Genomic DNA, 122875 nt, shown 5'->3' with positions numbered 1-122875 from the left:
AATCATTTAACAAAACCATTTCTCATTTTCTCGCTCCATGACTGATTCCTGGTTGACATTTGTTCCTTTAGGAGCACGACTTTCTTCCTGTGGTGTGGTAGCGTATGATGAATATGTTGTGTAATATCTTCTGTGGAAGCAAAACATCAAGACACATCAACACCATATTCAGTTTGCAGTATTTTTAGTTTTTTTGTTCCTTTATTGAAAGACACTCATGTGCACATATAGGTACACATGTCAGTGTGGCCAACACACAATTACAAACTGTGTTGCAATTTATTGTATGTAATTTGTATCTTTTCATCATTGTGGAAAAAAAAATTACAAAACAAAACATGGCAGAAATTTTCAGATACTAGCTAAAATTATTTGCTTAAATTTTAAAAAGCAGTCTCTGTCTTCACCAAATGGGTTTTTTCTGTTTATTCAAGCACAAAGCTCCATGTCAGATATAATACATTCACTTACAATATGCTTTTCTCTTCTTTAAATCACTGCGGAGGAGAAGAGTGAAGTGATTTAAAAAATAATACCATAATGCTATTAAAGTGTGATTTTAATAATTTCCCTTAAGGGTGCTAAGTAGTGTTGATCTGTATTAAGTCTGTGCATAATAGCACCATTCTAGCATAAAGGGACAGCTGGCTTTTCTTTTATGAGGTATTCTTTTATGAATAGCTTTTTAGTCACTCAAGTTCCTTATCAGCTCATTGTGGATGTATTTGATGTATTTAAATGTGTTTATAAATACTGTAGTTTTGTGTGAATTTATGGATGTGGGCACTGACCCCTGATAAAAATGTTGAACTTACTTGTGGAAGCCAGGGTTGAATTCACACACGCCACACTGAAGAAGACAAAAGCTTTGACAGTCACATTATACTCAGTTCCTGGTTTTAGACCATAGACGTTCCTTTCAGTCTGGTGTCCGAATATGGGCGCCGTAATGGGTGCAGACTGTGGAGAGTTTTTCTCTCGAAGGTCCAAAATATAACTGGTCGCTCCTGCATGCTTTTCCCATTTTACTAGAATTGATGATGCGTTTGAGGCACTTGCTGACAAGATTTTGCACCCTGGAAGAAATGGAAGCACATGCAGTAAGCTGGGCTTGAGACAGTAAACTTTGTTATTAAAGGTTTACAGGAGCAAATAATGCAGCTACACACACACAAAAAAGTTTGTTATTATTTGAAATGATCTGTATTGCTTTTCTATTCACAATCATGCCTTTGTATTTAAAAAAAATGGAAAGATTATTTAAATGACTTTTTTTTTTCTTACCTTCTGCACCTTCATGTGTCTGCAAATAAAAACAACAGAAAATTATTTTTCTTTTGTTATTGATAAATATTGATCATTTGATTGATTTCAACAAGTTCAAAAGTTTTATTTACCCGAGTTAGAGTTACCAAAGCTAAAGAAAAGCATATGGCTCCCAACAACCCCATCTTTAACAATGAGAGCGGGATTAAAATTAGTTTACTATACGAGGGAGTCAAACACAAAACGTTTGCTGGATTCTTTTAAGCTTTGGTCCACTCTACCTGAGAACCAATCAGTATTCCCTAAATGGGGGCAGGCTGCCCCTCCAGCAGCCCCAGGCAACCAGAGATGCCCTGAATCAACAAAAAGAGGGATGGAGGGAAGTTTTCTCTGTCTTCAATGTAAAACGTGGCAGCAGTTTTTCAGCAGGAATAATGTCTGGTGTTTGGGAACTATTTTTGTAATTTGAGACTTTAAAACTTTTTTCAATGCATTATATAAAGCCAGTGTATCTTTCCCGGTATTATTAAACTTGACCTAATAAAAAACCTCAAGGTTTGGCATTTGAACCAGGTGGCAACTGGCAGAGCTGAAAAATGAAGCCAATGTGGGAGTGACACAAACTGTAGTTCGTCTAGTTGCCATTTGAGGCTGGTTGCAAAAAAGGAAAGACCACAAACTCCTACATCACAAGGACATTTTGATGAATGTCTTTTATACTCTGAAGTTAAAAAAAATCCCTATATTTACAGGTACTGTATGTTATGTATGATTGTCCATTTATGTTTGACACTTTGGAGATGGGGGAGTGTGTAAACCAAAAGATGGTTACAGGCCAAATTTCTGATTTTAGAGACCTCTGTTTACGGGAGAGCTGGAGGCAGTAGAGCTCTGGGATCTCTCCTTAAATTGCTTTCTCTGCAACTTGGTTATCCGATTTACTGGTTTACTTACAGTGTCAGAAATTTATAAATGTATTAATAAATATATCTATAACTTGTAACATTTTAGTCCAATCTAACATATTACCTGCAAGTAAGTCCAGACTTCAAACATGTCGCCCAAGTTGATCAGATTTGATTAAATTTCAGATGTAACACAAAGATGAAGATGATGCTGTTTGCCTTACCAAATATAACATTCTCATCAGAGAGCCAAGTGTTCACTGATGTGTAATCAGTTTGAAGAAAATACAGTTGATCTTGAAGAAGGGAACATTTCAGACACAGCAAAACAGCTTCTAACAGAATTAACCCTTTAAAGCCAAATGTATCGTTGATACATGAGGTTATGAGAGTGTTTAGACTTCTACATCATCAGTGTAATGTATTGAAATTCACTTAAATAACCTTTCTTGTCTATTCTCATGCTTGGTTTGAATGTCAGCAGGACAGGCTGAATATAGTAACTGTGGCCATGTGACTGTTAAACAGATTTAAGTAACAAAGCATTATCAACATCCTGATTTACAGATCACATATCTACATCCAAAACAAAACACTATATGATGATGATGCTGGGAGTTCTTTATTACCAGGAATTTCCATCACTTTGAGACAATGACACGTACTGAAAGCAGTTCATTACATCCTAACAATATGAAACAAAGAACTGACTAGTTGTTTTAAAAGGAAAAAAAATCATGTATTTAAAGATGAATATATCAGTTTGTGTTCCTTGATTGTCAGGAGGACTCCTAATTGGGGCATGAGCTACACATTTATTGTACTTCAGTCATCTCTATGACACATTTCTTGAACTGAAGAAGAAAAATGCATCATATGTAGTTTGAATTAGCTATTCAAGCATGGTAAATGTTTTACTATCAACTATCAATTGCATTTTTTACCAGTTTAAAAAAAAAAAATCTTTTTCCTATTAAATCCAGTAATTTGTGGTTAAAATTAATTTAGAATTTCCCCAACTGAACATAACTTTAGTTACTTTAATTTTAATCTGTGATTTTCACAGATCACAGATTTGAATCTTAAATGTTGGGGCAGACTGTGGGTTTGCTTTCCTATGCCACATAAAAATCATGTAACAACATTATACCAACATGTTGCATGGATAAACATTTGTGGTTGTTTCTCTATATATTTATGAGGCTGGGATCATTCCGGTGAGGATGGGGGTGATGGATGAGGAAGAGGAGGATGAACATGTTTTCTGTAGAAGAAAAAGATCAAAACCCATGAAAACTGAATACTGGCCTGCAATATTTGTACTTTTATTTTAGCTCACTGGTTTAATGTGCTCAGATCTGATGATAACAATGTCAGGTTTGTTATCTGTGATTTTTGTAGCCAGAAGACATAATATACACAAGCAGGGTTCATAGAAAAGACGGTAGAGACAAAAGATGGTAAATTATTTTTACTGTCATTAAAAATGTTATCATAAATTCAAGATATAGACCTTTCCACCGTTTAGGGCCATAAAAAACAGAAAGTGAACTCTGATACTTGTATGTGACATTTATGATACATTGTTTTAAAAAAAGGAGTGGCGCTGACTAGAACTAAACATTAGCAAAGTTTCAGATGGAAGACTTTTGAATCTTATCTTAATAATTTCCAACTTTTTATATTTCATGCCTTTCGTGTAGTTTATTTTCTGCATGATACATGTGTAAAATTACAGAAAAGGTTCTGGTAACTCATAAAACATAAAATTTTCGTTAATTCACAGAAAATGTCCTTTTTTATTTTATTTTTTTAACCATATGTCGATCTATAACAGGTAGACTTTAGTGTAGTATAAATGTCTGTGGGTATCAGGGATCTTTATCACCAGGAAAAGCTAAAAATTCCTCCTTCACATTTTCCAAAGCTGTCCAGTGCACCAGATTGAAGTCTTTACTGATTCAAGCCCTCAGGCTTTTCTTTTGACTGTTATAGCTTATATGCTCTCTCTTTAGCCAGCTGCTTACCATTTGTTGCTAAACATGCTAGTCCACGCTTCTCTTCCCTCTGTAAATAACTGATGGAGAAGAGATTGAAGCATATTTAGAAAAAAATTTATGCATTTATTTTTTTTTACAATCTAATGCAATCCAAAATAACATTTTTTTAATCCAAATAAAAAAAATGTAGAAAGATGGCAAACTTACCTGTGCCAATGTTGTCTCCTAAACAGGTAACTAAAAGAGCAGAAACAGAAAAGTCTAAATCTGAGGTACTTTTTTTTCTAATCAGTTACTGATTCATGTTTATATAAAACTTTACCCTGATGAAACATGGAAATAATGACAAAAATGTGTGAAAGGGATCACTATGATAATATAATCAATGGAAAATAAAATAAACACAAAGTCTAATTTTATACAATTTGACATTGAATTACCCGAGTACAGTCTCGCCGGGCAGAATTGGACTTTGCTGCCCTCTTGTGTGAGTGGAGCGACCACTATACGATAGATGTCCCCGCACTGGACGCTGCCGAAGTCACAGCTGTTGTCTCCGGGAGCTGCGGTGCAGTTGTAGTTGCTGTTCCTCCCCACCATCTCTGCGATGGAGCTGTGGTTGCTCCCAGTGCTGCGCCAGTAAACCCGCAGAGAGTTACTGGTCGTGCTGTATAATTTGACACCAGACGGACAGCACGGACCTGCGACAAAGACATGCTAATGAAGTGATGCATGTCTTGTGACTAGAATACTACTTTGTAATTAAAGGCTGAAGAAAAACAGATTACTATGACTGTAACAGCTTTGGTTTTGTTGTTTCATCAGTAGGCATATCTTCTGTTTGTATACACTTATCTTGATATTTCTAAAAAAAAATCCACAATTGCTAGTCAGTTTTTACTTCAATACATAAAATAAAGGCCTTTAAGACATAAATTAGTTTTTTAAGTAACTTACTACGCTCCTTTCCACCTCCATATTTTTAGTCTTATACTCTGTTTTAGTAGTTTTACATGATTCACATGATTGGCAGAGCTCCTCAGTTCATCCTCTCTCTAAAAGAGTTGTTTTAACTTTTCTCCTTTAAACGCAACCCTCTTTTTAAGCCATCCTTCTTTGGATTGGCTGTCCTTGGCAAACAGAAGGTTTGATCAGCAGGTGGCTGGGGGTTACGACCAAAACCATTAGAGGGGTCTGATGCCTTACCTTTTGGGTCATTGCATGATATGCACGTAAATTGCCATGATTATTTGAAACTATGTACATATTTCAAACGAGTAACCAAAGTAAAGCCATAATAGTGTTGTGCATGTTTTAATTAACTTGTCAGAGCTCTCTGACAGATCATTTTAGCCTTTAAATTCGTCCACACCTCTTCTGTTTTATGTTTTCTTTTATTTTTCATTGACCACTCTTTGTTACTTATTGTCACAGTTTATTAGAAGACATCACTCACTGGATGAGAAACCCTGATAGGTGCAGTTGGACCTGCGTCCGCTGTGGCTGATTGCCTCCATGGTGACAGTGTAGTTGGTGCTGCAGGTGATACATCCCATGAGGCAGTGGGAGTCTTGGGTATGGCAGCGGGCATGGCCGCGTGATGACGTCAGAGTGGCGATGAACAAGCGTGCCCCTTTGGCGTGAGACCACGACACGTTGGTCATTGCCTGGGTCACCTGATCCACCGTCAGATTCACTGGGCAACACGGTTCTGCGATAGAAGATGAGGTGTGGGAAACAATTATAACATATCAATTAATGTACAGTTCAGTATATTTTTATATTGCCGCTAGGCAAAAGTGTCTAAATATAAGTCTTGTAAACTAGAAAAATTGAGGTAAAGATGGGCAAAGTGTTTAATTGAACATAAACTCTTAGGTCCTGTACAATTACCTGGAATAAAGTCACATATGAAGTTATGGAAAGTTGTAAAGTTAAGCAAGAAAGATGAGGAAGCAGCACTGACCGTTTGTGAGTGGCAGCGTTTGACTGCTCACCTGTTTCTAGAAACTCGGAGTAGCTGGGTAAACTCTGACCGGCTGTGCTATTTGCTTCGACGCTTACTTCATAGGTGGAGCCACAGGAAAGGTCGGTGATGTCACAGCTGCTTTCATTGGTGCTACAGATGTGTTTGTCATCATCTCCATTTGCGCTTACAGTGTAATTAGCGGCCCTGTTATTTGCCATCCAGCTGACAGTGACGCAGGAGGAGTTCTTTGGATTGAGCATCAGATTGTTTGGCATGCAGGGAGCTAATGAGAATGGAGAGACGGCTGAGTTAATGGTGTCCACGTTGTTTAAGGACCCCTCAAAATTATGAGGAGACATCTTTTTTTTAGATATTGTGGACTTTTTCTCCTTGGATATGTCTTTTTACCCTTATTTATATACACAAGTTTTCTACCTGTGTCTTTGGTGTGAGCTTTACAAGCACGGTTGCAACCGCTCATATCATTGCAGGGAATCACCACCACACTGTAGGCAGTGTCACAGCTGAGGTCGGAGAGGACGCACAGCGGTGCGGTGTCATTACAGAGGATGACCTCTGAACTGTGTGCAGCCCGGGTCTCATACAGCACTGCCCCCCGTGAGGGCTTCCAGCTGATCTCCAGAGTGTCAGTGCTCACCGCTGACACTAACACATCCTCTGGGCAACACACCACTAAAAGAAGTTTATGAATGATCAGAAGGTGAAGAAAATGCATCTCATTGTGACTAAAAAGTGTAATTTCTGCTGCTACTTACAAGTGGTGTAGTTGAGAACTTGTCCTTGAGGACTGCTGCCAGCGTGGTTGAAGGCCAGCACAGACAGGAGGTATGTTTGCCCACACGGGCAATGAAAGGTGCAGTTGTTGCTGGTGGTGTTGCAGGTTTCCACACTGCTGCCAGCTGTCTCGATAAGGGCCATGTAGCTGTCAGCATGAGCCACGGTTTTCCACGTTAGAGTGCAGTTGCCTTCTGAAGACTCCACTAGTGCCAAAGACTGAGGTGGGCAGGGGACTGCAGCACAAGACGGCAGGGAATTTAGTCACAGTCACACACTCATAGTGTCAGGTAGGGGTTCGGTGTAGAACACAAAAAACTTGTGTGTCATGTTTTATAGCATGTTTTGCATTGTAGTTATTAAAAGTTTGAAGATTTTTAATGAATAAATTGTTTTCTTTAAGATATATAAGCAGTGTGATATAAAAAAAATGTTGAAATTTTCACATCAGTTTTTATCTGCTTATGGGTTTTAAAATGTTGTGGTTATGAAGGGTCAGAGTTCAAGGTCTCAAAGTATTGCTACCATTGGTCCATAGTTACCCTTAGTGGTTATCAATTTCACAGGATACATTCAACTTTTGTAATGTGGAATTAAATTTGGGTGTTTTTCATGTCATATGGAATATATCTCAATTTAAATCAATGCATTAGAAACAAAACAAGTTTCTGCATTCGGCTTCATACCCGGAAGGTAATTCCAGTATTTTTATAAACATTATGTGGATGACACATTCATATCTCTGCTACTCACAGGTGATGAAGACTGCAGGGCTGGATGGATAGCTGGGTCCAGCCTCATTTGAGGCAGTGACTTGGATGGTGTGTACCTCTCCACACCCCACTGCTGAGAGGGTGCAGGAGCTGGATGTGGTCTTACAAATTAAGCTCAGGTCACTCATCACATTGTACTCAATGGGTCCATAGACCTCCTGGTCTAGCTCCCAAGACACCAAGAGTCCAGCCACACTGCCATTCATCACCACAGACACACTGACAGACGCTGGGGTCTGAGGTCCTGTTAGACGGCAAAAGATAAAAACAAAACCAGCGAAGGACTAAACTGGAGTAGACACAGCAACTAGTTTGATATAACTGCACTTGGTTACTTTTGAATGCATGCTTTTATTTGTTGTAATTAAGCAGAAAATTTTGCTTTTTTACTTTATTGTATTTTTCAAATGTCTACTAAAACAGGATGTTTTCAAAGTAAGTTCAAAGTTTAGACAAGTATTTCCTCCTTGTTGTGTTCCTATATTTGTCAAGCGGCATGTTCATTAAACCTTATGGATAATTTCCCACAATAAGACGCCTCAGAATTAAAATACTGTGTGAGTTTTTGGTGGCTTTACTGCTTTGTAGCATTGACCCTAGATCATGGTTAAGCATTCTTCATGCTGTCCAGGGCTCTTACTGAATAACACTCTGTATGCTAGAATAGACACAAAGTGTACAGTCACAAACAGACAAGTGTCTCAGTGCCCACTTACGTGTAGCCTGTTTAATGTTCGAGCTGTCTCCCTTTCGACCTTCGAGATCCCAAGCAAAACAAGTTATGACGTAGAGTGAGCCAGCATCCAAGCCCGAAAAGGTCAAACTGGTGTTGGAGGTGTTGTACACGCCCATGCTTGTGTTTGAATCAAGCTTGCATATGGACAGGGTGTATTGGACGGCATGAGCAACTGGGTGCCAGGATACAACGATGCTGCTGTTACTCGGAGAGGAGGACGAAAGCTGAGGAGGAGCCAAATCTGTGAAAGACAAGATTAGACTGTTTTATGTGTAGTAACTGGTGTGGGGGATGAATGCTGCAGCACATTATTAAAAGTCCAAAAGTTCAATCCAAGACTATGTGTAGGAAGTCAGTGTGTAACGTCAACTTAATAGTGGGTGCAACATTTAGAGCTCTTGCCAGTTGTTACATATTCAGCCTGTGTGCTTATGTTATTTTCTTTGATCATTTTAGTTTTTAAGTGAGGCAGAGCTTCACAGTTTGATTGTGTTCACGTTCAAGAATCAGTTTGAAAGTTGCTTAGTATTAAAGCGTGAAAGGTTCAAGTAATTGTATGTTATCGATGAAAACTTATTAATGTATTAAGTAAGTAACCAGTATTATTAATAGATATATTTTGTATAACTTTGGTAATAGTCACATAACTTTGTCTTCATTTCTGTTTCAAGTTAATCAAGTTTGCATAAATGAAAAAGTTTAGAGGACATTTCTCTGAATTATTAAAAAATGATTGCATCCTATCTGAAATTTGACAGACAGACAGGATATGGGAGAATTAGCCCTACACAGAGTGACTGGATTAGTTGAACAGATGCAATCTTAAGAGATTTTTAAACAAGACCTGTTGACTGGTGCAAGATCAGTAAACTCATTGCACCACTGAGAGGCTACAGCTGCGAGTTCATGTTTCATGTTCGTGAGAATCGAATGTTGCCCCCCGTGGTAAAGAGATTAGAGCTGGTAACCCTTTACTCGGGATGAGTTCAGCTCTTTATGTTTGCCATAGAGGGGTCAGGTATGGTTACCACCGATGCCAGCGAGGCCCGTAGGGTTGAAGATGTATTTCTTGGATGAGTGTGTATACTGTACCTTTCACTTGAACAACTGAATATAGTGGTTGTGCTATTTAGACAATAAAACAGATCAAGTGACTTCTGCAGGGCATGGGGTGTGAGACCCATTTCACATGAGTAATTTGAAAATCCCACCTGTCTTTCCAGTTACAGGAATTGAGGGCTGGCTGCGGCCTGCGGTGTTCACAGCCATGATGCTGAGCGAGTACTCAGTGTACGGCGCGAGGGACTGAATCTCAGCTGGAGAGGAGGACGCTGTAACCTCTCTGAAGAAGCCGTTGCTGTTCTCGACACGTATGATGTAATAAGACGACCCGTTTCTCAAGTTAAACTCCACAGTCAAGGTTGTGCTATCCAGTGACTTCACTGTCAGAATGGGCTCCATCATATCAGGGGCTGAAACAGTCACAAACCATTCACAACAGGGATGGTATCAAGTCCACTCTTAAGTTCATTTTTATTGTATGTGTCTGTGTGCTGAACTTTAGATTTAAGTGGTTTAATTAAGTAGTTTTTTTAATTAAAAAAAACAACCAAAACTACCCCATACTTTATCGACTGTGAATCTCCCCTGGTACATTTACTGAACATAACTATAGAATAAATCATATGTTTATTACTAGTGATGCCTCAAGTGATACTAGTGATGCTAGCCTGAAAAATGGCAGTAATACTAGCAGTAAAACTCCCAACAGATCTAGATAGCTAGATTTGCATTGTAAAATTACTTATTTTCATGGTTCCAGCATAGCTTTTTGCTGTACATAATTTTATTTAGATCAGTGATCAGTGTGCCTAAACATGGCAGCTTTACAAACATTCTAACCCATCAAGCCTTACAGGCTTTTCTTTGAAATTTACAACTCAAATAAAATTAATTGTGAAACTGTAAGTTCAAAATTAACAACCTTGAACTCTATGGAGAACAGACACTTAAAGACACTGTGTAATAAAAGTCTAATAATAGGTATTACCAGTCCAACGTGAAGTTTGAAAAACTTAAGAAACATTGGAAAGTTTACTTCCTAAATGACATCCTTTTCATAATGAATTAGTTCTATCTTTTCCATTCAAATTATAAGCTACAATCTTAACACTCTTATGTGATGCAACAGAAATGAAACTTGCTACAAATACTTTAGGATTTCATTGTGGTATACAGTGGGTTGCTGTAGCAGGTTCTCCAAACTTTAAAAAGGTACTGGTTGCATTTCTATGCAACAGCTACACAACCTGGATCCTCTAGGAATGAACAACTTATTAGGACAAAGTCATGTTCAATAAAATGAATTTAAAAACTGTTTGTTTTAGAAATAAATAGTGAAGGACAACACAAGACTGTATACTTTATATCTTAAACAGCATGAGCATGGACTGAAGTGCATGAAGTCTCACCTGTTGATGATTCAACTGATGCAGTGCTGAGTACTTGGGAACCACTCACTGCTTCAAGTTCGAAGTTATACATGACGTTTGGAGGCAGCGAGGTAACAGAGCCCATCACTGTGTTTGGGCCAAATGATGCAAAAGCAACAAGTTTGCTCTGTGATGTTACAGTGATCTGGTATGAAGTGGCTCCAGAGTACCTGGTCCATCTGAGAGTCACAGTCTTTGATGTTGCAGAGAACACAGACACTTTAAAATCTAATGAGGGTAGAGCAAAAATCATTATAAGACACATCTGGCACCCTGAGAAAAAGATTCTTTAAGACAAGTCAAGTTTTTTTTTCTTGTTCTGTGATAAAGCGCCAACAGTTGAGTATAGTAAAAGACAACATACAGTACCTGATTGGGCTGCAGCCTGCAAATTAAGATAAAATAATTGTATTAAGTGTTCTGATCAATTTCCTATAACAATTATCTCATCACTATTTATTACAATACCTGTGAGCACATGCCCAGTAATACAAAAATCTCCAGCCACTTCATAGCACCAGTTTTTCTGGTTTGTGTCTTCTCTTCCTCTTGATAGCTTCTCTTTGATTCTTAAAAACACTTCTCTCTAGTGGTTTGATCTTTTCTTAAACATCTACCAGCTGAAATACCTGCAGCAAGCCCCTCCTACTGAGGGGGTTAAATGTCTTTTTATACTGAAGCAGTGAGATGGGGCAGGTGTAGGTTGAATGCCATGAAAACAACCTACCTTTGAAAGCATCATGTTCTGCACTCAAGGATATATCCACTAAATGTGGACATAATTACATGTCTGGAGGCCTCAGAGCCCCCCCTTTGATAGATAGATAGATAGATAGATAGATAGATAGATAGATAGATAGATAGATAGATAGATAGATAGATAGATAGATAGATAGATAGATGTGCTCTACATCATTAAAAAAACTACAACTCACTGTCGCACACTTGGTGACGCGAATGACGTCAGAGTTTGTGTTCGTGAATTTCTCGACGGGAAGAGGCGCAGTGGGGGAAAAAAAACAAGATGGCAGCGGTGTCAGATCACGGGCTGAAAAGAATAGTTTGGAAAAGTAAGTTTACTCCAACAGGAGAGTATTTCTTGCTCTTGTAAAATAGCACAACGGCGTTTGTTTAGCATGTGACAGGCCGTGAACTGTAAGCTGTTTTAGCTAACCTCTTCCTGCGCGACTTTAGCTTTTGGAATAACAGCGAACATTTTCATTCAGCTGTTCCCTTTGAGTGGAAAATTACAAATTTACAAGACGCAGTAGAACCGATAGAGGAAACAGCCGCAGACGCAACTTGACCCAACACTTGGCCCGGTCAGAACATAACGATTTTTTTAGGCTACTTGTTTGTAGGAGTAGCCATGGGTGAGGTCACTGCACGTCTGCAACCGCACCTCGTTTATGCAGCGGGATTGCTACAAGCCTGACGTATGATTTGTATCCTTATCCTGATGTCTTTCCTTCCTCTTGTTGACTGTGGTTAGGTTTTGTCACCAAGAAGGCTGGTTTGGGTTGCTGTTAAAATGAGGGTCAAACAAGCAGCTAAAACTAATGCAGCCCAGTAGAACAGGTGTAATGAAGTTTTGTTGCTGCTGACATGTGTTTTTAGAACTTAGTCAAACTGGTGACCTGTACCCCACCTTTTGCCCTGTGACAGCTGGGATAGATGTATGGATGATTCAAGTTTACGCACTACAGGCTACAAAATGACCATAAAGTTGCTGAACAGTTGTCCCTAAATTAATGAGAGTGCTATCACTTAGGTTTACCCAATAACAGGCTAATAATCAAGTAACAGAGTTAGACAGAAACAGCCTTTGTTCTTAATACTCCACTCATGAAATTTGAAATAATTTCATTGCACTAGATAAATACTTTAGTTGGTTCAAAGTTAATTCCTTCTTAATTAATCAAAAACATTTTTAAAAACTGTCGAAAAAAACCCCTAAGTTTAAGTTTACTACTTAAGATAAAATAAGTAAAACTCCAGGACCTCACTGTTTCCTCTCAAAAAACCAAAAAGTGACGGGATCTGAGTTTTTCTGGCACTTTTTTTTGAGGAGCTGTTTTAAAATTCCATTATCTAGAAAACTACTAGTGCCACACCCTTTCACGATCACGTGGTATGAGCCAAACAGATATGAAAAATCAATTGTACAATTGTACCAAGACTCTGAAATATTACGAAACACTACCGCATAACTTGTATATAAACACTGTAATATGTTTTAATTTGATGCATAAGTAGCGAGATAATGGATATTTGCAGTTCTGATTGCATCACTTTCTGTTTTGCACACTTGAATTAAGAGGTAGCTTTAACAGTGACATCATGAACGATAATTTGTTTTCAGATTATAGTTGTGTTTTTCATGTTGTCATGTTATGTGCTCCACACAGGAATACAGGACACAATTATTACAGACTGCAGAAACTCTGAAGTATGGAAGGTAAGAAACCCACCATGTGCTCATTACAGAGTCCCAGGATTGTACTCGGATAAATGGACAAGCTCCGAGTTACAGATTCAGCTTTGATATGATTGATTCTCACTCATATGCTTTGTCTCAATATAGAGAAATTTTTATGTGGTGCTGCATAGCATGGGAGCATATTACTGTTTAATGCATAATTAAACGAGCATTTTCATGTTGTTTTCTTCACAGGTATTGATTCTGGATGCCTTTACCACCAAGCTCCTCTCATCATGCTGCAAAATGTCCGATCTGATGTCAGAGAAGATAACAAGTAGGTGGAATGATGTCCTTATATTTATTTTTACATCATGAAGCTATTTGATCAAAGATAATTTGTGCGTATATGTCTTTAGCTACTATTGACTACTAGTATTCTGTCTCTAGTTGTGGAGGACCTGTTCAAAAGCAGAGAGCCTGTTCTCGAAATGAAGGCCATTTACTTTATGACACCTACTGCTAAGGTTTGCTGTTAAAACTTTTTCATTTTCATTTTTTTCACATATCACTGCCAAACTCTGTGAGTTCTTAAATCTAATTTATTTTCATAGTGTGTGGATGCCTTTATAGCGGATTTCAAGCCCAAACCCAAATACAAAGCTGCGTACGTCTATTTCACTGACTGTAAGTCACTCCTGTGTTGGTGCTTAAATCTGCTTCAGATACACCTTTGAGGATCAAAGTAGGCACTGAAAGCTTTTTTGATCCGCAGACTGCCCTGATGACCTGTTCAACAAAATGAGGCAAGCCTGTGGAAAACACATAAGGGTCTGCAAGGAAATAAACATCTCTTTCATGCCTCAGGAAGCACAAGTAAGTGTTTACAATTTAGCCAAGTGTGCTTTTTTAGTTTATTTTGTAATAGTCCATTTCCTCTTTTTGTCAAAATTTCCCTCAGTTGACAGGCACGCACGCAGGCTGTGTACTTGCCTGTTATTGAAGGAGGGAAATGTGCCTCGTGTGTAGTGTTTCTTTAAGTCCTAAAGAGAGTAAATCCTGTAGCGTTCATAATTCAATGGGTGTTTTCAATGGGTTTTGACTGCAGGTGGGATAGTTGCAGAAACAGAAAACTACAGTTGTATATGCGTTACTGGCATTGTCTTGCTGCAGTGAGCGAAAGAAAACACTGGTGAATTCAACTTTTGCAGATATGAGTTGTTACTGTCATGAAATTAAAACAAAAGGGTGCTTTCATCACGTGTTGTAGGTTCACAACGGCTTAAGGAAACACAATGATGTCATAATTTCTGATATAGATGAGAACCTTTAGGGGACTAAGATATACCTGTGTACCAGGTTTGATTGCTCATCTGCTGATTATCTAGGAGATGTGATCAGACAAAGAAACACACAAGCAGGTGCTTAATGTATTATAGCCTTGAGTTCGGGAAACGATGAGAAATTAAAAATGATCCTTGTGCTGTTTTACTGTATTCGGGATCTTTAATTGAGATGACAACTGTTGTTTACACTGTGGTGTTAAATACTTTGAAGGTTTTCACCTGCGATAATCCCGGGGCTTTCCGAAGCATCTACAGCCCCAAGAGTCAGGACAAAATGAAGACATTGGAGACACTGGCAAACCAGCTGGTTACACTCTGTGCCACATTAGACGAGTACCCAGGGATCCGATACAAGAAGTAAGTCAGACAACATGTAGTGTCTTAGGTTGCAATACACCCAAGCCCCCAAGCAGAATGAAACTTTCTACGAGAAAAAGTCAGAATAGGTTCCATATTAATGGCAGGAATAAGGCTGGGCTCTGAAAACAAAGCGCTGGTATCACTTGTTTCTTTGAACAGACTGGCGTTAGAATGTGTTTGTTCCGAGTGAATATAGTAGAGATATATCTTATAACATTCACTGTTCAAAGAAATAGCTTTGTGTAGAAAGAATCAGTGGGCAGCTGAGCAAGTGAGTTTACTCACTCACAGCAGCGCTGATCCTGTTCGGCCTGATGAAAGTAAGAGTGTAAAGATATGTAAACACCAGAGTGTAGCTGTTATTTACAGAAAATACAGTTTTGTGTTTTATAACTACTGGATTAACCTTGACCTCAACGTTAACTTGACTCACGGGAACAAAATTTATATCATAACTAGAGACGGCAACATGGAGAATGCCAAAGTCCTTGCAGAGATGGTGGACCGGAAGCTGGCCGCACACTACCAGCTGGATGACAGTGGCAAGAAAAAGGTGAGAGGCCTGCTGAACAAAGGATGGTGTCAGGATAAACAAGGTCGTAGCCCTGGGAGTAAATGGGAATTTGAAAATACTGTATTGTTTATCCCAACTAAGTATCACATGAAAGAATAAAATAATCCCTCCTTTGCCTCAAGCACATTAAACAGTTCCCTTTACTATAAATTTGAAAAGGCAAAGGTTTGGACCGCTTGCTTCGTGGCAGTGAATTATCACAGTTTTTATATATAATTTAATATAATAATATATAACTTTTTTGTTTCCCCCTACATCACCAGGAGAAAACCCAGGCCCAGTTGCTGATAGTCGACAGAGGCTTTGATCCTGTGACCCCCATCCTGCACGAGCTGACCTACCAGGCCATGGCCTACGATCTCATTGATATAGAAAACGATACCTATAAGTAATATAGTCTACTTCCTGTATTTATATAGCTAGATGGATATAGAGTTATATGTGTACAATCTGCTTACTGCTTCATACTTTTGTGCTCATGAGAAACTAGATACTGATATTCTGGGTCATTTTGTGTCCAGGTACAAGGCTAGAGACGGCTTAGAGAAGCAGGCCCTGCTGAACGAGGATGACATGCTCTGGGTGAATCTGAGGCACCAGCACATCGCAGAGGTTTCAGCGTAAGTGTGCGAAACCAGTAGGATGGCGATGTCTTCTTCTTGTTGTCGGAACACTCATCTTAACGTTTTTGCTTTCCCTGCAACAGGCAAATTCCCAAGATGGTGAAGGAGATATCTGCTAGCAAGAAACAGCCAGATGGGAAGGTACAGTGCAGTGGTTTCTGCTTGTGTGATCGTTTCATTTTGAAAAGCATATCTTGAGCAAACATTTAATGTGTTCATACATATATATGTTTTTTGTTTGCCCAGATCACAGTTAGCAATTTGGCTCAAATGATGAAGAAGATGCCTGCGTTCCGTAAACAGATGACAGAGGTATGCAGTAAAAGTTATGTAGGGATAACTGAACTTACTTCGAAGTTATCTGTTCATCTGAAATGTGAGATTAAAGCAGAATTTTCTCCAGGGTCTTTTTGTTGGTTTTAAGACAGATACAACTCTTACGACAATTATTATTATTGTAAGGGCTACTCAATCATTATATTGTGATCGGGTGTGGCGCCTCTGCAGCCTGTTATTACATAGGGTTGACCTGATGATTTTAACAGTTTTCTGTCTGGATTCTAGAAAACGATTCATCTGCAGCTGGCTGAGGACTGCATGAAACATTTCGCAAACAATGTGGAGAAACTCTGCAAAGCTGAACAGGTCTGTTTATGCTCTGTTATCAAGATCTAGCTGTCACATTCTTCTTGACCTGCAGAGTACAGTTACTGTATGCAGCCGAGTGTGACCTTCTAATCTGAGCTTTAGGGAAGTGTGTCATGTGTACTATGTGTAATATGCTGTATGTTTCTGTGCAGGACCTTGCAGTAGGCGCCGATGTGGAAGGGTTAAAGGTGAAAGATCCCATGAGGACTCTGCTGCCTGTGCTGCTGAACCCATACAGTAAACATGACAAGATCAGAGCTGTGCTGCTCTACATCTTCAGCCTGAACGGTACATCAGCCTTCTCGTGAATAAAGTAGAGCTGTCAGCATTAATCTCATTAAAATGACGTTAACGCCATAACCGCATTAACACAGCAAATCTCCATAGCGAGTTAACGCGGTTCTCCCCATACAAGGCCTGCACGACGTTAGCGCGGTTAGCTTGTTAACGCATTAGCGCCGTGCAGCCCCTCACGCGGGGCGACCCGCGTTAACTCGCTAACGGAGATTTGCAGCGTTAATGCGGTTATGGCGTTAACGTCATTTTAACGAGATTAACGCTGACAGCACTAGAATAAACTTTTTTTATGACTAAAAGGTAGAGGTGCTAATTTGTCCATCTGTCTTTTTTGCTTTTTGGTTGTTTGGTGTTTGTAAACAGGGACAACCGAGGAAAACTTAAACAAACTTATTGAGCATGTAAAGATCGAGGGAGAACCAGAGTATATCCAGAACTGGAAAGAGCTGGGTGTGCCCATCCTCACAACGGTAGGTTGAGAAAAGGAAAACGTTGTTTCAGTGTTTTGATTTATCCATTTTTTAAAATTTTCATTGATGTACTTTTCTTTCCAGCCCAGTTTCTTCTCTCGTAAACCCACCCGACGAGAGCGTTCCCAAGAGGAGAGATACAACCTTTCCAGATGGATTCCTACGATAAAAGATGTGATGGAGGTCAGTGACATCATCATGTGTTATCCTGGCTTGTCTTTGCACCCATTGTCTCTACATTAGTAAGCATCCATAAACTGTACCTTTGCAATTCACAGATTCTGCTAGCTGCTAATGATTGCTAAGTGATGGATTTAATTAATCTATCTAAAACTAAATTCAATGAAACTAAAGTAGAAACTTGCGGGCTTAGTCCATATTATGCTTTAGACAGTGAAAGTAAAACTGCTCTACAAGGCACCAACACACAGACGGGGTTACAGTTCAGTTGGTGGAATGAACTTTTTCGACACCTGTCAATCAAAGCTTTGAGCCTCTGCAAGTACAAATGTGTGAGTTGTAAATAAAAAGTTACCCTGGCGCACAGTTGTTATAAAGGATGAATTTATCGATTGCCAAAAGCTGCTTTTATTTCAGGCTGTAAACATTTGTTCATTTCTTTGCTGATTTGGGGCATTTTAACATGTGTGAGCTGACTCTCTTGTGCACCCAGCCTTGAGCGGTCATTAGAGTAGTTGATGCTTGCATCTTGCCAAACTGAACATGTAACTTTATCTGTTTCATTGTGCTACCCCAGTCCTCGTCTGAGGGGCATTCATGAGCACAACTATGGAAGCAGAACAAAAGGAGGTTATCAGATTCGGGTCATCTGATAAGCTGTGTCACACAAGTTTGTGTTATTCTGTACCGTTTTCTACATCCTGGCAAGTGTAAAGCACAATAAGGTACTAGTAGTGTGTTGCCATGTTTTTTTCCAGAGGATGGTCCTTCTGTTTTTGTATCAGTCCCTCAGAACCAGTGTTTTTATTGTCTTATAAATATGTTGCTATGAAAGGGTGGGTGAAAATCTTTGTCCTAAAAATGAAATTCACTGTGCTGCCAGTTTTTGGTTTTCTTTTCTAAATGTACTTTTTCACTCTGCTTTGTTTTCACTTTGGTAAGTCATGTGACCTGTCAACCACAAATCATGAAAAGAAAATATATACTTGCTCTTAAAACTCTGAAGCCGTTTCTCTGAAATGGGTGTGGAACTGAGAGGTGGAAATACCCCCGTTTGCAGTTTTCCCCCAAACTCTTCTCTTCACTCAGTCTCAGTTCTGTAAATCCATGTTGTTAATCAGATGGAGTGTATGCAATGAAGAGGAGGCTCTTAATAGCAAACAAAACTGAGAGGAGCTTTTTAGTAATCATCTTACAGGTTACTGTGAAAATAACAGTTTATATTAGATTAGAATCTAACTCCAAGTACAAGGATCTGTAACATGAGCTCGTTTCTTCTCATCTTTACTTGCATTTCCTGTTATTACGTGAAAAAAAAGAAAAAGAAAGAAAGAAAGAAAAAGATCAGTGGTCTTCACCTGAGCACCTGGTTTCCTGTCAAATGCGGTTAAAATGTTTCCTTTTGCAGCAGAAGACAAATTGATTTGATGTGTGGGAGCTGAATATCTGCTGCAAATAACTTAAAGCTCGTCTGCTAGTCAAGTATTTATAAGCATAAAGGTGCATGATGCAAAAACCAGTGAGACTTTGAGTTTGAGGAAAACAGATTGTTTCTCAAGCAGTAGCCTGTGTTTGGACATCTACTAATGCATCATGTAGTTACGTTATTATCACACCTTCCCTTGGCACCAAAATTACTCATCATGTGTTCTTCTGTTAATTAGCTCTGTTAATGGCATGACTTCTGCTTTTAAGCTGTGACGTCACCCACAAAATAAATCGTTTTACAGAGTGACTGAAACTTGTGTTCCAAATATAAAGAAAACTGAAGTATGCGCATGATGGTCAAAGAGCTACACGTTGCGTAACATTTAGAAGATGACCACTGGACCATGTGCATATAAATTAAATGTAGGTAGGACCCCTCAGCGAGTGAAGGTTACTATACTTTAAAATTGTTACTGGCTTGCAAAACAGATTTGCTCTCCATGTCACATAATCTCTAAAACATGCATTACTTCCAGGATGTCGTGGAGAACAAACTGGACACCAAAGAGTGGCCGCACCAGTCCGAGTGTCCTGCTGCCTGGAATGGCTCCGGGGCTGTCAGGTGGGTTTTTGTTAGTGACCAGGCTGGAACTGGGCTGCTGTTTTGGTTTCTTTCTAACTGAAGAATATACAGTTTAACAACCCTACAGTTTTGTGTTGTTGTGTCACTTAGTTGTGCTAATACAGTCACTCGGTGTGATTTATCTCTCCACATCCACTTTCTGTTTCTTAGAGGGTTGATTGAGGTGAATGAGGTCGATTTTCCAGTTTCAACAGTAAGAAGCAGCGTCTGCTTTTTCTTCCTTAAGGCTCTGTCAGTTAATATTTCCGATGCCCCTCCCTCTTCTCCGCAGCGCACGGCAGAAGCACAAAGCCAGCACTCAGGATGACCGCCGGACTGGCTCGCGTCTCATCATCTTTGTTATAGGAGGGATCAGCTTCTCTGAGATGCGCTGCGCCTATGAGGTCACCAGGGCAATGAAAACCTGCGAGGTCATCATTGGTAAGCTTCAGTGCAAGGAAACAGCTGGACAATGCTTCATACCAAACAGGCGTGCAGAAAGTCAGAATGCTGGGAAATATTAGCTTGCAGCAGATGAACTAAGGATAGCTATGATTGTCACGATTATCGGGAAGGTCCCACTGAATTTTAAGATTACACTTATTATATGTTGTTATTTCCTGCTGTTTTACACCCCCTACTGGAGCAGGGCGGAATTATGACAGGACTTTTCTTTTGTTTGTTTGTTTTTTTTAATGCATTTTATTTATCTTTATCCTATACAGGGTCTTCCCACATTTTGACCCCCACTGTTCTCCTGGATGACATCAAGGCCCTGAGCAAAGGACCCATGGAAAGCTTCACACTAGAGGTCGAGACCAAAGCTTGAGAAGTTCAGCCTCCACCTAACGTCTCTCTAGACCCCCACCCCGCTTGTTTCTCTACATCCCTTATCACTCAGCACAGTACACTTAACTCAACTTCCTCAGTGGAATTGTGAAGGGAATTTCCTCACAGTCATTTAAATAGCTTTTCAATCCAAGCCCATGTTTATAGTGCAAGGTATGAGACGCAGATTTTCCACATGAAGAGCTAAGAACATGGTGCGATTATGACATTGTGATTTGAACATTTGGATAGTATTTAAGTATTAACTGATCTCGTCCTACTCTAACCCGTCTGTTTGTCTTAAAAAAAATTATGTGAATGTTACAAGTTGAAAGGCTTCTAAGAGAAACCTTGAGAAACAGAAAGATGGTGCAAAGTCACTGATGTATATATGTATGTAAGCACTGAGTCCCTGCTATGCCATTTTGACTTTTTCACCTCTGTTCATAAACACTTTAATGACTTTTGAAGACTATTTTTAACATTGAGTATTTACGTTTTCCTTGAACAGCTGACTAATAAATGGATGAAGTGGTTCAAGTCTTAAGAGTTCATTTTGCCTTATTTGTAGACTGCGCATGGAGCTAAAACATCAGAATAGCCAGTAAATGTCCACAAGACAAAAACAAAGGCAGATTTCCTAAATTCCCGGCTAAGCTGGGTAAACGGCATTAACAGGTCTTTGCATCAGGGTGACATGTAAACACTCACAGGAAAGTCCTGCTTCACTGATCCTACATACGCAACCGCTTACACGTATGGTGGTGGATCAAAATCTGACAGTGCTTTTCTGCATTTGTAACTCCATCTGTTTTGACAAGATCTCCAAATGCCACTGGCTAAAATGCAAACCCAAACCATCACAGAGCCGCCACCCTGTTTTACAGATGGCTGTAGACCCTCACTGTTATAACTCCTGACTCTCTCCGTACATACCGATTCAAACCAAAAATGTCATTTTTAGTGTCATTACTCCATCAGACCTGTTGCTACTGATTTTCATTTTCTTGTGTAATTTCACAAACCCCAAACTCTTCTCCTTGCTTCCCTTCCTTGAGAATGGTTTGGTGACAGTCACAGAGACTATTTCTGCTGAGGATGGATCAACATCTACAGGGCCGGAAATGAGGAGTGACGCAAGACAGTAGCACAGTACTGTATGTTACTGCCAAGGACTACTGCTAACACTTGTTTTCATTATTGAAAATGGCTTTAAATTATATGTGTGTTTGTGTGTGTCCCTCCCAAAAGTAAAAGCCTCCCAAAGGAAGCAGGAGACCACAGGTACGCAGACACTCACATTTATCTACAGTAAGGTGCTGCTCTAGTTCCTATTTTTCTGCTCTCTGTTACCTAATCTAAACACAGCTTTCAGGAACTTCTTTCTTTATGTGTAAACCTGTTCTCATGAAACCAGTGTTAAAGTTCTGCTTTCACTGCGGTCGCTCCATGAATCTGACCCCGGGCAGGCGCTGCAACAAGGTCTTCTACTGCTCCAGGACCTGGAAGCTCAAGTCCTGGGAAGAAAGACACAAGAAAGAGTGCGTCCAGGTGTCAGGTGGGAGTCAGAGCCTCTCCTCCCAACAGTTATAGCCAAACATCAGCAGCCGTAAAATATTTGATGACAGTTTGTCACAAGTGCTTTGAATATATGAATCACTTATCTGAATAATAAAATGTTTAGAGAACAATTGATGATACAGATAATTTGTGAAATGCTGATTTAGTTTTGGATGAATAGAGGATGTAAATACTGTATTTCTTTCTTTCCAGCATCTGTTGACAGTGCCCAGAAAAGTGATGTGTCAAAGAAGTCCCAGGGCTTTGTCTGCCATCTTGAAATCCAAAACAGCCCCCAGAGTGTCCAGTTCAAATCCCAAAGAGAACTAAAGCTGTTGAGCAAGGCAGAGAAAAAGTTCTAGAGCCAAAGTCAAGTCAATGTGATGGAATATTACAGCCACAACTGATGGATTAAAATTTCTGTTTCATTATGTCTAATATTGACTACCTAATTTAACAGAACACTCCTCTTAGATCACTGTATGTGGTTGAATGGTGTTGGCAGTATTAGTGCCATAATATTTCTCATATTTATATCTGTCAGATTATAGTATCGGATAACATAACAGTCTGTTATTATTTTTTCACATTCCTATGATATTCCTCAGCTGACTGTGTGAGAAATGTAAATTATGAAAAAATGTTATCTTGTCCTTTTCGGCGCTTTCACTGCATTATGTGGCCTTCATTAAAAAATTGAGACTTTATTATTATGCTTTTTCTGTCCATACTTAGAAAAAATGAGTCTATTCTGTTCATCTGGATGTAGCGTTCCAGATGAATATAGTGCCAAATCACAACAACAGCTGCCCCAAAGCGCTTTATATTGTAAGGTAAAGACCCTACAATAATATACTGTAATTCTTCATGTCTGTGTAAAGCTTTGTGAGTAACTTAAAGGAGAAACGTTCACAGAGCACCAGGGAGTATTCTTCTGTAATGTGTTCCAATAAATTAAAGTAAAGGAGAGAGGAGTTTAATAGTGTACTGTATTGTTGGGTTCTTAGAGACCTGGGCCCGTATCCCTAAAGAATCTTTGTGCAAAAAGTGGCTCCTAGCGGCCAAATTCTAAGAAAATTCTCAGAGTCATGACGTTTTCTTAAAATTTCCCCTAAAAGTGACACGATAATCCCAGTTAATATAAAAGCTATTCCTCAAGATTCCTAGCGCTTAAAAGGGCTCCTAAGGCGAGATCTGCTAAGAGCAGGGCCCGTATCCCTAAAGATTCTGAGAATCCTCTCAGAGAGCTCCTAACTTAACCTAAAAATTCCTTGCCAGGAGTTTTAGCTTAGAAGTGATTCCAGAACATTTTCAGTGAACTCTGAGCAAGGAATGGATGGAAAATCCTATCTTAGTGAGGAGGTGTGGTTGACCCCGTTGCTAGGTATGAGTCATCATTTCAAAAGCCGTGATTGGTTGATCCTACAAGTTTGATGGAAATGAGCTTTTGGTGAGAATGAGCAAAGGATGTACCCTCAAATCAATAAACATAATTATACACTCTAATCTTATGCTGACTGTAATTGTAAATAATATTTCACATTCAAGAAAATATCTGGAAAATGAATAGTAAGCTGTAGGGGTTATAGCCTAACATTAGAATCTAAAATATGTGAAAACTTAAACTCATTACACCCTGTTCAAATAATGATTCGTGTCTTATTTGCTCATATCAATATCCTAGTTGGCATATTTTGTACTTTCACTCCCATATGGACCCCATTGAAAACAAGATGGCCTATCTCAAGGGGCTGTCCCTAATGAAGAAGAAATCACAACGTTACAAGTCCAGTGTGGTCTTAACGAGGGTAACACGGCTCAGCTTTTATCAATGTCTGTCATTGCTGGCTGGTCTATTTATAAAGGCTTGTTAACAACAAATATCCTACAAACACGGAAAATGGAGAAAAAAAGACTCGCAAGCCGAACTGGACTGAGGAGCAAGGTTTGTTGCTGGCCCAGTTGGTGAACGAACATAAAGGTATCTCTCCTGCCTCTTCTGTTGGCCATTTTGTGCAGCTGCTTAGGGGAACTCCTAAGCCACTAAAAATCCTCTTCCTGCTCTTAGCAGATCTCGCCTTAGGAGCCCTTTTAAGCGCTAGGAATCTTGAGGAATAGCTTTTATATTAACTGGGATTATCGTGTCACTTTTAGGGGAAATTCTAAGAAAACGTCATGACTCTGAGAATTTTCTTAGAATTTGGCCGCTAGGAGCCACTTTTTGCACAAAGATTCTTTAGGGATACGGGCCCAGGGAAGAGGACTTTTAGTGGCTTAGGAGTTCCCCTAAGCAGCTGCACAAAATGGCCAACAGAAGAGGCAGGAGAGATACCTTTATGTTCGTTCACCAACTGGGCCAGCAACAAACCTTGCTCCTCAGTCCAGTTCGGCTTGCGAGTCCTTTTTTTTCTCCATTTTCCGTGTTTGTAGGATATTTGTTAACAAGCCTTTATAAATAGACCAGCCAGCAATCACAGACATTGATAAAAGCTGAGCCGTGTTACCCTCGTTAAGACCACACTGGACTTGTAACATTGTGATTTCTACTTCATTAGGGACAGCCCCTTGAGATAGGCCATGTTGTTTTCAATGGGGTCCATATGGGAGTGAAAGTACAAAATATGCCAGCTAGGATATTGATATGAGCAAATAAGACACGAATCATTATTTGAACAGGGTGTAATTAGTTTAAGTTTTCACATATTTTAGATTCTAATGTTAGGCTATAACCCCTACAGCTTACTATTCATTTTCCAGATATTTTCTTGAATGTGAAATATTTACAATTACAGTCAGCATAAGATTAGAGTGTATAATTATGTTTATTGATTTGAGGGTACATCCTTTGCTCATTCTCACCAAAAGCTCATTTCCATCAAACTTGTAGGATCAACCAATCACGGCTTTTGAAATGATGACTCATACCTAGCAACGGGGTCAACCACACCTCCTCACTAAGATAGGATTTTCCATCCATTCCTTGCTCAGAGTTCACTGAAAATGTTCTGGAATCACTTCTAAGCTAAAACTCCTGGCAAGGAATTTTTAGGTTAAGTTAGGAGCTCTCTGAGAGGATTCTCAGAATCTTTAGGGATACGGGCCCTGGATTGCAAATACAAGTGCACAATGGACAATTAAGGAGTATTAGTACTAAAAGAAAAACCCATGCTGATTGGCTTGTTTGACTGGTTTGCATTAGCAGCAGGTGTACAGTAGGCTGAGGTTGCTGCCTGTACTTTGTTTCTTACATCATACGCTGATGAGTCAGAGGGACGGACAAACAAGGACCAGGAAAAAGCTGGTGTAACCCAGAGTCACCTCAGCCTCAGCCTCAGCAAGAAAACATATTCAGAGAAGGAAGGCTTCTCACAAAACCAGACCGAGGAGGAAGTTGAGAGATGACTGAGGACTTGGAGGAGCAGGAAGACGAGCTGCTCGCTCTCCAGAGTATCTTTGATGCGGACGAGTTTGTTCGGGACGAGTCGAAGTCTGCCGGAGAAATCCGAGTATGTGTCGAGCTTCCTGCCGGCTTCAGCGTGGCTCTCAGAGAGGGTAAATCAGAGGAGCCGGGGTTGTCAAACATGCGACTGTTGGACTGAAAAGGTCCGATCTGGATGTTTCTGGAAAATGTTGGTTTGGAATATTAGGCACTACCTTTACTGGTACAACCCTAATCATCTACGTAAGATAAAATGGGTTTTATGTAGCCAATGATGTAAAATGAGTTAAACTCATTAGGCTAGCCAATATAAGGAGCGTGTTTTTGTCGGAATTAAATGGAATGTATGAATTAAATATATCTAGATTAGATATATCGTTGAACAGCTTAATGTCATCAAGCATCATTCATAGCTTTTGCTATTTGAGTTCATGTGACAGAATATATCATATATTTTCTACTGAATACACCAAATTTTTTAAAAAACAAATAAACAAACATTACAGAAAGAGAATAGTTTGGAGTGTGGGAGACTATTCTTCATCTGATGATCTCGTATTTTTCTTTCTAAGGTGAAAGTCTGCGTCAGTATGATATTTCTTTCCTTCCACCGCTGCTTTTGAACTTTGGACTTCCTGGGGACTACCCCTCCTCCTCCCCTCCCTCCTTCAGCCTCACCTGCAGCTGGCTGACTCGCACACAGGTAATTAGCAGTCAAATCATTGTTGGTCACGTGTTCATCCTGCCAGTGTGTGAGAGGTTCGCAGGACATGACAGGACAAGATGACAACAATATATTTTCCCTCTCCCTCCACAGTTGGCTGCACTGCGTGCTCATCTCGCTGATCTCTATGAGGCCACTGGGGGCGCTGTGGTGCTCTTTTCCTGGGTGCAGTTTCTCAGAGAAGACGCTCTGAGGTTCCTGAACATCCACAGTAAGCTGGATCTTCCTCCTGATGAACGCAGCACCCTGCATTATAACCAGGACCAACACGATGCTGAACCCTCAGGACCAAAGAACAATTCAGAGCCAGAGTTCTCTGTACCATCCTCGGAAGTTCAGGAGAATCCTTCTGACGGGAGCCGCACAGACTCTCAGGGAGCTTCGGCTTTAGACTCCTGCAAGCATGACCAGAAGGATTTGAACTCTCACCAGAACCAGAGTGATCTAACCTCAGATTATCAAAGAGCTCTTTCTCCAGAGCCTGCACTCCAAAACCAAACTGCACACACTCCAGATGTGACAATCCTCCAAGCCTCAGAGTTTAAGGTTGATCCCCAGGATGATCTTTCTTCATCTGCAGAGAAATCCAAGCATCATCAAAGTGTCCGGGGACATTTCTTAAATGAAGGAGATGCTTCTCTCTCATCGCTGCTTCCCTCTACCTCCTCAGGCACGTTAGATCCAAGTGAACTTGGAGCTGCTTCTCTGCCGGTCCACCCCACAGATTCTCCTCAGAGTGAAGAGCAAACCCTCTCTGGTCTCTTTTTAACTCCATCACAGACTCTGCTGTCACACATTTTGATCTATAATGCGGCCCAGAAACAGAAAGTGTTTGCCACCACCGTCTTTGACTGCGGGGTTTGTTTTATGGGCCGACTCGGGTCCGAGTGCGTGAAGCTGTCACCGTGTGGCCACGTCTTCTGCCGGGCCTGTCTCTGCGAGTTCTGTACAGTTCAGATCACAGAGGGGAACGTCCGGGGTGTCACCTGTCCTCAGGCAGACTGCGCTGGTGCTCCTACACCTGCACAGGTAGAAGCTACACGCAGTCTTCAACCTGCAGATTGGTTTCAACAACTGTAGTGTTTGGTCCTTTCATCTAATATCGCAACACATTTTAAAAGCTGTTAAAAAGAGCTAGAGGCAGAAGGATCAAGGACAGAGGAGACAAGGAGGACTGATGACTGGCCTTTCTTGTCAAATGAAACCTCTGTGTTTGAATTTTGTTCAGCTGACCTCGGCCTCATTTTGTGTGTCTGCTTTTTCGTCTCTGTTGTGTTTGTAGGTGCAGAGTCTGGTAGGGGAGAAGCTGTTTGACCGCTATGACCGTCTCTTGCTGCAGAACACTCTGGACAGCATGTCTGGTCTGTTTTCTTTCTGTTGCTGTTAAACTGAGTGTGTGATAAAGGCTTTCATACACTGATTGGAATCTATTTATTACATTTCTCTGTTAGACCAGGCAGAAAAAACATATTTAGCTCTTTTTCATAAATATCTCATTTCTTTTGGCATCTTTTTGTCTTGCAGATGTGACGTACTGTCCTCGAACATCCTGTGGCTCTGCTGTGATTTTGGAGAAGTCCAGCAAGGCAGCGCTTTGCTCTGAGTGTGGCTTTGCCTTCTGCGTCACCTGCAGAAAAACCTACCATGGAACGGGGAAGTGTGAGACCAAGAAAAAATACCCTGAAAGATATATAATAGACCTGCCACAGTCACAAGGTACACAGATATATGCTGTGTGACCACAAAGAATAATAAAAACGACAACATCCAGTCACAGTAAATGTAAAACTGTTTCACAAATGAGACTGATGTTTGAGAGTACAGGAGGTAACTGGATGATTGCTTTGAGTTGATGCAGATATGTGTTTAGTCTAAGTGTGTATGCTGTTGTCCTGTATGTGTCTCTTAGAGGGGATGAAGGCTCTCATGAAGGACTATGCCAGTGGCAGCAGGGAGAGGAAGCGCCTGCTGGAAAACAGATATGGCTGCAATTTACTGGTGTCCATTACAGAAAACAAACTAAGCGACAACTGGATTGCCAACAATACCAAGAGCTGTCCTGAATGCTTCACTAGAATAGAGGTTTGCACTCACCTGAGCACATTCGTACAAGCATGAGAGCTTGGAGCAGTTCAGAGAGAGTTTCTGATTGAATTTGCTCAAACGTGTGTTGTGCTTTATGTTACAGAAGGATGGAGGGTGTGACCAGATGTTGTGCACTCGCTGTAAGAGGATTTTCTGGTGGGACAGACTGACTCCAGAAAACACAACCGAACAGTTTTATGGGGGTCAATGTTCTTCCAACTAATTCTAGTAATCAGCACCACATACTGTCTCATAATCAGCAGGGGGCAACAAAAGCAACAATGACAGGAAGGAATAACCAAACCTTTGGTTCCTTAGAAAACACAAAGTGCTGTAAATTAACAAAGATTGCCCTGTTTGGCTGTTTTATTTGCCTTAGACCACAATAAATCACTTACACGAAAGGTGTATGTTCTAATCAATTACCAATTATTCCTTCAGTTAATGGACAAATTATGTGGTCAGAAAACAGACACATTTGCCAGAGTCCTATTTTTTTTAAACCAACAGTTCAAAAACACAAGTTTCTTTTTCTACTGATGAACCAAATTAACTGAGCAAGTATTTCCCAAACTGGTGAATTCCTCTGCTTTTAGATGTGTTTACTACTGTTTTGCTGCTGTTAAGTACTGTTATGGCACAAAAGTGCTCTGTGCAGTCATTCTCAGTGTAACGTTTGAACTCCGAGGGAAAAGACAGGTTCACACTGCCACAGATATATGCAGGTGCAACAACTACAGGTAAAGCTTCTGACCTTGACGTGCATGTTTCATTTCAATTCCAGCAGCAGCCTACAGGTAGATCCTGAACATCTGGCTTCTTTCCCCTTCCTCCACTGCCCTGTGATGACAGTGGAACAAAGACGCCAGCATGTTTGATTTTCTTGTCTGTCCAGGGAAAATCCTACTTCCTCATCACTTCCTCATAAATGTCTAAACAGCAGTTTGCCTTTATAACCCACTGAAGAAGACTGCACAATGCAAGAATAGTAATTGTAATAATTATATCAGTTACACCTTCATTTTTCCTGCTAGCACAAACAAAATACATGCTTTATTTATTTATTTATTTATTTTTTTAAAAAGGCACATTTACTTCCTCTCCAGACTGGAGCCACTGTAGCTCCACAAATGCAGACTCATCCTTTAGTTAGAACACCTTGAAACATGGCTCCATCACCTCCCCTTCAACCCCAACTGGTCACAGCAGATGACTTATTCTTCAGAACCTGGTTCTGCTGGAGGATTCTTCCTGTCAAAGGGGAGTTCTTCCTTCCCACTGTTGCCAGGTGCATGCTCATGGGCGTTCATCTGATTGTTGGGATTTTCTCTGTAGGATCATTAACTTATGATATAATACACCATGAGGTGAGTGTTGTAGTGGTTTGGCACCATATCAATAAAACTGAGTAAGTTGGAAATGACTTTGAAATTTCCAGTAAATTTATACTGACACATACAATTCTTAGACAGAATTCTTAGATAAAGAAGCATGAATTTACAGAAAATAAAAACTACTGATAATGGTAGTGATAACCGTCAACCTGACTTCTTGACTATACTCAGTATATTTTTTTATAAGTTTTCACTGCAAGATTTGACTGAAGAAAACACCTGCAATGCATTTTCTAAAGGTGTTGGCATTTCATACCAGAACAAACAGCTGTCTTTGGTTTAGGTGACTTGTTTTCATGGTTTTAGGATGTTTCCTGAATCTACATAGGTTTGAAGGTGGTAGTTTTATATGCCCTCATCTTTTCACTTGAACATATCCTAGCTTAGCAAATTAGGAACAAACTTACCGTGGCCATGTACTCCAAGACATGAACCATCCTGTGAAAACACACAAATGTAATGTATTAAAACCTCGTGTAGCTGATGTGGTCTTTTAAAACAAAACAAAGCAAAACCTGAAAATGAATTTGCCTTTCATTCTTCTTCACCATTTGTAACAATGTAAAAATGGGAGAAAAAAACAAGCCCACATACTGGTTCTCAGGTCAAAAACACAGATTTTTCAATTTCCTCTCAAGACTTGCACAGATTTGCTTTGCTTGGCACCTAAAATGTGAAATTCAAAATAACACAACAGTTTATTTCAATATTATTTAAGCACCTTTAAAAAGAAGATTACCATAGTGGACCAGGTGGTAAAGCCAAAAACTGCAGTTCCTCTAATGACCACTTGAGGCTGGTCCCAAAAGCGAGTCAGTCCTCACAGACGCCTATATTAAAAATGTCAAACTTAAGAAGAGGAAAACCCCCCAAAACAAAACAAACAAGAGAACAAACAAACAAACAAAAAACAAAAAAAACACATTTACCAAAAATATCAGTCTCTGTGTGAATCACTTATTTGAATAATAAAATGATGTTTAGAGAACAATTGATGATATAGAGAATTTGTGAAATGCTGATTTAGTTTTGGATGAATAGAGCATGTAAATATGTTCTTTCTTTCCAGCATCTGTTGACAGTGCCCAGAAAAGTGATGTGTCAAAAACCCAAAGAAGTCCCAGGACTTTGTCTGCCATCTTGAAATCCAGAACAGTCCCCAGGCCACTGAGTGTCCAGTTCAAATCCCAAACAGAACTAACGCTGTTGAGCAAGGCAGAGAAAACGCTGGAGAGCCAAATCCAACTCAATCTGAGGGAAAACTACAGCCAGAACTGATGGATTAAAATTTCTGTTTCATTATGTCTAATATTGACTACATAATTTAACAGAACACTCCTCTTAGATCACTGTATGTGGTTGAATGGTGTTGGCAGCATTAGTGCCATAATATTTCTCATATTTATAGCTGTCAGATTATAGTATCAGATAACATAACAGTCTGTTATTATTTTTTTCACATTCCTATGATATTCCTCAGCTGACTGTGAGAAATGTAAATTATGAAAAAATGTTATCTTGTCCTTTTCGGCGCTTTCACTGCATTATGTGGCCTTCATTAAAAATTGAGACTTTATTATTATGCTTTTTCTGTCCGTACTTAGAAAAAATGAGTCTATTCTGTTCATCTGGATGTAGCGTTCCAGATGAATATAGTGCCAAATCACAGCAACAGCTGCCCCAAAGCGCTTTATATTGTAAGGTAAAGACCCTACAATAATATACTGTAATTCTTCATGTCTGTGTAAAGCTTTGTGAGTAACTTAAAGGAGAAACGTTCACAGAGCACCAGGGAGTATTCTTCTGTAATGTGTTCCAGTAAATTAAAGGAGAGAGGTTTTAAATAGTGTACTGTATTGTTGGGTTCTTAGAGACCTGGATTGCAAATACAAGTGCACAATGGACTATTAAGGAGTATTAGTACTAAAAGAAAAACCCATGCTGATTGGCTTGTTTGACTGGTTTGCATTAGCAGCAGGTGTACAGTAGGCTGAGGTTGATGCCTGTACTTTGTTTCTTACATCATACGCTGATGAGTCAGAGGGACGGACAAACAAGGACCAGGAAAAAGCTGGTGTAACCCAGAGTCACCTCAGCCTCAGCAAGAAGCAGGAAAACATATTCAGAGAAGGAAGGCTTCTCACAAAACCAGACCGAGGAGGAAGTTGAGGGATGACTGAAGACTTGGAGGAGCAGGAAGACGAGCTGCTCGCTCTCCAGAGTATCTTTGATGCGGACGAGTTTGTTCGGGATGAGTCGAAGTCTGCCGGAGAAATCCGAGTATGTGTCGAGCTTCCTGCCGGCTTCAGCGTGGCTCTCAGAGAGGGTAAATCAGAGGAGCCGGGGTTGTCAAACATGCGACTGTTGGACTGAAAAGGTCCGATCTGGATGTTTCTGGAAAATGTTGGTTTGGAATATTAGGCACTACCTTTACTGGTACAACCCTAATCATCTACTAAAGATAAAATGGGTTTTATGTAGCCAATGATGTAAAATGAGTTAAACTCATTAGGCTAGCCAATATAAGGAGCGTGTTTTTGTCGGAATTAAATGGAATGTATGAATTAAATATATCTAGATTAGATATATCGTTGAACAGCATACTGACATCTGGCATCATTCATAGCTTTGGCTATTTGAGTTCATGTGACAGAATATATCATATTTTTCTATTGAATACACCCAATTTTTTTAAAAACAAATAAACAAACATTACAGAAAGAGAATAGTTTGGAGTGTGGGAGACTATTCTTCATCTGATGATCTCGTATTTTTCTTTCTAAGGTGAAAGTCTGCGTCAGTATGATATTTCTTTCCTTCCACCGCTGCTTTTGAACTTTGGGCTTCCTGGGGACTACCCCTCCTCCTCCCCTCCCTCCTTCAGCCTCACCTGCAGCTGGCTGACTCGCACACAGGTAATTAGCAGTCAAATCATTGCTGGTCACGTGTTCAGCCTGCCAGTGTGTGAGAGGTTCACAGGACATGACAGGACAAGACGACAACAATATATTTTCCCTCTCCCTCCACAGTTGGCTGCACTGTGTGCTCATCTCGGTGATCTCTATGAGGCCACTGGGGGCGCTGTGGTGCTCTTTTCCTGGGTGCAGTTTCTCAGAGAAGACGCTCTGAGGTTCCTGAACATCCACAGTAAGCTGGATCTTCCTCCTGATGAACGCAGCACCCTGCATTATAACCAGGACCAACACGATGCTGAACCCTCAGGACCAAAGAACAATTCAGAGCCAGAGTTCTCTGTACCATCCTCGGAAGTTCAGGAGAATCCTTCTGACGGGAGCTGCACAGACTCTCAGGGAGCTTCGGCTTTAGACTCCTGCAAGCATGACCAGAAGGATTTGAACTCTCACCAGAGCCAGAGTGATCTAACCTCAGATTATCAAAGAGCTCTTTCTCCAGAGCCTGCACTCCAAAACCAAACTGCACACACTCCAGATGTGACAATCCTCCAAGCCTCAGAGTTTAAGGTTGATCCCCAGGATGATCTTTCTTCATCTGCAGAGAAATCCAAGCATCATCAAAGTGTCCGGGGAGATTTCTTAAATGAAGGAGATGCTTCTCTCTCATCGCTGCTTCCCTCTACCTCCTCAGGCACGTTAGATCCAAGTGAACATGGAGCTGCTTCTCTGCCGGTCCACCCCACAGATTCTCCTCAGAGTGAAGAGCAAACCCTCTCTGGTCTCTTTTAACTCCATCACAGACTCTGCTGTCCCACATTTTGATCTATAATGCGGCCCAGAAACAGAAAGTGTTTGCCACCACCGTCTTTGACTGCGGGGTTTGTTTTATGGGCCGACTCGGGTCCGAGTGCGTGAAGCTGTCACCGTGTGGCCACGTCTTCTGCCGGGCCTGTCTCTGCAAGTTCTGTACGGTTCAGATCACAGAGGGGAACGTCCGGGTGTCACCTGTCCTCAGGCAGACTGCGCTGGTGCTCTACACACCTGCACAGGTAGAAGCTACACGCAGTCTTCAACCTGCAGAATGGTTTCAACAACTGTAGTGTTTGGTCCTTTCATCTAATATCGCAACACATTTTAAAAGCTGTTAAAAAGAGCTAGAGGCAGAAGGATCAAGGACAGAGGAGACAAGGAGGACTGATGACTGGCCTTTCTTGTCAACTGAAACCTCTGTGTTTGAATTTTGATCAGCTGACCTCGGCCTCATTTTGTGTGTCTGCTTTTTCGTCTCTGTTGTGTTTGTAGGTGCAGAGTCTGGTAGGGGAGAAGCTGTTTGACCGCTATGACCGTCTCCTGCTGCAGAACACTTTGGACAGCATGTCTGGTCTGTTTTCTTTCTGTTGCTGTTAAACTGAGTGTGTGATAAAGGCTTTCATAGACTGATTGGAATCTATTTATTACATTTCTGGGTTAGACCTGGTAAAAAGAACATCTTTTGCTCTTTTTCATAAATATCATTTCTTTTGGCATCTTTTTGTCTTGCAGATGTGACGTACTGTCCTCGAACATCCTGTGGCTCTGCTGTGATTTTGGAGAAGTCCAGCAAGGCAGCGCTTTGCTCTGCGTGTGGCTTTGCCTTCTGCGTCATATGCAGAAAAACCTACCATGGAACGGGGAAGTGTGAGACCAAGAAAAAATACCCTGAAAGATATATAATAGACCTGCCACAGTCACAAGGTACACAGATATATGCTGTGTGACCACAAAGAATAATAAAAATGACAACATCCAGTCACAGTAAATGTAAAACTGTTTCACAAATGAGACTGATGGTTTGAGAGTACAGGAGGTAACTGGGTGATTGCTTTGAGTCGATGCAGATGTGTGTTTAGTCTAAGTGTGTATGCTGTTGTCCTGTATGTGTCTCTTAGAGGGGATGAAGGCTCTCTGGGAGGACTATGTCAGTGGCAGCAGGGAGAGGAAACGCCTGCTGGAAAACAGATATGGCTGCAATTTACTGGTGTCCATTATGGAAAACAAACTAAGCAACAACTGGATTGCCAACAATAGCAAGAGCTGTCCTGAATGCTTCAGCAGAATAGAGGTTTGCACTCACCTGAGCACATTCGTACAAACTTGAGAGCTTGGAGCAGTTCAGAGAGAGTTTCTGATTGAATTTGCTCATACGTGTGTTGTGCTTTATGTTACAGAAGGATGGAGGGTGTGACCGGATGATGTGCACTCGCTGTAAGAGGATTTTCTGTTGGAACTGCCTCACCAGACTGACTCCAGAAAATACAACCGAACACTTTTATGGGGGTCAATGTTCTTCCTAATTCTAACCTCCCCAGCTATCAGCTACTTGAATGTGTTTTTTTGTTGTTGTTGTTTTTGCGTTTTTAAATATTTATTGTGTACATCTTTAAAGATAACCTGTATAAAGGCAGACAGGACAGCAATTATTTTAAAATGTTTTTCTTTATCAGAAAATGGAAAAATTGATATTTTACATCTTGTTACCACGGGTTTCTTCTGTTGCTTTAAAAGTCATTCCCAAATGACACCATGTGTCATACTGTCTCATAATCAGCAGGGGGCACTAAAAACAGGCACAAAACACAAACTTTTGGTTCCTTAGAAAACACAAAGTGCTGTAAATTAACAAAGATTGCCCTCTTTGGCTGTTTTATTTGCCTTAGACCACAATGAAGCATTTGCACCAAAGGTGTATGTTCTAACTCATTATAATTTGTGGCCTTCACTGTCAATATACTGATCAGTTATTCTTTCAGTTAATGGACAAATTATGTGGTCAGAAAACAGACACATTTGCCAGAGTCCTATTTTTTTCAAACCAACAGTTCAAAAACACAAGTTTCTTTTTCTACTGATGAACCAAATTAACTGAGCAAGTATTTCCCAAACTGGTGAATTCCTCTGCTTTTAGATGTGTTTACTACTGTTTTGCTGCTGTTAAGTACTGTTATGGCACAAAAATGCTCTGTGCAGTCATTCTCACTGTAACGTTTGAACTCCGAGGGAAAAGACAGGTTCACACTGCCACAGATATATGCAGGTGCAACAACTACAGGTAAAGCTTCTGACCTTGTCGTGCATGTTTCATTTCAATTCCAGCAGCAGCCTACAGGTAGATCCTGAACATCTGGCTTCTTTCCCCTTCCTCCACTGCCCTGTGATGACAGTGGAACAAAGACGCCAGCATGTTTGATTTTCTTGTCTGTCCAGGGAAAATCCTACTTCCTTATCACTTCCTCATAAATGTCTAAACAGCAGTTTGCTTTTACAACCCACTGAAGAAGACTGCACAATGCAAGAATAGTTTTGAATTGTATCAGTTACACCTTTATTTTTCCTGCTAGCACAAACAAAATACATGCTTTATTTATTTATTTATTTATTTTTTGTAAAAAGGCACATTTACTTCCTCTCCAGACTGGAGCCACTGTAGCTCCACAAATGCAGACTCATCCTTTAGTTAGAACACCTTGAAACATGGCTCCATCACCTCCCCTTCAACCCCAACTGGTCACAGCAGATGACTTATTCTTCAGAACCTGGTTCTGCTGGAGGATTCTTCCTGTCAAAGGGGAGTTCTTCCTTCCCACTGTTGCCAGGTGCATGCTCATGGGCGTTCATCTGATTGTTGGGATTTTCTCTGTAGGATCATTAACTTATGATATAATACACCATGAGGTGAGTGTTGTAGTGGTTTGGCACCATATCAATAAAACTGAGTAAGTTGGAAATGACTTTGAAATTTCCAGTAAATTTATACTGACACATACAATTCTTAGACAGAATTCTTAGATAAAGAAGCATGAATTTACAGAAAATAAAAACTACTGATAATGGTAGTGATAACCGTCAACCTGACTTCTTGACTATACTCAGTATATTTTTTTATAAGTTTTCACTGCAAGATTTGACTGAAGAAAACACCTGCAATGCATTTTCTAAAGGTGTTGGCATTTCATACCAGAACAAACAGCTGTCTTTGGTTTAGGTGACTTGTTTTCATGGTTTTAGGATGTTTCCTGAATCTACATAGGTTTGAAGGTGGTAGTTTTATATGCGCTCATCTTTTCACTTGAACATATCCTAGCTTAGCAAATTAGGAACAAACTTGCCGTGGCCATGTACTCCAAGACATGAACCATCCTGTGAAAACAGACAAATGTAATGTATTAAAGCCTCGTGTAGCTGATGTGGTCTTTTAAAACAAAACAAAGCAAAACCTGAAAATGAATTTGCCTTTCATTCTTCTTCACCATTTGTAACAATGTAAAATGGGAGAAAAAAAACAAGCCCACATACTGGTTCTCAGGTCAAAAACACAGATTTTTCAATTTCCTCTCAAGACTTGCACAGATTTGCTTTGCTTGGCACCTAAAATGTGAAATTCAAAATAACACAACAGTTTATTTCAATATTATTTAAGCACCTTTAAAAAGAAGATTACCATAGTGGACCAGGTGGTAAAGCCAAAAACTGCAGTTCCTCTAATGACCACTTGAGGCTGGTCCCAAAAGCGAGTCAGTCCTCACAGACGCCTATATTAAAAATGTCAAACTTAAGAAGAGGAAAACCCCCCAAAACAAAACAAACAAGAGATCAAACAAACAAACAAAAAACAAAAAAAACACATTTACCAAAAATATCAGTCTCTGTGTGAATCACTTATTTGAATAATAAAATGATGTTTAGAGAACAATTGATGATATAGAGAATTTGTGAAATGCTGATTTAGTTTTGGATGAATAGAGCATGTAAATATGTTCTTTCTTTCCAGCATCTGTTGACAGTGCCCAGAAAAGTGATGTGTCAAAAACCCAAAGAAGTCCCAGGACTTTGTCTGCCATCTTGAAATCCAGAACAGTCCCCAGGCCACTGAGTGTCCAGTTCAAATCCCAAACAGAACTAACGCTGTTGAGCAAGGCAGAGAAAACGCTGGAGAGCCAAATCCAACTCAATCTGAGGAAAACTACAGCCAGAACTGATGGATTAAAATTTCTGTTTCATTATGTCTAATATTGACTACATAATTTAACAGAACACTCCTCTTAGATCACTGTATGTGGTTGAATGGTGTTGGCAGCATTAGTGCCATAATATTTCTCATATTTATATCTGTCAGATTATAGTATCAGATAACATAACAGTCTGTTATTATTTTTTCACATTCCTATGATATTCCTCAGCTGACTGTGAGAAATGTAAATTATGAAAAAATGTTATATTGTCCTTTTCGGCGCTTTCACTGCATTATGTGGCCTTCATTAAAAATTGAGACTTTATTATTATGCTTTTCTGTCCATACTTAGAAAAATGAGTCTATTCTGTTCATCTGGATGTAGCGTTCCAGATGAATATAGTGCCAAATCACAGCAACAGCTGCCCCAAAGCGCTTTATATTGTAAGGTAAAGACCCTACAATAATATACTGTAATTCTTCATGTCTGTGTAAAGCTTTGTGAGTAACTTAAAGGAGAAACGTTCACAGAGCACCAGGGAGTATTCTTCTGTAATGTGTTCCAGTAAATTAAAGGAGAGAGGTTTTAAATAGTGTACTGTATTGTTGGGTTCTTAGAGACCTGGATTGCAAATACAAGTGCACAATGGACTATTAAGGAGTATTAGTACTAAAAGAAAAACCCATGCTGATTGGCTTGTTTGACTGGTTTGCATTAGCAGCAGGTGTACAGTAGGCTGAGGTTGATGCCTGTACTTTGTTGTTTCTTACATCATACGCTGATGAGTCAGAGGGACGGACAAACAAGGACCAGGAAAAAGCTGGTGTAACCCAGAGTCACCTCAGCCTCAGCAAGAAAACATATTCACAGAAGGAAGGCTTCTCACAAAACCAGACCGAGGAGGAAGTTGAGGGATGACTGAAGACTTGGAGGAGCAGGAAGACGAGCTGCTCGCTCTCCAGAGTATCTTTGATGCGGACGAGTTTGTTCGGGACGAGTCGAAGTCTGCCGGAGAAATCCGAGTATGTGTCGAGCTTCCTGACGGCTTCAGCGTGGCTCTCAGAGAGGGTAAATCAGAGGAGCCGGGGTTGTCAAACATGCGACTGTTGGACTGAAAAGGTCCGATCTGGATGTTTCTGGAAAATGTTGGTTTGGAATATTAGGCACTACCTTTACTGGTACAACCCTAATCATCTACGTAAGATAAAATGGGTTTTATGTAGCCAATGGTGTAAAATGAGTTAAACTCATTAGGCTAGCCAATATAAGGAGCGTGTTTTTGTCGGAATTAAATGGAATGTATGAATTAAATATATCTAGATTAGATATATCGTTGAACAGCATACTGACATCTGGCATCATTCATAGCTTTGGCTATTTGAGTTCATGTGACAGAATATATCATATATTTCTATTGAATACACCCAATTTTTTTAAAAACAAATAAACAAACATTACAGAAAGAGAATAGTTTGGAGTGTGGGAGACTATTCTTCATCTGATGATCTCGTATTTTTCTTTCTAAGGTGAAAGTCTGCGTCAGTATGATATTTCTTTCCTTCCACCGCTGCTTTTGAACTTTGGGCTTCCTGGGACTACCCTCCTCCTCCCTCCCTCCTTCAGCCTCACCTGCAGCTGGCTGACTCGCACACAGGTAATTAGCAGTCAAATCATTGTTGGTCACGTGTTCATCCTGCCAGTGTGTGAGAGGTTCACAGGACATGACAGGACAAGACGACAACAATATATTTTATCTCTCCCTCCACAGTTGGCTGCACTGTGTGCTCATCTCGGTGATCTCTATGAGGCCACTGGGGGCGCTGTGGTGCTCTTTTCCTGGGTGCAGTTTCTCAGAGAAGACGCTCTGAGGTTCCTGAACATCCACAGTAAGCTGGATCTTCCTCCTGATGAACGCAGCACCCTGCATTATAACCAGGACCAACACGATGCTGAACCCTCAGGACCAAAGAACAATTCAGAGCCAGAGTTCTCTGTACCATCCTCGGAAGTTCAGGAGAATCCTTCTGACGGGAGCCGCACAGACTCTCAGGGAGCTTCGGCTTTAGACTCCTGCAAGCATGACCAGAAGGATTTGAACTCTCACCAGAGCCAGAGTGATCTAACCTCAGATTATCAAAGAGCTCTTTCTCCAGAGCCTGCACTCCAAAACCAAACTGCACACACTCCAGATGTGACAATCCTCCAAGCCTCAGAGTTTAAGGTTGATCCCCAGGATGATCTTTCTTCATCTGCAGAGAAATCCAAGCATCATCAAAGTGTCCGGGGAGTTTTCTTAAATGAAGGAGATGCTTCTCTCTCATCGCTGCTTCCCTCTACCTCCTCAGGCACGTTAGATCCAAGTGAACTTGGAGCTGCTTCTCTGCCGGTCCACCCCACAGATTCTCCTCAGAGTGAAGAGCAAACCCTCTCTGGTCTCTTTTTAACTCCATCACAGACTCTGCTGTCCCACATTTTGATCTATAATGCGGCCCAGAAACAGAAAGTGTTTGCCACCACCGTCTTTGACTGCGGGGTTTGTTTTATGGGCCGACTCGGGTCCGAGTGCGTGAAGCTGTCACCGTGTGGCCACGTCTTCTGCCGGGCCTGTCTCTGCGAGTTCTGTACGGTTCAGATCACAGAGGGGAACGTCCGGGGTGTCACCTGTCCTCAGGCAGACTGCGCTGGTGCTCCTACACCTGCACAGGTAGAAGCTACACGCAGTCTTCAACCTGCAGAATGGTTTCAACAACTGTAGTGTTTGGTCCTTTCATCTAACATCGCAACACATTTTAAAAGCTGTTAAAAAGAGCTAGAGGCAGAAGGATCAAGGACAGAGGAGACAAGGAAGACTGATGACTGGCCTTTCTTGTCAAATGAAACCTCTGTGTTTGAATTTTGATCAGCTGACCTCGGCCTCATTTTGTGTGTCTGCTTTTTCGTCTCTGTTGTGTTTGTAGGTGCAGAGTCTGGTAGGGGAGAAGCTGTTTGACCGCTATGACCGTCTCCTGCTGCAGAACACTCTGGACAGCATGTCTGGTCTGTTTTCTTTCTGTTGCTGTTAAACTGAGTGTGTGATAAAGGCTTTCATACACTGATTGGAATCTATTTATTACATTTCTGGGTTAGACCTGGTAAAAAGAACATCTTTTGCTCTTTTTCATAAATATCTCATTTCTTTTGGCATCTTTTTGTCTTGCAGATGTGACGTACTGTCCTCGAACATCCTGTGGCTCTGCTGTGATTTTGGAGAAGTCCAGCAAGGCAGCGCTTTGCTCTGCGTGTGGCTTTGCCTTCTGCGTCATATGCAGAAAAACCTACCATGGAACGGGGAAGTGTGAGACCAAGAAAAAATATGCTGAAAGATATATAATAGACCTGCCACAGTCACAAGGTACACAGATATATGCTGTGTGACCACAAAGAATAATAAAAATGACAACATCCAGTCACAGTAAATGTAAAACTGTTTCACAAATGAGACTGATGTTTGAGAGTACAGGAGGTAACTGGGTGATTGCTTTGAGTCGATGCAGATGTGTGTTTAGTCTAAGTGTGTATGCTGTTGTCCTGTATGTGTCTCTTAGAGGGATGAAGGCTCTCTGGGAGGACTATGTCAGTGGCAGCAGGGAGAGGAAACGCCTGCTGGAAAACAGATATGGCTGCAATTTACTGGTGTCCATTATGGAAAACAAACTAAGCAACAACTGGATTGCCAACAATAGCAAGAGCTGTCCTGAATGCTTCAGCAGAATAGAGGTTTGCACTCACCCGAGCACATTCGTACAAACTTGAGAGCTTGGAGCAGTTCAGAGAGAGTTTCTGATTGAATTTGCTCATACGTGTGTTGTGCTTTATGTTACAGAAGGATGGAGGGTGTGACCGGATGATGTGCACTCGCTGTAAGAGGATTTTCTGTTGGAACTGCCTCACCAGACTGACTCCAGAAAATACAACCGAACACTTTTATGGGGGTCAATGTTCTTCCTAATTCTAACCTCCCCAGCTATCAGCTACTTGAATGTGTTTTTTTGTTGTTGTTGTTTTTGCATTTTTAAATATTTATTGTGTACATCTTTAAAGATAACCTGTATAAAGGCAGACAGGACAGCAATTATTTTAAAATGTTTTTCTTTATCAGAAAATGGAAAAATTGATATTTTACATCTTGTTACCACGGGTTTCTTCTGTTGCTTTAAAAGTCATTCCCAAATGACACCATGTGTCATACTGTCTCATAATCAGCAGGGGGGCACTAAAACAGGCACAAAACACAAACTTTTGGTTCCTTAGAAAACACAAAGTGCTGTAAATTAACAAAGATTGCCCTCTTTGGCTGTTTTATTTGCCTTAGGCCGCAATGAAGCATTTGCACCAAAGGTGTATGTTCTAACTCATTATAATTTGTGGCCTTCACTGTCAATATACCGATCAGTTATTCTTTCAGTTAATGGACAAATTATGTGGTCAGAAAACAGACACATTTGCCAGAGTCCTATTTTTTTCAAACCAACAGTTCAAAAACACAAGTTTCTTTTTTTTTTACTGGTGAAACAAATTAACTGAGCAAGTATTTCCCAAACTGGTGAATTCCTCTGCTTTTAGATGTGTTTACTACTGTTTTGCTGCTGTTAAGTACTGTTATGGCACAAAAATGCTCTGTGCAGTCATTCTCACTGTAACGTTTGAACTCCGAGGGAAAAGACAGGTTCACACTGCCACAGATATATGCAGGTGCAACAACTACACGTAAAGCTTCTGACCTTGACGTGCATGTTTCATTTCAATTCCAGCAGCAGCCTACAGGTAGATCCTGAACATCTGGCTTCTTTCCCCTTCCTCCACTGCCCTGTGATGACAGTGGAACAAAGACGCCAGCATGTTTGATTTTCTTGTCTGTCCAGGGAAAATCCTACTTCCTCATCACTTCCTCATAAATGTCTAAACAGCAGTTTGCCTTTATAACCCACTGAAGAAGACTGCACAATGCAAGAATAGTTTTGAATTGTATCAGTTACACCTTTATTTTTCCTGCTAGCACAAACAAAATACATGCTTCATTAAAAAAAAGGGCACATTTAGTTCCTCTCCAGACTGGAGCCACTGTAGCTCCACAAATGCAGGATCATCCTTTAGTTACAACAACACCTTGAAACATGGCTCCATCACCTCCCCTTCAACCCCAACTGGTTACAGCAGATGACGTATTCTTCAGAACCTGGTTCTGCTGGAGGATTCTTCCTGTCAAAGGGGAGTTCTTCCTTCCCACTGTTGCCAGGTGCATGCTCATGGGCGTTCATCTGATTGTTGGGATTTTCTCTGTAGGATCTTTAACTTATGGTATAATATACAGTACTTTGAAGTGACTGTTGCAGGGGTTTGGCACCTTAAATTGGAAATCAGTTTGAAATTTCTAGAAAATGTATACTGACACATACAGTGTGTATTGGAAGGAATTCTTAGATAAAGAAGCATGAATTTACAGAAAACTGAAACAACTGATAATGGTAGTGATAACTGTCAAATTGACATCTTGGTTATACTCAGTATATTTTTTATAGGTTTTCACTGCAAGATTTGACTGAAGAAAACACCTGCAATGCATTTTCTAAAGGTGTTGGCAGGTTTTGTTGGCAAAACCTTTCCTTTATACTGGTTCTCAAGTCAAAAACAGATTTTTTCACGCTCTCAAGGCTTGCACAGATTTGCTTTGCTTGGTATCTAAAATGTGAAATACACAATCAAATGATTGTGTATTTCACAATCACATTGACAGATGCACAAACACAGGGATGTGTAGCCAATTATTTGGTAGGCTTTGCTTATGGTCATTAGCCCAGTCTACTAAACCCATCACATGATGGCACAGACCATCCAAGAAGCATCATTTTCAGTTCTAATAGCTGTTATAACTCAGCACTAATTAGCGTGTGTGTGTGTGCCTTGCAAAGTTCACAGACAGTGGGCCTCAACCATGTGTCATCTTTAATGTACAGTTTATGTAGTATTTCCCCCTGATTTCATGTAGCTACTAAGCTAAGATACCATGTGGTCAGGCTATTTTCTAAGTACTTAATAATCTGTCTCCAGGACGCGTGCAGCTGTAATTTTGACTCATAACCACAAGACGGCAGGTTTGCGCTCTTATAAATCTGCTGTACACTTTTACACTATTAATTAATTTCCATGTTTTTAGCAGTCTTTAAAATCTGTGACACTATAATATGTTACTTGGTATCCTTACGTGAGTGGTTCATGCAGAGCAGATGAGCAGCCAGAGAGAGGATGCTGTCATCTGTCGTCAGGTAAGCTGATTCTTAATGCACTTGGTGAACTTATTGTGCCCCTGCAAACCTCCCAAAGAGAAATGAAACACTGACTGTAGGATACAGAGAGCACACATCTCAGCCTGTTTCACAGATGAGCAGTGGGGAAATCGGTGCGGCTCAGGATAAAGGTCGACAGGGGCAAAGTACCAGTTAAAAACACACACACACTCACAAAGGAATGACCGCACACAAAGGGGTCCCTCAACACTAAAATTTCCATCTCCCTTCAGTCAGTGCCAGTCACTTCTACTTTATGTGGCTTAATGTGTGTTAATGGTTGCAATGTCACAGTCACTAAGCCTAATGTGAGGAGTTATATCATCAGTTTTCTTTCTGCCTTTATCTCTCAGACAGTGACTGTTACATTTGCTCGATAGGTAGGAGGGCAAACAAATGAGCAAACATTTACTTTCCTTTTACTGACTGAGCTTTCTGAGCATTATTCTGTGTGTGTGTGTGTGTGTGTGTGTTTGTGCCCTCCTGTCCCCTGTGCATGTGTCCATGTGTGTGTCAATGTCTTTCTGAAGATTCCCACCCACAGTTTCAGGAGAACTTCACTCAGCCGTCCATCCCAGTGTGGAGAGGAGTGGAATTTTTCCTCTACGAGCTCAGCGGGATTGACAGCAGGCCTACACCTTCAGAAACTGTAAGCAGACATTTTTTATAGCAAATAATTTGAAGCGAGCAAATTGTGCACAGGAGTGCATTTCTCATCTACCAATGGTGCATTTTTAGATTGATCCGATGAAAGCTATCAGTGTTCGGAGGTCAATTTTAGGTCATTTCAGCCTCGCTGTGGTTACCTGAGGGTTACAGTGTTTGGTGGTGTGTGATATTTGTCTCTTCTGTGTCTCATAGCAGAACAGAGTCAAACATCCAGCAGGTTATGAAGATGAGGAGTGGAGTGGGGCTGTGTGTGCTGGGCCTGCTGGGCCTGCTGTGCTCAGTTTTTGGGCAGGTAAGGAGGGAACACCAGATTTCCAGCTCTTAAACCTAGAATATACGAATAAGGCTCCTCGGTGGTGATCAGATCATTTTGTCAAATAAAACAGGATATTTTTAAACACCACACGACATTAAAATCTTTAAGTACTTTTAATAAATATAAGCTAAGAGTATTAAAAACAGAACTGCTAAGTTTGTCGGATGCCTCATGTCAAAGCAAGAGCGACACTTCCTTTGGGAATTGGAGGATATGTGCTTCATATTTTTATAGTTTCTGGTAGATTCCCTTACTAGTTTGGTAATCTGGACACTCAGTTCATAAGTAGGATGTCTTAAAACCACAAAAAGCAAAAAATGATCAACCCTTACTCCCTTATTCCAATCCTGGAGTGCAAATCCACTACAGTACAAACTTGCAGGGTCACTGACTTTGCCTTGTTTGTACTGTACTTTATTTCAGTCCTTGTGACCCTTTGAAATGACGCAATTTAATTTTGCAGATAATCTGAGGATGAAGAAACATTCACATCTTTTACTTTAGCACAAGCTGCAGTGCAATGCCACAATTTAGAAGCCTTTCAAATGTGGTGCAGCACCTTTTTAAGCGCACTGCTGTTTTCTGATATCGGGGTATTGACCTGAAAAGTCCTGCATGCAGAGTATTAGTTAAAGGATAACTTGAGAATATACACAAATAAGGAAAGTAAGTCACCTCAAAGTTTTTGAAAGCTGAACACATGAAGTTTTACAGCCTTATTTACTTCTGAGTAAATTGCAGAAAAACGTAGAAGCAGAAAAAAAAGAAGCTAAAAATAAATCAGACAAATCACAACACTTTTGGTAAATGCTGAATTGTTGTCAGTTTTAAAAGATATGAGCCTATTGGTATTTACAAAAACATTTTGGATTTATTCTAAAAAAATCATTCTGTGCATCATCTTCCTTCTTTTCATCCAGGAGGCAGCGGAGGTCCAGTCTGGTGTCCTGATCTTTTGTGATGACCCATCTGTGCAGAAGGCTGTCCACAGCGCTGTGGACAAATTCAACGAGAGGCTGAGCACCGGCCATAAGCTGGCCCTCTTTCAGATACTGAAAGCCAGCAAGGTACAGTGAGTGCAGACACATGTGTTACCATGAAGAACAATACTGTGAGATTTTATGAGCTTTTTTGTTACATAAGTTACATAAGTGGGAATCAAGCTTGTTGGATTCAACTAAAACTGAGCTTGTGGCTGTTTTTCCTTACAAAACTAAAAAGCAAGAGGATTCACTGCTCTGGGACGATTACCAAGAAATCCAAAGAAAACATGCTGTAACACTTTGACTTCTGGTGCACACTGATTTCATATTTGTGTGTGTGTGTCTCCAGTCAGAGAATGGCTCAGACTCAGTGTACTCACTGAAGTTCACTACCTGGGAGAGCGAGTGCACAGCTGACAGCAGCATACCCTGGACAGAATGTGACTATTTGCAGTCTGGAAGCAAGGTAACAATAATCAGCTCCTCCCCCCATTTAACAACTTGTGGTGTGAAAATATTAAAGTTCTTGTTAAATGCTTTAGTAAAAACAAAGCCGTCGCACGGTCTGTCGTGTCCCTCCAGGGGCCGATTTCTTGCAACGCCACGGTCCTCATGTCAGAGACAGAGGCTGAGACAAAGCAGGTGGACTGCCAGATTGGTGAGTGAGGGTGGACAAACTCAGCATCAGATTAAAGTTTTTAACAGTCCTTTCAAAGCTTGTTTTTTCTTTGGGTTTTTTTTGTCTTGCTGCAGAACATGGTCTAAAATTGAATCCATTCTGACTGGGAACTCATTTTAACACAAAAGCAGTTGCTTTTAGAGACAAAATTCCCACATAAGGAACTTAAATCATTATTGAAACCAAAAATATAACAGCCACGTAACAGTGAGTCACTGAGGGAAATGGGCACTGGCGGGCTGCTGGGGAAACAGAAGGGGGCTGATTGGGTAACATACCAAGCACAATATTAACTTATAACACCATAAAAGGCAGTGACGCAGTCTAGACTTTAATCAGTCAAATATAGGCGTTTGGTATATCGATCCTGTGTTTTTCTGTCCCACTCACAGGATATTTTGCAGGTTTTTAAGGCTCAGCTTGCAAACTGTATTTGTACATTAAAGTAGTATTTGATTGTTTCATGTGCGATTTGGCTGTAAAGAAATAAAGGAAGTTAGGTTAAATAAATAGGTGGCATCAGCACTTTTACTTTTTAATGATAAATGAAAGGGCTTGAATTGAAGGCTGGTGGACTTCTTTTTGATTCAGTTCTTCTTCAGTTTAATCACCCAAGGACAGTCCCTGGTATTTAACCCCTGGTGGGAGTGTCTCCTTGGAGGTGGTCCTGATTATTGCTGACCCACCTGGCATTGATGCGAGTCAATGAAGGTCATATGAACCGAGGTGTGAATCAAGGCATGCGGTCATTTCTGTCACAAATCCTTTGTGAGGCACTGCCCCAACCCACCATTATGTTAAGTATAAGGTCACATGTGTCAAGGTGTGTATGGGGGATAAAGCACCTGGGAAGGGATCTCAGGACTGGGTTTTAGGAGATACCCACTGGTGTCTTAACCATTAGGCAGCTGGGTTGCTTTCTAGAGGCTTTGCTTTCCTCCCAATGCACCATGTTCGCCAGATTCCAAAAACAAACAAAAAGTATATTTTCTCTCACTGGCCTGTTTGTATTACAGACTATTTGGGACTGTTTTGTGTTCCATCATGCACACGGAGATCATGTCGTGTTGATCTAAACACATTCAGCGGGAGCCTGAATCCGGGGCTTTCTTTAAATAATTAACTAGATTAAAAACATCATAAATAAATAACATTAGACACTTTTTGAAAAGCTTTAACCAACTCTGTTTGCTGGAACCATGAGCAGTTATTGGAATATGAGCTTATGCTTTTCCATGACTCTGATTTTTCTCCACTGTAGAAGGGCACATCGTTCCCGAGAAAGCAACTTGCTTGGGCTGCCCAGAGCCCATCAATGAAGACTCAGAGGACCTTAAGGTTCCCCTTTCTGTCTCCATCTCCAAGTACAACTCCATGTCTGACTCTACTCACCTGTTCAGTCTGCACAATATTGGCCGCGCCACCAGACAGGTACAGCAGGTGGCATGGAAGTGAAGGGAAAATGGGGAGGACAAGCTGCAAAGATCTCTTTTTCTTTCCTTTTTTGACTTTATGCATCACGTGTATTTCTGTAGGTGGTTGCCGGCTTCAGATTTAAGCTGATTTTTGACATGAAGAAGACCGTCTGTTCCAAGGCTGAACACACAGACCTGAAGGAGATGTGCATCCCAGACGACAAGAATGAGGTAAACCAAAACTAACACACAAATCACCCCAGGCACGATGATGTGCTTCTCACTGTGTGTTCTGTGCATCTGCAGGAATTTGCCAACTGCAACTCTACAGTGGATGTGGCACCTTGGAGACTTGAGCCACCACAGGCCCACATAGAGTGTGCACCGGGTAAATTGCCAACCACTGTAAGTCCCTCTTTTCACAGGATGATCAAACATGAGCGAGTAGACAAGAATGCAGAAAATAAATTAAAACCATTCATATGGTAAGTGCATTGGCTAATATTCACTCTCCCACTCCACTGGATGTACCTGTGGACTTACCATCTGGGTTGCTTTGGGATATTTTGAACTGGAAGGGCTGGGAATCTAAACACCAACCTTCCAATTCGTGCACCTCAAATTACTCCATCTTAGTCTTTCATCTAAGTTATCAGAAATTAATTTTATAATTATGAAAATTGAGTGTTATCCATGTTAAACAAAAAAAGCACCAATTTGCATGAAAAAATGTGAGCACATTTTTCTAATGGAAAAGTTAAACCAGGTTCAGAATTCTCGTTTCATTTGGTTGTCGTATGAGACTCTCTTTTTAATCACTCCACAGAAAACACTGTCAACATCCAGAAAATAAATAAATAATTTAAAAAAAAGAAAAATGAAGTGGCTTAACAAATGAAAGAATATTCTTCTGAACTGATCAGGTAGAAGGACTGGACTGAATATGAGTGAAAAAGCAGCCAAACATTTGACCTTAAGAAAGCCTGGAGAAATATTTGCAGTTCAAGAGCATTTGAACAAATTAAAGAAAGTCAAGATACTTGGAATTAAATGATAAACAACTGAGGTATGGCTGGAGATTTTTGCACAGAGGTCACCGATCAGGAAGGTCCATTAGAGAGTCCATCTTCTTATAAATCGTTTGCTTCTTCTTCAGCAGTTCACCAGGCGTCGTCCTCCTGGCTGGTCTCCTCTCAGGCACTTCCTGTATGAAGTCAAACCCCCTGCCACAGCTACATCTTCACCCTCACAACCCCCCACCACAGCTAAAACCAAAGAGTCATCTGAGGAGGACACCACATCTGCCACACCGTCAGTTTTGCGTGACGCAAATGCAAAAGACCACCTCTTCCACTGCCCATCCAAGCCCTGGAAAGCTTTGAAGCCTCCCCACTCTGCAGCTTCTACCAAGGCTAGCGTAGAAGCGGCCTCTCCACAGCCCCGACCCTTCAAAGATACAGACCTGCAGTCATAATTTTTTTCCTCAAGGGAGCCAGATTCATAACAGAAAATTTCCACTTGTTACGCTCTTCCAGCAGATTGTTTTGTGTTTTTGTTGCAGACTAGTTCTGTAGTTGCTGCAGGGAGTTTTGGGATGATGATCGTCTTGTAAGACGCCAGGTTTCAAATGATACAACAGATGGGTTCAGTTAATAATTTTATTTTTTTTTTAGGGCTTGTAAGTCTTAAGAAAACTGAGGAAAGAGGAAAAGAAACTGAAATTAAGACAGAACTAATTTTAGGGCTCTCAAGAAAGGGATGTCTGTTTGGAATCAAAGAGTTGAGTTCATCAAAGGATAGAGCAGTTTGTGTGCTGGTTTATGTGTGAATATAAAATGCTTACACATTGAAGCTTAAAATAAAATTAAAATTTGGTGGAAAATTTTCATGTTTTGCAAGATTTGTAGTGCCAGAGCAAACACAGCTGGGTCAATCTTTAACAAATTTATTTGTACATCTTCACAGAACACTCAGATGATGAGTCAGTCAGTCGGTCAGTCAGTGAGTCAGTCAGTCAGTCGGGGTACAAACCTTTACTCTTCGACCAGTGAGCCAAAAACAAAACACAACATACATTTATAAATAAAAACGCAGGTTACTGTGAGGGAAAACTTGTCCTAGAAACTAGCAAACTTAAGGCATTCATTTATAAATGTCTGTATGGCTGCCTATTAGACTACAATATAAAAAAAGGGGAAAAAAATGCAGCAGGAAGAGTATTCAGCTTCACCCAATATCATGCAGGTAGGCTGTGAGTAACAATACATTGGCCTGGCATACATTCATTCATAGTATAGGCTAGAGTTCTGACAACATGGTATGTTATGGAAATATATTAGTACTGCATACCAAAAAACAAAGAAAAAGTCTTAACATGAAACCACAGAGCATGTAGCCAATATGTGTGACAGTCTGAGACACTTCTGAACCTCCAAATTGAATAGAAATGATCAATAATTAATTTGTCACATATTTTGTCCATATTTTTATTCCCTGCAAGTCTAGGGGTTCAAACCCCTCCACATATGTTCAATTCACTGAGAGAGAGAGACCGCCGTTGCTTCATTTCTAAATATTGGGATCCGTACATTTATAGAGATGGTGGACACAATAATATGAACACCAGGTAAACAAATAGGAACAGTAACAGAGACACCTCAGATTAGAAGCAGTACACTATAATCTTCACAGAGGCCGCAGACATTTACATTTGCTTGGTGTTATGGACACAGCGAACCATTTTCCCTCTGCTCTCGGTTCTTTGGGCACGTGGGGTCTAAAGACAACCAACAGTCATCTCTGACGTCAGCTGACTCGGCAAGATTGCAAAACAACAGCGATGTATCTTTGTGATACTCTGTCCCCTGCAGATTACCCAATCATACAGTTAAACTGCAACAAATGGAGAGAAATCTGATCCTGTGATGGCATGATTTGTAAATCTGAACAACAGTTACTGCAGAGGTACTGCACCACTTCAGCACCAAAGCTGAGGGATTAGAAGACGTTTTAAACGAGCATGCTCTAAAGAAGACGCCCACATTTTCCCGTACGTTTTCCCCTCTGACGTCAAAGCTGTCACCTGATCTCAGAAAATTTGAACTCAAGTGCAACTTTAGTTCTTCATTAGCTGAAAATGCATTTCTGCAGCATCACTAACATTTACTGAGGGTGTCAAACAGGCAACCTGTACACAATGCTTCAGCCATCGGTACAACACACACAGACCCCTACACCTCAAATCTAAACTGACAAAATACAGCTGTGGTTTCGATTCGTGGTGCTTCAAGTAAAACGACTGATTTATGAAAAAGAAAAAAAAACGCTCCTAAGTTTACCCTCATTTATGTTTCCTTGCAAACGATGCAAAAAACAGCATTTTTTGTGTGTCTGTTTGTTTTTCTTCTCTGGCACTAACCAGCCAGGAGAGAGAAAATGATTTATAAAACATTTAAAGACACCTTTGCTGCTAGTGTCATCACACACAGACACACGGAACATGTACATACATACATACAGAGTGTAGGGTTTTCATTGGAGCCCGCCAATGAAGCTCTGCAACCTGTACAGAACGGAGCACGCACACGCTCGCACACTTTGTTTGGAGAGTACATGGATATTAAAGAGAACACTACACATGAAGCCTACCATAGAAAAGAGGCTAGACTGTAACTGTACATCCATACTGCTTAATGCTGCTTCAAAATGTACATCTTACATACATACATACTTGTTATGCTGCTTGAGAAACATGCATACTAGGCTAACTTTCTTCGTATAGAGTCCTTCTGGACAAAAAGGCATTGAGAACTAGAGTTTTTCTTTAAGTGCATACCCCAACTTTTTTTCTTTATTTTTTTTGTTTTTTTAAATTGTAAAAGTCTGTAATATGCCTCAATGCATGACGCTGTTCAAGCATTAGCTTTTGCAGACATCAGCGATGCTGTCCGATTTGGCACGTAGAGAAAACAAAGGAATGCGTTCTGTGCTGATAACCTGCTGTGTAGGGATAGAAACACCTTACTGATGAAAAAAGATGAGTCATCAATGTTAGCGGCTGAATACATTCTAGCCATTAATGCTGCAATGATGTGATGCACGTGCGTGCGCCGCATCGCAACAGAACACAACTTTGGCTTTTCTATACAATCAGCAGTTGAAGCGGCAAAGTGCAGACCGTTTCCCCACGGACACGCCAGGTCTCATATTGTAGTGTCCAAGTGTCTTTCCTACATGCACCGTGAGAGGCTCCATTTCTTGTAAAATACTACTTTCTCTCCTTAGCAGAGCACACCATGAGTTCCACCAACTACGGCCTGCCCTAAAGACACTATGGAACAAAGAGTTTCCAAGCTGCTTCACGTAACACTGCTAACTCTTCTTCTTCTTATCTCATAGGCCCCCCACCCGAAAAAACTCCCAAAACGGTTTTATACCTTTTTTTTCTCGTCTTGGGTTGTACACACAAACTGAGCATTAATATGAATATTCATTGTGCCAATCACATGACCCCAAGCTGCCCCAAAGTGCAAACAATCTGTTTAAATTTTTCATCTTTCAATAGATTTTCTGCCACCTGGATAAACGACACAACTGATGGAGTCGATCCTATATCTGCTGACGCTGTTCAAGCATTTAAGAGAATTCCAGCTGAATTTCTGAGGACTTCATCTCGTAACTAACCTCCCCTTTGAGACACTCATGCTACTATTTCACTGTGATTTTCAAATGTAAAAAAACAAAAACAAAAATACAAAACCAACATAATTCAGTGTCTCCACTTGGCAAAAGACAGCAAGGCTTGAATCAAACGTTTCAAAAACACAATTTAAAATATACTTCAACATTTTAGCAACTTTCTAATGAGAGACCGGCCAGTCTAACAAGGTCAAAAGGACCGCTAAGGCGGTCAAATCATTCTCTAAGCCTGCCATGCTTTTTGACTTAGTGCTGTCACGGTTTGCTTAGGCAGAGTTTGTAGGGCTCAACAGTGTGCAGTGTTGTGCTGTGATGCCAAGGCATTTAATCAAGAGGAAGACTTGACATTCCCCTGGGCCTCTGCTTGCCAAAAAAAAAAACACACACACAAAAAAAAAGCCAGAGGCTTAATATAGGTCCCATTATTCAAATGTGAGATTGGCACTTTAACGCTTTCCATTTTGCATCATTTAACAAGTTATCCCAAGTAGGGCTGTAAACTAGCCACAACGAAATGGGTAAGGCCAAATTAGATGGTAAACATGAGGAAAAAAGCTTAAAAAAACCCCAAAACAACAACATCAGTCTTACTTTGTGAATATGACAAAATTGAAAATTCAGGGGTAAAGTAACAGGGGTAAGCGGTAGCACTGGTGGTAGTGTGAAGCTGCAAACATGTAACACAGATGCTTAAACCTCAATTATATTTACAGACACACACACAAACACACGCGCGCACACACACACACACAATGAAAAAAAAAATACCGTGTTTCTGAAGAGTCAAGTTCAGGTTTTGCCTTTTGCTGAAACTGAAAGAAACTAGATACATAAATAAATTTAAAAAGTCATAATAAATCTGTATATTATTCTCTAAGTGCTGTTTTTTGATGGAGAGGCATCATCACCCTGAAGTTTATGCAAGAGTCTAAAGCTGCACCACCATCTCTGGGGTGAAGTGCTGACTCAATGAGGCTGTTTGGGGTGGAGGGTGGAGGGTGGAGGGCCGCAGAGCCGTGCAAAACAACTCAAAGACTCTCCTGCAGATTTGCAACCTTGACGTTTCCACACAAGGAGTTCAAAGGAAGGAGAGACAAGTCCAAATCATCTGCGAAGGGGCGACTTCACCACAAAGATGGGGGAAGACATCATAAAGGCTCCCATGCACCAGTTATCCTGTACTGTACAACTAACCGCAGCTAATTTAGACTATGTCTTGTGCCAAATAGCTCCTCAGGGGTGACAAAATATAAAAAAAAAAAAAAGAAGAAGTTTCTCCACCACCTCCATTCTGGGTGGAGAGAGTGTGCAGCACTAATACAGCAGAGGGGGCAGCAGGTTGAACTGTGTGGCTACATTTATACCTTGGCAAAAATGTCATTTTTACACTCATTTTTCCGGGTTTTGTTTTCTGTCGTTGAGCAATGGAGTAAAAGGATAAGATTTTCCTTGGTTGCCCAGTTTGTTCCTGTTGTGGTTTAAAAAAAAAATACAGAGGAAGCATAATAGCCATGGTGGGTACACCTCCACAGCAACAGGAAAATGCTCCCATGCAGACCCTGAAACAGGCAGTGGATACTCGGACGGCATCATCAAGACCAAACAAAAAACAAAAACCCCAAAAACATAGAAACACAAGAACCTCGTTTAGAAAAAGAAAAATGCTGTAAAGAAGAAACAGATCAAGCTGCAAGCGTCCATCCTCAGGGAGCCATTTGTGGTGTCTGCTGTAAACGAGAAGAGCCTTGAAAGACTCTGCTGCGTCTGAGTGACGTACTCCATGCTGGGACTGCTGGATTGGGTTTGTCTGCAGCATCAGTTTAGTGCATGCTGTCTAATTGTGTGGAATATCCAGTCCATCTTGGTGGTCCACCCTCCATGGTGAGCATCATTCATCTGCTTCATGAAATAGTCCAGCGCCTCCTGCACCATGAAGAAAAACAATACAAGATAAAAGATTAGAAAACAAACCATCCAAAACACATATTCAGAAGTTTAAGAAAGCCAAATGTGGGGCTGACAAGATTTTAAAAGAACAAAACATGGTTAGAGAACGGCCACTTTTACCTGCTCGGTTTTCTCCAGTGCCAGCGTCTTTCTAATGTAGGCAATGTCGTCAAATGACTGCAGCTCAGGCATGCCAGAGCCGAGCATCATGGAGAACAGGTTGATGAAGAGGTTGGCGTGCTGCCTGATGGCTAGGTAGGCTTTATAACACATCTCCTGAAACCTAAAGTGATTGCAGACTTTGATTAACAAAAGTGAATCTTCTTATACATTTGTATGGTATTGCGGAAGTGACCAGACAACAAAAACACAAACACATTACTAGAGTACCTTTCAAACTCTTTGGTCTTTGCGCACTCCTGGGATCCTTTGCTGATGACGATGAGGAAGTCTTGTGTCAGAACAAAGGGCACTCGCTCTCTTTTGTAGCCAAACTTCTTTTTCTTATGATCCAGAAAATGGCCAAAATCTATATGAAATAACTAAAGAATAACAAATAAAGTCTGTAACTAACAAGCAAACTTCCTCTGAGGTTAAATCCAGCACCAAGTTAGTGATTTTTGCAATTTATCACAGACTGCATTAACTGTTAATGGTCTGATACCATCATATTGCTGGTTTATGACCAGCTTGATGCACCAAAGTCGCTTTGACTGACAGTGGCAAGTTCATTACAATAACTCTGATTGTTCCACTGTTTCCATCAATTGTTTGTCTCCAGTGTAACTCTGGCATTAAGGAAAGTGGCCATGCCAGCCCCTGTTCTGGAAAATGAGGAACTCTTTGTTGAGTTTGTTGAGTTACACACAGAGCCACAAAGCAGCTGCACAAAGCTGCAGCCACTGTTAAAATGGATGCCAAGTTACTGAAATCAGACTTAAAGTGTCCCGATACCAAATATTGCGTCCCAGAAAAGGAAAGAAAGACCTAGTTCAAATAACATTAAAACCACATCTCTCTTCCCCTCCAGACAAGGAAGGCTAGATGAGACCCGGTTAATATGGATGTTAAAACGTACCAGGATGCCTTTCCTGACATATTTGTCTCTCTCGACATATACGCTGTTAAAATATTTCGCCCAGCCCTACTACATATGTGTGCAAATTCAAGTCACCTGTCCATCATCTTTGACCATAATGTTGCTGTTGTGCCTGTCTCCTATCCCAAGGATAAATGTAGCTACACAGTAGCCAGCACAAGACCTTGTGAACAGATCTACAGCCATGTCATACCTGCAAAAACACACAAACACACAATTAACTTGGATTTGTAAAGAGAAATTACAAATTAGTACATGGCTAAAATCGAATCAAATAATGTCTATCCACAAAGTAAAAGTTCTCTATCGGACTCTGCTCACTAGTGCCAAATAGAGACATTGCACAAAGTATCAGGACAGAACTCACATCTCGCCCTTGTTCTTGTCCTTGAGCCATTGATGCAGAGTATTCGAGTTGAACTGCAGTGCCCCTTTCAAGCCTCCTTTACACTGAATCTGCATGATGGTGTGGGAGTTGCGAACCACCTCAATGAGACCCACGCAATCTCCTAATGACAAGCAGCCATAGGGCAACATCCTGAAGACAAAACACATTTTCTTCTTAGCCAAATGCATGGTCACAAGGATAACACACACACACACACACACACACACACACACACACACACACACACACACACACACACACACACACACAAAGCAATAACAGGAGAGAAAGAAAGTAGTACCGTAGGTCCAGTCCCTGATTCTGCCAAATGTTCTCCATGATCTTAATAATCTGCAATGTCAGCATGTCCTGGCGCAAGTCTACAACACACATGCGCACACACAAGCACACAATAGAAACAGTTAATTGCATCCTTGGATACCTACAAATGAAACAAGTACACAATATAAGGATGAATTATTCCAATTATAACAGACAAAGCTCGCCAGGAAACTGCATGCTCTTATCAGTAACATTAAGGACAGGGTCGTCCAAACATGCTGCAGCCTTCATATAACAAACCACAAAGTGTGAGTAGTTCTCACACAGCTATCACAAAAGGAGGAGGACCGAGAGACATCCAAAAATGTAGGCAGTCGTTAAAAGCTTTCCACTGATTTTCTCAAAATATATTAATGGAAATTTGGCAGTGTTGCTCAAAGTGTCGTCAGTGTAAATGACTTTTTCTGTGTGTTAGCGTTACCATCTCCATTTTTGAAGATGATTTCATTGTTCTGAAAGAGCATCTCAGACATGATGTCGGGATTTTCCCAGTTCAGCCACAAAGGCCTCTTTGCTGACGACATAATCCTGCATTCATCTAACCTGTAAACAAATTCAAAAAGATTCAAGTTACTGAACAGACACACACACGGACACACACACAAAATAATCTCTTGCTTCTGACCTCAAGTTTCCAAGTTGATGCGCAGGGTTTAGAGGAGACGTAAAGTTCTGCAGGGCATCCATGTAGTCTGGCCTCTTCATCTGTTCCACAAGAAACCGCATCTGAACCTGCATGAGAGACACATGCACAACCACAAAAAAGCCAAAATGTACACAGATGAGGAACCAGTTCCACAGCATGTTCCTTATACTGTAAGCAGTAGTTCTGACATGTGTTGTCCTAATCATTACCTTCTGCGTCTCATCCTTCTTCTCCTGTTTGAGGATGTCAGTGAGGTTTATGAGCTTCTCCATGGCCTCTACTTGCCTGCTGAGGTGTTTTAGGTACATGCCACAAGCACGGCAGTAAGCCTCTAACAGCAGCCCAAACCTCTGGCTCACTGTTTTATTGTGCATTTCTGACCTGCAACACAGCCACATAGAGAAAAATGAGAGAGAAGCAGAGAGGAAAGATAAGTTTTTAAGCCTTCTGGAGGGATACAGTGAAAGGAAGGTACATGTAACAAAAACAAACAGTAATCTGAATGCTGACTCACTTGAGATGCCAGAAGAAGAAATGTCCTATTCTCTGATTGGTCAGGGCCTTTTTGAGGAGAAAACGGGCCAGGGGATTGTCAAGATACTGCTCGTATTTTAAGACCTAGAAGAGAGGAAAGATTGGAAGAAAAGAATAAGAAGGAGTCCTTGATGCCTTCCCACCACGGGGTCTCTGTACACTGAACACCAAATACAACCTGAGGCATTACAGACCAGAAAGTCTTTAGCAAAGAAGAACAGGACGAACAAAAACACACAGGCTGAAAGGAGGAACTCCAGTAATGAGATTCCAAACATACTTGGTGTCTTCCTTTTGACCCCAGTTTTTCCATTTATCATTTCTTAAAATTCAACAGATCCAACACTTGACTGGACCTACCTGTACAAGCTGGATCAAGTACTGGGACAATTTGTCATCAGTCAGGTATTTGTCAAGGCAACGTACAGCAAAGTGCCTGACCATGGGGTCTGGATAGTTACAGTCCAGCAACTCCATGGCCTGCTCAGGACGGATAGACGGCCACTCCTTCAACAGACAGTACATCTGGAAACAGGCAAAACAAGAATTATGAAGCTGTGTTCATTAGTAACACACTTAAATGAAAAGCGTGTTTTGTTTTGTTTTTACAAGTTGGTGATTATGCAAAGAAATGCTTTGTACAAAGTAAGTGACAATTTTCAAAACTACTTTCAATCTGTGTACATAAACTAAACATCTTTGGATATTCTTTGTCTGAGATGGAATAGACAATTATGTGGCAGGAAATTACCTGTGCTACTTCATCTCTGGAGTTCCACTTGACCGCGAGAAGGATCTTGGGAAGGATCTCTGGGATGTTCATGCAGTAGTGCCTGTTTAAAAAAGGGATTGACATTGTGCATCGGACTGGAGTTTCATTCATAACCAGCTTTGTTTTACATTTAAGCCCCTTTTCCATTAGTACCTGCTCAGAACGACTCACCATGGCTTGCGACAACTCGCCTTGGATCAACTTGTTTTCCAATACAATTGAGTTCCACCTAATTTGTGCAGTTGTTGTTATAGCAACGTGGAAGAGAGTCCTGTGATGAACGCTACAACAAAGGTGGACATCAAGGCAAAAATATACCTTCTGCTCGGTCTGTGGCTTTTTGTCAGACTCCGGGACCACAGTGTTGTTTGTTGTAGCCATTTCCCTCGTTGCTGGGTTTAAAAAAATGACCGTTTTGATTTTCATGAATGAGACACTCTCATGACTCATCGAGTGACGCCACTGACCAGCTAATTGGTTGCACGCAGTATGACGACAACACATTTTAGTACCTGGTACCAACTGACCTAATGGAAAATCCGTAAAAATTGTGGCAAACCATGGTGAGTCGATCCCAGTTAGTACTAATGGAAAAGTGGCTACTCTACATTTAAATGTAGCTATGGAAGCATTGGCCCTAAATAAAGTACGCAGTAAACCACTGTAGTGCCATATTTGCTGGCTGAGAGGGTACCTGTGTCTCCAGAGAAAGTCTTTCTCCTGCTCAGTGATTTCTGACAGAGGGTCTCTGTTACTCAGCTGTCTCAACTGCTCGGTGTCACTCTCTGTGAGGGCGTGATCTCTGGCCACTCGATTGCTCTAAAACATACCAGAAATAAAACACATTCAAACACTACATTTTTACATTAGATTCAACACGGTAGCAGCAATTACCAAGCTATTAACGCGGTTATAAAATACCTTCACAACAACACCAGCAAACAAAACAAAAATGTATCATATTCACTGTGGCTCCATGTGTAAATGAACTATGATTGTGTTTTTATGCTTGTAAAACAAGAAAAAGTCTGAAAAGTAACAGAATATTTTAGAGGCACAGCTCCAAAATGACAGATTAGTTGTGAAATGTTTCTACTAAACACTGAGACAGAGTTGGAGTGCAGCTGGAACACGGCACAACCACAGACAGTGTATATTTATCTTGAGACTCAGACTTGTATACGACCCCAACGATGAACTCTAATCCTGAATTAAAGCTTTCTCTTCGTTCCTTCATCACATTCATAAGACAAGCATGAAATTTGTTGGAAACTGGCTTTACCCTTCGTCCAGTCATTAACAAACATCCTTAATAAATACCGCAGACAACTCATTCTTTTTCTGGATGAGAGATATTAACGTCATATCACATAGCACAAGACGGGCGCTATTACACTTGACACGCATATCATGAATAAAACATGAGCTCACACTGTTCACATCCTCTCACATGGCACAGTAACTCCAATAACCTGTCACTTTAACACATCAGTCACGGTTTTCTCTCACATAGAAATCAAATAAGACACGCCATCATGTTCACCGTCATAATAAATAAAGACATTAACTTACACTGCGCCTTGCAAAGTATTGGAAATAACTGAATTAATCAAGTTTAATCTAGTCAGCAGTGATTTTTTTTTTTTTTCCATAAATGTCCAAAATAAACTGAAGGGGGGGAGTGGACTGTGGGCTTTTTGTCGCATGTTTCTGTGTGTATTTGGAGTTCAGTGGGTTTACAGTTTTCTGACAGTGAAGAGTTAGTGGGGCTTCATTAGCACTTTGTGACTACAGCTGTTCACAGCACAGCTCGACATGACCAACCCCTCACACAGTGGAAAACCCTAACTGACATCAAAATAATTTGTCCTAATTGCGTCTGTGCTGCCAATAATGATAAATGCATGCAAATGTTTTGCTAAAGGCAGCACTATTTTGTGGAGATAAACTGAATTTTTGCACACCAACATAACACAGACATGAATAACGCCCAACTATATTTAGAGCTAAAGGCACGCCTTGCACAACGCACATATCTGTGCTTGCACTGTGGCATGTGAGCAGACGTGAATAGTGTGAGGTGATGTGCTAAGTTATTCATGATGTGTGTATCAAATGTGAGGAATGCTCAACTCATACTACATGGTGTGAGGATCATGTGATCACAACAAAGGCTCTGTTCATACCTGGAATTAACAGGGATCTTTGGAGAGCCAATCATAAACAGACACCTCCTAGAGCGTCAATTCACACCCAGCATTAGAAAAAATGTCCACATCCATGTTATTGGAGCTCATTTCAAAATTTTACTTGAACATTTAAAAGGCACATGCTAAAGTCAGGCCTGTATGCGGCAGCAATCGTCTTTCCATGCCTGGTCTGTTGAGCATGCTTTACTCCATTTTAACCTAAGACACATTTGGGTATACTGTGCTACAAGACAGCACTTATTTGTGGCCCAGCCAACCTCCAAATGTGGCCTGAGAAATTTGATCTCAGTACAATAAAGCACAGACCTTTGACCTTTTAAACAAATGACTCAATATCTCAATCTACATACAAGTATTATGTATAAGCCATATTAAAAGAAAGCAAATATTTGAACTCTGCCAACTGCAAAATAAATGTTTTGCCAGTGTGTATCTGAAAGTGAATATTTTATTGTATTTAATATTAATGTAACTAAAGTATATGTCCGTTTTGCAAATTCACAACTGCCTGTAACCAGTACAGTGGGGTTAATAGTTCTTATATTCCTGACCAGCTTTACAGAGCTCACACCTGCAAGACTCATGCTGGTCACAGAAATAAGTTTGGACATTTACTTATATAAAGGCTGTGGGGACCCTATGTGCAACCAGGTGTGTTGGTTTAAAGTTAGCTAAACACATTTTTTTACAGTTTTATATTACCTGCCCTGAGAGGTTGTAGTTAAAGCCTAGTTCCCTTGAGATGGTCCAGTTTGCGTGATCTTCCACTGCATTCATGTCTGGGTATTTGACAGGACTACTAAAGTGGTCAAACTCCAGCTCTAGACATGGTGTTTCCTGGAAAAATAAAGATTTTAAAAAATATTTTTTACAAAACTAAATACTTTCGTATTCTTCATTTTGTGGTTACAGTTTGGTTATTTGTTTTGTTAGTTACATTTATTGACAAGATGTTATATGCAAATACCTTATTTGGGTTCGACCCAGTGACTCCGATGGGGTTCAGGAGGTCTTCAAGACCATGGGGGACAGGCCAGAGATTCAGAGCCATCTTGTTGGCCACCAGCGTGTGGGTATAATCAAACAAGTTGACATTACCCCATGCTAGTGGACAATGCTCCTGGGAAACAAGACAAACACAAAGAGCATGTATATTATTTCAAATCACAGAGATATTTAACACGTGACAACTCTGACTAAAGTTTACGTCACATAAAACTAAATACAATTCTGATACAGTGAGAAAACTTGGCCCACAAAGGGGTTCAGACAAGAGACAGGATACTAAGACACTTGGTCCAGTGAGCCTTAAAACTGGTAATATATCATCCATGCTGTTGAAACTCTGTACGGGCTGGGCGGGCTCCTTGGCACCCAGACCAAAGGTTAGGTTTCATTCTTGGTTAGAGAGACAAAAGTGATGCTCTTTGGTGGATGCTTTTAAATTGCCTTCATAACTATAATGAAATAATGGCCACAGTTGCTAACTCTGAAAGGTTAAGTATATGTAAGTGAATGTGGTTGATACTTATTTTAATGGAACTGTGGTTAAATTATCTTTGTTATTCAGTAACAATGTATTTAACCATACCGTTCCCATCAAAGCTGCCTGACAAAGGCTAGTAAAATGTTTCTGATAACATCTTGATCTTCACAGTGAATTTTCACTACAGGGCAGCAGTTGAGCCAGATGACAGAGAGAGTGACAGATAGAGTTACAACATGCAAACAGCCAGTCAAAATGGACCTATTTATAGTAAGCTGTGGAACAATGGGCTGCTGTAAAAGGAGTGTTTATCTTTAATTCAGGTGGGGCATGAAAAAGCATCCGCTAACCTGACCTCAACTTAACTTGGCACAACAAGAGACGGGACTCACCCCAGGCGTGTGTTACATTATCCACCATTGGGACACACTTCACACACTCATACACACATCTATCTCTTCCTTCAACTTTTCCATCAGAAGGAGATGGAAAAATGAAAGAAAAATCAGCAAGTATGGTATATTGGCCACATGCACAAAAACAGACCCATGCCAGTTTTACACCACACCCTAAACACAGACACCATGTGGTGTAAACAAAATGTATAAACATTTTTAATGCCACTTTGCAAGCATCAAGAAAAGGTCATTCTGCAGCTTGGAAAAACACTGTTATTATGTTACTCTGATGTGAGTGATGTGAGAATAACTAGCACTTTTCACCACATGCCTACACCTATTATATGAATGGTAAATGGTAAATGGCCTGTATTTGTATAGCGCTTTACTAGTCCCTAAGGACCCCAAAGCGCTTTACACATCCAGTCATCCACCCATTCACACACGCATTCACACACTGATGATGGCAAGCTACATTGTAGCCACAGCCACCCTGGGGCGCACTGACAGAGGCGAGGCTGCCGGACACTGGCGCCACCGGGCCCTCTGACCACCACCAGTAGGCAATGGGTGAAGTGTCTTGCCCAAGGACACAACGACCTAGACTGTCCAAGCTGGGGCTCGAACCGGCAACCTTCCGATTACAAGGCGACCTCCCAACTCTTGAGCCACGATCGCCCCCATGGAATGGAAAAGTCCCTCCAGCCGATTGTCTTTCTGTTGATGTTTTTTGCCACCACAGTGCCCACGGCTGATTAGTAATTAAACAGAGCCAAAGATGATACCACAGCTTCCATTTACTGTGGACACATATACTCAGACAAACTGACACACAGGGCACAGCAGGTTCATTCATGATGCACAAGCACACACACACAAATACACAAGCACACACACACACACACACACACACACACACGTCGGGTATTCATATCTTGTGGGGACATCTAATTGACATAATGCTCTCCTTAGCCACTTACCCTAACCATATTGTAACCCTGACAGCAACAGCACATTTTGATTTTGGTCCCCACAAGTATAGTAAACTTCCAATTTTTGGTCCCCACAAAGATATGATTACACGCTCACACACAAGCCACCAATACATTTACATAGGTGCCTACTGACATTTACCACTTTAAAAAGAATACATATATCCTTTATTATGGCCTTGCAAGAGATTCACTGTCCATTTTAAATCATTTTTAATCATCAGAAATACCTCAAACTACCCAGGTTATTAAAGTTTCACTGAAAATGGAATTTTACAATTTTACCAATACCAACTAAAAGGCGTAACAATGACAACCAACTGACACTCTCTATTTTTGCAAGCCAATTTCCTTTCAATGATGAACTCAAGCAGAGCTTTGGAGTTCGTTCCTACCTCCTTGGCTCCCTTCCTGCCCTTGACAGAGCAGATGGAAAGGCAGAGTCTGGCAGCACGGGGGATGTCTGGGATGTACATATCATACGTAAGCCACTCATTCCACCTGTAGCAAGAATGAAAGCAATTAGAAAAGTCCATATATTCCATATATAAGAACAATAAAATCTCAGGTGCATCTTAAGCTATATTCCAAAAAGGGTCTTAAAAAAATCTCTAACACCTACCAAACTATTTCCAGGTTCTATCTCAGAGAAAAATGAATCCTCACACACATTACAATGGCACACCTCTCACTGAGGTCACAGTATATTTTAAGCAACAATGTTTAAATACACAAACAAATGTCAGATGTCTTTGTTTTAATACACAAAGGCTCCACCATATATTCATCTAAATAATTTTCTTTTACTTTGAGAGCGAGTGAGGACCAACACAGCATTCACAGTAACATAATCTGGCAGTTTAATGTTACTATCCTGCGCTAAACTGTTAACTTACCCTCCTGCCTCCAACTGCTTAATGTAAATGAGCAGTGTAGACTGTCTACAGGGAAACTTCAGTAAAACACAAAAGTGAATTAAAGCAGGATTCATTTTCTTTATCTGGCACAAAAATTGACTGTCACCATCGACTGCTGAGGTTTCCATTTAAGGTTCAACATAGTGAACTGAGAGGCTGGTCAATTACCTGGGATTAGAGCAGGGTACCCTCTGTGTATTTACATTGTCACACATCTGTTCACCTCCATGGTAAATGCCTGTCCTCACATATATCTATAAATAGAGAGGGAAAGCAAAATACATCAAAGAGGAGAGTTAAAAAAGAAAAATAATCTGGCAGTTTCAATAGATTCACAAATGGGACTCCACAAATCAACATGAGAGCTGCTTTCCCCCTTACAGAGAACCACTGTTCACACCAGATCTCAGCAATGACTGCTAACAGGATGTAAGTAATGGTAAGATGTTGCAAACTGTCATATGAAACTACTCAAAAGCAATTCTTAGTTTCAGTTCATGTACTTATGTAACAATGGCTAAGTCAACTGCAAAAATGTAACTTCTGTTCTTTGGTGGTTTGTCTGGTAACAAAAAGGTCAGCCCTCACACTTGAGCTGGCCCCACCTTGTCTATGTCCCGTATATTGACGTTAACATAGGTGGCACACAGGATTCGTATTCGTAGAGTCCCGTTGATGGTCCACAGAGACTTGGCAGCTGCCTCCCCATTCATATACGATGTTGCCGTGGAGATGCGTCGGGAATATGACGGCATGACGAAGTTATCTGTAGGCAATTGGGTGTACAGGCTGTCCTTAGCCATTAGCATCAGGTTAGGCATCCTGCCCAGCATGATGCAACTACGGATATACTAGAGGGAGAGACAGAGACGGGGAATGACGCAGAGAAGGACAGTTAGTAGAGTGTCTACACAGAGCTACTGAGCTGATAGAGTTTCACAGTGTCAAGGTGTAACCTATGATGTCAACTGGTCCTTTTCCAGGAACTGCAAAGGGAAAAAAGAAAATGGCACGTTTCTGGATTTTTCACTTTTTCTCTAAAGGAATGTTTCTGAAACATTTTTTATGGGAATGTTCTGGAATGCTTGCAAGTAATGGACACATTTTACATATCTACAATACGTTTCTAGACTGACATGCAAAAACAAACAAAAGAAAAAACATTTAATTTCTCTCTCTGACCATTTTTCTCTGAATTTTTTAATTAAAAAAAAAGTGTCTGTTCTATTGTGGCTTAGTAACAATGCAAGTAGATCAATACTAACTTGTAGCATGTTCGTAAATGATTAAACTTTTGATAAAAAACTCCTCAAGGTTTACAAGAAACTGTCGAACGATCACAGTCCACACAGTGTTATCACTGCAGGATAAAGTTGCTAGCATCCCTATAGGGGCAAATTTCACTGACTGAAAGCCCAGGTTGCACCTCTAGGTGTGTGTGGCTGCAATCAGCCAGGACTTTTCCCCCATAGAAGTTTGCTGGATGAGGATTTGGGTAGAAAAAAAAAGAAACTGTTCAATAAACTGTATTTTTTGGACATAGTTATGAGAGAGAGAGGGACACAGCAAACAGTGAGTTAAGATAAAGAATATTGGACATATCGGAAAGTCCAGCTTTTCATCATTACGTAATTGCATGGCTGTTTGTGTGCACAGCTGGGATCCTCAGTGTTGTGTCAAATTTACCTGTGCAGTATGCCTCTTTACCTTGTACTGGCTGATGGGGTACTTTTCCAGCAGGTACTCGTCACAGCCGCAGACTTTGAGGATGTATTTACCCTGATATTCCTGAACACACATCTTTAGCTGCTCTGGGGACAGCAGCATGCTTCGTGTCTTCTTACGAATAGCCTCTGCAATCACCTGCACAGCATCATACATGCAGATATTAAAGGTGGTGAGTATTATTTATTACTGGACTGTTGTATGGCTGGTATACACACTGCTCAGGTATCTTACCTGTTCAGGCACACAGTCGTGGTTGATCTTCAGTGTGTACTTTTGCTTGTCATTATTTGGAGAAACAATCACCCATATTACAACAATAATTTGACCTACCAAAAAAAGAGACAAAAATAGATCAATAAAACACCTTTCCATTGCACTGACAAAAAAACAAAACAAAATTAACTATCGTAAGGGTTAGGATATTCATCTGAGTACTATGACTAATATAATAGCATTACACCACTTACATAAACCTGATGACTGCTATAGATAAATCATTAGACCGGATAGTTTACATTAACCAATGAAAATTAAAATGCCCACTAGATTCCTGTTTTGTTTTTGTTTTTTTATTCCACATGTAAAAGCTTTCTTTATGTATAATGTTCTTTAAAAAAAAAAACAACCAACATATGAGCCCTGCATTTTCAAAATGTTTTTCCCTAGAGAAAATAAAAGAAAAAAATATGGATCACTGACAAAAGTTCTTGCCTACCTTTGTCCAGTTTGCTATAGATGTGTTTGGGAAGTTCCTGTGTTGATTCTACATTAGGTGGGTAAACGTACAGCGCTCTGCTGTGGGGCCCACTGGCATCTCTCAGCTCCACAGAGTCTTTACAAACATTCAGGATGTTTCTCCTGAAGTCCTGAACCTCAGAGTCCTTCACAAGGTCAAACTCACACACAGGCATACCAATCGCGAAACCTAACAGAACAGAAACAAGAAATGGCTTAAAAGTTTTAGCAAAAGTCATCAGACAATCTTTTTAGCTTGCCTCCTAACAAAATTCACAGACCATTGCATCTTCACACTCTTTTTGATTTATCAACAATCAGTAGTAAACAGGAAAAAAAATACTCACTTAAAATTGACTGTTTTGCTACACTTAGATTTCTTTTAACTTAACAGACACATATAAAGATATTCTATATGATATATTATATTGTATTCTGTGAGCATTGACTTATCATTGATTTATTTATTTTTAATAACAATGTTGAAGCACAGTCATTACTTAACGAATAAAAAGAAACTCTCACCAATCTCTCTGTTGAGGATCTTTTCCTCTCTGTTGCCAACTGGTTCAATGACCTTGAGGAAAGGCTGAAAGAGTCGGAGGTCGCACAGCCTCCGGGTTTCATCATAGAACTCCTCCCGCTCTGCTTCCTGTAGGAACGGAAAAAACAAGGGGCTGCGTTCAATATTCCATTTTCATTTATTATTTTTTTTCATGAAAGCTAACAATGAACTGTTGTGGTAGCCAGCAGTCTCTCTATAGGTGTAAAATGGATGTTTCAGAAAAGCACAAATGTGTTTAAAGGTCCTGAATAAAGATGAACGTTTATTTTTTTTGTAAAACCACCCGATTAAAACAAAGTGGGTTCCCCCTGTAATTTTCACAAAACTGGAACACAGATTTAGAGAGTTTAGATATTCAACTGAGTGAGAGTTCTCACCTGTGTAACGCTGACGAAGATGTAGGATGTCTCTTCCTGTAAGAGGTGATGGAGAGGATATTTTCGGGCCTCTTTAAACAGCTCATGTTTGATGGTGATGAGCGTGGCCTCACGGAGACACTCCAGGGTCAGAATCATCCCATTGGGCAGCAGGCAGTCCACCAGAATCCTGCAGAAGAGCCCATCATCATTACAAAATGTTCATGTTCAACATTACTATTTACTTTGCGCAACTTACGCTTTCTTTGGGAATTGGATATGGCATTTACAAAAGAAATACATACTAATATAATTATTTTTTTTATTTCCAATAAAGAAAATTAAAGAGCTAATAAAGTGCTTCTGTGCACAACAGTGATAGCAACTTCATTTCTTTTCAGAGAACAATCCAGCATGTCATACCTGGGGGGCATCAGGTGGATGCCCCATAGCTCCCCTGAGGATGGCCTGGGAGGCATCTTTCTCTCTGTCTCCCAGCTCAGTTACACAGATAAGCTGCAGAGCGCAACCTGAAAAAGAGCAACACTCATTAGTGCAAATAACAGGAAATTCTGTTCAGCTCAAGTTGCAATGGTGACACCAATCAAAACAACTAGAGTGCTTCAATACAGTTTATATGATGTATTTGTTCATGAAATATATCAAGTCAAAAACATGACCAACTGGCAAATCTTGTTCAAAGGCGTATGAGCAACATAGACAAGGTAACCCAAAGCATTGTTCATTGTGACTTTAAACACTCCATTAAGCACTTTAATGCATGAAATTTGTTGAGTTATGGCCCAACAGGAGCTACATCTGCTTGAATGGTTGCCAGCAGTGCTTGCTCAATCTGCTTTACTTCCAAGTCACTGTGGTTTAGGCTCAGCTGTGCTCAGTGAGTTACAGAGAACAAACATGTTCGATCAACCACATTAAAGCAGGGCTGAAACTAGTTCTGTGAGCGCAGCACACACAGCATGTGCAAAAACTGTAGCAGTTTGTCAGTTGAGAGTCTATTACCGGCATAACTGTTTTTTTGTTGTTTTTTTAAAAATAGAGATTTACCTTACAGACAACATTACTATAGACAAATGTTTACTAGTTGATCACAAAGACCCATAAAGCATATTTTCAAAAATTGATTTCTATATAGCCTTTACCCAAAGCAAGAATAATCTAAAATATTAAATTATTCAGCTTTAAACATCTATGTTGTTATACATGAAGCTAATTTGGAGTAACACTTCTGTCACTAGTGCTGGGCGATATGGAAAAAATATTTATCACGATATGAATGATTTTATATCACGATAACGATATATATCACGATATACCACCTGACCTGTGGTCATCTGGAAAGTATGCAGTCTTTAAACAGCGAGTGGAGAGGGTGCAGTCTTTGTTTTGAGTTACTGTAAAGCATGTCGCAAATCCGGGTGCATGTAAAGCAGCACCATGTTGCAAAACAACAAGACAGAGTTTCTTTGTGAAAAATGTCATTTTTTTATACTTTATTTTCTCTTGCATAAAGTTAAGAGTATGTAAAGTGAGAAGACAACATTAATATATTTGCACAGGCTATTTAACCCTTTAAGACCTACCATAGAACCAAGTCCACCAGAGCTTATCTTAAAATTGATTTATTTTGAGTGTCTTCATAGTTTTATTTTGAGATACACAAATTTTTATATACTACAGGAAAATGAAAATAAATAAATGCAAATTTGCAAAACACAGCATGTGCATCAAAATAAACGATTTACAGCAGTGTAATTTGACTTCTAAGCATCCCAGAAACGATACAGAAGAACATAAAGTCAAACATGACTTTTAAAAACACCAACATAGGCTTTGAAGCTTAAAAAACTACATTTTCCGCGAAAATGACATCACTTCCGGTTTCGGACATGTAATGGCGGACATGCGATAGTTCGCGCTGAGTTATATTCCAACGTAGGAAGTGTTATGAACAGCTGATCGGATCGGCAAAGCCTGTTTCTGGAATATTATGTTTTTGTTGCTGCAAGTCTGGAATATTATGTTTTTGTTGCTGGAAGTGCTTTTTATGCAATTTTTGCAAAGCTATATGTGGAAGGAAACCGTGACCTAGGGCAAGCTAATGGAATAAGATGTAAGTACAACTCCTACCGTTTCATATGCAAAAAAAACCATTATTGCGCTACCTTACGTGGTTACAGTTCTACAGGGATTTAAAAATAGTTAGGGAAAACGGAGTTTGCCTGCTCCGACCGGTTTTAAAGGGTTAATGATATATTTTATGTAATAATTTGTAAAATTCGGGTTAGAAACGATAGAAACGATAGAAGACAAATGGCACGATAGAAACTTTTCTATCGTCCACACGATATATATCGTCATATCGCCCAGCACTATCTGTCACATTGGTTTTCCACCCTGCCATCACAAGAAAATACATTTTTACTCAAATACTGTCTGTTTGGTTTAGCAATGTCATGGAGACAACCTTTGTTTGGATTCAGTCACATTTCCTGATCACTGTTCCAGTCTTACACTCTCCTATATTTAGAGCATCACCTTGTAAAATTTCCAGTCCATTTGTTAGCAAGTCAAACTTCTGCCTGGGTTACCATTTGCTATCCTGAAAGGGTTAGTAGAGATGTTTTGAAGTGGAGTTATATGAGATACCCCTATAATCAGTATATTAAGACTATAAAGGGTACGTAATAGACAGAACTACAAGCACAGACACCAAGCAATGTACTACTATGGAAGGGATCAGCAACAATAACCTTACCAGACCTTTGTGATACCTGTTACAATAGAACAGCTTCTTCAAGGCCATCAGACTTCATTGACAAAAATCCCGGAATCCAGGAAGGTTGAGCGTCTATTTGATTCTCTAAGGCAGAGATCAAATCCAGCCAAAGACTTTCACCACAACCCTAAAAATAACAATGCTATGCTGTATGTCTTCTATCCCACTTTCACAAATCATCAAATTGTAGCACCCTGTAACAAGATGCCTATACCCTGCATTTGAACACATCCACATCAATACTTACTATAAGACCGGAAATCTGATGACTGCATAGTAACTGCACCCAAGCCACTCAGACACATTCACCATGGTCAGCTTAAGGTTAGAATGGTCAATCTGTGCTCAAAACTCTTAGTTTTCTTCAGTCAATGGCTAAGGAAAGCCAGGTGACCCATTGTTGACCTATTTGTTCAGATTCAGTTAAAGCAACCAAAAACACAGTTTGAATCATCGTCTTTCCAAAAGCAAATCAAAAGAAGGTGGAAAAAAAGAACAGTGTTTGAGACTCCTCTATGCAAAGGGTCTTCCTTCCCTCGGCAGATACAATATATATACTTTTACGAAAATTTCAGAATTAAGAATACAAACAATTCATTCAAAATTACTATATTTGCTGAGCGACACTGGAAAATCTGGATTTTTTATTTTAAGCATTGCAGTGAGATTTTCATTTTGGGCCAACGGATCAGCTACTCATGTCCTACATCAGTTTATTTTATTTTTTTATATCAACACTGATGTCCAAACTTTTCTTAATTTACCCAAGCCACAGGGAGTGTCTCAAGGGAAAGGATATTCAGCATCCCCATTAGTTCACCTTGGGTGTCGCATTAAAAAAAGAAAAAAAAAATCCAAAAAAATATCCAGTAGATTTTCTTCTCCTTTCTTGGCTTCTCTATTACTGCACAACACTGCCACTGCCCTCCACTTCACTTAAATGTAAACTTATTTCTTTATAAACTGAGAAACGTAGCAGCATGTAGATAGTATGCAAATTGCAGGCAGCAGCATAAGCTTGTGGATTTGGAATCAATCTGATTCACTAACACAAACAGAGTTGTAAGAACAAAACTGGCTGGTGCACACGTGCCATGAATCTGATGGTGATTTTGCATGCGCCTCATTTTTTGTGCAGGGTAAGAACATTTCCATGCACATATTAGTGAATGAGACCCATTGTGAACTGTAGACGAGTGCCACTTACGTCAGCCAACACAAATACTACATCAGGCATAGACAGAGCCATTCTGAGCCAGGAAAAAGTAGAACAAGAGAGAAAAAACCCAAAACAAAAAAAAACCTATCTACATGGAAAAAAAATTATATTTTATGAAAAAATGTTATTAAAACGTTAAGTTAATTAGTATTTCGAAAAAGTAGGAAGAGTGAATTTTTTCACTGAGAAAAAAAAAAAATATTGGTCAAGCAGGTAGCAGCTGTTACTGCTCATTTTATTCTAAAAGAATTAGAATTAAGGAATGTGATGACACTAAACGCTAATAGAGCCTGTGATAGCTGCAAAGAGCATCAGACTGGAGTTATCAGGCAATACTTTGATCTAATTTTACAATACCAATATTGCCATTACATCCCACTGCCCTACCCAATAGGCGCCTGGGCCTGCAACAGGATTTCTCTTGGGGTCTAGATCACATGGTGTGAGTGAGGCAAGATGGTTTTCGGTGCCTGACTTTGGAAATGTACTGAGGGTCTGAGTTGTTGGGAGGACACCACAGGAAATATCCATAACATGCAGGTAGAGTTTAATTGTGGAGGTCTTTATCAACACATTCACCCCTCACCACCCCCCACCCGCCCCCCGTCTTTTTCAATGTATGATACCAATTGGAAATTTGGAGAGCTAAATGACAGGTTTATGTTTTTGCACCAATTGCAAACCAGCACTGCTGTAAAAAAACAAAACAAAAAAAACATACAAAACATACCTGTCATACAATAAAATAAAAAAAATCCAAATTCTATGAATAAAAAAAATCCAAATTAAAAAAACCAGGGTCTTGTAAGATAAAGAAGCCTACAATAATACATTGACTGGAAGGAAAAACTCCTTAACAGGAAGAAACCTCCAGCAGAACCAGGCTAAGAAAGGGGTAGGCATCTGCCATGACCGGTGAGTGGAGGAAGACAAGATAATTTTCAGATCAATTTAAAATAGAGCCGTGCATGTCCCAAATGCAGTGTCATAAATAAATTCAAGTGTGATTCAATTATTAAGAACAAATTAAGGCTAACTTAAAAACTGAAAACTTGCAAGTAAATTTATAACAACACTATACTGATGAAGCAAGCTGGAGTTCCACAGGCAGGCAATTCTACACTTGAGAAGCCCTAACTGCAAACACCCAGTTGCCTTTTGCCCTAGTTTATTCAAGGGACGACATGATCAAAGTTATAAAATATGAGGAGCAAGAGTAGAAACAGGGGAAACCCCCTGAATGGAGTAATGCTACAGCTGCTTGAAGTTCTCTGCCCAACTTAAGGTTTGTGACAGAGAGAAAAAAAAAGGCCTGCTAGTTTACAAGAAAGGAAAACGGCAAACTCTGTTTACAAAGAACTGCACCACGAATATGTACAAAAACAAGCTAAAATAGAAAACCCTGAGTAAGAACAAACCACCCATTGAGCAGTTCTGCGATCTGTAACCCTGATCAGGATGCAGCTAAGCACTTCAGGACAAAAGAGGAAGCTCCTTCACAACACAGGATGTGGGGCAAGGGGAAACATTGGCCTAGACACAAGCTTGCTTTGAATACTGTCACAACTATACAATAGATGTGTGGGCTAGCCACAGCAGGCTGGCAAGATCAAACATATGCTCGGTCTTTACAACAATCAGCTCAATAGCTCTGTGGTTAACACTAGGTTTGGCCAGTTGCACCACACTGCAAAACAAAGGAAGCTATTGGTAAACAGTGATTGACATCTAGTTTCCTCAGTCTACAGAGTGAGCTTTACCGATTCAACTATCAGTTACCGGAGACATGACTATATTACTATATATATTACTATATAAAGCGTCTTTGCTGGACAGTAAACAGAAGACTGAGACACAGGGAGATGAATGTGAAACATACCTTAGAAAAACGCCCTCCTATTTGGATGATGGGGCAGTTCCACCCTTCATGTTTCAATCCATCTTCACGTTGTCACTGAAATGTTTGAGGAGAAAATCATGACACAAACAACAACACACAGCCTGCATCAGCAGCAATTCGAGTGATTCACACTGCCTAGCAGCAGGTTAGCTAACACTGTGTTTGGGAATGACAGCTCAGAGATGACAACTACTTTACACCGTTTCACGCTATAAATAAAACAATTACACAGTCTCGATAACAGCGTTTATAACCATTCCGCCTCTGAGGAACTACAAACATTATCATTCGACTAATGTACAGCAGACTGGAAATGGTTAATGTTAGCCCCCTTCTTCTAACGTTAGCTAATAGCTAATAGTGAGCCGTGTTGGGGAAAATATATATTCCCAATATAAAGAACGGGTCGTGTGTCTAATGAAGGGTGCAGATATAGCTAATTTAATGTAAGAACCTACCCATATGGCTTGGCGTCAACAAAGCGACGTGTTCGTGCGCTGAAAGGCTTCCCCCGGCTAATGCCAGTTAGCTAGCCTTCCTGCTAGCCAACCCCTCCGGTTCCCAACGGTGGCTCCCGGCGCCGGTCAAAGCAGACTGTTATCCGTCTGTCAGCTTCTGCGCCAGCTATCCGTGACAGCAGCCCCGCACTGACAATCAGCTCGCTTTTGTTTTGAATGATAAGCCGCACAGTAAGTAAAGACAGACCTGCCTGTCCGGTCAGGGGGACTCCACCTGAGGATGTTATGACCAGCTAAACTGCTGGTCGACTGGACAAGTTGTCTTGCTGCTGCGACAATGCAGCCACGCTGTCTGTCTAGGGCCCTCCTCCCTTCCCATGAAACACACACAAACACGCACACACACAAACACGCACCGAGAGTGAAACTGCGTGGGATTTATCGGTGTCATATATTTGTGGTATGAGGCGTGTGACTCACTTACATTTCAAACAACAAAACAGATCCTATTAGACAATCGCATTACATCGTCGCAGTGAGTTACAAAAATAGGACAAATTAGTGTGTTTGTGGGCGTGCCTCACACTTTTTTGTTTTGTTTTTACAAAGTGGACCAGAGGCATAATTTTCATCTACAGGGAGCGGAAGTCAGAACACTAAAAAAAAGCTAGAACAAAATAGCTAGAAAAAAAAAATCTAAAAACAAAACCATATATATATATAGAGAGAGAGAGAGAGAGAGAGCGATGATAGTATGATTGTTGACATAAAACAAACAAGCAAAACACTATTATTGCCATTATAATTATTATTAATAAAACTAATAATTGTTTATGTTTTATTTGTACATCGTATTCGTATTTTTAATGCCAGGGTTAGTGCGACTGTTTTCTCTGCCAGCAGGGGTGATCTGAGTGTATCACAGAGGTGTAACATAGTTATACAATGTGTCTTGATTGCCACCCATGTTAAGGAGCAGAGAAGCAGCAGTGGCATCGGAAATGGACTGTACCAAGAAGGAGAGGGGAGGTTAGGGGAATCCAGGCAGGGTTTATTTTTTTAAAATCTAGTTTACAGAATAAGAACATCGTTGCTGATGTTTAATGTGAAACCACCCGCACATCTGGCATGTAAGTCAAGGATTAGCACTTTTTCTCGCTTGGTGTCGCCTTCTGAATTTCCACTCTCCTCTCTAGGGCACCCCTCGGGTGAGAGCCGCGGCGTCTGAGCGTTGGTAGGGACTGTCATCCTGCCTGGCTGCCCGGTTTTTTGGAGAGGAGAAGTTGGCAGAGGGATGTTCCTGCGATGATGGCGCTGCAGCTTAAGAGCGGGGATGCCGCGTACTACCAGAGTGCAGAATACTGCAGAAACTACACTTCGGCGCCTGTCAGCTACGGTGACAGCAGCCATTATCTCGCCCGATTACCAGGTAAGGAGAGGCTGGTCCAGACAGGTCCTGCCCTCTGACTGTCAGCAGTTTTCATGCGCATATATGCGAGGATGGAGAAAAATCTAATCGGAGACATTTGCATATGATAGCGAGGATGTTTAAGCCGGTTGCCCTGGTGCTGCTGTCATCATCCTAATGTCATGCCGGCGGGTGTGAGGGGGGGTACAGGAGCCACCATTCTGTTCAGGTTATAGAGCATGGATGCTGCGATGCAAAATCTGAGGTTGTCGATACTCTTGTGGTCTCTCGCACTACAGGAGAGCTCCGAATCGCTTCATCCACGAACACTCCAGGTTTGAAATATGCGAAACCTTAATGTAATGCTTAGTTTTCTATCTCGAGCACCGCTGTCTGTGAGAACAAGCGAAATAATCGTTGTGGGCTCCTTTACTTGAGTCTCTGCACAGCTGATGGTGACATGTGGCAATTATACGGAAAGTGTTTCTTCCCTGGACCTGCAAAGTCGCTGTAATAGCGGGCTTTGCTGGCTGGTTTTAGGGGACTCGAAGTCAGTGTGTGTCATAGATGATGAAGATTACCGCATGAGAATGATCAACCCACTTGGTAATATCCGTGTCATCAAACAGTGACTTGTCATATTCAGTTAAGGTTCTCAGTCATGGTGAAAATGTCATAGGGAATACACGTTGCAGTAATGCATGAATGTAGGTGGATCTGGGGGTGTAAAAGTACCCCATCAATGGGACAGCTACAGAAAAAAAAAGAAAGAATAAGTACCATTTTCATGCATCAGCCCGCTAAGTATTTAAAAATAATACGAAATAAAGAGATATACCTTTTGTGTGCCTTTCTCTGTGAATGGCCTTTCAATTTAATAATGCTGTCACTTTTAACTTTTAACTGCAGTACTGTTATTATTGTCAATGTTTCTATGTTACTGACTAAATGTTTTATCAGTTACTAAAGCCAGTAATAACACTTGCAGCCAGAAATATGCACATGCTTCCCAGCAAGATGTTTTGAAATTATGAAAGTTATCTTCTATGAGATGGAATGGACACTAATCAATATAGTAGTAGCAGCTTAATGGATTGGCCATGTGACTGTTGCTTAGAGTCTTTAAAGGCAAATAACACTGACATGTTAGATATTGGAACAGTGGGTCATTCTATTAACATAAAGTCTTCTCTAGTGGTAGTGACAGCTGAATGATATTCAAATTGCGAGTGTGGCTGAGATATAAGAGTGGACCCGAGGCTTTATTGTAATGGTACAGTGGGTAAATTGCAAAGTACAGTAAGACGTATCTGGTCTTTGCTGCGTATACTCTTGCTTGTCCAGCGCCCAGTGAAGCAGATGGAATAAGTGCAGGAGGCATGCGCTTCTCATTGCTCTATAATTGATGTGACACATCACAGAACGACAAGAGAAACTCTAGAGAAAATGAACACTTGGCCTATTTAGAGATTCTCGGTGGAGGCCATCAGATTCTCAGGCTCTAAGACAGGAGATTTTTTTTGTTTCTTGCTTCTAAACCAAGAACTTTTGAGTTGAGCTAAAAAAAAAATAGTAAGTGACTGATTAATGAGTAACGTCTGATTTAGTTTCAAGAAATTTTTTAAAATTACTTTTCGGACTTTGAGAACAACATTGTTAGAAAATTGTGAGGACTACAGCACTGTCACCTTGTATTTTGGCCTTTAGAATAATGCTATATACGCTTGGTTTTGAATGTGTCATCTAAAAAGCCTCAAATGCAAAACCACAAATGTTTTTTGACTTTGGAGCAAGGTCCACTGCTGTAGACGTGTGAATATGGTCCGCGGCTCTGAGGACTGCACCATGTGGGCGCCGATCTGGGTCTAAGGAAAGAAGCAAGCTCACCTTGACCTATCTAGCTCACAGGAAAACTACAGAAAGACAAAAGAGCCAAAATAAAAGCACAGTTGGACAATGTTTGTTTTTTTGGGGGGGGGGTTTCTTATAACTCTGTTAATGTGTGCTAAATGAGGAGCAAAAAAAAAAAAAACACTTGAAATGCAGGTTGCTTTTTATGACATCTTTGTGTGATCATCTTCCTTGCTTGAGCATCATAACTGTGCTCAGTTTCCTTCAAACCAATCAATCATTGCTCACAGTCCATCTGCCTTGATCATAATAGTACATTAAACTAAGAAGATGCTGGTTTGGGCTTCAAACTTTGAAACAAAAACAAGAGATCAAGCAAAAAACAAAGAAAAAAACAACAAAGATTAAGGCAAAATATGAACAAATGGATTTAATATTAGTGTGTGACATACGCAGCAGTTGTAGATGCCTCTGTTGGTCATTATGTACTTTCAGAGAAGGACGCATTAATTGAGCTGAAAATGCCAACAAGCGCAATGAGTGTGTGGAAAAAATACAAAAATAAAGCTGTTTGATGTTTTTATTTTTCGAGTTCAAGAACAGATTGACTGTAAGGGCTACGAAACGTGACCGTGTTTTAAGATTTTAATGATGGAGTGAGTGAGAGGCTTCAAGTTACAAATGTACAGAGGTGTTAAAGGTCTCTCTGACTAGCAGAGGGACTGAAGTGCAGAGAAAGAAAAGACTTGCACTCATGATGTTTGTGTAAAAAGACTGTTTAGACACTGCTCTGTAGCAAACAGATGGAGATTCACCAACAAGCACATAGCCCAGTTACATTAATCTAGAAGAATATGCCGCATAATGAGATCTTACACAAAACTGTTGTGCCAAAAATAGTATCTTTGTGTGTATGAGATATCAGACCAAACCATCAAAAAACTGTTTTAAAGATTTGGGATCGTTTAATGATTTTAATTGTGAGCACACCTCCTGCAGTGCAGTCTGGTTATAACCCTAAAAATGGTTCATTCTACTAAATGACTTAGATAAAGTATAATGTCTCTCACACTGCTTCTTTACTTGTTTTAATTATTTGCAATATAAAGGAGTCGGGGAATTGTAGGCAGTAGACTAAATTACTGTGAAGCATATGAGAGCGAGGTCATTAAAAAAAAAAAGTGTACCAATATATAATTACCACAATAACTTTTAGTGCATGTTATTATATTAATTAAAAACTTTAGTAAATGGTTATAATTTGCAGAGATCCACCGAGGAGACCAAAACATATTATTTTGCAAGTCAACATGTCATTCTTGGAGGCAGTGGTGGTACAGCTGCAACATCTTCAGGCTTATCTTACATTTTTAACTGGTATACAGTAAATGCAAAGAATGTGGTTAAATGCTCAAACTACTGTGTGGTGGCACGCTGTGTTCCCTGAATTGTTTAATGACCCAAGAAAAAAGGTCAGCTGTCCTGTGGTAGGGGTTTCTCTCGAGGCTGCTGCCGACAAGGCCGATGCTGTCGTATGCAATTGGTGGGATTGATGAACATTGCTGGGCATTGGTGTTTCATGTAGTTTATATACTATACTGCTCTCATTCAACATCACCAGTGAAAATATGATCATCTGAAGCATAAACTATCAAGAATGTTTTTGTTTTTCTATGTAAAGGGTTTTGGGACCACTTTTAAGCTTTTAATTGCTGAAACATTAATTTTATTATCATTGTAACATAAATAACAGATTTTCCTGTTGTATTCCTCCGTCTTTTCTCTCAAGGATCCATTTGCTCTGTTGATTTTTGCAATGCACTTTATGAGTTGGATTTTTCTGGCAATGAAGCATTATTGTTCTGTTAACTTTCCATTCACTGACTCACATTTTTGTTAACCACCTCTACTCCTGTTTACGACAAATAAATTAGTGTTGAAGCTCTCAATGGATGCCTGGGACTACCTCTGCAGGGTGCTCTAAAAACAGCACCCTGAACCTTTCATGGGGTGAAAACATGTATGGTCAATATGTTGTGAGTGTATACAAAGGTTAATTACACGCAGTGCCAAAATGAACTTACTGTATGTTACTGTCCTCTGGCATTTTGCTTGTGAGCTTGCTCACCTCTCCCTTGCATGGTAAAGATCGTGAGTTCAAATACAGCAAATCCTCACAATCTCAGATGGAAAACTGTAAACATTTTCCCGTTTACAAAATTATTCCACACTGCAGAGGGACAGCTTTACTGCAACAAGTTAAATGTCCCTAAACAGGGTGACTGTGTTTTGAATATAAAAACCTGTTACAACTAGCTGCTATCACAGGTACAACACACTTGCGGCCTATTAAAGTAGCAGCCAATGTACTCATGAGCCATCTACCTTCAACTTTTTTTTGGCCAATCCCACCAACAATCCCACCGCAATATTTCCTGAAACTGCATGGTCTAGTTTTCCATCTTAATCTGTGGGGCACAACACCCAGTTCTGCTCGCTCTTCCAGAGTCTCATCTTGCAGTTGACGGCACTATAGTAAGGTCAGTGACTTGCCTAGCATACCTTTCTCCTGAGGTCAGCCAGGCCAGGTGACAGATGGGCAGCTAGACATATTGGACAGACAGACTGACAGTGAGCAGCAGTCGGAAACACAAACAGCCAGGGATGTTATTTTGGGTGCATGATTCACTTCTATCAGGCGTCCGATTGGATGATGAAAGCTTCCAGCACAGTGAATTTTGACACAGCTGTTGGCCTATTACTGACCTGACAATATGGGGAAATGCATTGACACACACACATGCAAACACACACAGATATATTATATTACTAATATTATGATACTGGAGCATCAAAACAGAACCAACTGAAATTAGTGCGGCGCCATTACTAATATCATCCCTTTTTTATTATTATTTTTTCATACAGCACACACATAGTTGTGCCTAGCCTTCACACACACACTCACACTGTATCAGCTTATCCAAGTAGTCACACTTCAGACTGTATTTTACTGTCGCTGCCTCTGTTTGTGTGTGTGTGCAAACAGATGTGTATGTAATGTCCTGTTTGCATGATCGCAGGCACTGCAACTCAGGCTAATCTTTCTGGTGCCCACTGGAGTGTGAAGCTCCTCTGTCCGAGAATGTGTTTCTGTTTGATAATTTCTCTCCAGCCTTAGGGCTGTTAGACGTATGTACTGTAGTCACTGGATTTACATCGAGTTCCCTCACAGTGTATGTCTGATGATCGGTCATTCGACAGTAGCTCCTTAAATCTGCAGCATTCATATCAGATCATATTTCCAAATAAGTGGCATTTCGATGATTTTGTGTATGTTTTGTCATTTACAAAGAATTTTATTTTTATACGACTGGCTCAAAATCTGTATTCCCAAATCGCTTGCTTCAAGGTAGAACTCCCAGAAGAGATCATATCAGGTGTAAAAGCTTTCCACTACAGCTCCTGCGAATTCTGTCTCCGTTTTACCACGTGCGACAGAAAAAAAGCCCCCAAAATGCTTTTCTGAAATATAAGCAGTAACATTCTTCAGAGTGTATTTTGATGCAGAACAGGATCACAGCCATCACAGTCGCTCTTTGAGGCTGTACTAAGGCACAGCAGCCTTTTGAGCAAAATGATACCATCAGCAGGCCAACATGCTCACAACGGAATTGTTAAAATGCTGATGTATAGCAAGTACAGTTTTCCCTGTGTTTACTGTGTTTGTTTATAGCTGCATTTGGTCATAAACTAAAGAACTGGACAAACAGAAAGCTCAATATAATAATGGTAAAAAGCCAGTGAAGTCATAAACTGGTTTAGTGTTAACACAAAGAGGAACATGATTATCTGAACCTAGGGTGTGGAAGGCCTTTTGTAGTTTTTTCACACGCTTTACTCACAAGAAAATGTCATGCTGTTGCTCAAAGAAAAGAGAGCAAATTACCATTATAAGTCAGTGGGATATGTTAGCTGAGAACTGAATAGAAAGTTGTGATGAGAGTCCATCCATCCATTCATCCATCACAACTTGTCTAACTTGGGGCCTCGGGGCTAGAGCCAATCCCACGGAGACGGAGCACAGCAGAGACAAGTCACCAGTCTATCACATATGGAGACACGAGTCATCCATTCAGTCTCAAACACAATGGTCAGTCAGAATGGCTAAAAAATAATCTGAATTCCTGCTTGAATATAGTAAAACAGACAAAGCCAATAAGGCCATTAAACATTAATGGAAAGAAATTGCATTAAATATAGAGTGTGTGTAAGTGACTGTATTTTTTCATTAATGTCTGCCTTCGTCATTCCTGATATCCTCATCAAGGTCACTGAATTTGCCTATAGGAGGTGTTTTTGTTTTCTAATATCTGTGTTTATGTGTGTAATGCAGATCTGTCTGTATTGCTTCTAATGTCCCCAGGTCCAGAAACCATGTTGAAGCCTCCCCTGAGTCTCTTCAGCCATCCCCAGCAGCCTTTCCAACACATGGATTCTCTACATCAGTTGGGACCCCCACCAATGGCACCTGCACACCCTCTTGGCCCACCACCCATTGCCCCCGCTCAGTCTATTGGACCTCCAACTATGGCTCATGGCCAGAGTCTAGGCCCCCCTCCCATAAATGCACCTCATACATTAAGGCCTCCTCCCATTACCCCGCCACACACTTTAGGCCCCCCTCCAATGCCTCCAGCTCAGTCATTGGGGCCTCCACCAATGGCACACACCCTGGGGCCCCCACCAGTAGATCACACACAAGCAATAGTGCCTCCAACCATGGACCTTACACAGCAGCTGGGGCCTCCACATATGAACCCTGCACAAGCACTGGTGCCTCCACCTGTAGTGGCACCAACAGCAGGTCGATTTCCCCTCCCTCCCAGCCCCTTGTCCTCACCTCCTGCTCCCGGCCCTGACCCTTCACAGATGCCCCCAAGGCCCCTAGGACCAGCCCTCATCCCAGCTCCAGTGTCCAGCCTCATCTGCGGTCCACTCCCAGGCCAGGCAGCCCCAACCAGTGAGCAGCCCCAGGATGAGGGCTCCTCGCTGGGGACAGAGGAGCAGGAGGACTCTCTGGGACTAGAAGAACTGTGTAAACCGCTGTACTGTAAACTCTGCAACGTTACCCTCAACTCTGCTCAGCAGGCACAGGCTCACTACCAGGTCAGCTGAAAGCCAAATTCAGAAATGCAGAATAGCACAGAAAAACATGTGAAGAATCAAATAAAATCTACATCTCGTATCTTTCTTTGAAGGGAAAGAACCACAGTAAAAAGCTACGAAATTTCTATGCCGGCAGTCAGCAGCCCCCTGCCATCAGGATCCCAGAAGCCCTCGAGACGGCGGGCCAGACGGCCCTGAGCTCAGGGTCCAGCGACAGTGATGCAGGCAGGCAGGTAAGGCCTGTATTTAAGAACTAGCACCAGCCTACCTTAATGCTACAGCGTTAGCTTAGGAGGTGGGTGTGCTGTTGCTGAAGTGGCCTCTCGGATGATGGCGGTCACTTCCTCTGAGGAGGTGGTAGAGAACTGCATAGTCACTCTGTTTCATTTAAACAGCAGAGACTCACAGCATGCGCTCACCACTGTACACTCAATCCCTGCACTTTAAAAGTTTATTTATTCTAAGTAACCAGTGAAAAAATGTTTGATTATGTTTGCTAATAAAATAATAATCTTTCTGACAAAAAAATAGCGTAATCAAAATATTTTGATCTGTCATTTTTAGATGTATACCATTAATTTACTTTAATATAATATTACTCTCTGGAACATCTTTATCTCCTCTTTTCAAAATCTTTGTAATATGTCAATGTAATATTCAGACAATTGTAGAGTTTAATCCCTCTTACTAACTCATAGCTTCCATTAGGCTTTACTTTCATTTTAAAGGCAAAGAGTTCTTCCTCCTGCTGAAATGGAACATTTCTTTCCTTGTTTTCACAGTGTTTACTCCGAAACTCCTCTCACCACAAACACTGTGCTGCTTTGTCCTGTCTCTGCAGGCGCTGTATAAGGGGGCGCCCCGGGTCATCTTGGCCACAGAGAATGACTATTGTAAACTGTGCGACGCTTCCTTCAGTTCACCAGCAGTTGCGCAGGCCCACTACCAGGGCAAGAACCATGCCAAGAAACTACGGCTGGCTGAGGCCCAACAGAACTCGAGTACCATGTAGGTTTGAGTGAAGACATGTTTGCTTTATTGGACAGAGATTTCATGCTCACTGTGTTTCACGCAGGCTTTATGCAGTATTAGCTGAATAAGAAATATAGCAATTGCAATCAGATATACAGTGCATTGTGCAAATATCTTGAGCCATCCATCATTTCTTTACAATTTGCTAGAAAAATAGTATAATAAAGCAGTATATAAGCAAAAGCATTTTCTATTATTTTAAAAACGCATGCAGCTTAATATTTCGTATGACCACCTTTATTTTGCAACACAGTCTGAACTCTCTTTCTCTCAAACTTCAGGAATAGTTCTCAGAGCTTCTTAAAGAACATTCAAAGCTCTTCTTTGGATGTTGGCTGCCTTTTAGTCTGCTCTCTGTCAAGATCATCCCACACTGTTCACTAATGTTGAGGCTCTGGGTAAACTAGTCTATGATTGATAGTCTTCCATTGTGTGTTTCTTTTTAAAGATATGCCTTTACTGCATTAGCAGTGTGCTTGGGATCATTGTCTTGCTGAAAAATGAAGCCGTTGCCAATCAGATGCTTTCCAGATGGTGCTGTGTGCTGGATCAAAGTCTCACCAAACTTTTCTGTGTTCATCACACTGATGGATGAAAACATCCATTTTGACCAGATCTGGCACCACTGGCTGAATTGCAGCCCCAAACCATGACAGAGCCTCCACTGTGTTTTACAGATGGATGTAGACACTCACTGTTGTACCTCTTTCCTCACCTTCGCTGTAGATATTATCAACATTTGAACATTTCACATCTGGAGTCATAACTCCAACAGGCCTGTTGATACTTACTTTAAGTCCAGTTCTTGTGTAATTTGGTATACCTCAGTCTTTTCTCCCTGTTTCCCTGCTTTAAAATAGCTTCAGCCACCCTTCCACTGAGATCATTTCCGATGAGGCCTAAATGGATCAACTGAAGGACCAAATGCATCTCTCAGGTTCTCTGTCAGGTGTTTGCTGGATATGTTTTCTGCTGTTGATAGCTGTTTTCTGCTGATCGCACTTTTGGTATCACTGTGTTGCTACAAAATTACTGTTTTATTATTTCAAATTGTGTTATCTTTGGCAATTTTAATAGATTGAACTAAAGAGATAAGAACAAATCATGTGTTTGTACAACAGGCAGCTAGACCAAAGTCCCTAAAGATACAACTTACCAAAGACAAATTTGGTAAGTTGTCTGTTATGTATGGACATAACACTAGTTTGTCCCTAGAGCTAGGTGCCTTTTTTATGCTTGAATGATTCATAGGTCAGTGTTAAGTCGCTTACCAAACAAACAAACAAACAAACAAAAATCATTCCTCTGGAAATGGTCAGGTACAAGAACTGGACTGAAAATGAGTGAAAAAGCAGCCTATGTCCAAAGAAAAGCTTTGCAAGACCAAGCCTGCAGAACTACTGCTCAAGACCATCTTTAAAAATAACATGAAAGTCTTAGAGAAATGAGGGGTGACTCAGGGCTTTGGCAAAATACTCCATGTTTCAAGATAGCCATGTTAACATTACATGTGATACGGAACCAACAATTGTTGACTCTAGCTCTGTTGTTACAGGGAAAGCAGCAATGAGACAACTCCAAGAAGGAACAGGAAAGATGGCAGTGAGTACCGGCTGGTGAAAAACCGTCGCAGCCCACAAGTACCCGCCTCCATGCCAGGTAAGATAAGAAAATTAAATGCTAATTAAAAAGCGACATCAGCATAATTTAAAGATATCAACTATCTATCAAAAGCCATCTGATAAACTCTTCATTTAAGTGGCATTGTTGTAGCTATCTCGGTCGGTAAAATGCAAAGATATGGAGATTTTGTCCTATTCCACATCTATTCCAAGGCTTCAAACTAGCAAAGTTCTGAAGTTATTTAATGAATTGACCAATAATATGTCTGGCTACTGAGGGTCATGTCTGTTACTGTGTTAGCTTAAGCGGTGGTTGGAAAATACGTCACTACAAACAAGCTATATTCAGCAGTCCTAGAATAAATGTCACCTGTTCATATACAGAGTTAGGTTTGAGGACCAATCAGCAGTAAACTATAGATTTGTTCCTGATGGCACTGGCTGTTTCTTTAATGGTCTTATATTCTTTTATTGGAGTTACTTGTTGTGTCTTTAAACAACTCTATTTGATGCACACTAGCTTTGAAATTGGTCTTTTTATGCGGCATAAAATGCGCATTTTATTGCAAACACCCCAACAGTCTTTCTAAAGAGATATAGCGAATGCTGTAAAATCCTTTTCTTAGGTCTAGACCTGTTCCATATACTGATAATTCATAGTACAGCAGCTTTCATGACCCGTAGTCATTTTCAGCAGCCTTGGAGGGCAGTGTCTGTTTGCTGAGTCAGTGTGGAAACTGTCAAAAAAACTAAATGATGTCACAGATAGGAGTTATTCTCCTAAAGCTCTCTCATGTCATTGGATTTTCTACTCTTTTTGGTGCACCCACATACTTATGTCCAGTGCACGACCCTAACACGGTCACACATGTTTTACCGGCCAGTGTTTTTTCTTTTTTAAGGCTGAATGGTCTTCTATAATTATTATTTAACTGTGTTTCCTTCGTGTTTGTGTGAGTGTCTGCTTTCACCATCGTGTGCGTGTGTGAAAACAGATACAGAGTAAGGTAATGTCAGACTTTCTGCTGACGTCAAGCTACCATCTCTTTCTGCACGTGTCCGCTTCCTATTCTGTCTTTCCACACAGATAAGCACCCGCACTTCAGCTCGAGATAAAACAAGATAAATCATAAGTCATACAGTAAAGCAAATCCCTCTTAGTCTCCCGCTGACTCTTTCTTCCACACGCAAAAATAAATAAATAAATAAAAATCTGCTGATTAAATCAGTTTTCTTGATGGACAAACCCTAAAATAGCTTTTCTTTCTCGTTCTGTCTTTTTTGTCTCTCTCTATTTTCTTCTCCTTTTTCTGTGTTGTTAAAACACACACATACACAAGCAACACTCTTTCAGCTTTTCTTTTTGTACACGCTTGTGTATCTTTATCACACACACAGCGCTCATATGCACATGGGTCTGGGATGCATTTTTATCACTGAACAACAGAAAAAAACTAAACACTGACTATCAGTAGCATTTTATATGAAGTTAAAAGTCGAAGATTTAACAGATAAATTTAAGACAGTAAAACGCTGGCATTTTCCTATGCCCATTTCATATTTTCACTGCATATTTATACAATCCAGAGGTGGCAAAGCTACAGATGTTCTGCACTTAAGTAGAAGTACAAACATTAGTGTTAAAAATACTTCAGTAAAAGTTGCACGAACAGGATTATCTTTCATGCTTTTCGGTTTAGGCTCAAATCAGTTTGATGTTTGAAGGTCCGCAGTGTGATATAATAACTCCACCCAAATCTGTCAGCAATGAGCAATGAGCCTGTTTTAAAAATGTAAGCAGCAGAAAGTACAGATATTTGTTTAAAAAGGGCATAAAAGTAAAAAGTAGTCATATAAATAAATACTCAAGTAAAGTATGGATACCTGAAAATTCTACATAAGTACAGTAACAAAGTCTTTATATTTCTGGCAGCATCTACTCTTTTCAGTAGCAGTTTATAAAAAGATAAGAGTCATAGATTTTTATGGAAAAGTTATTGCTAACACACTCAGCATATATAATGTTCACAGTACTCACCATCTTAGCTTAGTGTGATAGCATGCTAGTATTTCTTAATAATGAGGGATGGGAATCCTAATAGTGTTGCTGGGTTTTTTGGTTAGAAATGAGCAAAACAAAAAAAAGTGAAGGAATTGTGAGATGTCCTATGTCCCATCCTTTAACCTGAATCAAAAATGTAAACTTTATTGTGGTGCATCTGACCAGTCACAATTATAGGTAAGTGTACTGTCAACAGAGGGAGTGATTTTACAAAGAAACAAAGAAACTATACTCTGAAAAAAGCTACAATATTAATAAGGTTTAGCTTATTTGAAGTCAGGTAAGAAAGCAAACAAAATGCTTACTGTGTGCTTTTTAATATCACAGCTCTGTCATTAAGAAACAGGAGGATCTGATTGGTCTGAGAACAATTAAAGAAAAAATCAACAGAATTCAAATGCAGGCTTAGTCTATGTGCAGGTACAAATAGGTGCCCTGTTTCAGGGTCATATGCTACTGGTTACAAAATAAAAACGCAAAATTGTTTGCATCAATGGGAAAAGTTGCATCTAAGAATGTGTTTTCATTACTGCTCATCGGGGTAATGCAGAGACATGAAAACATTTTAGAGCCAGGAATGATGAGGCTGTCTTACAGAGAACTGATTTGTAAGTGTGCAGTGGTTTCTTACCCAGTGAGCTCTAGTATGAAACATACTGTAACCATCGCTGGAGCAGGTTAGGCTGAAAGCCTAAGTTACCATGCTGGTACATGCCAGCGAGATGTAAACCACCTTTGTCCATGTTCTTCTAGTGCTCGGATGGGTTTCTTCTGGGAGCTTTGGTATTTCCCACCATTAAAGTTGTTCTAGGTTGATTCTCATCTCTTTTTGCCACTGAATAAGGCACTAGTTGAAACCTAAAATTGGACCATTGGCACCGTATAATGCTTAGACTAGATTAAGTGAGAGAGTTTGTCTACAGAAAGCAATAAACATCTCTTAAAAATAACGTTAGCAGCCATCCATCTCATCTCTGTAATCTCTCGTTCTCTCCCTCAGGGCCGTACTACAACCCCAGACCGAGGCAGCGCATCCCCCGGGACTTGGCCATGTGCGTGACTCCCAGCGGACAGTTCTACTGCTCCATGTGCAACTGCGGAGCCGAGCAGGAGACGGACTTCAGGCAGCATTTGGAGAGCAAGCAGCACAAAGCAAAAGTGTCGGAGCTAAGATACCGCCATGAGATGGAGAACCTCGGCTACAGCTAAGAGACACAAGAGGGGAAGGGAAGAGAACATGTAAAGAGTACAAGAACGCAGGGCAGGAAACTGAAAATACTGCCATACTTTTGAAGAGCATATTTAGTGGAGTGATTACATCAAGTTCTTTTTGCACTTAATTTGATGTATGGATTAAACATATAATCTTTCGATTTGATAGGAAATATATAAATAGAGGTGGCTGGTTGTGGCTCAGGTGGTAGATCAGATTGTCCACAAAGTGCAGGGTTGACAGTTTGATCCCTATTTCCTGATAGACAGGCCAGCTTTTCGTGTCCCATCTGCTCTGATACAGGAGGCTAAAATTGGATTCCATTAATCCTTGTATTGCTCTAGAAAGTGTGTATTTAATCAGCTCATAACATGCAGAGGAAAAAGTAGATTTTTAGTCTTAAAACTTTGAACAAAAAAAAAAAAAAATCTGTTTTCTAGCCACAGAATCAGACTACATTTTTAAGCCATTACCCTTTCTTATACTTTTTGCTCCAGTTCCTCCAAAGCTTTAAGTGGGTTACATTCTGACTCAGGGCACCGGTAAATGCAAAAGAAATGCAAAGAAATCTGAAAGAGGGGAAATCAGGGTTTTGTCTTTTAGGCAGAAAGTCAGGTGGACACGAGAGGAGGCTCAAGAAGCCTCAGCAAAGACAAAGATGCGCAGAAAACTTGTAAAGTACGAAAATGCAGACAAGGATGAGTGAGGGGGCAATTACTTTATCTTAGAAAAACTTGGGAAAACAACCACTGAGTTATAGTTTGAGATGATTTTTTAAACTCTTACGAGTAATTTAGCCCTACAGGTATTTTTTATAGGCCCTGCAGCAGGGACTGCGGGGGAAAACTTACCACAGAGCCACACGGGACACAAATTCAGCATCTTTACAACCAAACAGATGTAATAAAATCCAAAGCACTACTTGCTAATTTAAAAAAAAAAAGCACAATGAACTTCACCTAATGAAACAGTGTTATATAAAACTGTGAGCCTTAGCTGACTTCTTACTTGTCCTGAGGTGTGTATCAGGCTGAAGGCTCTTGCAAGCCTTGCTGGTGCCTTTGGAGGAAGTTAGGCTAGAGAGTAAGCTTTGGCTAGCCATTTTGGCAATATAGTAAAAAACCAATCTGTCACATTGATTGGATTTTTCTGTATTCACAAATGTTATGTAAATATTCTTAATATTGCATTATAGATGTAAATAGACTATAGTAGACATGAATCCTATTGATTATTTGATCAGTGTTAGCTCACCATCTGTTGTAAATCCTCATAATCTATTTAACAACTATCAGGAATCTTGTAAGTGTGCACTGAGTGGATGTCTTCTTTATGAGCACTGTATGTTTGTGTGTGGATTTCACTGTAGGCCCTCCGTACCACTTTGGATGGCGCCTTTGTAAGTAACTCTGGCACCGTCAGTTCTGGTTAAAAAGCTGCTAGTTTCATCGTTTTTACTTTGAAAGGAAGGAGAGCAGAGTGCCAGCAGAGGCTGCCTCTAAGGGGCGAAACATGCTTTGATGACAAGAACAAGACAAAATTTTCCTCTTGAAAAACGTTCAAACGCGCAAACGCATTCACTCAAGACGCTTTCAAACCGAACGCACTTAACTCTAAACTTCAAATTGACTCCCAAATTGCAGCGCTCCTGGATGTTTCTGCTTGTGAGACATGTCATTTAATACCCCCAGTCTTGATTCCCAGAGGGGATGTACGCAGGTTTTACTGCAGTGTGTGCAACGACTGCTAAACAGTAACATGGACTCTGCCGCAATGTTTTTTTTTCTTTGCTTTGGCCTGTTTGTGTTGTTTTTTCCACATACGAGGAGATCCAGCTGTGTTCCTGTGTTTGGCCCATTCTGGAGAAAAAAAAGTTATATAATTGAAGTTAAATTGGATTAACTGTTCCAGTTTAATGGTCCTGAGCTGAACACAGCAAGTTGTCACAAGGCATTCAAAGTCTATAGTCACATTTAAAATTGCTAAAAAAATAAGTGCTGTCTTTTATGTTGACTGCTACACATATCGATGATAGTGAAGGGGTCACAAAATGCACATATTCAAACAGAAAAGCTTGTCGTTTACAGAACAGTGTTTCTATTTTTTCATTGTAACGGTGAAAAGATTATCAGCATACACCTGCGTTTCTTTCAGTGTTCAAAAATCAATAATTTGTTTTTGAAAAGACGAGAAAAACCTTCACTTTAAATCTGCTTTTGCGACCTTTTATGCAGAGGAAACAAAAAAACCATTCCCCACTAATTAAATCAGTCTGATCAGTTCATATAATTAGATGAGCTGGAAAGCGGAATTGAAAGCAGCATCCTGGCCTTCTCTTTGCTCGGCTTTGTTTGCTGCAGGGAGAGGCAGCTGCTCACATCTTATATTTGTCTCCAGAGCACAAATACACACACTTGACCACACACGAGGATGCTCGGGAGAATAGCACTGTGAGGACAAAGCGCTGTGGCATTTTGGGGGATTAAAACACAACAGCAAGGCAGAGCTAGAGGGACGCACAAGCAGAAGGCGTTCAAAATAAAGTGCTCGCCTGTTTATTAGCCCACCTTGCCGCACAGTTTAATGAAACGGGAACAAAAAGCCGTGGGTGAGCTAGTCTTGCGCGTTGAGGCAGAGTTGCAGTCTGTTAATAGCTCTCCTCCTCCTAGAAATAACACGCTTTGTCTTACATGAAAGCGCTGGGAGCATTACCTTTTATTACGCTGACAGGCTCTTGGACTCAAAATGAGAGTCACACTCCAGTGCAGCTATTGAACACCTTCTGCAAGTGCAGGAAATAATAAGCTGCAGAGGAATGGAGAAACGAGGAGATCACAGGAAGCTAGTGGGCTCCTACAAACAGCTTAAAGATCCAGACAGAAATGTTCACAGTGGAGCGTTTGGACCCCTTTCTGTGATAATTCCACCTGTTTTGTGGCTTTTTTTGTAGAGGTGAATTCTTTGACAGGTAGGGATCGGTATCATGGCGCTATTACGCTTACACATATTGTTGTTATCCTGCATCTTATTCATTAACTTTACATTAACCCATGGTCACACAATCAAGTTAATTTCATGTGGGCTGGAGGCTGCCAGCATACGTGACACACGTGGCTCAGTGGCAGGTGAACTAGTGGAAAACTACATATTCCCGCCAGCGTGTGCGAGATCTCTGTCGTTTTTCCCCCACGAAGATGATTTGATGACCTTCTCTGTAGCCTTCATGTTGAGTTTTGACACCTCAGTGTACATCAGTAAAGACGTGGTTGATGACCATTAGAACAGTTTGCAGGTTTTTCCAAAGGTAGCTGCACAGGCAGAGACCACCGTCACTAACCTCTGATGCACACCCAGTCATTTTGTTCTATAAGCACCCCTGAAATATGACAGAAAGAGCTTCAGGATTCAGGGATAAATAAAATGTCACAACAGTTGTGATTCGGCGTTATATAAACAAACCTGAACTAAACTGAATTTAAATCTTGGAGCTAATGTTTAATTTGCTCTGGTAGAATGCGTCTGCCATCCCCCAACTTTCAAATAGATTTCCACCTGATCTTGTCTGTGCCAGTCCAATTACAGCAAATACAGGGCGGGTTTAATGCAGTGACTCACCCCTCTGAACGCTGTAATCACTTTACACTTTTCCCTCAACATGACGCCACACGTTGCTCTGAGTGTTTACAGGTCTAATTGCATCCAGGAGCATTGAAACAGACTAATTTGCATAAGCACACGTCGTAGGTGATGCCAGGCTAATTATCTAGTAATCTAATTATCTAGTATTGTAGAAAGGTTGGCGTTAGCTCCAGGGCCTGAACCTCTGGCTCAAAGGTCAGCGTGCACAGGAAATAATAGGAAACAATCTGTGTCAGTGTGTACGCACCAATTGATATGTCGCACGAGTCGGGTCTCAAGAGGATTTACAAGTGTTTGTAATCAACATTTGATTCTAAAACGTCTGTTTTCTTTTCAAGAGCTTAAAAAATGGCAAAATTATTGTTTAGCAGGAAAATCTCAGAAGCAGAAGGGTCTGGCTGAAAATAAACTATTAAGCCTGAAAAACATGGCAAACACAATTTGCACTTAATGAGCTGAAACACAGCAGCCCACCAGTTAAGTGCTCCTTTTACACAAGACTATTTTTGGAAGGATATTGTAGCACTGAAACGTTTTTATGTTGTTTTTTGTTGTTTGTCTTTTGGGCTTTTTGCATCAGAGGATTTCTATTAATTGGACAAATGTTTCACACAGACAAAGGCCAAAAACGTAAATAAATAAAAGCACTGTGGGAAATAAATGTATTTACATCAACATATGTCCATTAACTGGTACAAATGATTTAAATTGGACTGTTTAGTTATTATTTGGTATGTTAATGTGCGGAAACAGTTCAAATATCTGGGGCACTGTATCCATTTTTATTCTATGTTTACTTGTTAGAAACTATAGAGAATGTGAGTACAATATACTTAATAATTATTGGTTTCACTTATCTATTTGCGGCTCTACTTCAGCAGCACAGGTTAATAAGTTAAACTTCAGTGCTTCGCAGTAAATGAAAGAGTGTGTTACGTATCGCACTGTATAAAATGTATCTGGTTTATTTTGTGCATGAGTACAGTCATACCTAATAATTGTTAATAATTTCTACCACTGGCTGAGACTATAAGGCTGCTGTTCAGGAGTATTTAATGAAGTTTACACAGCTGGATGTTTGGAAATGTCTGTGTGCTGTGTTGCAAAATGGTCCTGGAAAAGAAATCCCAAGTTTGCACTGAATATAAAAATACACTGATGTTTATTTAGAAAATGTGTTCTACCATATGTTGTTTAGTTCAAGTGAAGACTTTGTTGTCATTATTTGCCTCTAATGAATTCCTGTGCTAAAATTTACAAAGTGAGAAGCCAAAGCTGTTGCAAATGTGTGTGATATTTATAATTTCTGTGTGTTTTATCCATGCGCTGGACTGTTGGACTGAGCAGATGAAGGTAGATGGGCAACACTGTGCGGTTAGGTAGAAATCCTTGACTCAAATTCTGCTTTTCATGCTGAATTATATGGTGGCCCAGAAAGGTCAAATGCCCTGCAAGTTAGGAAAACACAGGCAAATAGAAGAAAAATATGATGCAAAAGCACACAAAACACAACAAATGTTGAATAAAACACCAATAGAAAAAAAAAATTAACAATTCACAATGCAAGTGTTTCTCGGAAGACAAGAACATGACCGAAGATCTGAAGAAGTGACAGAAATCAAAAACGTGAAAGACTGCACTGAGACCTGTTTAAAAGAAATGAAGGATTCTTATGAGGGAGAAAAAGATCCAAGGTAATGTGTGTTTTAACTGAGTGACTCATATAATACTGTAGCTGCATGTTTGCTATTAGCTTTTATTGTTAGCTTGTCACTTCTGCAGCTGGTCCATCAGGTTATTGTCTCCTCAAAACTCCTTCAAACTGCTTCCCCTTTTTTTGTTAAGGTTCTGCTGCGTTTTTTCTATTTCCGTAGAGTTTTCTTTGGTTTTACTGATGCCACTGCAGAATTAGGTGAACTGGGGTGTCTAATTTTAAAGACACCATGTTAATGGGCACAAAAAGTGAAAGACTTCATCAAAAACACTAAAAGGTTTCCTCAGGTCAGGTCAGGTCTGGTGTCTGGATAGAACTAGATCCAAATGGATGGCTTACCATTATCCGAAACACTTTTTCAGTTTAGCTGCACATACAGGCACACAGTTGGGATTAGTTAGCCATGCTCACCAGTGGCGCTACGCCATTGATTTTCAAATGAGGGCAACAAACACATAATAAGGATTCTTCACAAAAAATGGGAGACATTTCGACTTGTTTTTACAGCTGGATCTCCAGAGAAAGGAAAAGTTTTGTGAGTCTTTTTTTTTAAACTTTCATTCTGAGACTTTGATTCAACTCTTGTGTCTGTGCTATAGATCCAAGAGGTAATTAAATTAGCCCAACATACAAACAGCTCCCCAGGCTCTGTTCAAAGCTCTGTAACCCAACACCTCTAAAACTAATTACTACATACACATGCTGCTGTGCACACAGTCTCCTTCATGTTTTTTGTGATTTTAGTCTGACTTATGTAGTGGAACTACATTTTTGCCAAACTACTTTTAATCACAGTTTTCTGCAGCTCTCTGCTCTGACGGCTGCCTAGCAGCTCACGCTGACAGCACTCTGAGCACACACCAGTTCCAGACTGTGGTTACAGCCCATAACTCCCAAAGAAACCACACGCAGTTAAGGGTCTTTCTTGACCTTTAGCTGTTATAAGCTAAAACTTGTTTTTAAGATCTTTCACAGATTCGTCACAAGCAGTTTGTTATCACAGAACAAATCTCAGCTTACTTACGTTTAAGCACTGAGACAACATCCAAACTCTAGAAGTTGCCAGAAAAGCTGACATCTGTTAACCAGTAAACTTTAAAATTACTGGTAGATACAGTTAGAGACAGGCTAACCATCTGACTGTGTTTTCAACCATTTAAGCTAAGCTCCTGGTCCCAGCTTCAATTCTGTCACTCAGATATGCGAGTTTTCTAAATGTTCTGATGAAACTATCAGCCAGAAAGTGAGCAATCATATTTCCCAGAATCCTAGTCTTGTATATTTTCTTCCATTACTATATTCGATTTTTAATAATTAAAATAGGTTAGGCTTGCCTCAATCATAAGTCTATGTACGGGCGATCGTGGCTCAAGGGTTGGGAGGTCGCCTTGTAATCGGAAGGTTGCTGGTTCGAGGGGACCCCCCCACCTTCATTTACAGTGTGGGGTCCCCCAAACCTCCCATAATGCTCCTGTAATCTCCTTGAAAACTTCAGCATACTTTTAGTGCCTCTAAACAGTGTTGCCAATATACCACTGACTGACTGACTGACTGACTGAATGGATGCCTGAATAACTTGTGTGTGTGAGGGGAGGTGGGGGTTCTGACAGATGAATAAATGTGGCGATCACTATAATGGATCTAAGCTAATGATTATTACAGTGAATTTGTGTCTCAAGCTTTCTCTTCCACGACCCAGCTCCTACCGCTCCAGGGGAAATAAATGTTCTGTTAGTTGATGCTGTTATTGACTCACAGGGAGAAGACGCTCCTCCATAGCCTAGTTTCCACTGCACTGATAACCAGGCCTTACTCATTATTCTTGATATTACTTCTGCCAGGAAAGCTGTTTCTGTGCCCCTGGTATTGTTTATCTGTCAGCGGGATATCACAAAAAAACTATGAACAGATTGCCGGAAATGTGGTGCGCAGGCCGTTAGCACAAGTCGTTAGCTTTCATCAAGGATGGGATGGCTCTTTCATCTGTTCGTTCTTTTGTTTTTGTTCTTTTTAAAACTGTGATGATGATTTGTGAAACAGCGTTTTAAAAAAAGTTTTACTCGGCATTAAAACAGCGATATTTACAATTCATTATGATAAATGCTAAGCTATGCAGTGCTACTTCACATCATTGCATCAGTGGTCCTAGAAGACTCAAGAGGGATTTGCTTCAAACTGACAGCTCAGCACACAACTGACAGTCAGCTCAGTGAGACATCAGTATGAATCTGACTGAACCAACTACCATCACTCAGGGCTGTTATTGGTCTTTGGTTCTGATGTGTGCGTGCAGTACTGTGCAAAAGTCTTTAGCAACCCCTCTTTTTTTTAATGTTTTGCTTCCAAGGAGCCAGACTTTCATATCAGTTTTAAAGTGGTCTCCAGCAACAGTTCTCCAGGCTTTTTTACAAAGTTATCCTTTGGACAACTTTGAAACTACTACTACTGAAAACCTGACTAATTGCAGCATGGTGTGCAGTTCTCAAAAAAATAGAGGAAACTGGACTAATGGAGGACAAAAGAAGATCCAGGAAGCCTAAAAACTGTCTATAGCAGATAATCATTACCTAAATGTCATGTCCACAACATAAAATAAATCCAACAAAAGCCTAACCTGAGAGATATATCTGGGGCTGGAGATGATCCATGAAAGCTTCTTCAGTAATTCAGTTCAAAGAATTGGCCTCGCCAGTTGACAGACCTCAACTAATGAATTTTAAAAAAGACAGAAGAGTCATTGTCAGTATGAATTCATGATGCTTTATATTATATTTTTATTAAATAATAATACAATTTTGAATAAATAAATAAATAAATAATATATATATTTAAAACCCCAATGCAAGGGGTCAAAGTTGTCACAGTGAGAATTTTTGCATGTTTGCAAATGTATAAAGTCAACTGGCAGCTTCTTCCTTGATCTCACATTGTCCCAGAATTGTAATACATGTCAGTTATAACGTCTGCTAATTGTTCTATATCAACAAGATTAAAAAATTAAATGAGCCGTTGCCTCACAGCAAGAAGGGGTTAGACTCCACCGTCTCACCGGGGCCTTTCTGTATGGAGTTTGCCTGTTCTCCTGTGCTTGTGTGGGTTCTCCCTGGGTACTCTGGCTTCACGCAGACATGGAGTTAGATTTGCCTGTAGGTGTAAATATGAGTGTCAATAGTTGTCTGTCTCTTTGTGTTAGCTGGTGAAACTGTCCAGGGTCTCTCCCTGTGGCTGCTGGGATAAGCTGCAGGACCCCAGAACCCTGAAGTGGAAAAATGTAAAGGTCTGTAGGTCCAGCAAATACATGTTTCGACTAATTTCTAACATTGAAAACTAGATAGATATACATGATCAAGAAAACAAAGACTCTCTTTGGTTTGATCCTTCATTGAATAGTCACTTATTCTATTATAGGTGTCTTCTTTTTGACATAAAGTAAAACGGATTATGCAATGCCTGCCAATGCATACAGTGTGTGAAATTGGTGGGCTGCAGGCATTTAAAAGGTTTAATTTTGAGGTCCGCGTTGCCTCCATTGGCCTCATCTGGTTTTATTCACCTGTTCAGTTCCAGGAAAGAAGATTTCTATATTATTTACTCACTATGCAGTCTTTCTCCTCATTTTATTTGAGCTTGTTTTGTTAAATGACTGCTCTGTATAGTTCAGTAGAAACATATAACTTGTCTTTTATAGTCCTTGACATGATTATTTTCTGAGTGCCTCTTCATTTGCTGTTTTTCCCTCAGAAGAACCACCAAGAGGCTTGTCAAGTACAAATACAAGTGCAGCAGGAGTTCCAGGCCACCAGGGCTCCTGCTGCAACAGTTTGCCTTAGAAAAGCAAAGTGTTGTTTAGACATTTATGAGGAAGTGATGACCTCCCCCTGGGGTGGAAACGGGATTTTCCTGGAAGAGACACAGAAAGTCAAACATGCTGGCCTGATATACGAGACATCTGTAGATTTCCAGTTGTGCCTCAGGCAGCCTGGGGACGTGCAGCAGTGGTCTTTGTTCCAGTGTTGTGACAGAACAGTGCAAGAATGGAGGGGGACGTTTCAAAAACAGGAAGTCGGTGAGTGTGAAGAAGCCAAATGTTCAGGATCTACCTGTAGCCTTCTGCTGCAAGGGAAATGAGACATGCAGTTCAAGGGTTATAAGCTTATCTCTTCTTCCCCACTATCTGCTACACAGACTCACCTCTGCAAAAATGAAGTATACAGGACCACTATGAGCCTTTTAACCTGCTTACAGCCTCATGCTGTTCTCAACCTGTTTGGTCCTAAGGCACCATTAGAGATTAAACCAGATCATCATGGCATGCCGTAATGATTGTAAACACATATTAACCAATCTCTATTAGTGTAGCCTTTATATTACTGAACACAGAAATTGGAGGTGTCATATACAATATTCTAATTGTCTGGTATGAACCGGATGATTTAATAATAAAAGAAAATGTGTGCATGAGTCTGGAGACCCACATGTGCCAAAATGAATTAAACAAATACATGAATCAAAAAGTAAGTAAAGAAAGTAGTGTCTTTAATTTATTAAAATTTGAAATAAATAATGATCTTTTAAATGAAATGAAGTGACATCTAATTGTGCATTCATATATTTATTTCATTCATCATTTTAATGAATCAATTACACATTTATTTAATTATTTAATGAATCTTAACTTAATCTTTTGGAGTAAAAAAGGCTTTTTCCAGACTTTTGGTTTGACGAAACAAGACTGCTGGAAATGTGGTTATAGGTAGTATTTGCTAACCACAGGCTTTATACATTACTTGAAAAAAAAAACAGTGGGATTACTGACAGTGAAGACAACAATGAGCTACAATTATAACAAGGGAGAACATGTTTTACAGGCACATAGTGAGGACCTTATGCTGTGATTTTACATATGCAACAGTGATAAAACGTGAGGTTAAGTCAAAGAAGAGTAAAAGGTAAGACTAAGATTAATAATTAATATTTACACTGTAGATCTCAGAGAATCTAAGAAACAGCTGCAAGAACGTGTCATATAGAAATATGTGTGTAAGATATTATACCTTACAGGTTTGCTATTGTATAGTTTTACAGAGGATATTTTCCTGAAGTGTTTTTATAGCATCCAGGTTAAATAAGTCAGTATCATCATTTGTTAAATTCATGTATCAATTTATTGAAAATAACAAACAGACAGATTTTGTTTTACGTATTAGCTTTTCTAAAGTTACCAAAAGGAACTTGTCATGTTACTACTTTGTCATTCTTGTTGTTTAGCGCCCTCTGCTGACCATGATACAGTATGACATGTCTGGGTCAAAACACTTCACAGGATGTAAATTTCTTTTTTTTTGTCTCAATCAGATCTAATTTCTCTTTTAATATTTTTAAATAAAACTAATTTTAATGTGACAAAACACGCACACTGCTTGTTGATGGGCTGCTGATGAAAGTAGCGGAAGCACTGGGACGCTATTTTCGGTGGTTCTCACAGATATATTCCTGTAAGTGCGTTTTTCCATTTTCTGTTGTCAGTCTGAAAGCACAGCACCAATTGAAGTCCTGTCCACACTGAGAGCATAACATGTGGTCACATCCTCCATTCTTCTGCAACATGAAACACAACATGTGAGCAGGCAAAGTCACAGACTTCAAAACAGCCGGAAACTCTCTCTGTGCGCACATGACTAAATACCTCGATTCTGCTGAAGCAGTGAGGACAGCATCTGCTGTTGTTGGCCAACCAGGTGTCATTCAGATTATTTTCCAGCGTTACCAGCATGTTGCCATATCTGCTCACCAGCAGGCGTTTCCTCTCCTTACTGCCATGTTTATAGTCATTCAAGAGAGCACTCACCCCCTCTGAGAGACACAGATAGCACAGAGCACCAAACAACATTTGCATCAACACACAAAAGGCCTTCAGTGTTAGGCTAAAGATTAATCAAACATATCTGCTACCATTAGAATCGGATCAAATAAATACTTTTTTGCAGTAGCATTCGTGACTTGTAAGTGCTGTAAAGTAATCTTACACCTCTACAGAGGCTGCTGCACTTGGATTGATGCTGTTGAGTCCTGCACTGACACGAGACACAATACTGGGACATCTCTATGTTGATTCTTGTACTTCCTGCTTTGAAATGCCGATGACTGACTTTATGATTTTCTTTGAAACAGGACAACATTCACACCACTCTTCCTGTGACTGAATATTGCCACTTTAACATTAATAACCAGTACACCAAAAAATTTATCAGTTTAAAAAACATGCTTGGATTTTTAGTACACATAAGAGATATACACATAGTCGTTGAAATAGTGCGCCTTTGTGTACCTTGTGACTGTGGCAAGTCTAGGCTTTTTAAAATGGTTTGCAATGCATCTCTTGCATGTTTTTTCTTGGTTTCACACTCTTCTAATCCATGGTAGGTCCTTTTGCACGTGACGCAGAAGGCAAAGCCACACTCAGAGCAAAGCACTGCCTTGCTGGACTTCTCCAAAATCACAGCAGAGCCACAGGATGTTCGAGGACAGTACGTCACATCTGCGAGACAAAAACATTTATTGAAAAAGAGCTAAAGATGTTCTTTCTGCCTGGTCTAATACAGAAATGTAATAAATAGATTCCAATCAGTGAAAACCTTTACGACACACTCAGTTTAACAGCAACAGAAACGGACCAGACATGCTGTCCAGAGTGTTCTGCAGCAGGAGACGGTCATAGCGGCTGAACAGCTTCTCCCCTACCAGACTCTGCACCTACAAACACAACAGAGACAAAAAAGCAGACACACAAAATGAGGCCGAGGTCAGCTGATCCAAATTTAAACACAGAGGTTTCAAAAACCACATTCTTAGGACAGATGAGAGAGGACGCTCAGAGGAGGAGGGGCCATTATAGAGGAAACATAAAGCCAATACAAAGGATGTATGGAGCACAGCTGAAATATACCAACCAGGGCAGAAGAGGGCTCTAACTGACATCACTACAATTGTAGCTCTTTTTAACAGCTTTTAAAATGTGTTGCGATATTAGATGAAAGGACCAAACACTACAGTTGTTGAAACCATTCTGCAGGTTGAAGACTGCGTGTAGCTTCTACCTGTGCAGGTGTAGGAGCACCAGCGCAGTCTGCCTGAGGACAGGTGACACCCCGGACGTTCCCCTCTGTGATCTGAACCGTACAGAACTCGCAGAGACAGGCCCGGCAGAATACGTGGCCACACGGTGACAGCTTCACGCACTCGGACCCGAGCCGGTCCATAAAACAAACCCCGCAGTCAAAGACGGTGGTGGCAAACACTTTCTGTTTCTGGGCCGCATCATAGATCAAAATGTGTGACAGCAGAGTCTGTGATGGAGTTAAAAAGAGACCAGAGAGGGTTTGCTCTTCACTCTGAGGAGAATCTGTGGGGTGGACCGGCAGAGAAGCAGCTCCAAGTTCACTTGGATCTAACGTGCCTGAGGAGGTAGAGGGAAGCAGCGATGAGAGAGAAGCATCTCCTTCATTTAAGAAATCTCCCCGGCCACTTTGATGATGCTTGGATTTCTCTGCAGATGAAGAGAGATCATCCTGGGGATCAACCTTAAACTCTGAGGCTTGGAGGATTGTCACATCTGGAGTGTGTGCAGTTTGGTTTTGGAGTGCAGGCTCTGGAGAAAGAGCTCTTTGATAATCTGAGGCTAGATCACTCTGGCTCTGGTGAGAGTTCAAATCCTTCTGGTCATGCTTGCAGGAGTCTAAAGCCGAAGCTCCCTGAGAGTCTGTGCTGCTCCCGTCAGAAGGATTCTGCTGAACTTCCGAGGATGGTACAGAGAACTCTGGCTCTGAATTGTTCTTTGGTCCTGAGGGTTCAGCATCGTGTTGGTCCTGGTTATAATGCAGGGTGCTGCGTTCATCAGGAGGAAGATCCAGCTTACTGTGGATGTTCAGGAACCTCAGAGCGTCTTCTCTGAGAAACTGCACCCAGGAAAAGAGCACCACAGCGCCCCCAGTGGCCTCATAGAGATCACCGAGATGAGCACACAGTGCAGCCAACTGTGGAGGGAGAGGGAAAATATATTGTTGTCGTCTTGTCCTGTCATGTCCTGTCAACCTCTCACACACTGGCAGGATGAACACGTGACCAACAATGATTTGACTGCTGATTACCTGTGTGCGAGTCAGCCAGCTGCAGGTGAGGCTGAAGGAGGGAGGGGAGGAGGAGGGGTAGTCCCCAGGAAGCCCAAAGTTCAAAAGCAGCGGTGGAAGGAAAGAAATATCATACTGACGCAGACTTTCACCTTAGAAAGAAAAATACGAGATCATCAGATGAAGAATAGTCTCCCACACTCCAAACTATTCTCTTTCTGTAATGTTTGTTTATTTGTTTTTTTAAAAATTGGGTGTATTCAATAGAAAATATATGATATATTCTGTCACATGAACTCAAATAGCCAAAGCTATGAATGATGCCAGATGACATTAAGCTGTTCAACGATATATCTAATCTAGATATATTTAATTCATACATTCATGTTCATACATGTTCATACATGTTTGACAACCCCGGCTCCTCTGATTTACCCTCTCTGAGAGCCACGCTGAAGCCGGCAGGAAGCTCGACACATACTCGGATTTCTCCGGCAGACTTCGACTCGTCCCGAACAAACTCGTCCGCATCAAAGATACTCTGGAGAGCGAGCAGCTCGTCTTCCTGCTCCTCCAAGTCCTCAGTCATCCCTCAACTTCCTCCTCGGTCTGGTTTTGTGAGAATCCTTCCTTCTCTGAATATGTTTTCCTGCTTCTTGCTGAGGCTGAGGTGACTCTGGGTTACACCAGCCTGTTCCTGGTCCTTGTTTGTCCGTCCCTCTGACTCATCAGCGTATGATGTAAGAAACAAAGTACAGGCAGCAACCTCAGCCTACTGTACACCTGCTGCTAATGCAAACCAGTCCAACGGGCCACTCAGAATGTGCCATTAAATGGTAAATTAGCACAAATAGTCTTTGTTATGATGTTACTGGGAATGTCTGAATGATGCATCCAAACAGGAATTTAAAAAATGATTTTTTGAGTCTATTTATTTGATGTATCAAATGCAAAATAACCGACAGAATTAGTATATCCTTCCAGACTGGTTAACATCATAATTTTCCTTTAGAGCCTTTAATGGGGAAATATTTACTATATTTATCAAAAGGAAGAGTTATTTTCTGATTAAGATCTGAAAATTTAAAATAAAAAAAAAAAACAGAGGCAGAAAGTCATACAGACACATTGGCCATGTATTTCAGAGTAGCCTATGGGGCTTGTGGGCTGTTGGAAGCGTCCGGTGGCTCCATTCTCCTCCTTTGTGACTTCATTGTTCAAGTGGGCAATGACACTGAGACCTGGGGGATGTGTTTAAGAGGTCCATAACAAACACCATGTTTGCCCAAACCTGCACTTGATATGAGGAGACCACAGGTGACAGTTCAGTCATAAGGAAGCTGAGCTGTCAACTGATCAGCACCTGCTGGTGAGTTGGATCAGGGTGGCGGTGGAGGATGCTGGATAGTTTGGCATGTAGTGTAATATACAGTGAGCCTGCACTGGGACTGGGACTGTCTGGCAGAGATCTTTAACCTTCAAACAAAACTCCAACAGCATTCAAAGTGGAATTATGCTCAGCACCATGATTGCAGAGACAGATGTACGGAGCTGCAGCAACATTGCATGTAAGGTGGTGACAGTGCTTCTGGACTGGTAGATGGGGTGGTGGTTTCCTTTTATTAAAAAAAAGAGGAGGGTCACACTATTCTGTAAATGTCTATGTTCAGACGCTGAAGAGGAGAGTCCATCCATTAGTTGGATCTCAGATTTAGGGATAACAGTGGAGTTTCTGTCCTATTCATGACACACTGGATGGTCTTGAGAGTGGGGAAAAAGAGCTGCTCCAGCTTTTGCTTTGTTTTTTTTTAACCCTCAGGATCATGATGATTTGTGATAGCAACACCTAAATAAAATCTAGTCAGGCTCTAAAGTGAGGAAGACATAACACTTAACTCGCCAGTCAGTAGACATATATTACAACTTTTTTTGTTTCAGAATTCGTCCTGTGGGTGGTGCTAAAGACAAGTTAATTATGATGAAATATTCAGGGTTTGATTTTTTGCTATAGAAAGTTGCTCCATAGCGTCACAGTTCACACATCAGGCGAATGTGTGAAAGATCCCCAGTTTGAAACCAGCAAGAGACAAATCTAATGAGATACTAGTGATGCTACTTTCACTAATTAAGGCGAGCCTTTAATACTTCGTGTGTTGTATAATAATTGTAAATAATAAATATAATATACATTTTTCTTATATAATGTATAAGTAACAAGAACTGTGCAGACTGGCTGGAAGAACATAAGCAAGAACATTTATTTTGACATAGCAGTGAACTCATTTTTTATATATTTTTTTTGTAATTATATTTAAACTTTTTCTCTTGAGCCGCAGGGACTGCACTTGACAATGACAAAGGTAATCTGATTCAACAGCACAAGTTAATAATAACACAATTTACAGTTAATAAATTTTTTATATTGTAATCTGACAGCTATAAATATGAGAAATATTATGGCACTAATGCTGCTGCCACCATTCAACCACATACAGTGAAGTGATCTAAGAGGAGTGCTTTGTTAAATTAGGTCAGGGGTCAGCAACCTTTAACACCCAAAGATCCATTTGGACCCAGTTTCCACGCAAAAGAAAACACTGGGAGCCGCAAATACTTTTTGACATCTAAAATGAAGATAACACTGAATATATTCTTTTTTTATCTTTGTGTGAACAACTAAGGTGTGCTGCTTATGAAATCCATGAAGTGCTACAGAGAAAATTAAATTATATTTATGTAATCAACACATTTTGAACTCTTAAAGAAATATAACAAAAGGAAAGACACCCAGCTGAACTAAAATGATCCATGTAGCAAACAAAAACTGTTGTCAGCCGCCACCCTTATATCGCCTTTGGGCTGTTGGAGCCTTGACCTGACTTTTAAAAAATAATTGGAAAAAAGCACTATGCTGCTGAAAAATGAAAAATAGATATTTGCAAAATTCTGCCTAAATATGTATTTTACCTGGTTAATGCGTGCGGCGGGGCGTGGTTTGTAGCGCTGCTGCAGGGGAGGCGGACGCACCTGAGCGACACCCGCAATCACGCCTCGCTGCCTTTACGTCTGCGCTATCTGTGCTGATGTGTTGTTGGTGGTGTATGTCGGGCTGTGAGCTGAAAAGCTACAGCCGGCTGTATGCGTACAGCAACCGTGTGTGAAAAGTGCTCAATAAAGAGATGCTCAAAAGCATGCTCATGGAAACATCGTCGGGTCTGCCGTGATTTGTTTACAATGGGACTTCTGCTCCTGAACCTCTGCGCACAGTCTGCAAATCGGGGCTATACGAAGTCAGTTTACGCAGGACTGTAAGCTGTCATCTGTCAGGCGTGAACGGTGTTTGTCTTTAACATAGTTCACGGTGGAGAACAGCTGCTGACATAATGTGGATCCGAAGATCCATAATTGGCCTACCTGGGGGTGAAAGTCTCGATAAATGCACGGCATTTCGCCGGTTATACCGGCTTCCGCGAGTGTGACTCTTATTTTGAGCGATGAAAAAATAACAGAATATAATTTTATTTTTATATTTCAATATCACAATAATCTTCCATTTTAGAACTACAAGTTAAAAAGAACTAACATAATTAAAATACACTTCAGCTAAATACTTCTAATTTATTTGCCCAAACCACGCAGAGCCGCAGTATAAGGACTAAAGAGCCGCAGTTTGCCGACCCCTGAATTAGGTAGTCAATACTAGTATAATGAAACAGAAATTTTAATATCCATCAGTTGTGGCTGTAGTTTTCCCTCAGACTGACTTGGCTTTGGCTCTCCAGCTTTTTCTCTGCCTTGCTCAACAGTTCTCTTTGGGATTTGAACTGGACACTCAGTGGCCTGGGGACTGCTTTGGATTTCAAGATGGCAGACAAAGTCCTGGGACTTCTTTGGGTTTTTGATACATCACTTTTCTGGGCACTGTCAACAGATGCTGGAAAGAGAGAAATACAGTATTTACATCCTCTATTCATCCAAAACTAAATCAGCATTTCACAAATTCTCTGTATCATCAATTGTTCTCTTGTGACAAACTGTCATCAAATATTTTAAGGCTGCTGAAGTTTGGCTCTAACTGTTGGGAGGAGAGGCTCTGACTCCCACCTGACACCTGGACGCACTCTTTCTTGTGTCTTTCTTCCCAGGAGTTGAGCTTGCAGGTCCTGGAGCAGTAGAAGACCTTGTTGCAGTGTCTGCCCGGGGTCAGATTCACGGACACGGAGCGACCGCACTGAAAGCAGAACTTTAACACTGGTTTCCTGAGAACAGGTTTACACGAAAAGAGTCACAAATAAGTTACTACAAACTGACGTTAGTTGAAGTAAAAGTTTAAATGACAGACAACAGGAAATATACTATAGAGGAATGTGAGTGTATGTGTACCTGTGGTCTACTTTTTCCCCTGGTAGGCTTTTATTGCTGGCAAGGGCCTTCTTGGAGAAAACGCCTCCTGCTAATCATGCAGTACACACACACGTACGCACACATGCACGGACACACACTCTATGATTTAGAGCCATATTCAATAATAACAGGACAAGTGCATTACACCAAGTATCCAGTGGAAGCTATTCTCTCTATATTACCGGTTTCCCTCTCAGCAGCAACCTGCCTCATCAAGTCTTCCATCTTGCTCAGCAGCTTTTGCCGTGCTTCGAATATTTTTCTCTCCCGAATGCTCAGAGCGTGGAAAGGAGTATAAGCAATATGTGAGTCCTAAATAGGAGCATAAAGGCAGACAGAAGTATAAAAAAACCAAAACTCTAAAAAGCCTTCTCACTCAGCCCCTGTGTACACCAGCATGGCCCTCCATGATTAACGTAAAATACTGGATGAACCAGTAAGGTGCAGCACTACCAGTACCTGCAGCTGATAGTCACTGGACATTTTTCAGCAGTTCAGACTAAATGCATTCAGTGTAGTATGGCTGGAGTGTTACCTGTCTGAAGGAGTAGCGTCCATAATCGACTGCAGTTCCCACAATGCCACACACTGTAATTGGCATCAAGATATCAGCTCCAGCCTTAGTTAACGTGTCCAACTAAGCCAAACAAAAGCCACACTGAGGTTTGGAAAACTTATTTTCTCTGAAAGCTGTTATAAGGAAACAGCCGGGCGTACGAGATGAACAACAGTGACTCATTTGAAGTCATTAAGAACACATTTATCTTTGATCGCTGCACAAAAAAGTACAAATGTTAAGAAATTAATTTTTAAAAAAGTTCCATCGTCATTATGTGTTTGTGTGGGTACCAGCTTAATTCTGTGGCCAACAAGGTGGTAGTTGATGTTAGTGAGGGCACAAAGCGCGCTGCCCACCCTCCAGCCCAGGGGTAGGTTGGGATCTGCACCTCCATTCAACAGCTCGTCTACCGCCTAAACGAGGAACAACGAATAGTGTGGGACAAAGAGAGGTTTGGCTCTCATGTGCATGTGTGAATGTGCATGCACAGCGAGGTCGTACCACGTCATTGCCACTTGCTATAGCCAAGGAGAGAGGTGAGTGGCCACTCCAGAGAAGGTCTGTACTGGCTCTGTGGGAGAGCAAGATGGCAACCACTTCACTGGCATTCTGGGAAGGAAGATAAAGTTGTTGTTTTTTACCTTAAATATTCATCAGTTCTCTGTATTTTGATTTGATGTAGCAGTAATCATTAAATAGTGGTGCTGTGTTTAGCTGTGACTGTATGCATGCTGACCCTGTAGTCACTTTCTCTCTGGCAGGCAAAATGTAGAGCGGTGCGGCCTCCTTCTTTGAGATGTGGGCTGGTATTTAGTGTTTCTGTGGCCTTTGTGGAAATCTATAACATATATAGGTACAAAAAAAGAAAAGAAATCTGGTTAACTAACACAAACACATTTAGCTCTAAAACCCAGGACTCTAAAACCCACACACCCTGTCTGGTTCGTAGATCTCGTCCTGGTCGCACGCCCGTACGTCTGGGTCGGTGATGGCGTGCAGCAGCAGCTGCGTGATTCTGGGACCTGCTGGACCCGGCAGTGCTGCAGCTACATGCAGTGGATACAGGCCTTTCCTCTATACAAAGGAGCAGATTTTCAGGTAAGTTTAATGCAGGTGCCTTTTTTTCCCCCTTTTGTTCCTGTACATAAAATTTGTTTAAAATGTGAGCTCCTGCCTCTGGTGGAAGAGGGATGTCAGTGCGAGCTCCGCACAGCAGCAGTTTCCTCACATTCTCGGTGTCAGCTGCCATAATGGCTAAAAAGAGCACGGGCATGGGGACCCTGGCCGCGTTGGGATCAGCGCCACGGTCCAACAACAGTTTCATGGTGCCCAAACGAATGCGGTGCCTGCTCAGAAAGAACACACACAGGTTACTTACACTGATCAAACATAACATTATGACCACCAGCCTAATATTGTGCTTGTCCCCCTTTTGTGGGCAAAACAGCCCTGACACATCGAGGCATGGACTCCACTAGACCCCTGAAGGTGTGCTATCAGTACCAAGATGTTGGCAACAGATCCTTTACCTCCTCTATGTTGCTAGGTGAGGTTCCTATGGATCTGACTTGTTTGTATAGCACATCCCAAAGATGCTCGGCTGAATTGCGATCTGACCTCCAACTTGTTGTTGTGCTCCTAAAACCTTTCCTGGACAATTTTTGCTTTGTGGCAGGGTGTAGTGTAATTTTGGTGACCCATGACCCTGTTACTGGTTCACCATGGTTCCTTCCTTAGCCCACTTTTGATAGATACTGACCACTGCAGACCAGGAACACCCCACAAGAGCCAGTTTTGGAGATGCTCTGACCCCATCCTCTAGCCAATAAACGTTTGTCAAACTGGCTCACTTCTCCTTACGCTTCCATTTTTCTGCTTCTAACATATTAACTTTGAGGACAAAATGCTCACTTTCTTCCTAAAATATCCCACCCACTAACAGGTGCCATAATAAAGAGATAATCAGTGTTATTCAGTGCACCTTTCAGTAATCATAATGTTATGCCTGATGGATGTATATGCATGGTGAAACAGAACATCGGAGTGATCACTAGAGCCAGCAGCAAATTAAATACAAAATAAAAAGTAAAATGGGACAGAAAGAAAAAGGACTGACTCTATTTTCATAGCAGCCATTTTGCGTACTGTCTCCTGCGTGCTGCAGTGCATGGAAACCCCTGTGCGACTCAGAGCTTCGGCAGCGAGCTGGATCATTTTGTCTGTGACTTGAATCTCGTAGCTTCTGAGAGAACAAGTGGAGTCAAAGCTCTGCTTCGAGGTCAGCTCTTTGCCTTGCTGCAGAGACAAACACAATAACAGTTGTGAGTGAACTAAACCAACTCATCAAACCAATCACAGAGAAGCATCACTCCACATTACTCATGAACTCTTGCTTGCTACCTTAGCTTGAGCTCCCTTCCACTGCACGGTGCCCAGTTTAATGTGACCATCCAGCACTTGAATGGAGCGTTCTACAAAAGACACGTCCTCTTTTCCACTCTCATTGCTACCCTCTGTATCCTCCACATCTTCCTCATCCTCCACGCAACTCTCCTCCTCCAGGTGATCTTTGCTTAACTCGTTGGTCTCAGCAGACTCACCCCGTTCGTCTTTCTTTTCCCTCCTTTTAAATTCTCTTTCTGTACCTTCAACCTCACTTACTCCTCGTTCCCCTCTCTGATCACATCTGCTCTCTGTCTTTCTTTGCTTCCCTTTGCTCCTCATGCTTTCTGTCTCCTCACAGTGTCTGTCCTCTCCTTCCTCTGTCCTCTGCTCCCCCTGTGTGTGTTCAGCGTGTGCGACACAATCAGGTTCATTCAGCCCGACCCTGCGCTCAGAGAGGAGTTCGCTGTCACTGGATGCTTCACGGTTGTGAAGTGAAATGTGTTCAGTTGGTTCTTCTATTGATCTGAAAACACAAGAAATAAATACAGCAGTATTTTATCAATAAATTTATAATCAGTTACGTTGTTTGGCTTCATTTAGCAATGTCTGTCAATATAAATCGTTAATAGTGAACAATGTGTGAGTGAAGGGACATTAGCTACAATCCTACTGGTCAGAGAGGTTGTTAATTAACAATGTGTCCATATTGGGGTCGACTTGGCTGATCTGGGAAAATAAATGACAAGAAAAAGGGAGAATATCTGTGAGAAAACCATAGGTATCTGAGACGAGTTGAACTTTTGATAAAACCCAAAGTCACAGCGCCTCATGCTGGATCTTACTTGGTTTCTTGCAGGTGGTTCAGCTCCAGTGATGTGCAGAGATTGAAACGGATAGTAGAGGACATGACACACAGCCAGGGCAGACATGCCTTCACAGTTTAGCTTGTCAATATCAACACCCATATCCAACAACAGGTGGATCACATCATTATGGCAGTTTACCTGACAGAAACAGAACATGAGACATGAGACTACTTCAGATTTTAACCATGGGCGAAATGTTAAAACCTTTTATTTTAAAAATTAGTAATGTGTTACGGTGGCAGCGATCAGAGCTGTGTGTCCGTGCGAATCTGCTACATCAGGGTAGACCAAACCAGTCCTGAGGATCTGTGACACAGCGATCAGGTCTCCTTTGGAGGAGTGCTGGATCAGCAATTCTGAACTGACTTCCAAAGGCCCTTTAGGACCAAAACTGTCCCTGTTCATAGAGAGAACGGCTGCCGTGTCCCAGCCCACATTTTCAGCCTGCAACCTGAGAGACAAACACATAAAGTTGCACAAATGTTGCTGACTCGCAGACATAATTGTCCGTGTTTGGACCCAGTCTAACCTGTGGTTGTGTATGTGAGCTTGCAGGCGGGCCTGTAATGGCATTGTGGACAGTGGGTCTCTTTCATAGCCTTGGTAAGGATGAGCGTCCGGCTCCCACAGCTCGCCATAAAAATGTCGATCCAGCTCTGTTCTTCGACCAGGAGGGAGTGGCAAGTGGTCCCCATCTGTTGAGTAACTCTCCATGCCGGGTGGATAGATGAAAATCTCATCTAACAGCAAATCTCTGTCTTCATCCACCTGAAGGTGATGAGGCGTTAACTGATCTGCGTCATATTAACTCAGAGAGCTCATCCAGTTATTCATTAAAAGCTGTCACTTACCTCGGAGTGTGTCCTTTTTTGTTGCTGTAGACCACCAGAGATAGACTGAGGTGTGAGAAAGATACATTTATGGTAAGTTTAGATGTACGCAGTAAAATATTAATCATCAGATTTTCTGCTGTAAACACCATCTGTGTTATAGCTGTGAAAGTGCATGACACAGCATTAAGCACTGCTTTTATTTCTAGGCTCTTATTTCTTATTCATTATTATTACTGTAGGTGACACAGCATGTACCTGAGTCAGGGATTTTTCAGTGACTGATGGATCCATGTAGGCAGAATATTCAGGACAATTCTTCAGGCTAAATCCCTCTTCCAAAGGGGTACAGAGCCTTAGCAGGTGGTCCTTGAGCCACAGACCTACATCCTCTCGCCCATCTGGATATTTGAGCACACCTGGACCAAACCTCTGATCCATGTGGTACAAGCCCTGAGAGGAGGGGAGAGGTGTGTTGTTTCATGACGTATCTATAATCTAAATAACAGTTCAGCTTACCTGAAAGACGGCTCCATCGGAGAACACTTGCTGACCATATCCCTCCCTTCTGTTGAGGTAGAACTTGCCAATGAACTTTTGGCCCGTGGGCCAGCAATACAGTCCATCTCCATGCTTGTAGTCTTTGTAGAAAGAGCCCTCATAGTACTACACCAAAGAAAACAACCCACGCGTGTATTTGTATCTTAAACCTGACGGCAATACAAATGTAATTACATTTAGCTTGGCTTTAAGGTGTTCACACCCTAAAAGCTAAGGGGTAGTAAATGCTCATGTGAAATTGTTTAATATGTCACACACTACCTCTCCATTTGTCCAGCTGTACCTTCCTTTGCCGTGTTTGAGGCCGTTTACAAACTCTCCCTCATACTTGGAGCCGTCGGGCCACTCCTGAACACCGATTCCTTCTGATATCTCCCTGCCGACCCGAGCACCTCCGCGGTGGTTGCTTTGTCTAACTGACCCCGGTGTCGTAACCGGCTCCGCGCCTCCTCGCCCCGCAGCCGGTGCCACACCTGTGAAGGTCGTCGACAGCATTTTCAGGTCTCACAAGTCAGATTTGTGTTTTAACTTTCCAGTAAGCAGCTGGTTGTCATGACAACAGCAGAGCCCGCGCAGGTGGAGGAGTGGGTGTCTCAATCTCACGCATGCGCAAGAAAGAAGGGAAAAAAACATTTGCTCTGCTTAGTTGTACTTATGTAAAAATAAAGCAAATAAATAAGTAAATAAATAAATTCTTATTTATTCTTATAAATATTCTTATAAATACACTTTTAACAATTTTGGTTACAATGTGGACAATGTTGTTATTGTTGTTTACCAGGGGCGGAGAAATTTTCTTGGAAATCAAACGGGGTGGCAAAACAGAAAGTGATGTAATGCAATTATATTTTTTATTTTATTGTGGATTTCTTGTAAAATTTCTATTTTATGAACATCTAAGCAGTTAGACGAAGGAAACACTTAAAAATTAACTTCCCACAGTCGAGCTTTTTGATTGAAAAGGAAGGTGAAAGCTCAGAGGACATTCCAGGTTTTCAGAAACCTGAGCTGGCGCAAAATGACAACACATTAAGTTTATTATGGATAATAGGTATTGTTTGAACTAAGGCTGTGACGTTTGAAGGGAAACAGGATGCCATAGATGTGCTGATGTTTGGGATACTTTCAGAGATGAGTTGTGATTTGTGTGCTTTGACATTTTCAAAAGTCTGATGCATATTTAGTATTTTATGCAGTCACCAGTCTTGCTACTTGTGAGTAGAGTTGTTCTGTTTTCATGCTAAAAACTATTTCAGCCAACCACTGTGCAGTACAGTGAGGCGTGCTCAGACCTCTACATTGGAGAAACACCTTGACAGGACAAGACTCAGCTTTACATCTGCATCTAAAGCAGGGGTGGGCAACTCCAGGCCTCAAGGGCCGGTGTCCTGCAGGGTTTAGATATCACCCTGGGTCAGCACACCTGAATCACATGATTAGTTTGTTACCAAGCCTCTGGAGAACCTTAAGACATGTTGAGGAGGTCATTTAACCATTTAAATCAGCTATGTTGGATCAAGGAGACATCTAAAACCTGCAGAACACCGGCCCTTGAGGCCTGGAGTTGCCCATCCCTGATCTAAAGGATAAAGGTCACTCTTTCAAGGATGCCACGGTTCAGATTTTGGAACAAGAAGGCAGATGGTTTGATAGAGACGTAAAAGAGGCCATCACTGAACAGAGACAGTGGCATACGATACCAACTGTACCAGATCCTATTGCGTCCTTGTGATGCCACGTACATAGACATACTGGATAATGCTCTAAGACTCAAAATAATATGCGAAAACCTGGTTACATAACTGTTTTCTGTGTTCTTGTTTAAATAGTCTTTCAACCCCAATCACCTACAGCTGAATCATATCTCCTTAAAGTAAATTGAGCTATAAGGTACAGAGCCTAGTGATATAAATATTGGTGGCGCTGTTGAAGCAGTCATTGTTAGAAAGAAAAGTTATACATGTTAAGTGTGATTGAGAGCAGCTCTACCCTGTCACCATGCTCATGTGTTGCCTGACCCTTTACCTGTAACTGACACTTTAGTGCCAGCCTGTGCCATGTAAATTAACACTGAATGATTATGACATTTAAAAGAATTTCTGCTCTCTTGGTTCATTTTTTCTTTGATATGTGACTGGGAATTGTAATCTTTCTTTCTTTTTCACTAGACCAGTAATATTTTCCCTGAAAACTAGGAATTCATTGAACAGAATGTAACACTTTCATATAATTTAAAACCTGATTTCTCTGAACACTAAATACAAAGGTACTTGCATTTAACAGCTGTAAGGCTTCACAACTTGTCTTTAAAAAAAAAAAAGTTTCAGATGTGTCAGTGCTGAGTGAGGCAGCGGTCTCTGCCCCACCCCCTTTGTCACTTCACTTCCTTTGCACCCTTCATTTAGGTGTTAAGTGTTCAACAGTTTCACAATTAGACATCCAGGCACAGCTGCTGCACTTCTGATCCAGTGGCATGGCTATTCTCGTTTGTCTTCTAACTACGATGCTAAAAGCTCACCGAGGTGGATGGTGTCTTTTCTTCCTGGCTGCTGTCATTCCAGGTAAGTCTGATAGCATTCAAATGGAGTTCAACCATCCACAGACAGCTGACCTTAAACTCACTTGACAGGATTGTCTTTTTTTTTTTTTTACATGTCAAAAGCAAAGCTCAAAGTTCTTCCATTTTCAATTGTTTTACTCTCACTCTTTTTGATACTGCTGTTTCCATTTCTGTTTAAATGGTAATATTTCCTTGCAAGAGTGTAGTGTGGTAAATGTCATGTATGAGACTGCACTGGTTTCCTCTCCCACACAGTGGTCTTTAGCTGTCCCAAAGATGTCGCGCTTGTCACTCTGTGGTTTCAGCAAAAAAGAGTGGTATGACCTGAGCCGAAGTACTTCTCATGCTGCATGCACTATTATCTGTGTCATTAAATTAAGCACCTTTTGAGGTGCTGTTTTTGTTGACTCATTTAAAATTACTTGACTTTTTTAGTGTTGACCACACTCATTAAGACAGCCTTTTTTCCCCACTTGCCTGCGTAACCCAAACATAACATTTCAGAAATTAATGAAGACCAAAAATGCTAAATAATAACATTAAGAATGTTTGGGAGCCAAAGCAACTTGGCTATAAAATGACAAACCACAGAGCTGCTGAGCCCTAAGGCATGCAGCGTGTAAAAGGCTCTGCTGACTCAAGAACTGCAGAGCTCCAAACCTCCCCTGGCTGTAACATTAAAAAACCCATCAGCACAAAAGTTGTACACTGGGAGCTTCATGGTACTGGGCTACTTTTGTCCATATAGTGTACTTATTATCATCTGCTCCTCTTGCGTCCTGAAGGCTGATTACATTGCACCACTTAACCACTTCAAAGGGACCCCCTCATCATTGCTGTGCACACAGCTGTACTTTTCTGTTAAGCCTAACAACCTCTACAGCCGCTCCATGAATGCTTTTTGTTGCTATCACTAATCAGAAGTCTTGCCAAAATTATCTACTGAGAACCTCTTTACTATTTTTGATCAGCATATGAATTTTGAATCTCACATCTCTTAACTTCACTCTCTTGTTCACTCTTTCACCTATAGAATCATTGCAAAAATCAAACCTTTAGTGTCACATGATAATATGGAACTTCTTGTACACTTTTCATTTCCTCTCATCTGGATTATTATGACTTGCGCTTCAAATCCATTCCAGTGAAATTCCAAATTCTTTAAAATTATTTCTTAAGTTTATGTAAAGACCTACATGGACAGGCTCCTGCATCTGTCACAGACCTTGTCGGCCTCTCCGATCATTTATTTTAAATACACGGGTGGCCAAGCTATTGCAGTTGTAGCTACTAAACTTTGGAACAGCCGTTGTTGGCTAATCAGTTTTAAATGGCAGCTGAAAAGTTATTTTCATAGGTTAGCTTTTCCTTATTATTTGTTCACACCTTTGTATAGAAGTATATGTGCACAGTACAAATGAATGGATGACTGTATGTTTGAAAGCATGTTTGCGTATATAGTGTATGTTGACTTCTCTAATGTAAGTTTTATCCGAACAGTAAAGCACTTTGCAACTCTGTTTTTAAAATGTGCCACACTGTTCCACTTATTATCATGACTAACAGTATTCCAACTTATGCTCCTATACTGGTTCAGACAGCTCCAAATAACTGGAGTGCTCAGTTGTTTCTGGTTCTCTGGGCTAATAAAGAAGTAGCTGTGTTGGACTGGAGTTAATGAGTGAAGGGCATTCAAGGTAGTGGACCTACTGCACTACCACCTTAATTCATTTGGCCATAGTTTCTCTGTACTTACTGAAAGAAAGAGGGTTCTGTTTTGTATTTTGTGAAGACTTCCACTGTTTTTTTTTTTTTTTTTTTTTTTTTTTTTTTTCATTTCCAAATGATAAACAACTTTATGCAAGGGATAAGGGGGAAAAAACAAAAAACAGGGTATGACCAGACAATGAAAATGACAGGTGTGATCTTCTACCAGGTGTCCACTTTCAGAGCAATAACGTCTCCATCCAGCCTGCTTTGGACTCTGAGCTTCACTCCAAGGGTCAGATCTACCGGCCGGTCCTGCAGCCATCTGAGGCCACTCCTCAAATAGGTACACCTGATTTATTCCATGTATATGTATGGTCCAAATCCCCTGTTCATTTACAGCAGGCGAAGAGATGCTGGTGTAGTGGCACAAGAGGTAGAGGGACTTAAGGAAGATGCAGTAACCTTTAAAACTGACACAAATGATCGTCTGTCATGCTGATTAATTTCATATTTTGAAGGCTAAGAATTGGAAGCAATATTGAGTCATAGTTCACTGTGCATACTGGAATAATCTGGGGAAAAAAGGAACCACTAAAGTTTATAGCTGATATTAATCATCATTATATTATAAGATCTAAATATAGGTTAAACTGTATTTTCTTAATTATTTAAACTATAATAATTCCATCTGTTATGCTTCCTGCTACATGATCATGCAAAACAGATGGCATACAGTACATGTTCATTTGTTGACTACTATTAAGAGAAGAATGCAGATGTGGTGGCTTTAAAGGTGACTAACTGAAATATTTGAAAGTGACATGCTTTATAATTTTGCATGCTGCAGGAAAGTATGTGAGAAAAGACCCTCAAGGGAAACCCTGCATCAGAATTTCCATGGGAGCAGAGTTCTTGGTCACTGAAAACAAGGTCAGCGGGTGCGACTGGCTCAGCACTCTGTGTGCGTGCGTGTGTGTGTTACTGGTCAATGGTATGCTTCTTTTTTTCTTTTTCTTTTTTTTTAAAGTGTGTATTAGTATGAATTGTATTTTGTTGGTTTTCAGCAGTTTTTGCAAAAAGTGTGTGTTTGTATCAGCATGTCTTTGTGAGGTGTCATAATCTGGTTTCTCACTGCAAAAACTTCCAACTGCCGTCAGCTTATTTATTTTTTTCAGTTACAGTTTGACTCTTATGTGAAACGATCCATCAGTTTGAAAGTCGTTTCCACCTGACCTCAGTGTAATCATTTTTTTTCTTTCTATACTATAAAAAATATAGATTAAAATTGAAACACTGGGCGTGATTGGGCTACAATATTTAACAGACATCATCATCTGATTCGAAGTCATTTGTGAGGCGCTCCTATTTTTCACTGACTGATCCAGATGTGACCCAGCACAGAAGGAAGGATTTGCTTGTCTTTGGTTCAATGTAACGCAGAAATCAAACAGGAAAGTGAGAGGAGATGGTGACTTGTAATGCTGATCCTGAGCCTTTATTTTTCTCCTTTTGAAATCAGAAAACCTGGTATTTTGACCTGGACCCATCCAGAGTTGAGGTCAGTGGTTACTGTGGCAAAGAAGAGGCTGTTCTCTCTCTCACACTGCCAGACAATGGTGCCAGCCTGCAGTTCAAATTCAAAAAGGTACAACACTCGTTCACTGCTGGGTGAACTCTCCATGTCATCCTCATGCCTGCTGTGGATACCTTTCTTCACATCACAGTCAGTTTTACTCAGTTTAGGTCTGCCTCATCCACGTTCACATCGAGGCTGTAATGTTTTGTTGTTTATGAATCGGCTCAAATGTTGTGTTTGTCCCCAGGAGAAGAATGTTTTCTACGTCATCGAGATGAATGCTCATTTGTCTCCCATGCCTGTCTGCAAAGACTGTTCCAGTAAGAGCCAAAGGAAAAGATGCAGCAAACAGCTGGTGTCTGATTCAGATGCCCTGCATACACTGAAAATGTAACTACTCTTGTGCTTCATCCTCTTCCCAACAGACAAGACTTACAAAGGTGTGTTGGCCCATGAAAAGCTGTTCAAAACTGCTAACGGTCGAAGCTTCACGTGCAAGTCTGAGAATCTGCTTTTGATGTCGTCTGAGCTGAAGATCAAGCTGGTTCCTGTGAAGATGCAGGCCTTCGACCTGTCCCATGGACAGTACGGAAAAGGTGACTAGCTTTCACAGCAACAAATGAATGGAAACTAAATATCTTCAGCCCAAAGTTTGCTTTTAGAGTTTGCTTCCTCAAATGTAAATAAATGGCACTTCTCAAACAGAGTAGCCAAAACAGACAGACAATCTCAGGTCAGAGTCCAACGTAAGACGCTTCTTACTGTTAAGCTCTTTCTCTTCAGCGCAGTTTCATTCTAAGACTATTTAACCCATGTTGGCTGACAATCTCTCAGACAAGAAGTTGAGGCAGAAAAAATGTACAAATTGGACAAAGTCTTACAACCTTCAGCCTTTTTTGTGGTCAGTATAGGTTCCCATGTTTGAGAATGAGAGCTCTGTTATGATCTGACTGTGTGTAAAGACATCCCATTAGATGTTAAAAGTTTAATATTAGGCATTAATTTTTTTTATTGGAAAGAAGAATTTAAAAAAAAAAAAAAAGGTCTCCATATTTTACTTAAATTCCAGACATAAATGCTGCTCTGTTTCTCTCCATGGTTCAGAGGTGGAGTGCTGGGCTGACTATAACAAGAGGATCATTCCCATCGTCATTGGGGCAGCCGTCGTGTGTCTCATTCTTATCATTGTGATGAGCTTCCTTGTGGTCAGAGATCGCCGCAGAGATGGATACGAACGGATTTGAATGGCTGAGAGTTTACTGTGAAACTGGACTGGGGGTGGTGGTGGGGGGTGCTATTGACTTGTTCATACACTTGTTCTTTCACTTGTTCTTTTCCTAAACCTTCATTTGGCTTGTCACATTCTTCTGTTAACAGCAAAGACAGTTTGTCTGGTATTTACACTTTTAATAAATAAAACATTTTTTTTTTTAAAAATGTTGTCTTTTTTTGTTTTTATACTTTTGTTTTTTTTTGTTGCTTTCATTAATGTCTTGTGTAATTTTAATTGCTGTATTTTTTTTTTTTTTTTTTCCACTGCGTGTTCAAGAGTTTTCTGATAAATTTAAGATAAGGAATATTTTTAATCGCACTAGAAAGCTATAAATGTCATTAAAAATATATAAATGGGTGTGAGAGTGCAGACTAAACATTAAATAGTCTCTATTCATCATGCTTTGTAACCTTAAGAAAGGGGGAAACTAATACTCATTGCATTATATTGTACTGCAAAAATTTAAAATACTTGAAAAAATAATTAAGGGATAAATGACTAAATAAAAAATACATTCAACGTTTTGAATGCAGTGAAATTTGTACTTTGAGTCCCTGTCAGTTTTTAATTCACCAGCTTTTCGACAGAGAAATGCTGCCATCTGCTGACGACTTTTGGTAACTGCAGCTTATTCACCGCCTCCTTATCTTCCCTTCTAATTGGCTGTCGCCCCTACGAGTCCTTGGAGAGGTCAAAAATAATGATAAAGAAATTTACCGGAGAGTCGCTGTGCTTTTGATATACAGTTTAGCCGTTCACATTTCTCTTGTTGGCTTATCCAGTCCAGCACCGAGACCTCTTTTTCAGGTGCTCATTTAGCCTGTCAGCTAGCTAGCACAGCTAGCCTCAGCAGCTGGTGGCTATGGCTGCAGTTATTTTAAGTTTCCCAACTCTGCAGGGCCTGAGAATATTCACGCAGTGAGTACCTAAAAGCACTGAATGGCTGTTATGACTTAAGAGAGGGTTTGACAATAAGCGCTCTCGTTTTTAACGCTAGCTTATAGGTGTCAAGTTGGGAGGCTATCCAATGTTATTCTCTATCTGAGCTAAGCACACGGCGCTAGCATTAAGCCTGTGGACACGACTTCTGACCTGCAGAAAATGTTATTTACATCCAACACCGAGACGCTGTCCTGATATATATGAGAATGGACCAAGGTTAAACGGCTAGCAAATTGACTGCTAGCGTTGCTAATGGTGCTAGCATAACATGTACATGTTTGTGGGAGCAACCTCGCATGCTGTCTAACTTGGCTCAAATTAGCTAGGTCTTTGTTTTTGACTGCAATGTGTTTCTTGAATGCTTCTTGTGATGAACTGCCTGTGACACTGCTGTGTGTTGCTCTAGCAGCAGCTCAGCCTGTGTAGTAACGAGTGGTGCTGAAGTTGTTATTTCTGGCTCTCCACAGGAAGCTGTCATGGAGCACGAGAGGCGTGAGGCTTGTTTCAGGAGGTGAGGAAGCATAAATATAAATGCAAAACTTCCAAAAGACTGAGTAACCAGAAAGTGATGCAGAAAGTCCAAAAATCACATCCACTACACAGAAAAGCAACATGCAGCCATTTCAGGAGCTGCTAGTGTTCAGCATGTTTGTTTGATTAATCTCTGAACTGATCACTTTCCAATTTTACAAATACTGACTAGCACACACTGTACATCGAAGACCATTACCTTGTTGAGGTTGTTTGGAGCAGTGATGTCTGTCTTTTCCAGGGGTGAGAAGGATAGAAAAGGTGCTGATTGCCAATCGAGGAGAGATTGCATGCCGTGTGATGCGTTCAGCCAAGAAGATGGGTGTACGCTCAGTGGCGGTGTACAGTGATGCAGACACACACTCCATGCATGTAGCTATGGTAAGACACTGGATCCTTTTACTTTATAAGAAGTAGTTGTTTATAATTCCCTGAAGCCGCCTTTAATTGATAAAATATGACATTGTTTTTGTTTTGTGTTTTAAACCTGTATTTGCTTTGTTATTGTTCAAGGCAGATGAAGCCTACCATATTGGCCCTGCACCCTCCCAGCAGAGTTACCTCTCTATGGATAAAGTTTTGGAAGTGGCCAAGAAATCTGGATCACATGTGAGGAATTGTTTTCATTATAGTATTTATCTTCTTTGTAACGGTTCTTTAAAAAAAAAAAAAAAAAAAAAATCAACTTATTTTCTGTTGAAATGTTGTATCTGCAGGCGGTCCATCCTGGCTATGGTTTTTTGTCAGAAAACACAGAGTTTGCTGAGGCATGTAAACAGGAAGGAATCATCTTCATTGGGCCTCCCTCGTCTGCCATCAGAGACATGGGCATTAAAAGGTTTGGACTCTTTGCTGTAACCCAAATTTATAGGAAAGAGAAATAATAACAGTGTGTTTCAACTCATGTGTTTTATTTTACTTTGTTTTTCAGCACATCCAAGCATATCATGTCAGCTGCTGGTGTGCCAATCATAGGTGGCTACCATGGAGAGGACCAATCTAATGAGAAGTTGCAGGCAGAGGCTGTCCGGATTGGATACCCTGTGATGATCAAAGCAGTTCGTGGAGGAGGGGGGAAGGTGAGAGGATGCATCAGAGCAGGCAGGCCGCGAAGTCAAGCTTTTGTCCAATCCTGGCAGATCAGCTGATCTCAGTGCCAGCCTTTATCAGCTGACACACGTCAACACCGTGACAGATTGACATTAAGTTGGGCCCAGAACAGAGTTATGCTGTGAGTTAGTCAGTCAGCTTTAGACTGTTGCCACCCTGACTCATCTGTCTTTAAAATTTTGCAGGGCATGCGTATTGCACGCTCAGACTCTGACTTCTTGGAGCAGTTGGAGTCAGCACGGCGGGAAGCCAGAAAATCCTTCAATGACGATGTCATGCTGATTGAGAAGTTTGTGGAGGACCCCAGGTAACACATTTAACTGTTAACCAGGCAGTTTTCAGCACCACCGTGTGGCCAAAATGTTGTCTTGTTTTTGTGACGGAGAGGTAGGGCTGTAACTAAAGTTGATTTCCGTAGTCGACTAATTTGCCAATTCTTCTTTGATTAGTCAACAATTATTTTAATAACTCTGAACTCCACTTCCTGTGGGCAAACCTCCTGTTCTAGGCTCCAGTACCACACCTGTTTAAGTCTGCCCACCTGTGAATATCACTCTGTTGTCTCGTTTTTAACATTACTCAAAAGGACCGTCAGAATATAAAATAAATAAATAAATATATTTGGGAATGCAAATTAAATTGCTAGTAGTATTTAACAAAAAAAAGTGCAAATAGGAAGGGTGTAAAAATGGCTTTTTTCCATAAGTTTGAATAAAATTCAAAATTAAATCAAAATTATTTTTTTACCCAGTCCGAAATCAGAAGTTTCCGAAGTTTAGAGATGATTCAGTTTATGAATTCACGATTGCAGTGGACATGCGCTCATGTTTGAGATGTTGTTCCCAGCAGCAGCTGATAACCAGGCTAAACATGACTGTCATGACTGTGCATGAGCCTCTTTACAGGACAAACTCATCTATGCGCATGTGCTTAATACTAGTAAAACAGAATTAGAAAAGACCTTTACTAATCAAAAATTTGGTTGTATATCATAGTTTCCTGGTTGATGCACTGTTCAATGCCAGTTAAACTGTTTATATACATAACTAATTATTGATATGAACCCACAGATTAACTACCTAACGTTAGGTGGAAGAGGGGGAAAAAAAAGTAGCAGACAGTGAGTTTCTGACAGATAAGCTAACATAGAATAGAATATCATAGAATAGCAACATCCTTTATTGTCCCTCATTGGGGATATTCACAATAACATAAACATTACTGGACAATTATTAACATAAACAAGGTATCAACAAGATGCACTAATGTAACTCCCCAAAACTGACCCATTCAGAGTTGACGTCACAGCTCCAGGGTGCCG

At 40.7% G+C, this 122875-nt stretch overlaps 12 protein-coding genes and 1 long non-coding RNA gene across 20 annotated transcripts in view; 9 read left to right on the top strand and 4 right to left on the bottom strand.

The window, feature by feature from the left end:
• Positions 1-4198: 4198 nt before the first annotated feature.
• Positions 4199-11630, bottom strand: LOC120433767 (fibronectin type III domain-containing protein 7-like). Its single transcript, XM_039600627.1, has 13 exons — positions 11405-11630; positions 11306-11321; positions 10916-11164; positions 9656-9916; positions 8425-8685; positions 7689-7952; positions 6917-7171; positions 6576-6833; positions 6169-6423; positions 5628-5882; positions 4612-4872; positions 4379-4408; positions 4199-4248 (listed from the first exon to the last, which is right to left on the bottom strand). Exons 1-13 carry the CDS (start codon positions 11447-11449, stop codon positions 4217-4219), a joined length of 2442 nt encoding a protein of 813 aa, XP_039456561.1. The 5' UTR covers positions 11450-11630; the 3' UTR covers positions 4199-4216.
• A 255-nt stretch (positions 11631-11885) lies between these two features.
• On the top strand, positions 11886-21278 carry stxbp3 (syntaxin binding protein 3). The gene is made up of 19 exons (XM_031733800.2): positions 11886-12006; positions 13345-13394; positions 13611-13692; positions 13806-13882; positions 13970-14042; positions 14131-14231; positions 14913-15058; positions 15521-15614; positions 15899-16023; positions 16157-16255; positions 16342-16399; positions 16505-16570; positions 16823-16903; positions 17059-17194; positions 17567-17673; positions 17758-17856; positions 19818-19903; positions 20196-20344; positions 20629-21278. Exons 1-19 carry the CDS (start codon positions 11961-11963, stop codon positions 20730-20732), a joined length of 1779 nt encoding a protein of 592 aa, XP_031589660.1. The 5' UTR covers positions 11886-11960; the 3' UTR covers positions 20733-21278.
• A 550-nt stretch (positions 21279-21828) lies between these two features.
• On the top strand, positions 21829-22998 carry LOC120433753. The gene is made up of 2 exons (XR_005608737.1): positions 21829-22289; positions 22505-22998. It is a non-coding gene; the product is annotated as an uncharacterized LOC120433753 (long non-coding RNA).
• A 2409-nt stretch (positions 22999-25407) lies between these two features.
• On the top strand, positions 25408-31509 carry LOC116315461 (E3 ubiquitin-protein ligase RNF14-like). Its single transcript, XM_039600636.1, has 7 exons — positions 25408-25843; positions 26303-26433; positions 26548-27483; positions 27737-27815; positions 27979-28170; positions 28364-28536; positions 28643-31509. The coding sequence occupies exons 1-7, from the start codon at positions 25690-25692 to the stop codon at positions 28760-28762; spliced, it is 1785 nt and encodes a 594-aa protein (XP_039456570.1). The 5' UTR covers positions 25408-25689; the 3' UTR covers positions 28763-31509.
• A 438-nt stretch (positions 31510-31947) lies between these two features.
• LOC116315494 (E3 ubiquitin-protein ligase RNF14-like) lies at positions 31948-37100 on the top strand. Its single transcript, XM_039600731.1, has 5 exons — positions 31948-32259; positions 34151-34229; positions 34391-34582; positions 34777-34949; positions 35056-37100. Exons 1-5 carry the CDS (start codon positions 32164-32166, stop codon positions 35179-35181), a joined length of 666 nt encoding a protein of 221 aa, XP_039456665.1. The 5' UTR covers positions 31948-32163; the 3' UTR covers positions 35182-37100.
• Positions 37101-39451: 2351 nt separating this feature from the next.
• Positions 39452-41279, top strand: LOC116315496 (E3 ubiquitin-protein ligase RNF14-like; the record flags this gene model as incomplete). The annotated part of the gene is made up of 4 exons (XM_039600799.1): positions 39452-39490; positions 39605-40540; positions 40794-40872; positions 41036-41279. Coding segments are annotated over 4 exons (1269 nt in total), but the record flags the coding sequence as incomplete, so codon positions are not given.
• Positions 41280-44632: 3353 nt separating this feature from the next.
• On the top strand, positions 44633-50103 carry kng1 (kininogen 1). 4 transcript variants are annotated; one of them, XM_031733798.2, is made up of 9 exons: positions 44633-44808; positions 45024-45120; positions 46065-46211; positions 46477-46593; positions 46710-46785; positions 48068-48237; positions 48342-48452; positions 48528-48626; positions 49378-50103. In XM_031733798.2, the coding sequence occupies exons 2-9, from the start codon at positions 45049-45051 to the stop codon at positions 49693-49695; spliced, it is 1110 nt and encodes a 369-aa protein (XP_031589658.1). In that variant the 5' UTR covers positions 44633-44808; positions 45024-45048; the 3' UTR covers positions 49696-50103. The 4 variants fall into 4 exon arrangements, with proteins under 4 accessions (XP_031589658.1, XP_031589659.1, XP_031589657.1 ...); XM_031733799.2 differs by having other exon boundaries at positions 45021-45120; positions 49381-50103; XM_031733797.2 differs by having other exon boundaries at positions 45021-45120.
• pik3ca (phosphatidylinositol-4,5-bisphosphate 3-kinase, catalytic subunit alpha) lies at positions 49883-74798 on the bottom strand. The gene is made up of 26 exons (XM_031733796.2): positions 74412-74798; positions 73933-74007; positions 68458-68564; positions 68056-68224; positions 67639-67765; positions 67094-67303; positions 66610-66704; positions 66358-66513; positions 65256-65501; positions 64819-64904; positions 64129-64234; positions 61825-61977; positions 61560-61694; positions 59342-59466; positions 58627-58708; positions 58236-58400; positions 57856-57959; positions 57551-57722; positions 57321-57427; positions 57117-57238; positions 56655-56733; positions 56333-56503; positions 56041-56158; positions 55257-55408; positions 54987-55149; positions 49883-54842 (listed from the first exon to the last, which is right to left on the bottom strand). The coding sequence occupies exons 3-26, from the start codon at positions 68511-68513 to the stop codon at positions 54735-54737; spliced, it is 3207 nt and encodes a 1068-aa protein (XP_031589656.1). The 5' UTR covers positions 68514-68564; positions 73933-74007; positions 74412-74798; the 3' UTR covers positions 49883-54734.
• On the top strand, positions 70116-90580 carry zmat3 (zinc finger, matrin-type 3). Its single transcript, XM_039600798.1, has 7 exons — positions 70116-70168; positions 75608-75840; positions 82097-82839; positions 82932-83072; positions 83681-83847; positions 85427-85530; positions 88556-90580. Exons 2-7 carry the CDS (start codon positions 75717-75719, stop codon positions 88762-88764), a joined length of 1488 nt encoding a protein of 495 aa, XP_039456732.1. The 5' UTR covers positions 70116-70168; positions 75608-75716; the 3' UTR covers positions 88765-90580.
• An 8687-nt stretch (positions 90581-99267) lies between these two features.
• On the bottom strand, positions 99268-102933 carry LOC120433780 (E3 ubiquitin-protein ligase RNF14-like). 3 transcript variants are annotated; one of them, XM_039600658.1, is made up of 7 exons: positions 102683-102933; positions 102269-102399; positions 101219-102154; positions 100796-100874; positions 100450-100659; positions 99808-99974; positions 99268-99719 (listed from the first exon to the last, which is right to left on the bottom strand). In XM_039600658.1, exons 1-7 carry the CDS (start codon positions 102834-102836, stop codon positions 99585-99587), a joined length of 1812 nt encoding a protein of 603 aa, XP_039456592.1. In that variant the 5' UTR covers positions 102837-102933; the 3' UTR covers positions 99268-99584. The 3 variants fall into 3 exon arrangements, 2 of the variants coding, with proteins under 2 accessions (XP_039456592.1, XP_039456593.1); XM_039600659.1 differs by having other exon boundaries at positions 102652-102920; XR_005608748.1 differs by lacking the exon at positions 99268-99719 and having other exon boundaries at positions 99880-99974; positions 100099-100659.
• A 3017-nt stretch (positions 102934-105950) lies between these two features.
• On the bottom strand, positions 105951-112426 carry ankmy1 (ankyrin repeat and MYND domain containing 1). 3 transcript variants are annotated; one of them, XM_031733793.2, is made up of 20 exons: positions 112114-112426; positions 111811-111957; positions 111550-111744; positions 111313-111357; positions 110991-111229; positions 110696-110912; positions 110438-110599; positions 110266-110321; positions 109611-110118; positions 109327-109505; positions 108385-108556; positions 108144-108284; positions 107947-108048; positions 107712-107819; positions 107501-107623; positions 107187-107288; positions 106834-106963; positions 106631-106700; positions 106352-106506; positions 105951-106181 (listed from the first exon to the last, which is right to left on the bottom strand). In XM_031733793.2, the coding sequence occupies exons 1-20, from the start codon at positions 112345-112347 to the stop codon at positions 105979-105981; spliced, it is 3288 nt and encodes a 1095-aa protein (XP_031589653.2). In that variant the 5' UTR covers positions 112348-112426; the 3' UTR covers positions 105951-105978. The 3 variants fall into 3 exon arrangements, with proteins under 3 accessions (XP_031589653.2, XP_031589652.2, XP_039456945.1); XM_031733792.2 differs by having other exon boundaries at positions 106631-106697; XM_039601011.1 differs by lacking the exon at positions 107187-107288.
• Positions 112427-114244: 1818 nt separating this feature from the next.
• Positions 114245-119511, top strand: LOC116315473 (lysosome-associated membrane glycoprotein 3). Its single transcript, XM_031733795.2, has 7 exons — positions 114245-114413; positions 116349-116465; positions 116970-117052; positions 117642-117767; positions 117946-118018; positions 118124-118294; positions 118803-119511. The coding sequence occupies exons 1-7, from the start codon at positions 114326-114328 to the stop codon at positions 118940-118942; spliced, it is 798 nt and encodes a 265-aa protein (XP_031589655.1). The 5' UTR covers positions 114245-114325; the 3' UTR covers positions 118943-119511.
• Positions 119512-119626: 115 nt separating this feature from the next.
• Positions 119627-122875, top strand: part of mccc1 (methylcrotonoyl-CoA carboxylase 1 (alpha)) — a 12653-nt gene continuing 9404 nt past the window's right edge. Inside the window, exons 1-7 of the mRNA XM_031733794.2 lie at positions 119627-119889; positions 120381-120424; positions 120686-120825; positions 120958-121053; positions 121161-121282; positions 121376-121523; positions 121740-121861. Of these exons, the coding sequence (XP_031589654.1) occupies positions 119834-119889; positions 120381-120424; positions 120686-120825; positions 120958-121053; positions 121161-121282; positions 121376-121523; positions 121740-121861 (728 nt within the window). The 5' untranslated portion in view covers positions 119627-119833. The remainder of the gene's footprint in view (positions 119890-120380; positions 120425-120685; positions 120826-120957; positions 121054-121160; positions 121283-121375; positions 121524-121739; positions 121862-122875) is intronic.

The sequence above is a fragment of the Oreochromis aureus genome, linkage group 17 (assembly GCF_013358895.1).
Source record: "Oreochromis aureus strain Israel breed Guangdong linkage group 17, ZZ_aureus, whole genome shotgun sequence".
Taxonomy (NCBI): domain Eukaryota; kingdom Metazoa; phylum Chordata; class Actinopteri; order Cichliformes; family Cichlidae; genus Oreochromis; species Oreochromis aureus.
The sequence above is the reverse complement of the archived record's forward strand: the minus strand, read 5'-3'. Positions and strand labels throughout refer to the sequence as shown.

Bases quoted from the DNA above. Each gene is read 5' to 3' on its own strand.
- LOC116315494 (XM_039600731.1), top strand. From the start codon at position 32,164: ATGCGGACGAGTTTGTTCGGGATGAGTCGAAGTCTGCCGGAGAAATCC. The intron at 32,260-34,150 runs GTAAATCAGAGG...TTGTGTTTGTAG, and splicing joins CAGCGTGGCTCTCAGAGAGG to GTGCAGAGTCTGGTAGGGGA. The intron at 34,583-34,776 runs GTACACAGATAT...TGTGTCTCTTAG, and splicing joins AGACCTGCCACAGTCACAAG to AGGGGATGAAGGCTCTCTGG.
- stxbp3 (XM_031733800.2), top strand. From the start codon at position 11,961: ATGGCAGCGGTGTCAGATCACGGGCTGAAAAGAATAGTTTGGAAAA. The intron at 15,059-15,520 runs GTAAGTCAGACA...TATCATAACTAG, and splicing joins CCAGGGATCCGATACAAGAA to AGACGGCAACATGGAGAATG. The intron at 19,904-20,195 runs GTGGGTTTTTGT...TCTTCTCCGCAG, and splicing joins AATGGCTCCGGGGCTGTCAG to CGCACGGCAGAAGCACAAAG.
- LOC120433767 (XM_039600627.1), bottom strand. From the start codon at position 11,449: ATGAAGTGGCTGGAGATTTTTGTATTACTGGGCATGTGCTCACAG. The intron at 8,686-9,655 runs GTGGGATTTTCA...TGTCTTTCACAG, and splicing joins TCCTGTAACTGGAAAGACAG to ATTTGGCTCCTCCTCAGCTT. The intron at 7,172-7,688 runs GTGAGTAGCAGA...CTTGTGCTGCAG, and splicing joins CCCTGCAGTCTTCATCACCT to TCCCCTGCCCACCTCAGTCT.
- LOC120433780 (XM_039600658.1), bottom strand. From the start codon at position 102,836: ATGACTGAGGACTTGGAGGAGCAGGAAGACGAGCTGCTCGCTCTCCAG. The intron at 102,155-102,268 runs GTAATCAGCAGT...CTCCCTCCACAG, and splicing joins GCTGGCTGACTCGCACACAG to TTGGCTGCACTGTGTGCTCA. The intron at 100,875-101,218 runs GTAGAAGCTACA...TTGTGTTTGTAG, and splicing joins GTGCTCCTACACCTGCACAG to GTGCAGAGTCTGGTAGGGGA.
- pik3ca (XM_031733796.2), bottom strand. From the start codon at position 68,513: ATGCCTCCCAGGCCATCCTCAGGGGAGCTATGGGGCATCCACCTGATG. The intron at 56,734-57,116 runs GTAACGCTAACA...TGTGTGTTGTAG, and splicing joins CATCTTCAAAAATGGAGATG to ACTTGCGCCAGGACATGCTG. The intron at 54,843-54,986 runs GTAAAAGTGGCC...TTCATGGTGCAG, and splicing joins CACTGGAGAAAACCGAGCAG to GAGGCGCTGGACTATTTCAT.
- zmat3 (XM_039600798.1), top strand. From the start codon at position 75,717: ATGATGGCGCTGCAGCTTAAGAGCGGGGATGCCGCGTACTACCAGAGT. The intron at 83,073-83,680 runs GTAAGGCCTGTA...CTGTCTCTGCAG, and splicing joins ACAGTGATGCAGGCAGGCAG to GCGCTGTATAAGGGGGCGCC. The intron at 83,848-85,426 runs GTAGGTTTGAGT...CTGTTGTTACAG, and splicing joins CAACAGAACTCGAGTACCAT to GGAAAGCAGCAATGAGACAA.
- kng1 (XM_031733798.2), top strand. From the start codon at position 45,049: ATGAAGATGAGGAGTGGAGTGGGGCTGTGTGTGCTGGGCCTGCTGGGC. The intron at 45,121-46,064 runs GTAAGGAGGGAA...CTTTTCATCCAG, and splicing joins TGTGCTCAGTTTTTGGGCAG to GAGGCAGCGGAGGTCCAGTC. The intron at 48,453-48,527 runs GTAAACCAAAAC...GTGCATCTGCAG, and splicing joins TCCCAGACGACAAGAATGAG to GAATTTGCCAACTGCAACTC.
- LOC116315473 (XM_031733795.2), top strand. From the start codon at position 114,326: ATGGCTATTCTCGTTTGTCTTCTAACTACGATGCTAAAAGCTCACCGA. The intron at 114,414-116,348 runs GTAAGTCTGATA...ATCTTCTACCAG, and splicing joins CCTGGCTGCTGTCATTCCAG to GTGTCCACTTTCAGAGCAAT. The intron at 118,295-118,802 runs GTGACTAGCTTT...TCCATGGTTCAG, and splicing joins CCATGGACAGTACGGAAAAG to AGGTGGAGTGCTGGGCTGAC.
- LOC116315461 (XM_039600636.1), top strand. From the start codon at position 25,690: ATGACTGAGGACTTGGAGGAGCAGGAAGACGAGCTGCTCGCTCTCCAG. The intron at 26,434-26,547 runs GTAATTAGCAGT...CTCCCTCCACAG, and splicing joins GCTGGCTGACTCGCACACAG to TTGGCTGCACTGCGTGCTCA. The intron at 27,484-27,736 runs GTAGAAGCTACA...TTGTGTTTGTAG, and splicing joins GTGCTCCTACACCTGCACAG to GTGCAGAGTCTGGTAGGGGA.
- ankmy1 (XM_031733793.2), bottom strand. From the start codon at position 112,347: ATGCTGTCGACGACCTTCACAGGTGTGGCACCGGCTGCGGGGCGAGGA. The intron at 110,322-110,437 runs GTAAGATCCAGC...TTATTTTCCCAG, and splicing joins AACCACCTGCAAGAAACCAA to ATCAGCCAAGTCGACCCCAA. The intron at 108,049-108,143 runs GTGTGTGGGTTT...TATATGTTATAG, and splicing joins AGATCTACGAACCAGACAGG to ATTTCCACAAAGGCCACAGA.